We start from the raw sequence: 144,179 nt of genomic DNA, 5'->3' as shown, positions 1-144,179 counted from the left end.
CTCGCCTCGCTATCACATACTCTCTTCCGCCATTCGTAAAGCATCTTATATGTAGCATACAGAGTGTTGCCCATCTGATCTTTCTCAAACCGACTTAGTTCAGCCTCAGTGAATTCTAAAGCTAGTCCGACCTTTCTGAAATCTGATGGATCCATATTGTCAGCAAGGAGATATATTTCCAGGTCGGTCAGGTTCCCAGGTCTAAATCATTAGACAAAAGAAAGGGGGGAATAATATACAGCTTAAATATTTGTGTGAGTTTTTATAATCAAAGGACTTTCCTTTGATTATCATCTCGAGTGAATACCCTTGTTTGGATTGCATTGAAATATTTCTCCAACATTTGCTAGAATGCAAGCACTCCAAAAACATGGCAAAATAAGGACCTGTTAACATAACGGAAATACGCGAAACTTCTACTGTCACCATTTGCTTTCATTGATCAATTGGTATATTCCAATTAATATTTTTTACCAACAAACTCGTTGGCTCGTATTCTGCCAAAATTTAGATCTCGCGATGGGTTAAGGCTTCAGTTTATAAGGCTCCGGATTTAGAATTGAAATTAGACTGAAGTTTAATGAAGTTTATCTTTAAACGTGATCTCCTACCAAGGGTCGGGTGTACCTCAATGAACAGAATAAGGACCAAAGTCGCTCTTTCATTGTGCTTACTTATCATTTGGGCCAGGTTTTGTTCTACATCCCCGGATCTCAATAGAAGTATGTTGGTCATGTCTGGACAGTCATTCCCTTTAGTTTCATCTGCTTCACCACTGGTTGTCCCTGAACTGAGGACCGGATAGATCTGGGATTCATGATACTCCGTTACTTCCTAAGGATGAAGTGAAAAATTACGAATAGATGACACAATTTTAACTCTGAAAACTATCTACATGTCATACTGAGATAACATTATTGTGCCACAATGTATTTCTTGCGGGGATCTTTATATCAATGGTTTCTAGTTTATTCTTAAATTCATAATACAACAATAATTAGCGGAGGCAGATGATAGAAGGGTGTACATGTAGCCATTGGACAAGGTGGGCGGACAATTCATGATATTCTGTTACTTATGTACAAAAGACGATTTTCAAAAGAATAATCAGACATTATTTTGAAGGAAAAAAAGGAGAATCACGGGAGTATAAGAATTCTGTGAAAGGGTTAAGGGAAATTTAACCACTATTTACAGTTGTCACAAACGTCATACCTACACTTTTCACAGCAAATTTAAATAAGCTCTCCTTTATAATACATCTTATTTAGCTCCATTTTTCCTAGTTACATGTTCTGGTTTAAACCCCCGTTTACAAAAAGAACTGTTTATACAGTTTTTATTCCAATTTATTGTTCGCATGTTTGTCTCACTGTTTTGATTTTCTTTCTTTGACATTTTTATGTGAGTAGTGAGGTTCTAGGAAATGCACATTAATCATACCCTGATGGATGATGTTTTTTGGTCGGTATCATTCGTGGTATCTAGCCTGTGTTTAGGTGATAGGTCCGATGATTGGTCCTCTATCCCCGACGGTGCAGAGTCTGAAATTTCCTCCTTGTCTCGATTGATGCGATCTGTCTCACCACGAACGTCTGCAGGTACATGTGAGTGCGACTCTGATGTGCCAACTTCAGGTTTGTCTGTTTTACTTATTTGAGCGGATTTCGGGGTGTATTCATGTGACATGAGATTAATGGCGATGTCTTTATTGTCCAATTCGTCTTCTACACAGGGTTGGGGAACTGAAATTGTCACGTCAATGGTCCCAGGGACAGGGTTGGTCTCTTTTTCAATTGAAGAACCACTGTTTTGAGCACATAGAGACTCAGAGTGAGAGACATCGTTATGACCGGGGTTGATTACATCGCGTGGGAATCCACTCTCACTGACAGTATCACACTGTGGGCCGTCAGATTGTGAGAGAGTCGGTGAGCTGGCGTTACCTTTGCCATTGTTGACGTCACGTGAAGGCCCTGTTTGAGCGGTATTAAGGCTGACATTGTAAGAAGATGCAGACTGACGGACCGTGTTGCTTTGAGATCTATTCGCATCGGGTGAAGAGCCAGTGCGAGATGAGATGTTACACTCAGGATTGCTGTTTTCTTTGGGTGGCTCAGCATTCTTGTGTTTTTTAATTAAATTGTGAAGTTTCCTCCAAAAGTAGTGGTAGTCATATTCTTTCCTCCGACGTCGCATAAACGTGCCGATCCTGACACGCCATTCACCAAGAGAGACAGGCATGGTGACATCAGGATACTGTTTTATTCAAGAGGAAAACAAAGATTAATGCACAGTTAGTTCATAAGAAGGTCAGCATGACATGCCATGTATGGAATATGTATTCATTTTAGATTACATAATATATCATCTTTTGAAGCCAATTTAATGCATGGTGCTTTAATGTAAAACGACCCTTTCTAGAGGTGCAGTAACAAAAGCTTTATTTTTTTTTTCGGGGGGGGGGTAGTTTTCTATGGGTTTATTGTTGTCGTAGATGTTTCTTGTGCGGGATGTAAGTCCGGAGTAACCATCCAATAATGTCCTGAAGCTATGGAAAATGCTTAATATTTTCAAATGCATCATGTCAGACAAAGACAAGTAGCCATTGAGTGGGAATGTATTATGTGCCCGCGTTGTGCGCGTGCTGTGTGTATGTGTGTGTGCGTGTCTGTGCATGCAACACAAAGAAAAATTGTTGCCGTTGATATTCCGATACAAATGGGAAACAGAAAATACATTTTCTCTTGCAAAAAACAAGGGGGGAACGATATTTATTTTATTTTATTTTTGCTAATGAAGGCACAAAAAGAAGATTTTTTTTTCCCCCTCGACCCTACCAGCGGCCCTAAGGCGGGCCCCTGCATGCTTGTCTGATCGTTATAAAATGCCTAAAAACCCTGAGCTTCTGGGGGCTCCGCCCCAAGACCCCACGCCAATTATTAACCTGCCAGTGTCACAAATAAGGTATGAAGTTATGCTCATCTGACGATAATTTGATGTATAAAACCCCGAGCTTCTGGGGGCTCCGCCCCCTGGCCCCAACAACAATTTGTGTCTTGCCAGTGTCACAAATAGGTATCAAAATATGCTCATCTGACCGTAATGTAATGCCTAAAACCCCTGAGCTTCCGGGGGCTCCTCCCCTGGACACCAGGCCAATTCGTTACCTGCCAGTGTCACAAATAAGGTATCAAAAAATGCACATTTGACGAATTATTTAATGTATCAAACCCCTGAGCTTCTGGGGGTTTCGCCCCCAGGATCCCACACCAGTTTGTGTCCTGCCAGTGTCACAAATTTATATGGTATCAAAATATGCTCATCGGACAGTAATTTAATGCCTATACGCCTTGAGCTTCTGGGGGCTCCACCCCTTGACCCCGCTGAGAGACGTTCGTTGGGGCCTGCATGTAAGAGTGGGGTGATAGGGATTTTTTTTTTGTCTACCCCCCCCCTGCAAACTTGTTTGCCCTGCCGGAGTCACCATTACGTACCAATATTTGCCTCGCATAATTTCAAATAAGGGCCCCACCCCCCCCCCCCAAGAAATCCTGGATCCGCGCCTGGATGGCCACAACGGAAAGTACAGCTATATCTGCATCTGGTCCATTTCGAAGTAAATCGCTGCGTGTTTTTTTAAGGTCTGTGGAGCGATAGTACTCCATCCAAAAATCGAACGGGCATTTTGCGAACATCACACAGGCTTCTTGTGGTGGTCTTGCAGTGTGGCGCCGTACACAGCTATACGCACCAGGCGCGGATCCAGGGGGGCCGAGCGGGCCTTGGCCCCCCCCCCCCGCAAAAAAAAAAAAAAAAAAAAGGAGAGAGAGCGAAGGTAAGAAGGGAAAGGGAAAGAGGAGAGAAAGGGAAAAAAAGAAGAGGAAGAAGAAAAGATCGGGGGGGGGGGGCAAAAGGACTTGCCTCCCAGGCTGTTGCCCCCCCCCCCCCATCAAAAAATAAAAGAGAAGGAAGGAAAGGGAAAGAAAAAAGGAAAAGAGGAGATACAGGGAAGGAAAAAAGAGGAAGAAATAAAAGAAAAGAAAAGAAGTGGGATATCAGTTGCAACTTTCACGCCAACAACTTGTGGATCGGGGGGGGGGGGGGCAAAAGGAAGGAAGAGAACGTAGGAAAAAAAATGAATTTAGACAAAGATTAAGAGTCGATAACGACACAACAAATCGTCTTCTTTCTCTAATGATTTAATAAAACGTAAGCTTCCGCTTAGCGCGGGAGGGGGAAAACTACATTCAGACGAGGATTATTTTTTGGGAACGGTACAACAAATCGTCTTCTTTCTCTAATAATTTATTGAAATGTCAAAGCTTCCGCGTTTCGCGGAAAAGGGAGGGGGAAACTCGCCCCTCCCTGCACCCACCAACCCCAATTACGTCACTGCTGGTCACCATTACGAACCAATATTTGGCTCGCATAATTTCAAATTTTGCCCCCCCCCCCCCTAAGAAATCTCTGGATCCGCGCCTGATGTATATACAACGGCAACAGTTTCAATATAAAATGTAAGTTCTTCTTACTTAAATCATTGGTCTGGAAACAATTATTTTCCCATTGTTTTGTATTGTATTACATTTTCACTGACAATGAATTCACATCGTAATGCAATTTTCAAGTTTCCCAGGCTTATTTAGGAGAACAGAAGATTGATATTGTTAAGTTGTACGATAACATCACTCACTTTGATTTGATTGGAGATATATCTCATTAAAAACAGAGTAAAGACTATACGGTATCAAACAAACCTACACCATTAAACTTCAAGCTCACTCACACATGATTTATTTCGACACTTTCAAGGCTACTTATTATTTCAAGTCCATGTATATACAAAGGGCAACAGCTTCAATATTAAACTTAATTAAATCATTGGTCTGGAAAATGTTATGCCCATTGTTGTATATGATTCAGCATTTTTTCCATAACGATGAAAATACATTGTATAATGCAATTTTCAGGAAAACCATACTTGTCATTACTGTTATATTTGTTATATGATACTAAAGCAAATCGTTTCGCTTATCGATAAGATAAATATATGTGAAGTACGTGTCAAATAATGAAATCATTACGTGCTATTTTTAACCGGACTAGACATTTGAAATGTATAAAAAATGTATACACTATTGACAGCAAGCAAGTTTTTTAAACAAAGAATTCAGAAATTGAACAACATTGCACATTTTAGTCCACACGGCATGCTCTACACCCTTAGTTGGACTGTAAACAGTTGTTTTCTTAAGTCTTCCATATAAATATAAATTTTAAGGAGGTCAATAATCATTATGAAAACACCACTTTCGTAAGGTTGACACATCAATATATATTGTGCACACATGTAACAATGTGATAATATTTTTTCTTGGGGGGGGGGGGGGGACGGGAGGAGGGAAATCCAAAAAGGGACTTATTTGTGAACATTAATATTAATAGGTCGCTTCACAAAAGGGGCATACAAAGTCCTTTTTTGTGGATAGTTTTTTGAGCAAAACACAAAATAGGTGGAGCCAACGTCCACACAGGTCACATCGCACCCATGGAGGTTTTAGCCCGAATTTACAAAGGAGGTTTGTCGACAAATCTAGGTTTATGTTCTTCATATGACGCGTTTCGATGCGTTTCAGACCTAGGTTTAGACAAACCTTTGTCTGAAACGCGTCATATGACGCACATAAACATAGGTTTGTCAACAAACCTCCTTTGTGAATTCGGGCCTTTGTGAATTCGGGCCTTTGTGTCTGTGTCCTTCCCTGGCTTTTCACACGACACATTTTTTTTCCAATGTCTTTTACGAGATGCCCCACATTCCGAGAATTTATTCTCTTGGACACAGCAAGAGCGTTCTGCTATTGAAAGCGAAATGTGCGAGTCAGGGGCGGCGATCCCGGGGGAAGGACGGGGTACACGTCTTCCCTCAATTTTCTTAGGGGGGTCGTCCCCCATGGATAATTTGAAAAAGTGCACACCAACAAAATGTATAGCAAATACTGTCTAAAGACTGCAACACACTTTAAGGCTCTGGTGGGCCCAAGAGTACAGCGTTTAGACTAATAGAAATGCTAAAATCTTCTCGCTCGGTCGCTACGCTCCTTCGCATAATATCCTAAAAATATGCAAGTAAATATTGTAGAAAATATGTATTATGTTGGTATAACGTATGTACAGTTTACACTGTATGTTAACAAGATTAAAAGTTATAGAAATAGATCAGTGTTCCAAAAATGAATATTCAGCTTGCTCTTTTAAGAAGTCCCTTCCTGCTCAGTACTTACTAAAAATTTGCCTAGTAAATATTTACAACCCTTCGGACTGCACACTAGATATCGGCAAAGTAAAAGTGAAGCGTGAAAAAAAGTATATTGCTTGTTTTTATGCTGTAGTTTTGCTAAAGAATGTAATTTTGTAACACAACAAAACTTCAAAACCTGTGAGGGGTTTACATATAAGACTTATCATACAGCTTTATAGGGGTAGTCCCTTCCGTCACCTCCGCCTCTTTCACTGGCGTACTGATGGGGGGGGGGGCAGTAACCCCCCAACCCCAAAACAATTTAAACATGGTTATTTTTAATTTGATACCAGTGATTTACAAGTATTGCTAAAATGGCAGTATTTTTCCATGAGCTCCCGGGGGCTCTACCCCCTGGAACCCACCAAGGGCCCTAAGGTGGGCCCCTGTTTGCTCATCTGGCCGTAATTAAATGCCTAAAGTCCTTGAGCTTTTGGGGGGCTCTGCCCTCTGGACTCCACCAAGGGGCCTAAGACGGGTCCCTAGATGCGTAATTTGGTGCCTAAAAGCCCTGACCTCTTCTCTTCCGTTATGTACTGTATTTCTTTGTCTTGCTTTCTCCATATCCTCTGCACTCTCCTTATGTATTTTTTTGTTTTCCCTTTTCTATTACCTTCCCTTCCCTGGGTATACGTGCTTGCACATGTACTATATATGGCTAAACAGTTGTGTAAAACAAAATATGCGCGAACGGTCAAGGAGTAAGAAGAAGGCAAAAAGAGAACAAAGACGGCATCCATGGAAGCCAAGTGAGAGTGTCCACTTTTTTCGCTTTTACTTTTACCCTTGCATTCTTTCCTGAATCAGAGTTTTCTCACACCTTGTAGACTCGTGCAGGTTATGATCGTGTGTGTGTGTGTGTGTGTGTGTGTGTGTGCGCGTGTGCGTGTGTGTGTGTGTGTGTGTGTGTGTGTGTTTGTGTGCGTGTAACTAAATAACGTATACAATAGCTTGGCAATTCTCATGGTTATGAGCAGGGGCGTAGACAACGGGGGGGGGGGGGGGGGATGTCATGTACAATCATCCCCCCCCAGGTTTTTGGGAATGATATTTGCTTACTTAATAAGTCATAATGATGATAATAATAGTAATAATAATAATGATTTCAATTATAATATTAAAAATAATAATAATTATAATGATGATAATAATAATCCTCATCATTATTGCAATTGTGTTTCTTGTTAGCCGCATTCACACGGTGAAAGCCAATTCTAAAACAGAATAGAAAATGAATGTGATACAACAGTATACATAATAATTCGTGACAGAGAGTACCATACTACTATCTTTATAACAAGTATTATTCAAACAAACATATATAATTATGTATAATCATGAATTGTTCAACTTCATGCTCCCACTATATGACTATTGTTACACTAATACTGATATCAGGACTGACTGGTATACATTAGTTTGTTGTTAAGTTTGCAGCAGCTACATCTTTTCTGTATTGTTAACTATATATTTATTTTTGTTTTATTTAAGATGCACTTTGTTTTGTGTTCATTTAAAGTATGTTGATTGATGCATGAAGACATAAGTTTGAAATGTTTAAAGAAGTTTGTTTCATGTAAAGCGCAGTGTGAATTTACCCTGTCTTGAAATGCGAGATAAAAGGAACCTATTAGTATTAGCATTATTATTTTTATTAGTATTATTATTATTATTATTATTATTATTATTATTATTATTATTATTATTATTATTATTATTATTATTATTATTATTATTATTATTATTATTATTATTATTATTACTATTACTATTATAAGACTGAGATCAAATAGAAGTAAATAATGCCCTAATTTGAAACGATGCAATGCCGTTATGGTTCAGATTTCTTCACAAACTTACAAAGCAGTATTGTTACTCCATGGATCATAGTGATACTGTTTATGTTTTTTGTATCTGTATGTTAATGAGCCGCCAGCCAATATCCATCTATGGATACTATGCCTGTTTCTTTGAGGTAAAAAAAACAAAGTATGTACGTATTCATTATGCTTTATAATGAACAGACATATTGTTCAAAGTTTAATCGTTATTTGTTTGTTGTTTATGTGTTCTATTCACAAATGGCCACAGAGGCTGTTTTCATTCATAACCACATACCCCTATCAAGACAACAAAGACTATACCTGCGTGTACACAGTTGACATTGGTTTTTTTTTCTGAAGAGGTGTAACAGCAAAATTCACAGAGATAAATAAATACGTAGTGTGGTTCAATATGCAATACTAAATAGTCCAGTCCATTCTGTATTCCACGGTGTGTAGATCTTGTCGATGTATGTCTGTCCATTCAAGGCGTAGTATATGTGTGTGTGTGTGTGTGTGAGTATGCGTGTGTGTGTGTGTGAGTATGTGTGTGTGTGCGTGCACGCTTGTGTGTGTTATTTTACCTCATTAAGTATGCATCAGATTGCACGATTTCAAGTTCAAAATTGCAAAAGCTCCCTCCCTCCCACACCCTCCCCCCGCTCGGTCGCTTCGCTCCCTCGCTCGGGCGCTTCGCGCCCTCACTAGCGTTGGCAGCCCAGTCATCCCCCAGGTGTACGAACCTGTCTACGCCACTGGTTATGAGATACAATGTGAAAGGAAATGAGAGCAAGGGTGTCGATTTGTATCCGTGGTTGGGGGGATGATATGTGCCAAAATATTTTCGGCAATGGATCAAAGCAACCAAGAGGTAGAAGCGTGTGGCAGGTTGCACCCCATCCCCAAGCGCGTAGCCAGGATTTCATTTTAGGGGGGGGGTAGTGAGCACGCGAAGCGCGCTCCCTAGGGGGTTGGGTGCAGGGAGGGAGGGGGTTTCCCCCCCCCCCCATTCCCCCGCGAAGCGCGGAAGCTTTGACGCTTCATTAAATTATTAGAGAAAGAAGACGATTCGTTGGAACGTTCTCGACTCTTAATCCTTGTTTGAGTCAAGTTCCCCTTCCTCCGCGCGGAGCGCGGAAGCTCTGACATTCCATTAGACATTTAAAGGAAGAAGACGATTCGATGTACCATCCTCGACTCTTAATCCTTAATGTTTAAACCAAGTTCCCCTTCCTCCGCGCGTAGCGCGGAAACTCTGACGTTTCATTAGATTATTAAAGAAAGAAGACGATCCGTTGTACCGTTCTCGACTCTTAATCCTTGTCTGAATTCAGTATCCCCACCCCTCCTACGCGAAGCGCGGAAGCTTTTACGTTTCATTAAATTATTAGGGAAAGAAGACGATCCGTTGTACCGTTCTCGACTCTGAATTCAGTTTCCCCCCCCCCCCTCCCGCGCGAAGAGGGTTAAGCTTTGACGTTTCGAATAATTATTACTCAATTATTTGACGGTTCAATAAATTATTACTCTTAATCCTTGTCTATATTCATTTTCGCTCATCTCGCGCGAAGCGCGGAAGCTTTTCCGTTTTATTAAATTATTAGAGAAGGAAGACGATTCATTGTATCGTGTCCTTGTCTGAATTCAGTTTCTCCCCATATACGGTTGTCTCATTTATTTCGTAAATATGTATGTATTATGAAAATGAGATAGCATAATGTGTATATTGATGGTCATCTTGCGAGTTATAACCATGAACTACTCTCATCGGGCTCTCATCATTATTATTATTTTTTTATGGTGAATTATTGGGGGGGGGGGGATGATTGTACATGAATGAGAGAATAATGGTCGCGTAGCTTAAATCAAAGTTCCCCATTGGAGTCCTCTCTTTTGGATATTTTTGCATTTTGTTTTTGTAAGAGGTGTAGCGCCAGAAGAAAGAAGAGGAAGAAGAAAAGAAACGGGTGAAGAACGAGATCGGGGGGAGGCGAAACGGCCTTGCCTCCCAGGCTGTTGCATCCCCCCCCCCCCTCCAATAAAAAAATAAGAGAGAAGGAAGGAAAGGGAAAGGGTAAGAGGAGATGATTTTTCCTCACTTTTTAGTAAATTATACGTTTGTTGGAAAATGACAAATTCCTATATTTACAGCTAGGCAAAAAATATGATTCTTGAGAAAAGTTAGGGCCCGGGGATCGGCTGGAATCGCAAGCCTCGAGCTCCCCCCCCCCCACCCCACTTTTTTTTTTTAAAGGTATAGTAACGAGAAATAAAGAGAGCAAGAAAGAAAGAATAGTTAACTAGCTGCTTATCTGACCGAAATTAAACGCCTAAAAAAACCTGAGCTTCCGGGGTTCTGTCCCCTGCACCCCGCCTAGGGCCCTAGACTCCACTGGATGCTAATCTGACGGAAATGTAATGCCTAAAACCCCTGTTTTTCTGGGGGCTTCGCCCGCTGGACCTTACGCCAATAATTGTCCTGCCAGTGTCATAAATAAGGTATAAAAATATGTTCATCTGACCGTAATCAAATGCCTAAAACCCCTGAGCTTCCCGGGTCGGACAAGGTATCAAAATTTGTTTATCTGACCGCAGGCGCGTAGCCAGAGGGGGGGGGGGGTAGAACAAATAGAGAGGAGAGGAAAGGAAGAGGACGTAGGGAGAAAAAGGAGCAGACAAAAAGCATCTTTGAAATTCAGACAAGAATTAAGAGTATAGAGAACGGTACAACGAATCGTCTTCTATCTCTAATAATTTAATGAAACGTCAAAGCTTACGCGCTTCGCGGGGGGGGGGGGACTGAATTAAGACAAGGATTAAGAGTATAGAGAACGGTACAACGAATCGTCTTCTATCTCTAATAATTTAATGAAACGTCAAAGCTTCGGCGCTTTGCGGAGAGGGGGGCTGAATTAAGACAAGGATTAAGAGTCGAAAACGATACAACGAATCGTTTTCCTTCTCCGATGATTTAATGAAACGTAAAAGCTTCCGCGCTTCGCGCAAGAGGGAGGGAGGGGGGGGGGGGGGGGACTGAATTAAGACAAGGATTAAGAGTCGAGAACGCTATAACGAATCGTCTTCTTTCACTAAATATTTTAATGAAACGTCAAAGCTTCCGCGCTTCGCGGAGGGGGGGAGGGCTGAATTTAGACAAGGATTAAGAGTCGAGAACGGTACAACGAATTGTCTTCTTTCTCTAATACTTTTAGTCCTGTAGAAATTTTTCAGACCTGGAAAAGTTGATAAGTACAAGGTTTTTTTGTTGATTCATGTTCTAGATGGGTATTGAAGTAAATTCAGCTTGGTTGCCAGCTCGGCAACCTTGAGCAACTTTTTGTATAGCCTAATCAGCATAATCATCTAATTATGTGCAATATGTAATAATGTTGCTAATCTCAATCCAGGAAGCCTGAAAACATTAATGTGTCGTCTTTCAAAAGTGATTTACAATGATGCATTGCACCTTTTTCAGGCTTTATAGATAAACAATGACAATGAAGTCCATATATTGAACATATCCTAATTTGCTCATTATGCTAATTAAGATATTTAAGACAATTGCATTACTTAAAAATAAAAATTGGTGTCATAAATGAATTCCTCGTCATAGAAAACCCTTGAAAAGTCGTATTATCCATGTTTTCAGGCTTCCTGGATTGAGATTAGCAACATTATTACATATTGCACATATGATAATTAGATGATTATGCTAAAAAAAAGTTGCTCAAGGTTGCCCAAGGTTGCCAAGCTGGCAACCAAGCTGAATTTACTTCAATACCCATCTAGAACACGAATCAACAAAAAAACCTTGTACTTATAAACTTTTCCAAGTCATGTACATGGTCTATGGTACCGTCTACTGGACTATTTAATGAAACGTCATATATAGCTTCCGCGGTTTGCGGAGGAGGGAGGGGGAAACTCGCCCCTCCCTACATCCCCCTGCATTATGTCAATGCTGGTCACCATTACGTACTAATATTTGGCTCGCATAATTTCAAATTTGGGCCCCCCCCCTAAGAAATCCTGGATCCGCGCCTGATACGCACAGCCGTAGCACACAGCTGCTCGGGGTTGTGTAGTGTAACCATGGAGATCTCCATGGTGTAACGTTAACGGTTCAGGGGGTAAGGGGAATGTATGTATGAGGAGGGTGCAAGTAAGGCACTCGCGATGGATTGTAATGCCATTGTAATGCCATGATTACTATTATAAGTAATAATAATAATAATGGTCATAACCGCATGGACCTCTGATGTTATGCTAGCTGTGCACATAATACACCGGCGGACCATGCAAAGAGATCAATACAGTTAGGATATAACTGTCTGTGTAACTTCCAATAAGGCAGGTTTAAACGGACTTTTATAATATGTAATTTATTTCCAGGTATTCGATTCAATTTCAATTCAATTTTATTTCATTCAGTTAAAAAGACAACATTACATATAACAATCACCTATATATCATAAAATGCACTATTTAAGAACATATTGGACAAGGACATAAAAAAACTGAATAGATTTCAACCTGAAAGAAACATAATCCTTATATAAAGGTTGACCATTTTTTATAATAAAAAATATAAAACATATCCGTTAATAAACATTATACAATACACAAATCAAGACAACACACATACAGACAAATAAAATATGTCTAGAATTCAAATGATCAATTAACCAAAAGAAATGTATACCTACTTTTAAATACATTTACACTAGCAGAATTATGTATGTATTGAGTTAAAGTGTTCCACAGAAACGGTCCTTCGGAAAATATATTGTGTTTTGGTTTAGTACTGTACGAGTCAATAGCAAATGAAAATTTTGAGCATTTCTAGTATAATAACTATAAATATAATAATAATAATAATAATAACAATATTTATAAAGCGCAACATATCCATCTCTAGAGATGGTCAAGGCGCATACAAATAACTTTAATAAATTAATATTCAATATACTTAACATTAAAGTAATATTTAATGTTAAATATTGCAGTTTAGTATAAACAATTTGGAAATTAATTAAATCAGGAAGCAGATTGTAATGACATTTAAAAAAAAAACATGCTTGTAATAAATATACATCCCTATATTGCAAAATGTTTAATACGTAGAATATTGGATTGGTATGGGCAAGAAAAGAAGAATGATTATTAATAATTCTTATTGCACGTTTTTGTAATTTAAACAATCTATCTTGATGAATTAAAGCAGCATTGCCCCTAGCCTTTTGACAAGGCCTCATGACTCTGGCTAAGCGGCTGAGATGAGTCTAGATACCCGGAGTGAACGCGCGACCGAGTGACGGAACGTCACGAGGCCTTTTGGAAAGTGGGTTTCACTGCTCCACATGAATTATTCATAGATACATATTAGCATGCCAATACGCCTACTTTGGATTCATTGACCAATCAGAACGGCGATCTCCCAGTTGCCTTCGTTCGTGATTCGTTCAATATCGAAGCATGTAAGAAAAGGTAAAAAAAACGTACATACATTTTGCTTTTGAGTTGAATATATGAATGATAAATACAAGATATCACATTTAAATCTATTTTACATGCAAAATTGCAATAAATTAGGAAGCAACTAATGATTTGAGCTAAATATTGTAAATGACATGATTGGACATTCCCTGTTTGTAAAATGAACTAGTCCAACTCATTTTCGTTTGATGTTGTAGTTTTAGGTTTAGTCCTTTTGTCCAAGCAATTGCTTTACGTCATTCGTACTACGTAGAGTTTACTCTGTGCATGATGGATGATAGTGTTGACAAAAAATTGCGACGTCTCGAAGAAAGGCAAATTAACACGTGCAGTTTATTTACATTTGGCAGGTTGACGATGTTTTGGTTGCTCTCAAAATTGTGACTTCTCGAAGAAAGGCAAATTGGGTCCATGCTTTCACTAGTTTGTGACTACGTAATTTTTTCATGATGAAAATGATTTCTACATAACTTTTCACAAAATGTCAAATTATCATGGAAGAAACTCCCACAAAGCTCGTTTCAGTGTTGGATAGTTCTTCAAATTCTAAGGAAACTTCACGGCAGCAGCCTCCTTCAACAAGTGCTTGCTCCGCGGTCTCAGAGCATGATACAGTGAGTACGACTAGGTTTAGTACACAGCTATTACTACTAGCTAGTGGTAGTAGTAGTAGTACAAGATCATCATTTCGTGTGTGTTGTGTATGTGGCCGAGAACTTGTGACTTTCAGGAAATAAAATACACACAACTAACTAAAGAGTTAGCACAAAAGATTTCAGTTTTGGCTGGCCTAGACAAAAGCATAGATTTATCTGCTTCTGGTTCTGCTAGGAAGATCTGTATCTCCTGTAAAACGAAGGTTGAAAAAGCAGCAGGAACGGCCACCATCTTGAAACATGCCTTCCATTGGCAGCACGAGGAGAACTATCAGTATCAGGCAGTTTCAGCTTCAGTCTCGGCACCCATTGCATTGTCAAGGGTAGAGTATAACAATGAAGCCAATACAGGCAATATTTCCATCTCTTCGGGCAAGTCTTCCACTCCATCCGTGCGGAAGAAAAGGATGAGCAAGACATGTGAAAGTCCTGTGGTTTCACTAGAACGCACAGCAAAAATCCAGAAGATCACAGCAGCAGCCAGTACCCGAAAGAAACTCAATTTTTCAACTGGAGCATTTTCATCAGCAGTAAGTTTATCAGATTGCCTTACAAAATAAAGCACAGAATAAGTAAGCAAATAATTATAGCAATTTTTGTATCATATACAATTTTCACCAATTTTGAAATTTTAATTCCAATCAAATATTTCAATATTCAAATAAACAGTCTATACTTGCCAACTTGCATAACAAATTTATCTGGTACCTTAGTTCATTAAATTCAAATCAGACTTGATGGTAAAAGTTGATCGTGTTTGTTCTATATGTTTTTTTCCAGCACTAAACCATCAACAAGAAGAAGACTTGGGACTATGACGATTAGTCCACCACTTTGCTGTTAGATCTATATAAAATATAGTTGTATGGTTATGTTTTCTGTATCATCTGTAGACATAGTATATTACTAGCATTGTTTGCCACGTGATGAATGATTTGTTTTTTTCTATCCTTTCAGCCTGCAGATGCTGCAATACAGACAACTGAATATGGGATAAGAGACATACACAAATATGTCGCTGAAGAGATCTCCAAAGAGTGTTCAGTATTGTGTAGTTCTGCAACACCGTCTTCCATTTGGGATTCAAGCAAAGAAGCATTAGAGGTTAGTATTCAAATGAAGAAGAGTGTGACTTTCAATTAGTAAATATAATAATTAATACAAAACTTAAAGCTCAGATTGAAAAGAAAAAAATTGTTTTGCAGTAGTGATCAAGGTGAAAGAAATCCAAACCACATTGATAAAGGCCACTGGTCTGGACAATTCGCACTGGCGTTCACTGAGGTTTTCGCGATTAGTCTCTTTTTAGTCGCTCGGCGTCTATCAGACATGTGGCCTTGTTTAAAGGCTAGATTGGCCCCCGCGTGCGTTTATTCAATTTCGCCTTCTTTCACTTCTCATGTTATTCTTCGTTATAATCCTATCATTTTTTAATCTTTCGTCATGTTATTCTTTGTTTACTTGCTATCATTTCCTCTCTCTGTTTTTCTAATGTCTTTCTTCGTTTTTCCATCTTTCATCTTCTCTTCTATCTTTCCATTGTCTATTTTTCATCGTTTTCTCTTTCTGTCTGTCCTTATGTTATTCTTCGTTTCTTCCCTCTATTCTGATGTAATTCTTTGTTTTAATAATAATAATAAAATTCCGCTAATATAGCGCTTAATACAAATGTCTCTAAGCGCTTTACAGAAATACTATTACCCCGGTCGTTGGATTCAGTGCTTGCCCGCACAATACTGTGTGCACAATCTCCACTCCCTACGGAGCATTCCAGCCAGGCGTTACATGACGCTCAAAAACTGTTTGACCAACAATGACGGTCGCATCCTACCGGGTACTCATTTTAACACCTGGGTGGAGAGTAGCAAATATAGGTTAATATCATGCCAAAGGATATTAGTGCCGTGTCGGGATTCGAACCCTCGACCTTCGAATCTCCAATCAAGCACCTTAAAGGTAATACAAAGTTGTTGGTATAGCTAGGGTCATGAATTTGGTTCAAATGAACATATTGGAAGCAAATGCGATCCTACAATATTCAGTGATCGTTGTCGCGGTCGAAATCGAGTCTAAAGTTATGAAATTATAGATAATAAACTCTTTATGCTGTAGAGCTCCCTCTCAAGGTCAAGATATTAATTAAGCTATAAAACATTTTTTCTTGACTAAAATCGACCGACTAGCTATTTCCATTTGGAAACTATATATTACAACTACATATTCAGAGATTTTCATGGTTATGTACGCAGTTATGTACGTACGGCCGTAGGCGCAATTTGAAATTAATCAAAATTTAACGGGAGCACCGGTAAATTCTTATATTCAATTTTTCTCGAAAGCAGAAGTATTTTAGGGGCTAAATTTTCTAGTGCTTATAATACATCAAAAGGGGCATCCAAATATATCAAAATTGTAAAGAATCACTATCCACCCAATTTTCAAAATTTCCCAAAACTTTGTATTACCTTTAATATTTGCAGGCACATGTCCTTGCACGGTCTGCCGTTATATTTGCAATGTTTTTTTGCCCAACGGGGAGGGGGGAGAGGGTGTTGAAAACAAAAATTGCTCACTACCCCCCCCCCCCCCCCCCCCATTCCCCAGCCCCGTTGAGCACAATAATTGCAAACGATACGTCATGCTGGTTTATTTTACACGTTTGACGGGAGGTTTTTTCATAAACCGGGAGAGTGCAGGAGATTGCGGGAGAGCGGGAGGAAGGGCGTGGTGGCGGGGGTTTGAGCTACGATCGAGCTACGAGCTTGTGGGACGGCGGGAGAATGAGCGTGGTGGCGTACGTGAGACTCCCTCCAAATGCAGGAGGGTTGACAGCCCTGTATTAAATGGTATCATAAGTAACATCACGCTCATTCTGTGAAAAAAGATTTAAACAGACTTTTAAAAATCTGTAATCTATTTCTGTAGTAATTATGTCTTATAATGCATGATCTACTATGAACGCATTGACGTATCTGACGTCATAATGTATACGCGTACAACTTAGCCCGCTCATATTTAATTATGGCGGTGCCGGTGTGGTAGGCGATTTGTTCCGGGTTCCGCGGAACAAATCTACTGGATCGACTCGTTCGCAGATACGTTCGAAAGCCGCCGTTCTTATCCGACATTGGCCGAACGTTTCTGCTTATATAATCGCGTATATTTTTATTACTTGTGTCGAATAAACATGGTAAAAATAAATTGTAGCTTTATCTTGATACTTTTGTATTTATTGTTGGAATGAAAACCAATATTATTTTTTTTTGAAATATTACTTAATAATAAGGTTTATAACCTCGTACGGAATTACCCGCGCGCGGTACGAAAAATAAATAAATAAATAACCTACTGACTAGTATATGCGCATAGAGTACATGTATATCATATGCATGCACGCACGTGCATACTCGGCACGATACATTGCGACACAGCATGCTGATCTGGGCGCGAACTCGATAACGTCAACGTGAATTTCGACAGCATCGACCTTCAGCATTGTCATCGTAGTCGTAGGTCAACCTCGTAGTCGTACGTATGAGCGATAGTCATAAAAAATGGCAGATGAGCAATTTGTTGATGATTGCAGGAACATCGAAAGGTTTCTTGCGAATAGGAGTTATCCGGAAGGGATGAGTGACAACAAGAAGAGGGGGCTCCGAAAGAAAGCAGCCAACTTCAAGTTGAGTGTGACACATGATGGGCTCACAGAATTAGTCTATACAGGTAAGTTATGCATTGTGTTTCTGAAAAATTCCTAGGTAATAATACCCTAGATCTATATCTTGATATCACATACGTACAACTGAGTACGAGTACGACTATGACTGAGTATGAGTATGACTACGAGGTCAACCTATCGATAGATCGACCTCGTAACCGAACTCAGTCAAGTGGGTATAGTCATAGATCTAACGTTAGATCTAGACTAGAGGAATCTAGTAGATCTAACGTTTAACTTGGACCTCTATGATAATATGCTTATGCCTGGCTTATTAATGGGTGTCTATTTTGCACTTGAAAATCATTTTCTTTGAAATCCTTAACTCTTAAGTTAAGTCTAACGTTCATTGTTTAAAACTAGAAGTCTCAAATAGATTTAGGCATTCCGGACAATGTCAGACTATATTTGATCAGTTTCATGTCAATTCTCTTTTTGCTACCAAAACTATAACCCAGCTTTAACATTCCTAATCTTTAATTGTCCTACTGGGGACTGAATATTAATGAGTCAGAACTAAGAGCCCTGGGGTATTTGTTCCTAATTCATCGTGTCTTCTCCGCAGAACCAGAGATGGCAACGTGGTGTAGTCGCTTCCCGGATAGAGGTAGATGTTACGGGTTCGAATCCCTCCTGGGTCCAAGATTTTTTCTGACTTTATTATCCCTCTGGAGGGATACTTCCGTAACAAATGTGGTTTCCATTTGATAACTTAAATAATGTTTGACGGAACTTCAATAAAATTTTATATGGAGGTACCTGGTATCAAAACACACCTCAATTTCGATTTCGGCCTATGTAGGTCAAAGGTCAAAGTTCATAGCTCATGAAAATATGCGAAAACGTGGTTTCCGTTCGATAACTTTTGTAATGTTTGACGGATTTTAATGAAATTTGGGATGAAGGTACACGGTATCAAAATACAGCCTTAGATTAATTTCGGTGTATTCAAGTTAAAGGTCGAAGGTCATAGCTCATTCAATAAAGTAGTAAACATTCTGTTCATTCAGTCCCCAGATGTTAGTAATTTCATTCCATAAAGTAGTAAACATTCTGTTCATTCAGTCCCCAGATGTTAGTAATTTCCTTGCCTAGTAATAAATCTAATGGAGGTATAAACTTGTTCTGACTATACATAGGCCATTTGTACCCTGCGAGGGGGATGCTACGCTTTGCGTTTCCTTGTTTTCGTTCATATGCAGATCGAGCATCCGATCTAACACAATGAGAGTTACAGTAAAAATTCTTTCTTAAGAAATCGTCTCGTGAAGCTTTAACATTCCAAGCATGAAGTTGTAATAACTATTGACGTAGCTACATGTACCTTATGATATTGATTGAGAATTAGGCCATATTAAAGAGAAGGTTGAGTTCTGGGAAGAGGTGAAAAATAATTTGTGAGCATTACTCATTCTATTTATGCAAGTGTGGAAGAACATCAGTTGAGACATTTTCCCTGAAAAGCATGGCTCTTCAAATGCCTTCATATTCTAAGTATGCATGTAACATCGTAAAAATCGGGGGCCGGCTTTTTACGCCACGTGTTCGTGTAGTCCCATATACATCTTTCTGTGCAAGTGTTTGTAGCTTTACCAAGACTTGACCACATTTCTTACCATTTTGATGATTCCAGAACCTTGCAATACACACAAATTCTTGTATGCTAGATGATCAACCTTTTCTGGTCGGTTCCACACCGTTTCTTTCACAATGCAATCGCATGACCAGAACTCAACTTCATCTTTAAGTTTATTATAAGAAATTAGAGAGAAGATTGATAAGGTGACTGAAGACCAGACCCAGGCGGCCGACGACTGGCTCCATGAAATGAAATTGGTTTAAACAGTAATGAACACATTTAGAAAATAACAAGGTGCTTGCGACCAAGCCAATTACCTTGTAATGAAATAGGCACATAGACCCATGTGCACATGTTTGAAACAGGGACGGTAGTAGAATTGCGTCTTTAAAAGGGAATCTCGTATATATGCTCGTTATAACGGGAGTAGACTGTGTATATGATTCCCTAAATTCCTTCACATCTCCCCTTTCACATGTCCCTCTTAGGTACCTTCCCCCTTATAAAACCACCTCTCATTTGGGACCCTTTGAAATAAAATTTAAATTTCCCCCCTGCCCCCCCCCCCCCCCCCCCACTAACTTCTTTTTTGCTGCGTTACGTGCATGCAGGCTCATGGTTTCTTTTTTTAATTTTTTATGGATGATCAGTTAATCACAAGTATTTCCTTACACCACTCTAACTGGCTTCACAGTTTCTACATCGAAAGCACATGAGAATAAAGATAACCACTCCATGCAGGCCAGTTACATGGGCAATGAGATAATTATCTGAAATTTCAGAGTATTCTAATTTAAAAAAAAAAGGGAAAGAAAAAAGTGTAACTTACAGATGGGACACCCATCACAGATTCAAAGGGCATGCTTACAAGGGAAATGCATAAAAGGTACAAGGGCCACTTTGTCAAAGTATAAGGTGCACGTAGCAACTGTGACAATTGATATTAAAATGGCACTTGGAATAAGTAAGGAAAGGGTGCGCACTACAGCGGCGGATCCAGGATTCGAAAATAGGGGCCGGGCGCAGCCCGAAAATTTGAAAAACGGGGGGGGGGGCAGGCGATAGTTTTCTGATATTAGGCCTACATGTACGTGAAAATGTACGTGAAATTAGTGGTTTCCAAACAAGGGGGCGCAACAGATATGCCACTGTATGTAGCGGAATGGGGGGGGGGGGGGGGGGGGTATAGACACACTATGCTATGGCTCTGTTTAACACTAACTTTTGTCGCCTAGTACCAAGGGTTGAAAATTCAACAAAATATGTCGGGTTTTTCTTTTCTTTCTTTTTTTTTTATTCTGCCGGACACGTCTTTTACTTGAGGAATTTTCTTTCTCTTCTTTTCTTCTTTTTTTTTTTTATTGGTCCTTCTTAATTATCAGCTCGACCACTCATTTCTTTTTGTGTTGACCCCGCCCCCCCCCACCCCACCATGCATCTCTTTCATTTAAACTACATGTACATCATGCATGCAGCCCACATGCATAATTAGATTCTGTGATGAAGCCCGGTAATAGGTGGTTGACGTAACACGATATCATATAAAGCAGCATTCAAACCAAATTAGAAGGCCTGATTAGAAAACACCCCGACATCTGCTTTTACAGGCAAACTAAGCCTATGGCAACAACTGCCCTTTTTGCTAGACCATCCAGTCCCCGTCGCTTCGCGACGGCGCTGTCTATAGTTACTGTTTGTGGTCAATCATTGGCCGCAATTATCAACATTATTTGAATCTGCATTTCTATACAAAGTTCTCAAATTGGCAATCGTTGGTGTAGCTAATTTGGAGAAGTTTGATTGGTTGCAAAGGCCGACCAGAATAGTTCATTTTGCTTTAGGGGTGTACCATGGCGTGTATTCAATAATACGTGAGCACGCACGCTCTCCGATGAGATTCGGAACGGATCGGCGGCTAAATATCCCGCCGATTGGTTCCACGGAATGAATCGCCTGGCCGGAACCGATCGCCTGTGACTAGCGGAACGAATCTACGAATCCGGAACAAATCGGCGGGTACATATCCAGGCGATCGGTTCCGGAGGAACCGATCGCCTGCACGGAACAAATCGCCTATGACAGGCCCATCCAGTTAATAACTGGATGGCTTGATTCCAAAAGGAGCTAAATCCATATTTTATCAAAATGGAGTTATTTGTTTTAAAATAATGTTATCCTACATGGGGACAAAATGCACTATATCACATTCGAAAATTTCACCAGGAAGTATGAACAAATTTAGGTACAATATCATGTTTCATTCCAAAAGGAGCTAAATCCAAATCGGTTTCATTCCAAAAGGAGCTAAATCCACTTTGGGTACTTCTGAGGAAATCACCTTTTTTATTTCTCCACTTTCCCTTTAGCAATGTACCTTCATGTTGTTATATATGTTAAAGGTGTCGCCCTGGACCAATAATATATGATAAGAAAAAAAATCTACCAGTTATTTGGGATTTTTACTAAATTTGTAGATTTTGTGGATTTAGCTCCTTTTGGAATGAAACATGGATTTAGCTCCTTTTGGAATGAAACGGATTTAGCTCCTTTTGGAATGAAAATGTGATATGTTGTTTACTTTCTTTTCAAAAGGTGTTTTTTGTTGCGATTTCACTATTATTATTTAAAAGGAAAGGTTTGCTAATAGATTTGAATACATTTCAGTGACTTTTTTGAGAAAATATGAAATTTTCCAGGTACAATATCCTGTTTCATTCCAAAAGGAGCTAAATCCACGAAAACAAAAATTCTAAAAAATTATTAAAATCAGGGAAAACTGGTAGATTTTTTTTCTTATCATATATTATTGGTCCAGGGTGACAACTTTAAAATATATAACAACATTAAGGTCCATGGCTAAAGGGAAAGTGGAGAAATAAAAAAGGTGATTTACTCAGAAGTACCCAAAGTGGATTTAGCTCCTTTTGGAATGAAACTCTTCTTATGTTGCCGCGGTGTTATTCACCTAATAAAACCATAACGTTGATGTTCGAATATTATACCAAAGTGTGCTCGGACTTATTAATGCTTGTTTGACAATTTCCAGTTACTTGTTGACCTCATTGTCATTTAAACATTTGATATAGAATTATAATAGAAATAACATCTACTCTAATGAGCATGATGAGGTGAGCAGCTTTAATGGCGAAAAAAAACAAATTTCAAATCCCAAATAACAGAAATTACAATTCACACTTAGATTTTATCGTTATGACTTATTTTTAATATTCTTATGAAAATTTAAAAGTGAAAGCTTACCGTTGCTTAATTTTATGCTATGTCCAAAGAAAAACACGATAAAACGGGGCCTTTAATGTCCCCCCTTCCCCCCCCCCCCCCTTCCCCCCCCCCCCATCAGCTTTGTTGACTGTGTAAACTAAATGCTTCCCAGCTACCATTTACCAAATTTCAGTCAAAGTAACAGGTAACAACTCACTTGAAAGGTTTGTTCTTGAACGTGATGAAGAAACAAAATGAGGTTGAAATACTTGTCTTGCGCACGATCAGAAACAGGTCTGAGGGGTGATGTTCATAATAATGGCTAATCCGGTATTGGCACTACAGTTCGAAACACGCAGTGCATTCGCCTAAGAAATTATTCTCAATACAGATTGCGTTTGCAAAAATATGTTATTATCCATGATCCGAGTCCCAAGTAAAATCAGCGGACAAGAAACAATGACTTAAATAATTAAAGCACAGCGGTGCATCAATAATAGTACAGAGACGTTGTTTAGAGTATGTGTGTGTGTGTGTGTGTGTGAATAATATATTCGCGCACCCCGAAACCAGGAAGCGGTTACAGCTTCCTGCCAAAACGAAACCTTTCACAGGAAAAAATATACTCATCGTGATGGCCATGTAAGCATATATTTCAATACATATCTATTACTTCAGCTTGAGCTCCTTTCACACCGGCCCAAACGTATAGTTGCGTAGTGTTGCGATCCGACTACGACGAGTGTACACTGCCCTACGCTGGTCTACGTAGCTATACGCTGAGGCACAAAAAGGGGTAGGCCTACGCGAGATGGACGCAAACAATTACAGGTACGCAACGGTAAGTAAACCTACGTACACGTTACACCAGGCCTACGTAAACGTATGCAACCCTACGCCTGCTATACGCAATCGTATAGGCCTACGCGTAGGTACGACAATTGCATACGCCGTAGGTACGCGGAGCTTATGCACAGGATACCTAATCGTACGCCACCCTACGCATAACCAACGCAGGTATATACGCCGAAGCAACATTTGTGTTATGAATACGCAGCCTAATTTCGGCGTTCTTGGTACGCCACACTACGCAACTATACATTTTGCCTTTTGCCTGAATTTTCCAGCTTAAAGGTACTATATGTCCCATTTGCAGGCCCAAAAAATGAAAAGGTTAAATTCCAGCGGCATTTGAAAGATAATACTAATTTAGAACTTCCCTAAAAATAAGGGTGCTTCAAAATGTCTTTAAGTGTGAAAATAAGGACTATTAGTTGTCGAATCGACTTAGGAGCTATAGAGCCAGTAAGTAATAGTCTTAAGTTTCAGACCAATGTACCAAATGGTCGTACGTTTTATGCTGCGCAAAGATTCTATCAGTTTGATTTTGGCCATTACAAGAAGTGGGTTATTGATGTAGACAAATGTTCATGTACCCTTTACAGCTCATTTTATGTATGTTATTACCAAGGAAGAAAAAAAAACAGTCAGTCACTCAATAGTGTATGACAGTGTAGTCCAGCAACTATCTCCTCTTTTCCTTTCTTCTTTCCCTTTCCTTCCTTCTCTCTTATTTTGTTGGTGGGGGGGGGGGGGGGGAGGCACCAGCCTGGGAGGCAAGGCCCTTTCGGCCCCTCCGATCTCCTTCTTCCCCCTTCTTTTCTTCTTCCTCTTCTTTCTTTCCCTTTCTCTCTTTCCGTTTTCATTTCCCCTTTTTTTTCTTCTCTCTCTCTCTCTCTCTCTCTCACTTTTTTTTGCTCGGCCCGCTCGGCCCCCTGGATCCGCGCCTGCTTTAAATTGTTCCTAGTGTGTTGATTACAATCTAATTTTTTACCAGTTTGAAAATGTCTTACATAGCACTTGACGAGTGCCAGAGTCATGCAAAATAAATAGTCTGTAAAGACTATGAGATTTGGGTTTGAAATAATGCTGCTCCAGAGAAATGTATTTATATGCATTTTGAGAAGCGCTGGACAATTACCTAAAACTGACTTCCTTTGTGGAAATCAGCAACCGCACTGGCGTTGCATAAATTATGATTAAAGGGAAATGTGTAGTAATGAGGAAGATAACGTGCTATAGTATTTGAACGAATGTGGGTTCATGCATGGGATCGTCTTTTGCTATCGAATCCTGATTGTCCACGGGGGTTAGTGTCCTCGGGAGGTAATTGTCCTCGGGGGTAGTCGTCCTCGGGGAAATTCTCCGAGGGGGGAGGGGTTTCCGGTGGTAATTGTCCTTAGAGGGTAGTTGTCCTCGGGGTGTAATTTTCCGGGTTGTAATTGTCCTAGAACCGTTTGCAAATCTGTATCTTATATCATCTGATTTTTTACAGATGATTAAATAATGAATATACCACATTAAAGCGCTTTTTTCCCGGCTCGATCGCAAAGGTCTTAAAGATGCTTTCTCCCTTTTTGAATATTATGATACTCTTAACGTTTAAATTTCACAGATAGGACATACATGACATATTCATAATTCCTGCAAAGTTGTACAGAATTTGAGATTGGCTGCAAAAGGGAGATAGTATCTTTAATGCCTTTGCGATCGAGCCGGGAAAAAAGCGCTTTAAAGGTACTATGTCCCTTTTGCAGCCAACCTCAAATTCTGTAGAACTTTGCAGGAATTATGAATATGTCATGTATGTCCTATCTGTGAAATTTAAACGTTAGCAGTGTCCTCATATTCAAATTATGCAAGGAAACCCGTTTACTTGCTATTCTTCACTGTCAGACACTGTTGAGTGACTGACTGGCTTTTTTTCTTCTTTGGTAATAACATACATGAAAAGAGTTGTAAAGGGTACATGAGCATTTGTCTACATCAATAACCCACTTCTTGTGATGGCCAAGATTAAACTGATTGAATCTTTGCGCATAAAACGTATGACCATTTGGTACAATTGTCTGAAAATCCAGACGATTACTTTTGGGCTCTATAGCCCTAAAGTCGATTTGACAACTAATAGTCGTTATTTTCCCACTTGAAGACATTTTCAAGCCCCACCTTTTTTAGGGAAGTTCTAAATTAGTATTATCTTACAAATGCAGTTGGAATTTAACTTTTTAATTTTTTTTGGCCTGCCAATGGGACATAGTACATTTAATGTGGTATATGCATTTTTTAATAATCTGTAAAAAATCAGATGATATAAGATACAGATTTGCAAACGGTTCTAGGACAATTACACCCCGGAAAATTACACCCCAAGGACAACTACCCTCTAAGGACAATTACCACCGGAAACCCCCCCCCCCCCCTCGGAGAAATTCCCCGAGGACGACTTCCCCCGAGGACAATTACCTCCCGAGGACACTAACCCCCGTGGACAATCAGGATTCGATAGCAAAAGACGATCTGACACATTGAGAGATGGCTACTAGACCATAAGATCCCATGCATGAACCCATATTCGTTCAAATACTATAGCACGTTATCTTTCTCATTACTACACATTTCCCTTTAATCATAATTTATGCAACGCCAGTGCGGTTGCTGATTTCCACAAAGGAAGTCAGTTTTAGGTAATTGTCAAGCGCTTCTCAAAATGCATATAAATACATTTCTCTGGAGCAGCGTTATTTCAAACCCAAATCTCATAGTCTTCACAGACTATTTATTTTGCATGACTCTGGCACTCGTCAAGTGCTATGTAAGACATTTTCAAACTGGTAAAAAATTAGATTGTAATCAACACACTAGAAACGATTTAAAGCAGGCGCGGATCCAGGGGGCCGAGCGGGCCGAGCAAAAAAAAGTGAGAGAGAGAGAGAGAGAAAAAAAAAGGGGGAAATGAAAACGGAAAGAGGAGAGAAAGGGAAAGAAAGAAGAGGAAGAAGAAAAGAAGGGGGAAGAAGGAGATCGGAGGGGCCGAAAGGGCCTTGCCTCCCAGGCTGGTGCCCCCCCCCCCCCCCATCAACAAAATAAGAGAGAAGGAAAACAAAGGAAGAAGAAAAGAAAAGAAGGGGGATATCAGTTGCAATTTTTCCGCCAACATCGTGTGGATCGGGGGGGGGGGGGGGTTCAAATGTCCCTTGCCTCCTACCCCTACCCCCCCCCCCCCCCCCCCCCAGCAAACCTAAAAGAGAGAGAAGGAAGTGAAGAGGAAGGGAAAATAAGGAGAGAGGACAACTAACCACCGTGGACCATCAGGATTCGATAGCAAAAGACGATCTGACACATTGAGAGATGGCTACGAGACCATAAGATCCCATGCATGAACCCATATTCGTTCAAATACTATAGCACGTTATCTTCCTCATAACTACACATTTCCCTTTAATCATAATTTATGAGGGGGGGGGGGTGTTCAAAAACAAAAATTGCGTACTACCTCCCTCATTCCCCCCCCCCCCCCCCAGCCCCGTTGAGCAAAATAATTGCATACGATACGGTATGCTGGTTCATTTTACACGATTGGCGGGAGGTTTTTTCATAAACCGGTAAATTGCAGGAGATTTCGAGAGAGCGGGAGGAAGGGCGTGGTGGCGGGGGTATGTGCTACGAGCTACGAGCTTGTGGGACGGCGGGAGAATGAGCGTGGTGGCGTACGTGAGACTCCCTCTAAATGCAGGAGGGTTGACAGCCCTGTATTAATCATGGTATCTTAAGTAACATCACGCTCATTCTGTGAAAATAGATTTAAACAGACTTTAAAAAATCTGTAATCTATTTCTGGAGTAATGCATGATCTACTATATACGCAGTGACGTATCTGACGTCATAATGTATACGCGTACAACTTTGCCCGCTCATGATCATGGCGGTCCCGGCCCAGCCAGTTGTGTTGCCGGTGTTATTCACCTAATTAAACCATAACGTTGATGTTCGAATATTATACCAAAGTGAGCTCGGACTTATAAATGCTTGTTTGACAATTTCCAGTTACTTGTTGACCTCATTGTCATTTAAACATTTGATATAGAATTATAATAGAAATAACATCTACTCTAATGAGCATGATGAGTTGAGCAGCTTTAATGTCGAAAAAAACAAATTTCAAATCCCAAATAACAGAAATTACAATTCATACTTAGATTTTATAGTTATGACTTATTTTTAATATTCTTATGGAAATTTAAACGTGGAAGCTTACCGTTGCTTAATTTTCTGCTATGTCCAAAGAAAAACACGATAAAACGGGGCCTTTAATGTCCCCACCCCCCCCCCCCCCCCCTGCCCCCCCCCCCCATCAGCAATGTTGACTATGTAAACTAAATGCTTCCCAGCTACCATTTACCAAGGTTCACATGTATCTTCTTCAAATTTCAGTCAAAATAACAAGTAACAACTCACTTGAAAGGTTTGTTCTTGAACGTGATGAAGAAACAAAATGAGGTTGAAATACTTGTCTTGCGCACGATCAGAAACAGGTCTGAGGGGTGATGTTAATAATAATGGCTTATCCGGTATTGGCACTACAGTTCGAAACACGCAGTGCATTCGCCCAAGAAATTATTCTCAAAAGAGATTGCGTTTGCAGAAATATGTTATTATCCATGATCCGAGTCCCAAGTAAAACCAGCGAACAAGATACAATGACTTAGATAATAAAAACCACAGTGGTGCATCAATATACTTAGTACAGAGACGTGGTTTAGAGTATGTGTGTGTGTGTGTTGTGTATGTGTGTATAATATCTTCGCGCACCCCGAAACCAGGAAGCGGTTACAGCTTCCTGCCAAAACGAAACCTTTCACAGGAAAAAATATACTAATCGTGATGGCCATGTAAGCATATATTTCAATACATATCTATTACTTCAGCTTAAGCTCCTTTCACACCGGGCCAAACGTATAGTTGCGTAGTGTTGCGATCCGACTTCGACGAGTGTACACTGCCCTACGCTGGCCTACGTAGCTATACGCTGAGAATTAAACATATTTAATTTTTTCGCGTACTTTCGGCGTATCGACACTAGATGCAAAACTTACGCATTTCCTACGCAAGTTTGCGCACCACTACTGTACTCCATGCCTACGCAATAGTAAGCTACCCTACACCAGTCCGACGAAGCAGTAAAAGCGTATACATTAATTAAGGCGTCCTAGATCCTATTTGCGCACACAGTAAGCAATTGTGCGCAACCGTAGGCAAACCTACGTACATGTTACGCCAGGCCTACGTAAACGTACGCAACCCTATACGCCTGCCATACGCAATCGTATAGGCATACGCGTAGGTACGACAACTACATACGCCTTATGCACAGGGTACCTAACCGTACGCCAGCCTACGCATAACCAACGCAGGTATGAACGCCAAAGCAACATTGTGTTATGAATACGCAGCCTAATTTCGGCGTTCTTGATACGTCACACTACGCAACTCAACACTTTAATGTGGTAAAACTATTACTTAATCATCTGTAAAAAATCAGATGATGTAAGATACAGACTTGCAAACGGTTCTAGGCCAATTAGCCCCTGGGCAATCACCCCCGGAAATTTAACCCCCGGAAAACTACCCCCCAAGGACAATTACCCTCGGAAAAATATCCCCGGAGAATTACCGCCCGAGGACAACTACCCTCCGCCCCCCCCCCAAGGACAATTACCAATCGGGAAATTACGCCCAGAGGACAACTACCCTCCAAGGACAATTACCCCCGGAAAATTACCCCAGGGACGACTACCCCTGAGGACAATTACCCCCCGAGGTCAACTACCCCCGTGGACAATCAGGATTCGAAAGCGAAAGACGATCTGACACAATGAGTGATTTCAAATTGGGTGTTTAAGGATGGTGTTAGTGTTTAATAAACACTAACACCAGCCTTAACACCGAAATTGAAATCAGCCGGTGTTAAGGCTTTGACCTCTGAATATCGTCAACTTCCGGTAGCTAGTGTTATCGATTTTGCAAAATTGTCGTCTGCTGAACCGACCTTTGTGGCTGGTGTTAATATTTTACGTACAAATGTCCTATTCACTAACACTATCCCCTAGGGATTAAGCAAATGTTGATTTCCAGTTCGGTGTTAGCGTTGTACCGCACAACAGTCAACGCACGAACGACGCCAATTTATTGTCTGACGATCAGATACAAATATGTGAAACAGGTAATTCATATATTCTTTTGTGTAAAATGAGTTATTTTATAAGACCAGAGAAATAGGTGTAAATTTATTTTTATACTTTTCATGATATCTTTAGTTTTTATGTACTATTTTTAAATCATCATCGTAAAATCAAGTATGTGGTGACGTCACAGCTGGTGTTAAGCTATCGATTTTGATATCGGTATCGGGCTCTTAATTTCATCAGCATATTTTTCGCTCGATTTAAGAGCTCTTGACTGCTCTTAACACTAACACTAACACCCAACTTGAAATCACTCATTGAGAGATGGCTACGAGACCATAAGATCCCATGCATGAACCCATATTCGTTCAAATACTATAGCACGTTATCTTCCTCATTATTACACATTTCCCTTACGTTAGCAGTGTCCTCATATTCAAATTATGCAAGGAAACCCGTTTACTTGCTATTCTTCACTGTCAGACACTGTTGAGTGACTGACTGGCTTTTTTTCTTCTTTGGTAATAACATACATGAAAAGAGTTGTAAAGGGTACTTGAGCATTTGTCTACATCAATAACCCACTTCTTGTGATGGCCAAGATTAAACTGATTGAATCTTTGCGCAGCATAAAACGTATGACCATTCGGTACAATTGTCTGAAAATCCAGACGATTACTTTTGGGCTCTATAGCCCTAAAGTCGATTTGACAACTAATAGTCCTTATTTTCCCACTTGAAGACATTTTCAAGCCCCACCTTTTTTAGGAAAGTTCTAAATTAGTATTATCTTACAAATGCAGTTGGAATTTAACTTTTTATTCTTTTTTGGCTTGCAAATGGGACATAGTACATTTAATGTGGTATATCCATTATTTAATCATCTGTAAAAAATCAGATGATATAAGATACAGATTTGCAAACGGTTCTAGGACAATTACACCCCGGAAAATTACACCCCGAGGACAACTACCCTCTAAGGACAATTACCACCGGAACCCCCCCCCCCCCTCGGAGAAATTCCCCGAGGACGACTACCCCCGAGGACAATTACCTCCCGAGGACACTAACCCCCGTGGACAATCAGGATTCGATAGCAAAAGACGATCTGACACATTGAGAGATGGCTACTAGACCATACGATCCCATGCATGAACTTCTTCTGCGGTTGCTGACTTCCACAAAGGAAGTAAGTTTTAGGAAATTGTCCAGCGCTTCTCAAAATGCATATAAATACATTTCTCTGGAGCAGCGTTATTTCAAAACCTAAATCCCAAAGTCTTCACAGACTATTTATTTTGCATGACTCTGGCACTCGTCAAGTGCTATGTAAGACATTTTCAAACTGGTAATCAACTTATAATCAACACACTAGAAACGATTTAAAGCAGGCGCGGATCCAGGGCGGCCGAGCGGGCCGAGCACAAAAAAAGAGAGAGAGAGAGAGAAAAAAAAAAGGGAAATGAAAACGGAAAGAGGAGAGAAAGGGAAAGAAAGAAGAGGAAGAAGAAAAGAAGGGGGAAGAAGGAGATCGGAGGGGCCGAAAGGGCCTCCCCCCCCCATCACCCCCCCCCCCCAAAAAAAAAAAAATCGATACCGGTGATTTAAAAATGTTGCTGAAATACAAGTTAGACTGTTCGTAGATGACTGCCTCCTCTACCGCCAAATCGGGAAGCAACAAGACCATCACATCCTACGAGATGATCTTCCAGCCCTAGATGCCTGGGCAAAGAAGAGGGGCATGTGTTTTAACACAAAGAAGTGCTACACCATGAGCATCTGCAGCAAGTCATTCCTTCTTTTACCAACTTAATAGCAACATCCTGAAATATGTCCAAAATATCCGTTACCTGGCAGTCACAATCTCAGAGGGCTTGAAGTGGGAGAATCAAACGAATTCGTTTTCACTGGCTGCCTGCCGTAGCAACAAACGGAATTAACAAAAGACTTAACTCCGTTTCGTTGACAATCAGCCGTAGACGAAAGACTTCATGCATGGCTGATTGTCATCGAAACGGAGTTAAGTCTTTAGTCAATTCTGCTTGTTGCTACCGCAGGCAGCCAGTAAAAACGAATTTGTTTGATAAAATTATGGAAATGCAAGCACTACTTTAAACAAACGGAACTTTGTCATTCCTTGCTCATTTTTGTCTGATTGAGGTATCATATGAAAGGACAGAAACTTAAGTTTCTGGAAATGTGATTTTCTCTTTGAAATTCAGATACCGTCCGCCAAATGACTTTTTGGTTTCCTCTCTTGTAATTCATTTTAATCACTCATGCGTGAAATATACAAAGAGTTGCATCAAATGAAAGAGGAGGATCTAAGCTTTCCAAATATGTTTCATTTATTAAGTATAAATGTGACTAAGTTATGATAAAACAACGATAATTCTCTGTTTCGTTTTTTCTGGGACGCACTGTACATACAAAGACAAATATACAATCAGCTGATTAAAAAAGTTACAGAGAATGTGTAAATGAAATCTGTTTACATCCTAATTTCCTTGTTGTGCCATTGTTTGGGAGAGAGGCTGTAACGCGTACTCATCTGCCCGCAAGGTATTGTTAAATTTATAAGAAATGTAATTTCTGTTTTTTATACTCGGTGGCAAAACTGCGGGGGAATTGGGCAACCTTCGCCCCCCCCCCCGCCCCCACATCGAATTGAATAATTTGAAAAGACTGAAATGAACTTCATAACTAACTAAGTGGATGAAAGTTCATGAAATGTTATGTAAATAGTAATTTGGAGAGAAGCTCGTATTATACGTCACAGTGTTACATTTGTCCTATGGGGGTTATTGTCCTCGGGGGTAGTTGTCCTCGGAGGGGGGTAATTTTCCTCGGGGGTAGCTGTCCTCGGGGGGTAGTTGTCCTCGAGGGGGGGGGGGGTAATTCTCCGTGGGGTAATTTTCCTGGGGGTGATTGTCCTTGGGGGTAGTTTCCCGGGGTGATTGCCCAGGGGGTGATTGTCCTGATACGCATGCAAACTCGTGCATCGATCTCGCTGCCTATGTATATAAAACGCGTGACGGTTTCCCCAAATATTGATAATTTCGATAGGCATATCTCAAACTCTCATGCGGGGAGGAGGGAGCTGCAACCACCTCCCCGCCGCATCGTATAAAGCTCTTGGTATACGCTTTTCATATGGTTCTCTTTGATTTACTGGTGGATTAAGAGCTACACTGATTTAAATATCAAACGTAAATTCTTGTTTAACAGCCACCAAATGGTACTAACTCAAACCGATTTAAACGGACTGTTTACAGTTACAACCTAATAATTTCTGCCGAACAATACTGATAGATGTATGAGGATATCGGGGTTAGTGTTACATTGTCTCAAATTTATCCTATTATCGTTTTCACTGGCGCCTTCTCTCCTCATGTTCACTTGTTTTTTCTTAGTTTGGAGGGGGTACTAAAAAAAACCTTTTTAGGAGGGAATATTTCTCCATAACCAATGATTTGTTTATGCTGACCGGCGTGACCGCTCCTTGAAACAACTCCTTGTTATGACCAGTTACGACTATTAAGATTTCTTGTGATGGTTATTGTTAAACAGATCGGTCCCGAGACACACTTAATGATCATGTCTGATTGGTACACGTCTGTATAACCGAATTGCGAGCGCCTACATGTTCACACACACACACACACACACACACACACACACACACACACACTCACACCCTCGTTTCCCCTTTCCTCTCTTTGTGTGCGTTCGTTCGTAGGCTGGATTTAAGAGAAGGAAAACCCTGGAAAAACGCAACACCATGAACACATATTGTTACCTTGTTTACGCAGCTGGGCTTATGATTAAAAGTAAATAATTATGATCAATGGTAGATCTGTAAAGCGTATAGATGAGAAACATGTTCTTGTAAATATATTCTGCATGAAGAGGAGAATTTCTGTGGAAGCTTGTCCTAAAAGGTTTGAATAAACTGGAACCAACCAACCTTATACTTGAAAATGAAATAAAAGAATACTATGATATCATACTTTAGTTTTCTTTAATTCTCACCAACTTACCACCTATAACCGAAAAATTCCGATAACAATTATGAATCCATCATTGAATGAATTATTAATTAATACAAATATGACTATCATATTTATTTATTTCTTGTCCTATTGACTCTATTTTGCCTTAAACATCTCAACATTTTGTTCATCTTATTTTTTTCTGCTTTTATTGAACTTATTACAAGGGTTGGATCGCACTTTGGACTTGCTGAACTAGATTTTGCCACAAGTTTAATAATAATAATTGTGATTTATAATTATAGCGAATAATAATCATCGATGACAATCCTCTATGCGCTGTACATTATTATATTCATACAACTTACATTATTAGGCCTACATACAAATTATAGATAATTACATTACAATCAAATGATATTCTACTACCTCAAATAATAATTTCTTTGAAAATAGATTTTGACAGCAGTCTTAAACATTGCAAGTGAGTTAGTTTTTCTTATTTCTAAATTTTGTAGAGAATTCCAGAGTACAGGAGCGGAGACCGTCTGTCACGGTATGTTTGTTAGTCCCTTTTAGTAGGCTTATAAAACAGAAAGAAGACATTGCGAGGATGATTTCAGGTTGCGCTTTGGTGTGTACTGACGAACGAGTGTTGAGAGGGCGTAATTCTGAGCTTTAAACCATAAAATTAATATCTCAAAAAGTGCACGTTTTTCAACTGGTAACCAATAGAGATCTAACAATATAGGTTAAATTGGGTATCTATCAAGCGAGGGCCTGTTATGAGCCTTGCTGCTGTGTTCTGGATTCTCTGAAGATGATTCGATTGCTTTTGTGGTAGACCATTATAAAAGAGCATTACAATTATCAACATGGAATATGATTACGGAGTGAACAAGGATTGCAATAGATTTATGATTAAGATAATTCCTTATCTGTCCAATTTTGCAAATGGCCGAGACAGCTGATTAACAACTCTTGGTGATGTGATCTGACATTGACAGATGCCTGTATGTCCTGCTGTCCATGATAAGTGAAATTTAGCATGTCAATGGTATTGGCCTCTTATTCATTTTGCGTACAGCCACAAAATCACACAAATTGTAGATTCTGGAAAGGGAAAACATGGACATTGATCGTGTTGGATGGATGTTCATATGTTCGTGTATTTACCAGGTGGAATTCTGTATTTTCAGGGTGGTTCACTCTTTATCTGAATCCCGTTGTGTACCCGTTTTGTAAGTGTGGGTTATACAAAAATGGATGCGTTTATGCGTGTATGTAGGTATGCCTCGTGTGTCATTAATGGGTATCCTATTTCATATTTTTCTTAATGCTTTATTTTATTTCAATGTAGGCCTACATTCAATTTAGTTAATGTGAATAGGAAAGGAAAGAATCATTGATGTTGCTGGTCGTAATAAAATTATAGCTATTATGGCATGATGTTTTTTCCTGATTACTCTCATACTGCATTGTCTCATTTTCCTTGTGTTGAGAACTCAAAAAACAAAGTTGTCTTTTTTTTTTCGTTTTCTAGAATAACATAAAACTAAGCAAATTTTTTTCGTGTTAAAGGTACACTGTCCCATTTGCAGGCCAACAAAATGAAAAGGTTAAATTACAACGGCATTTGAAATATAATACTAATTTAGAACTTCCCTAAAAAAAGGGGGGCTTGAAAATGTCTCTATTCGCGAGATTAACAACCTTGACCACTTCAAAGCTAAACTCAAAACTCACATCTTCCTTCAGACATTTAAATGCTAACTTTATTGGAGGAGCTCGCGCCTTTGAATGTTTTTGAAACAGATAAATGGCGCCATACAAATACTGTGAATCATCATCATCAATAGTGTATGACAGTGAAGTCTAGCAAGTAAACGGGTTTCCTTGCATAATTTGAATATTTGGACACTGCTAACGTTTAAATTTCACAGATAGGACATATACATGACATATTCATAATTCCTGCAAATGTCTACATAATTTGATGTTGGCTGCAAAAGGGACATAGTATCTTTAAGGAATGTGTAATTCAAGATAGAAATAATGACTTTCTTGCCCCGTGGCTACTTTAATGAATTAGATAATGTCTAGAGCAAAACAGACTATAGTTAAACATTGAACATCAAGATATGCATTATTTAAAGAAAAATAAATCACAGTATTCATCTGTCCTTTGACAATGTTTTGTCAATGTATCCCCGAAATATTGCGTCAGGAAGGAAGAAGATTAGTATGCGATATTGAAGTTATGTCCTCCTACTTATGCTTAACATTTTCCTTGAGGAAATAAGATATTTCATGTTAAAGAAACCTTTTGCACCCGAGACTGGAAGTAAAGTGTGTCTACAATAGTGTTTTAGCGTTTGGGCAGGCGCGGATCCAGGGGGAGGCCGAGCGGGCCTTGCCCCCGCCCCCCCCCCCCCCCCCCGCAAAAGAGAGAGAGAGAGAGAGAGAGAGAAGGAAAAGAAGGGAAAGGGAAAGAGGAGAGAAAGGGAAAGAAAGAAGAGGAAGAAGACAAGAAAGGGGAAGGGGATCGGGGGCCGAAAGGGCCTTGCCTCCCCGCCCCGCCCCAAATTAAAACAATAAGAGAGAATGAAGGAAAGGGAAAGAAAAAGAGAAAGGAGGAAATAGAGGGAAGGAAAAAAGAGGAAGATGAAAAGAAAAGAAGGCCAAAAGGCACTAGGCTCCCCCCAGCCCCCGCTAAAAAAAAAAGAGAGAGAAGGAAGGGAAACGGAAAGAGGAGAGCTAAAAGGGAACAAAAAAAAAAAGGAAGAAGAAAAGAAAAGGGTGAACAGAAGGGGGAGATCAGTTGCGGTTGATCCCGCCAACAACGTGTGGATCGGGGGCGAAAGGCCCTTGCCTCCTCCCCCCCCCCCAACAAACCTAACAGAGAGAGAACGAAGGGAAGGGAAAGGGAAAGAGGAGGGAAAGGGAAAGAAGAAAAAAAGGTAAAGAAGAAAGGTAAGGTAGATCAGTTGCGATTTTGTATGCGTTTGTTGGAAAATGACAAATTCCTAAATTTACAGTCAGGCAAAAAATATGCTTATTGACATGTCAGAGCCCGCAGAACCGCGGGGATCGGGAGCCTCGAGTTCCTCCCTCCCCCCCCCCTACATTTTTTTTGGAAAAAGTATATTAAACAGAAATAAAAAGAAAGAGAGCAAGAAAGAAAAAAAAGTGAACTGCCAGTGTCACAAAATAATGAGGTATCAAAATATGCTTATCTGACCGTGATTAAATGCCTAAAACCCCTGGGCTTCGGGGGCGGAGCCCCCTGAACCCCACGCCAATTAGCGACGTGTCACAATAAGGTATCAAAATATGCTGGGCCCATGCCAAATAATGTCCTGCCAGTGTCACACATAATTATAAGGTATCAAAAAATGCTCATCTGACCGTAATAAAACGCCCCTGAGCTTCAGAGGGCTCTGCCCCCTGGACCCAACCAAGGGCCCTAAGGCGGGCTCTTGATACTCATCTGACCGTAATGTAATGCCCAAATTCCTTGAGCTTCTGGGGGCTCCGCCCCCTGAACCCCACGCCAATTAGCGATCTGTCACAGATCAAAATATGATCATCTGACCGTAATTAATTGCCTAAAACCCTTGAACTTCCAGGGCTCTCTCCCCTGGACCCCGCTTAGGGTCCCAAAGCGGACCTTGGATGCTAATCTGACGTTTATTCAGCGCCTAAAACCTCTGAGCTTCCGGGGGCTCCGCCCCCTCGACCCCACCAGGGGCCCGCCGTAGGGCCCCTGAACCCCACGCCAATTAGTGACCTGTCACAATAAGGTATCAAAATATGCTGGGCCCCATGCCAAAAAAATGTCCTGCCAGTGTCACAAAATAATAAGGTATCAAAAAATGCTCATCTGACCGTAATTAAACGCCTAAAACCCCTGAGCTTCCGAGGGCGGACAAGGTATCAAAATATGCTCATCTTACCGCAGGCGCGTAGCCAGGGGAGGGGGGGGGGGCGGTGGGGGCGGTCGCCCAAACAAAATGCCGGCCAAAAAAAAAAAAAAAAAAAAATCGTTAACAGAATCGTCTAACGGCTTTTGACTAATTCCATCACATGTTCGTCAAAAGGGTGGATTTTGAAAAATGACATTCGGAAAAAACTGAGTTTGAATTTTCTTTTTTTTTTTCTTTTTTTTTTCTTTAAGTACATCTGCACCTGGTAATCATAAGGGAAAATCAAATTCTTCCCGAAAATCAGGAGTAAAAAAAAAAGATTTTGTATTGCCCTTTGCGCCCAACCTAAAAATCTTGAAATCAACGGTGGAGTTTAAAAAAAAAATATAAGGTTTAATGAATAAAAAAAAGTATGTATTCAAGCATTCAAAACTGAGAAATATCAGCTCAAAGAGGGAGGGGGAAAAAAGACCGCCCCAAAATATGACCGACCGTCCCATGTTTTGGCACCTAAAGGGCAATAAAACATCTTCTTTTTTTAGGCCTCATTGTTTACATTCAATTTGAGAAGTGCAAGCCCTCATCAGATTGTCTCCCAGATCACTGTCAAGACTCATCCCTGCTCATGATGTACAACTTGCAATGGACTATAAGTATTAAGTGACAAGAACACCACATAACTTAAATTTTAGACCAGACGTTAGTACCTACACGTAAGTGCTAACGTCATATTCGCTCGTCGTCAGAGCCTTTGCATGAGGTTAATCATGAAATCATTCAAGCAAATTAAGTGTTGAGTGCTGGTGTGATCTTGATAACTTGACCAGTATAACGACACTCTTTTATGTGCTATGTTGTTCAGTTCTTGTTGACTGACAGTCTCTGGAACTCCTATCTGTGCAAACGGTGATGAACTCCACGACCAGGATGGACCTCTGCTGCACTATGAAGGATTATGAGCTCATTGGAAGTGAGGCACCCTAACCTTCTCCATGGTAGTCTGCTGTTCTGCAGCACATCTCCAAGACATTTCAGATCCTGTTAACTGACAGTCTCTGCCGTTTCCATTCTGTGTAACTTTGTGATAAACTCCAGGATGTACATCTGTAGTCTAGACTCCTTTGAATCATGAGTTCGTTGGAAGCCAGGGACGTTCTGCAGCACATCTCCAAGACATTTCAGATCCTGTTAACTGACAGTCTCTGCCGTTTCCATTCTGTGTAACTTTGTGATAAACTCCAGGATGTACATCTGTAGTCTAGACTCCTTTGAATCATGAGTTCGTTGGAAGCCAGGGACTCCAGCCTTCTCAAGGGTTGTCTGTTGCTCTGCAGCACATCTACAAGGCATTTCAGATCATGTTAACTGACAGTCTCTGCTGTTTCCATTCTGTGTAACTTTGTGATAAACTCCAGGATGTACATCTGTAGTCTAGACTCCTTTGAATCATGAGTTCGTTGGAAGCCAGGGACTCCAGCCTTCTCAAGGGTTGTCTATTGCTCTGCAGCACAGGTGTCTAGCTCTATCAAGATCCTCTCATCCATTTTCTTCTGTTCCTCAGACATCTTCTTATCCAGTGCCTGTTGGGAAATTTTAAGAAAAAGTTATGATAGTAAGCAAATAATCACCATCGTTGAAAGTGATGGGACAAACTATCACTTCCGAGGCGATCTGGATGTAGCTGTCTTTCCGGAGGAAAGATAGCATATAGTACATTCAGATCGCCAAGGAAGTGATAGTTTGCCATCGCCTGAAACCAAAAGGTGATTATTTGCTTTATATTCCACATCGGAAACATTTCACTTCTTCCGTCATTTTAGAGCAACACATCATCAATTAACAGCTAGCAAACGGTGTACGATACGTACACAAGAAAGTGTGTTGCACTGTGTAGATAGTACTACTATCTACACAGTGCAAGAAACTTTTCTTCTCCCATCAATGATCGGCGAACTATTTTTCATCACATGATTTACTTTTGACCAATCGTAGTGCAAGATTCTTTGTATGTGGAATATAATAACAATTATAATATAACCAGATTTGTTAGTACCGGTATCTTTTCCCAGAGGAAAAAGGTGCTTGTATCACCCTGGCTTAATAAACTTACATGATAAGGTGCTCAAGCATTCCAAGGAATACTTCCTACTGGTAAGGACAAAAATAGACTTTAGGCTAAGATCTTCAGAAGACCGAGGCAGTAAGCTTTACATTTCAAATGAAACACTATCACACCTCTTTCTCCTTCTCATTGGCAATCTTGGTGCGTGGTACATTGTGAGGTTTGCTCTGGCAATCCTGAATGGCTGCTTGGTGTCTCTTCTGCATCTGATACTTCTGGGCTGAAAGCAATTAAACATACTATTTACCATTCACAATGACCTGTGAAAATGTAATTTAAAGTCCTGTCAGCAGCAAAAAGATATTGAAACAAGTATGCATCCTCAGTGAAGTTTGTTTCCTAATCAAGCATTTGTTATTCTTGTCATAGAATATATAAAGACAAGAATATCATTCAAAGAAATGGTTTTCCTCAGTATGAATTACAATAAGAACAATACATCAGACTGGATTCAGGAGCTAAGATTTCTATAAGTACTTTCAAGTGTGGTAAACTATGAAAGACAAACTCTAAGAAGAAATGTTGATGTATAGTTTGAACTAACGGTAGTTGGTTCCCTCAGACCACCCCCTTTGGTGCTGCAATTCCACTACACTCAATTATTGTTTAAAGTCAATGAGTGACATTCTCATAAGTTAAGCCCGGACTAAGTCCAGACTAAACAAGAATGTTAGTTCACACTTCTATGGAATGCTAGGTTTCATCTTCCTCCTTCAATATTCATGACAAAGATAATCTACCAAAGACTTTGTTGAAATTCAGTTCATACTCATATTATATTTTTCTTCCCATTTCATTGCGAATTAATTTTTTGGACACTTTTGATGGAAGGATTAAAATAATCTGTATAGGGTAAATGAGTTGGCAACAGGCACTCCATAAAAGTGTGGACTAACTTAGTACGCGCTAACTTAGTATGCGCTACTGGAATACCACCCAATGTTTTAATCGTATTCTCCTTATATTTATGACTACTGTGAAGCCTTGCTCTCTGTTCCATCAGCTTTCTCTCCATCATCTGTTGTATCTCAGAGAGATGTTGTACAATTCACAAACACAGTGCCATCCAATAGAGACAGAGCAAGATTGGATACAGTCGTGTATGGCAGAAGCTGCTGGAAATTCCTGTTCATGAGAAAAGTAAGAAAATGTTGTTATGTATTACTTGTATCAGGTAATGTAAAACAATCTTTTTGCAGCACCATATAACTCAAATACTGACAGCCCATTGATATATAATGAGAGTTCTAAACTGTCAACAATGACGAATTCCTAAACTGTGTTGCACAAGTAAACAAAATACGTAACTTACCAGGATGTAAATGACATGAGTGAAGATGTAAGATTAAACGATTCTCTTCCAATTCTTGATTATGACTTTGATAAACAATATGTAAATAATTGCAAATATTATTTAGAAGATGAATTCAAAGAGTCTATAGATCCAAATTTAGTACAATTTAGTGCTATACACTTTAACTCGAGGAGTATGGCCAAAACTTTTGATGAAATTTCTGCCTACCTTTAATAGCAGCCTTCCTTTATATGTTACGGCTATTGGTATAACAGAGACCTGGCTGAATTCAGAAAACGAAAATTGTTACATGTTGGATGGATATAACTTTATTAATAACAGAAAAGTCGGTAGGGGAGGAGGCGTGGGAATATTTTTAGATCAAAAGTTGTGTTATAGATTGCGGGATGACCCGAATCCCACGTGTTCTTCATGTGAAACTGTATTTTTGTAATTAATATGTCTCGAGTAAAAAGTATAGTAATTGGTGTAAATCTACAGACCCCCGAAACCCAACTTAGATCAATATATGACATATTTTGATAAATTATTGTAAGAACTTTCCAAGGAAAATAAACAAATCTATCTCCTTGAAGACTATAATGTTGATTTACTTCAAATAGTATTATTACTCTAATGAACATAATTGCGTCACACGGCTTTTACATTCAAATTAACCTTCCAATTAACCCGTGTAACCAACTCATCTCTTTCTATTATTGATAACATATTGACGAATGATATTAATATTACTCCAGGTGTTTGGTGTTCTTCAATTACTGATCACATGCCAATTTGCTGCTATAAGAGAGGTGTCTATAAAAATGATTCAGAACAATCCTATAATTACAGGAAAATCATTACAGGAAAGAAAAATAATTGTTGAATTAAGTAACGTTGATTGGGGTGACGTACTAAGGTGTATGGATGCTGATAAAGCTTATACTTTGTTTATGAACTAATTCCTCAAATTGTATGATAACAATTTTCCTCTTATATCAACAAAAAAAGAGAAGAAAAAATAAGAAACCGTGGGTTACCAATAAAATATTGAAATTTATTAAGAAAAAGAATAAATGTTTAAAAATATTTTGTCAAACTACATGGACAAGTGATGGGAGAACATTTCAAAAAAATAGAAAAAAAGTTATGAATGCCGTTCGTAGAGCTCGTCAAGAATATCATAAGAACTTGTTGCGATTGAATCGAAATAGTATTAAAAAGACCTGGAAAACAATTAATGAATTATTGGGCGAAAAGAAAAGTCAAATTCCAATTTTTGTCAATGTAACGGAAAATTATTTACTGAGCCTATTGAAATAACAAATCAGTTCAATAATTATTGTATTAACTTTGAAAAAAAACTGTTTATTGACGCAGTACCACAATCTATTCATTCTTCTCATTTTTATTGTCGAACAAGTGTTGTTGATTCCATCTTTTTATCACCTGTACAAAATTACCCATATATTAATTTGGTTAGAGTTTAAAGTGTTGTCTACAATTTCGCCCCAAAGGTAATTTGCTGGGTTTTTTTTTAAATAAAGGGCTAGGTTTCTCACTCCCATGGTAATTGATTCTTATTAAAGATATTTCTTCAGTTTGTAAACATCAATCTAAGGATGTTAACCATATTCCAACATGTATGTGCTCGTGCAAATAATCCACTTTATACAGATACGAGAGGGCTCTTCTTACTGTATATGTAATTCGTTTGATTTTTAAAAGCAATTTCCAACAAGTGTAAGAAGTTATTTTTTTTGTGTTGACTGCAAGGTTGCGTCGATACGCAACATACATATTGATTTGTAATTATAACTGCTGTATGTAATTGACATAATGCATATGTTTTTGTTATTCTTGGCGGGTTTTTTTCTTGTTCATTTATTTTTCTAATGTCTGTGCTAAAGCATGTCCTGTATGTGCAACTGCGAATGATATTTTGAACAATCATACAAAGTTGGAGTTCTTTTTTTTAATGTTCCATTGATAATATTTTCGGTAATATCAAATAATCTGTTGCATGATTCAGTACGCATAATAAGGAGGAAATGGAAAGGTTGAAAATCTTATATTTTTCATTGTTCACATTTGAGCGTAAAGTTGGGTTTGTAAGTGTTCATGGTGTTCCGAAGGGTCATCCAGCTTGATATACATGTAACCCCCTCTATTTTAGCTCTCTATTACGCTTTCTCTCTCTCTCTCTGTATGGGATAATGCGTATACATTATGACGGGAAATAGGCCTCAAGTGTGCTGGGGAACAGAAACAAGAAAGAGAAAACGGGGAACTCGGGGGAAAACCGAGAAAATGCGGACAAAGAATATCGAAATTAGGAATCCATAAACATATCTATTGATATGGAGCTACTCCTATTGAAGAGTCGGTCACGGTGGGTGATGTTATTTGGCACAACTTCTCGATTCTTTTGTAAAAAATTGAACTCCTTCTTGTTCCCTTCTTTTATTGGAAGGGGGCGTCTTCGTTTTAAATTCTAATTCGCAGTAGATGTATATATGAATATGAATAATATATATATATATATTATGACATTCGATCAGATCGTATAGAATAGGAATATCGCTATATCATAACTGATTTCAATTGTTTTCTTGCTATCAAATTTTCTTTTCTGTGTATTCTTCTTCCACAACTTAAAATAAGGAATATTATGTACGCCTCCCAAACTTAAACTGGTACACTTTATTTCTTCTATTGGCGACACTATCTTCACATTAGTTTCGGTTCTTGTCTTAAACGCCTCATAAATTGCGAAGCATCTCGGTCTGCTATCCATATTAAACAATGATATTCTGACATCTGTTAATTCAAAAATCTAAATGTAAAATCTCGCACCAAAGGCTCCATAGCTCTGCCATCCACACAATCTTTCCGTTGTTGTGATACTCTCCCATTGATCTGAAGACTTATGTTGTGTCTTTGTCTCTTTAGTACCTGGCTCTCAAAACTTCAAGTCCAATGCATCAATGTAAGTTAAATCCAAAGACCCGATACTACTTGGCAATGCAGGAGAATGAAATGTATTTATGTTCTTCATATTTTGCAATTTATGATTCTTATGATATATTATTTGGATACTTGCGAATGAATTTCCCTTGATGTTATTCTTAATTGTTACTGCATAAAAACAAACCCATTATTATATATATATATATATATATATATATATATATATATATATATATATATATATATATATATAAATATGTGTTTGTCCGAGTCAGCTCCATATTATCAGCCTCTCCCAAATGTTTAAAATTCCGATGCATTGTTAATGACCTTATATCATACAATGCGATTTCCTTTTAATCCAAGTCAGTCCCATAAAATGTGGCCACCTCAATATTTGTACACACTTGCACAGCGCCCTCTTCATATCCATGTTTAAGTTCAATGTCCTGCTTGAACCACAACATGTACATGTATTCAAACTCGCGCATCGAGCTCGCTGCCTGAATGTAAGCTGATATAATGTTGATAGGCATATTTCACAACAATTTTCGCGCTCATACTAATGAACTCTTTCTCGCAAATAATTTTTTGAAGATTCATGACTTATTTTCCTATAACTTGGGTATATTTATGTATACACTAGAAAAAAATGAATTGCCACAAGTTCTCTCAAATATGTTTAACAATAATACTAAATTTCATAGTTACCCCACGAGAATAGCAAAATGTTATCACCTACCAAAGCCAAGAACGCAATTTTCCAGCAGGATTTTCACTTTCACTGGCCCAAAATATTGGAATGCCCTTCCTGGCACATTACAAGAAAAGCCCTCATTAAGTGGTTTCAAAAATGCCCTCAAGAACTTTTTGTTGCAAACGAATCAGAATAAGTAGTTCCCCTCTCCCTCTCTGTCTCTTTCTTTGTCTCCCTCAACCCCCTCTTTCTGTCTTCTTTTTATCTTCCTGTATGTCTTCCCCCTTTTTCTGTTTTTCACTCTCTCATTCTTATATTCTTTATTTATCATCGTCATCTTGTCATTCTGCTAATGTTTCTGATTTGTTTTTGTCTCGTTAATTGTTTGTTTTTCTATTGTCTGTCATGTTTTTTTTTTTGGGATTCCGTAATTTTTCTTCATAATTAAGTTATAAATGTATAAAGTATAATTATTATTGTGCGAACCTACATCTAACAAGCTTTGCTTTCAAGTAGGTTCGTTTTTTTCATTTCTTGTAATTAAATCATTTTGCATTACAATGACTAAAAAACAATGTCAAAGATATTTCAATGCTTATTTCTGTTATACCATTACGTTTATTATTGTTTTGTTATTGTTTATATTATGTGAAAAAGAAATGGAAAATAAATTCGCTCTGTATAGAGCTATTATATATATTTCAAATTTTAAGTTGGGGAGGGGTGAGCTGCAACCACCACATCCCACCCCGCCACATCGTAAAGCTTTTAGTATAAGCTGTAATGGGTTTCTCATATGGTTCTTTTTATTCTACTGATGGATAAAGAGCTACACTGTTTAGCAGATGAAAAGTATAATATTGTTTAATAGAGATGAGAATTCGGTGTAAACAGCTACCAAATCTAACTGTTTATAAGTGCACCTAATCATTGCTGCCGAACAAAGTTTGACAATATTTTGTCTGAAGCAAAATAGCGAAACTTTGCTATTCCTTTGGTAGTTCACCAACAATCACGTTTATTTATTTCTTTCAACAGGGAAGTTTCATTCAGTACTACTGGAAGCCAGTGAATCTGCTTTTCATGAAAGTCCTGGATAAAACAATGACAGAATTTACATTTTCGGTTTAACTTAATAAAATTTGGAGTGGACTTTAAAAGATTATTAGTAGTAGTAGTAGTAGTATAAAGACATAAGTATAATAATACAACAAATAAAAATTGTACATACATGTTAAATATCAAAATAAACATATATCGTTTTAAAAATAAGACTATTTCATAGTTAAGAACCTATTCACTGATATCGGGCGTGCATACATTAACAAAAATAACTAAAAGACTTGCCCGAGGTTTACAAGACATACATGTAACAACACTTACATTACATGATAATTTTCGTCTATATAGATGGCAATGAACTTTGAAGTGGCATAATAATTGTTAGGGGTTCTACCGTTCATTTCCATGAACTAAAATACATTAGATGGCCTAAATTGGTTTATTGTTGCAGTATTCCTTTCTCTCTCTCGCTCTCTCTCTCTCTCTCTCTCTCTCTCTTCCCCTCTCTCTGTAGCTCTCTTTTACCTTCCTCTCTGACTCTCTCTCTCTCTCTCTGTATCGGATGATGTTTAAAAAGGAAGAGAAAATGGGGAACTCGGGGCAAAAAACGAGAAAATGCGGGAAAAAAATATAGAAGTTGCGAATCCATAAATATATCTACTGATAAGGAGCTAATCATTTTGATGAGTCGATCAAGGTTAGTGATGATATTTTGGCACAACTTCTCGATTCTTTTGTAACAAATTGAACTCCTCCTTTTTTCTTTTCTTTTTTCATTGGAAAGAGGGCGTTTGCGTTATTAATGCTTGTACGCGGTAGACGTATAGATGGATATGAAAAATAATATATAAAAATATTCATTATTAATCAGATCGTATGAATATCGCTATATCATTAATGATTTCAACTGTTTCTTGCTAAATTTTCTTTTTCTGTGTATTCTTCTTCCCCCAATTAAAAATAGGGAATATTATGTACGCCTCCCAAACTTAAACTGGTACACTTTATTTATTCTATAGGCGACACTATCTTTACATTAGTTTCGGTTCTAGTCTTGAACGCCCCACAAATCGCGAAGCATCTCGGTCTGCTATGGCCATATTAAACAATGATATTCTGAAATCGTTTAATTCAAATATCTAAATGTAGAATCTCGCACCCAAAGGCTCCATAGCTCTGCCTTCCACACATCTTTCCGTTGTTGTGATACTCTCCCATTGATCTAAAGACTGATGTTGTGTCTTCATCTCTTAGGACATGGCTCTCAAAAGTTCATGTCCAATCCGTCAATGTAAGTTAAATCCAAAGACCCGATACTAATTGGCTATGCAAGAGAATGACTTGTATTTACGTTGTTCATACTTTGTAATTCATGATTCTTACGGTATATTATTTGGATACTTGCGAATGAATTTCCCTTGATGTTATTCTTAATTGTTACTGAATAAAACAAACCCATTATCATATTGTTATGTTTGTTTTCTCCTAGTCAGCTCCATATTATCAGCCACTCCCAAATGTTGAAAATTCAAATGTATTGTAAATGACCTTATATCATACAATGGGATTTCCTTTTTATCCAAGTCAGTCCCATAAAATGTGGCCATTCTCAATATTTTTTTGTTTTAAATGATATTTTATTTCCTTCCTCACAATTTCACATAACAAGAAATTCACATAACAAGAAATTATCAAGATAAGCAATATAAAACAAGATCTTTGATACAAGACATTTCATTAGTTACATCAATCAATGAACATAGAGAAAAAAAAAGGAAAAAAAAAAAGTCTTGCATGTAACAGTGAATAATCAAAATCACAGTAGAGGAAGGTTTAAAATTACATATTACCATCCTATCACAACACTCTCACACCCCCCCCCTCCCCTCTAGCCCACCCACACCACCTTTCACACACATAAACACACATACAAACACAAACACACACTGCATGCAACCTGTTCCCTCAACTCACACCACACAAACTCTTAACCCCCCCCCCCCCCCCTAGCCCACCCATCTCATCATACCCCCTTCACGCCGACACACACACTGCATGCAACCTGTTCCGGTTTGTCCACCTGTACACGAGAGAGAATTAATATACTAATAATAATAATAATACCCACATCCATTAAAGTAAAAATGCATCGATTTGTTCCCATTTCTGTAAGTGCATCCCCAGTTTCCCCTTTTTGAAGGCTATTTTGTATTCCTCGTCTCTGTAATTTTTAAGCATATGTAGTGTTTTCTGTACAGATGGCAAAGTTCCTTCTTTTCTAGAAATAAAAATGATATACTTTACTAAAAATATGATACAATTTATTACAAATATTCTCGCAGTATTGCTGGATATTCCCATAAAAATGGGTTTCCAATCATCAATGTCAATTTCGATTAAATGTAACTTTTGAATTACCTCCTGCCATAATCGTTTAACTTTAAGACAATCTAAAAATAAATGTTGGTATGTCTCTACTTCTAGTCTACAAAAGGAACAAAAATGGTCTGACTCAAAACCAAATTTAAAGAGCTCTCTTTTCGTATATACAGCCCCTTGTAATTGTTTGTATTGAAACTCTCTATGTTTATTACAAAGCATTGCACATTTCATCCTTGTGAATGTTTCTTTCAACTCCGTCATTCCAAGATCAAATTGACAGTTGCCATCTGTAACATGTAATGTATACTCTTTTTGAAGGTCTTCAATGAAGTAATCATATAACCGCCTAGATTTTATATCACATAGTTTCTGTAAACGTCCAAATATCATCAATTCTATTTCAAAATGTTCAGTGTTTACTTTCATAAAATCACTTTGTATCCAATCGTTTCTAATTGCTGAAAAGATCTTTTGAATTCTAAGCAAGCTTTTAGTTTCAAAACCCAAATTTAAAAAATGTAAGATCGGTTTTAAATGACCTCTGACAATTATATCTGATGCTTGAAGTATACCTTTCTGAAATAGTTCGACATCAACAAATGTTTTATTGCTGAGACATATACACTTATTGCTAAATATAATCGGATTATTCTTATTTTCTCCAAAGTGTCTGCATTTATCTAATTCTTGCCATGCCTTCAACATGTCTTTATAAAAAGATGGTATACCCTTCAATTCCATTTTATTTATATCATAATTACAAAGAAATATAATTCGACCCCCCCAGTGATCTGAAAAAGTGGTCAAAGGTTACTTTCCAACCTGAATACTTTTCTCCATAGAGCAACCGTTTGATCCACATTATTCTCTGAGTCTTGATAAATATCTTAAAATTCGTTACTCTGAGTCCCCCAGCGCAGTAATCTTGATATAATATTTTCCGTTTTATTCTGTCTCTCCCTCCCCAAATAAAATTAAAAGAAATCTTTTCGATTTCTTCAAAAATGTTTTGTGGGACTGTCATAAGAGACGAAACATAATTTAGTTTTGAAAATACATATATCTTCAACAATTTAATTTTGCCAAACATCGTTAAATCTCGTTGCTTCCACCAACCGATTAGTCTTTTGATTTTGCTCAAAATTTCCTTATAGTTCAAATCATCATGTTAAGTTGTAGCCACCTGCACAGCGCCCTCTGGAGCAACATGTACATGTATTCACTTCTTTTATTTTATCTAGAGCAGCATGCCTATGCATGAACACAAGGCTTGTTAACTCACTCCTTTCTTTTCTAATTGTTAAGGTTAACACCATGTTTTTAATCCGTTTGAATTATACTTACAATGAATTGACCGTTGAATCTAGAACAGACGACAGGTAGTTATTATTAATCGTTTTTCTTTCCCGGCATCCACGTGACTCTTTACAAATTTGGTTGGCTCCGCTGTTCACACTTTTCTTGATTTTGTTTCATGCTGAATAGATCAATATTGTAATAATAATAATAATATTAATCATGATGATGATCATCATCACCTTTCTCATCTGCAATTTCTTTCTACTATTAGGTAATACATTTGTTCAATCCTATTTTGATATTTTGATAAAAGCAGCATTCGGAATCCCCCTTTCCATATACATACGTATACACAATATACAAGACACTCTTTGAAAATAAAAGAATTAAATTATGATTACCTTGATAATCATCGAGTTGTTTCAGATTAAGATTTTATTGTACTATTTATATACATGGAAAGTGCCCATTCTGTCATAATATGTCATAATAAGTTGCATCCAAATCTTGACAGAACGCACATTCTTTAATATGGTTGTGAACAACATTATCCAGGATAGATGCAAGCAACCCCTGAGACTTGAAAGCATTAAAAAAAAATATAGGTTAGTTTCATTAATGATCCCTCCCAGCATACAAATGAAGGGAACATACTAATTACTATCACAGTATCATATTAGAATATGATAACTGTACAAAGTATCAAAAGTCATATACACTAATAATCAATTGGAAATGAGACATTAAACAGAAGAATCATTAAAACTCAAAACATAATATCTTACAATGTGAGTCAATGAATTCACGAGAACACTTATACAGTTATCTCATTAGCAATGCTTGGTAAATATGAAAGAAATAATATTATATACAAATCGGAAGACGTTTACTATGTAATACAAAAATGAATGCTAAAAATAAAGTCCTTCATTAATTTTACATATCGTCACATTGATAGTTACCATCACATTTTTACTTTTATATGAATGCGGTGTATATTAATTTCAATTTAATACGATTCAATTTGATTCAATTTGGTTCAATTTGTATTTTTCCAAGGTAAAACCATGGAAATTTTACATGGAAATTGTTTTACAAGGAATAGAAAATAGATATGTAAACAACAAAAACAGTAATAATCGGAATACATGAATGATAAATATACATGTACATAGAAGTTGACATCTTAGACATTAAAAGGTAAAATAACCCATAGAATGAGCACTAAGAAAGAGTAAAGGGGAAAGGTGTGATAGAGAAAGAAGGACAGCAGATCGAGGTGGAGAGAAGGAAATGAGTCAGAAGAAGGAGACGGACACAGAGGGAAAGGGAAATGGAGCTGATGCGAGGTAAAGAACAGAGAAGTAGAAACGGCTGCAAGAAGAAAGAGAGAATATCATGATAAAGGACATACACAAAAAAGATAATGAACTCCGTTTATGAAATTAGTTAAACATTCGTACATTGACATGAAAGCACAACAGAAGATAATTAAGAAAAAGATAATATAATACGAAAGAACCGGGAATTTAGAAGGGAAGGAAACTGACGTAGTATGTGCTGAGCACCATTCATGAAAAGTGTTGTTTTTTAATATAATATATGTAGGCAGGGTATGATGGTTTTTCGAATTGGTTGCTATTCGCATATTCCATTCAAGAACGTTAATTGCGCTGGTCCATTGAAAACTAATTGATAGAACTCGACAATGAGGAGAGAGAAACAGTGACAGAAAGAGAAGGGAGGGTTGTAGACCTATACATTTGAATTAGAGACTGGAGTAAAAATCAAATAGTTGTAGAATGAATTTTATTTCAATGATGTGGACAAAAGTCTGACTACTTCAGAGTACAAAATAATAGAGTTCTCGGATTAGTAAGGGTTTCATTAAGCAACATAACAATAAGTAATTATTTATACAGCGCATTGTACTGTCTGTTAAGTCCCTTTGCGCTGTAAATGGTAATGCAGAATAATTGTATTCTGAAAACTAATTACAATAACAAATATAGTCATGCTCATTAAAATACACCAAACTACAGATAAATTGGAACATATACACAATACACGAAAAGATAGTACATAGATAAAAGTAGACAAATTAAAGGCACATTATATTATTTACATTTAGTTAATAGAGCCTACATTATAACCACATTAAAATTGTCATGTTAACATATTTGTCAATTTATATTACAATACACAAATGAAGATGAATGTAATTCATCACTGCTAAATCCAAGATAAGGGTTTCTAATATATATAGTTAGTTAGTCATGTGTGCAACGAAATAGACCTACGTTGTAAATTAACGACGAACGACATTCTTTATAATCTAATCAATATATATAAAATACTCAAGTTTCAGTAAACAATATTTTGCTGATACCGAATGGAATACTTGATATTGATAAATCATGTTAATCAACACAAATACTCATAGTAATACCGCCACAACAACAAAATCGTCAATAAGACCACAACAATAACAACACAATCAACTACTACTACTACTTCTACTACTACTACTATTACTATTACTAGTGATAAATTGTGCCTTGGAATATTTTCGCAAAATGCGGTAATGTCTCAGTGCGCTATACAATAAACATGATAAATACAGAAATATTTTCAAAATATTAAGCTTTATGCTACATGAATTACTCTCAATTATGTTCTTGCATTGAATGTAAAAGTGTACAATCACTAGTTGAACTTGTAAAAATACAGCTGATTGGATATTTAAAATTCCTATGCATTTATAGTTAGTCAGTAATTAATAACAAGATAAAAAGACATTCCTAAGGGCACATATCATTTGGCTACGTTATTTACAAACTATCAACAGACACAATTACCACCTCAAATATATCAGACAAGATTGTTTTCCCTTTCAAAATGAAAATCATAAATCATAAGAAACCTTTTATGTGATACTTGCAACAGTACATACACAAGATATATTGGATAAAACAACTATACAGTATTGTATTTGTGAATTAAAAGTGGTCTTCATTTGGCCTTTTTTTTTGGATGGTCGATATAGGCCTTAATATATGACGAGATACATTCCTTTATTTCCTATCTATATTTTTGGTTTCAATTATCAAACACAAAGACAATAGGCCTGCAAGTTAGCAAATTGCATGACCTTGTCCAATAGTGTGTTGTTAATAGATGATGGGGTATTAATAGAGTATGAGTACGTGGCTCAGAATACGGTAAAATAAAAACGGTCAGCATTTTTGTTTTGATTTTTTGTTGGTTCGTTTATATAGTTCGTTCGTTTATACTTTTTATTCTTTGTATATATTCATTTATTTTTTTATTTTTGCATTACCGTTTGCATATTCGATATTGATATATTTTATTTTTTTTCAACAAATTAATCTCACTTGTTCATGTTTGCCGTGTGTATAGTCTCTCATTTATAGCATCCCTTTTGGTTCTAAGGAGACCTGACTAATAAATAAATCATGAAAGACAATTGATTCTAATGGCACAGACATCATTTTGACAATGCCTGTTGCACACGAGGTTGCGTTTAGATTGCTTTGTTTCCTTGCTTTAACCGAGCTAGGTGATTCCGACTATAACACTCTTAATTCGAAGAGAGGTTTGCACTGTTTGATTTGCATTAACTTTTCGGTGCGATATTACTCTCTTATGGTGCGTCAATGCCTCCGCCAGTCGCTGACGCAAGCATACTTTGGGCTAACTCTGCATCGCGTTCGTTCTCTTCATAGCAAATGTGGTGAGTAAAGCACTGCCAGTTGCACAATTCAAATTCGAATAGAAATATCACTGTATTTTTTATAATATTTTTATATAATAATTTATATATGATTTTTTATATTATATTTTTCCATCATACCTTTAAGAAAATTTCAATCATGATATTTTTATATTTTCACCGTGTAAATCTACTTAACACCCTTTAAAGTATATTAGATGCAAGAACACTGAGAGTAACATTAAGAATGAAATTCAAAATCACAATCACAAGAGCTGCAATACCGATGTAAAGCATACATATCCGTCTATATCATATGAATGTCAACGGGACTCACTGCATGAATAATGAAATCGATTGCATGACAATGGTAAAAGCAAAAGTTCGATGATGTGTTTGAGGCACTTTTCATTTCAGCCCACAATTCCTGTTTGAGTGCAAAGATTGTCAGCTCCGTCTGATTCGTCAGATCGAGTGTGGTACCATCTCTATGATATCTAAAAGAAATTATCACTATAGTGATGGAGAGAAAGAGAGAAAGAATTGGAGAGAGAGATGTGTAAATGTCTGCATCAACATATAGTCAGCGCTACATTAAAACATAAAAACGTAGAGCAGTGAACGAAGGGCAAAGCAGAAAGCTTCAATAACACACAGCTTTACATCGATCAGAACCATCTTTACTCATTTGATTTTAAATAAAATTGAATTTATTTTCTTCTCCAACATGCAAATGGGCGAAATCTGTTTAATCTTATCTATTTAAAACTGAGAAAATGTCTAATACAAACATGCGCGAATAATGTAAAGAAATAGGCCAACATGTAATGAGAAAATAGTATAAATACCTTAAGTTCATCACTTCGCTAATCCGGTAATCTAAGCCAATTATTCAATATGCACCCTTGAACATTCATGATACACATTTCCAAAGGAATATTAATTTACATGCACGCCATTTGTTAACTCTTTGTTACATCTTGCACCGATTAATTGATGAGAGACTATGAGTGGTACATAATGTCAGTTCCTATCATTCTCGATGAAAACGAAGAAAAACATTTAAACATAGTAACTAACACTTATTTATGTAAGCTTTGTCTATTATAGCATACACTCTAGTCAGCCAGTAAGTCGTTAGAGGAGATGTCTACCTTCATATTAAATATGTTCAGTAGAAGCAGAACAATAATAGAACAATTCGGTGAAAGTTTCAGAAAAATCGGACTACAAATAAGAAAGTTATGAATCTTTCAAAATCATGGAAATCATGGAATCTTTGTCATGCAATTACAGTTTTAAGATACTATGTCCCTTGTGCAGCCAACATCAAATTCTGAGAACTTTGCAGGAATTATTAAACGTACGACCATTCGGTACAAAGGTCTAAATTTCAGACTTTTACTTAGGTAATTGCAATCACAATATGTCGATTCGACAACGAATAGTCGTCACGGTTATTTTCCCACAAAAAGCTATTTTCAAACCTTTTCTTTTTAAGGGAAGTTCTGAATAAGTATCGTCTTTTAAATGCTGTTGCAATTCAACCGTTTCATTTTTTGACCTGCAAATGGGACATGTAGAACCTTGAGCACTGCAAGCCTGGAAGTAAGAGTCTGAAGGACTTACCCACGTGGTTTGCCATGCTCCACCTCCACCTCCATGACCTGGTCTTTATTGCAAGCCATTATGACACCATCCACGCCCTCATCTGACCCGCATCGTATGAATCTACCAATATCAAAATAGACGGAATAGAAGCATTTATCCTTTGGTGCTTCTCGTGATTTTTCGTATTATTTTAATTTGATTCTACAAGATGGAAATGCTCATTAATAATTGAGTGTATTCTGGATAGGACTCAATGATGGGAGAGAGAAAGAGAGAGAGAGAGGGGGGGATAAAGAAATGAAACATATCAAAGTGTTCTTTTAACAAATGACATCATTTCTCACCTGATAATCTTCAGATATTTGAGGTTGTGAGGTGATCTGAAAGCTTGTAAGATTAGTTCCATCTTACTGTTACCAATGTCAAGATCCCTGAATGTCACCTTGACAAACTGAGGGGAGATAATCAGGAGGGCTTTGGGTAGTGAAGTGGGCTCCTCGTGGAAACCAGCCGGTAGACCTGCACTCTCATGTGTTTGAATAGTGAGTTCTGTTGTTCCTGGTAGATGGATCCTCTGGATGACGTCACATTTGATCTTGCTCCCTACCTGTATAGTGACCCTCTTCACATTGTCAAACATCGAACCACAATCCTGCCATCCTTTTAGTGTGTCACAATCCACTGTCAGCTCAGTCAGGGTGGGGCTCGTGTTACAACTCTGGTCGTGATCATGTACAATTATTTAAAAAAAAAAGGAAATTAAAGTGCACTAGCAAATGTAGTAGGCTTGATTGCTTTTAAATATATACAGTCATGTAATTGCGTTCTTAAATTTTACGGAAAATGTGACAAAAATCATGAAAATCACTAATGCTAGCCTCATGGGTATTGTAGAATATAAAAAAAGATTTAAAAGGACATGAGCCGAATAAATGCGAAAAAGCTTTTGCAAATGCAAATATAAGTTGCATGATAGTCAAAGTTATAAGAAATGTATCATTAATTATATCCCAATAGAAATATGTTAAACGCAGGTACAGTTTATAGTTTAGTTTCAGTTTCTTTTATTTCACATGAAAACAAAAAATACAATACATTAACAAAACATAGCATATTTATAAAATTGATATTCGTGAACCATAAAGACATCTACATAGCATAAGTTTGTATGGCATTTACACTAAATAATTTCTAAATTACATGTGAAAAAAGGAACTTAAAAAAAAGCATATAGCTTGTAGAATTTAAGTTCCTCAAAATAATTTTGACATTGTGTCATTCATAATAGGGTAGAAATATAATAATAACACAATCAGAGTATACATACAAAAACAATGTAATGATATGGATGATGTATGAAAGAAAGAAGATAGGAAGAGAAGGTAAATAATGGGGGTCAGAAGAAGAATAAGGAGAGAGAAAAGGAAGTTTTTATAATAGAATGTTGAAGGTCGGGAGTCACAGTCGGGAAAAATATAGTATCGTTGTGCATAACATGTACGAATTCAATAATAACAATTTGATATGTTTTTTAAAACTGCCACACTTTTTAAGCTGTTTGAGATTCAGATCAATGGTGCTCCAGTAGTTTGGTCCTGTGTATGAAATAGTTTTTGGGCGAAAACTGTCCTGGTTAGAGGAAGATGATAGTTTGTACGTGTTGCAGGTCGTGTTTGGTATGTGTGTACAGTGTCATTTTTTGTAAAGAGTTCAATTATGGCTGATGGGAGTTCTTGGCGACACAGCTGAAACATGAATATACCGAGATGTGAAAAATAAAAATCTTTAACTTTTAAAGTTTTGTCTTTCGAAAATAAAGGGTCAGTTTGTGAGCAATAGTGAGTATTATTTATCACTCAGATTGCACGTTTCTGTAAAAGAAGTATTCTATCGATATATATGGTGTTTGAATTACCCAAGCAAGAATTCCAAAGTGTAGATAAGGCAGTATCAGGGTTGAGTAAAGAGATAATAATATTTTGTGAGGGAATTGTAGTCTAAATGTGTTTATAATAATAATAATAATAAAAATAATACAGCATTTATTATGCGCCATCGATCTAGTAAACTATTTTGAGGCGCAGAGGGATAGAATTAAAATGAGATACATAGAGAAATGAGAAGGGGGAAGAAACAAAAAATGTATAGATGTACATTCAACATATAATTAACTTAAATAACCTTCGAACATATATGACTTTAGATTCTTTTTAAATGTTTCAAGGGATTCTAGTGATCAATATTTCGCGAAACAAGTCGGCAAAGTATATCGATGTGTGTTTTCCATGATAGTTTGTTGTCGATGTATATTCCAAGAAATGCTGTAGATTGAACACAGTCAACGGCTGCTCCATTTTTCGTTATTATTATTATTATTTATTTGACATATATATACAGGATCACAAAGAAACAATCGAATCAGCAAAGCTGTTTTTCATCGATGTCCTGTTAACATGATTAAACATTTCCAATTCTAACCAATGGGATTTTTTTCATTACATCAGTCAAAAAATACACAGAATGCTGTAAAATGCAAAAAACACAATATTAGAAATTCGTTTGAAAGAAGTTAATGAATGCCAATCTTATTTGTTGAGTGAAAAAAATATAATAGCAACAATAAAAACGGTTAAGAATCCCCATGGTTAGAATCCATATAAATATTTTACATAAGAAAGCATCTGCAATACAATATACAATAAATACATAAATATAAATATATCACATAAAATGAGATAAACAAACTTTGATGAACGATTATCATGATTATTAAGTACGGCGGGCCAGAACATGTAAAACTGATTTTTTTTTTTATTTCAGTAAAATGTGCGTTTATAACTATTTTTGAAAGAGGAAAGAGTATGATGATTTTGCATTTCATTTGAGAGAATTACATGGTTTCGGGCCTGAATATCAAAACGATTGCTTGAATAATTCAGTATTTGGTTTTGGTAAGACCACATTGAGTGAGTCAGAATTGCGAGTGTTGAAACCATGTATATCACAAAACATTTCAATTTCATTACATAGTCTTACTGGAGCATTACCGTGTATACATCTGAACATAATCATATTAATAAAAAAATCTCTCCTAGTTTTAAAAGTTTGCCATTTCAAATCTTTAAATAGTTTAGAGACGCTGATATCGCGTGAACCATACTGTTTCGACACTATACGGGAAGCTCTTTTCTGTACATGACGAATATAATCACGGTATTTAAGTGAACAGTTTCCCCACACTGAGCATGCATAATCAATACATGGTTGAATGGTTGCATTATATAAAGTAATAGCAGGGACGTGTTTAGTGTGTTACTTAATCTTCGTAATAAGAAAAGTTTATATGCAAAGGCTTTGACACACTTGTTTGACATGTTCATGCCAGGTTAAATGACAATCAATATTGACACCTAGATATCTCGCCGAATCACCCTGTTTTAGTTTGGTGCCAGTTAAACATACGTTTAGTTCATTTTGGTTGCAATTAACTCTCGAGGATACAACCATAACATGAGTTTTATCAATATTAATCTTTCACTATTATTATTATACCATTTCTCAAATTCGTTGATGCAAATCTGTAATTTAGACTCAGCTTCATTCACAGTTTTACCAGTGGAGTATGAATTATTTACTTTACAATTTACACACGTATATATCATGTAATGATCACTTAAAGAAATCTGACCAACTTCACTAATAATATGCGAATCTGGCATTGTAGTGACAATCAGGTCACTACAAGATGAAGAAGATGCAGTTACACGTGTTGGTTTGTGGATAAGCTGATGCAAAGCAAAAAGACATTCTAATAGTGGATTGCTGTATCATTTCCACTGCTATAATCAACATTGAAATCACCAAGAATAATCAAATCCTTATTTTCCATTATGATACTCTCTAACATATTCGAGAAGGTGTCCAAGTATTCAGGACCCGAGTTAGGCGGGCGGTACAAGCAACAAACGAGGATATTTATTATCTCGCATTTCAATTCTATAAGAACCATTTCAATATCATATTCAGTAATGGAAATTTCCCGATCAATTATGAATACTTCACCCGGAAGTGAGTCAATAATATTGCTAAACAACGTGTATTTGGTTTTATTAATATCCAAGGAGATTTTGTTTGCCTGGATCCATTCATAAATTAAAGTCAGTTCATAGTTACTATGATCTAGTAAAAGCTGTGGGTCACGATGAGATAAAGATATGTTAGTGTCATCTGCAACTAAGATTAATGATGGTAGATGCGCTTTTAAGATCATTTATATATAAAATAAAGAGCAGTGTGCCGAGTAACGACCCTTGTGGTCGACCACATGTAATATGTCTGACAGTTGATTCGCAATTATTGACTGAGACAAATTGGGTCCTGTCTTGCAAGTAATTCCTGAACCACTCTAAGGCCTTTCCTTTCACACCATAGTGCGAGAGTTTATATATTAAAATTTCGTGATCTATAATGTCGAATACCTTGGCGAAATCCAGGAATATTCCGACTTTATTTATAAATATGAGCATTGCGTGAGTTGTATGTTGTTGTTTTTTTGTGAAAACCGAATTGAGAGTCAGAAAGTGAGTCACATTCTGTTTATAAGAACTTAATAGTGCGCGTATAAATCATTTTTTCTAAGATTTTGGAAAATGTTAGTTTCCGCAGTCACGTGTATCCCCTTTTTTGTATATGGGTATAACCTTTGCTGTCTTCATATGGGAATGACACCATTTATGAGCGATAAGTTCAAAATGTGAGTTAATGGGATTAGAATGTCTAAAATTACATGTTTTAAATACTGTTCGTGCTTCCATCATAGCCAGGACTCTGTGGTAGATTGTTTACTATGTCAATTATCTCTGTTTCTCGCACGGGGATGAAAAATATGGATTTTGGGTTTGGATTTTGTAGAAGAGAATAGAAGTTTTTCCTCGAGGGTGGAATAGCTTCAGCAAGAGTTGGACCAACTCCTGCAATATAATCATTTAGATATTCAGCAATTTGAACTTGGTCTTGAGTTGCATTGTCTTGCGCGCGAAGTTCTTGTAGTTTTGTTTTTGCAGGGTTCTTATTTAGTGCAAAGTTTATTATTTTCTTTGAGTTTATTTCTTTGTAAGCGCTATGGGATTTCGTCTTTAGCATCTCTGAATATTTGATACATAGTGAGATGGAGAGAAAAAGCAAGGCTTATGGGATGGGTAGATTGCATAATTACGGACCCATTCATACAGGGTTTTGCCGAAGGAGGGGGGGGGGGGGGGGGAGGAGGGCATTTGCCCCTACTCTCGATCCGCCATTATTTACCCCGTGGAGTGATCACGTGGTGCCAGGGGAAATCCTTGCTGTGACCTCTGGAAAACGAGTTGTTAATTTAGTGAAAAACATAATGACAGGCCCTTGGTGTATATTTTTATATGGATTATCACTAGAATAGCCTGGCTGAATTGATACAACGATATGCCTAATGTTCACATTACTAGATATAGTTTTGAAAGAACTGATAGAAGTGATCAATTCTTGTTCATTATAGAAGCCGTCCATTGCCATTTTTCAATATATTTGGATGAAGTAAAGCTATGAAGAATATTACGTTTACTATCAATTTTATAACGTTTGTCCGTTTTTGTATTATGACAGAAAGTTCACTTTTCGCATCAACTTCCTGAAACTTCAACTTTTCCTACCTGCTTTCTCTTAATGGTGTAGTACTTTGAACAGTAAAATCGTACAATTTCGTTTGACTATACAGTGCGTCCCAGAAAAAAACGAAACCGAGAATCATCGATTTTTTATCATAACCTAATCGCAATTATAATTAATAAATGACACATATTTGGAAAGCTTAGATCCTCCTTTTTAATTTGATGCAACTCAAAGAGTACACTTAAGCCACACTGTGCTACTTGTAGCTACTTGCTCCCTCTATATAGAAAACTTCCCCAATCGGTGTTGGTCCCCCATGATCCTCTTTTTCTTATGTTAATTAAAAGTTGAGTTAATGAGATAGCCACCTGTCAGTGACCTCGCTGAGTGGTCTAATCCCTTCTGGCTGAATTAGTACAGCCGGCCTTTAAAGTATAACAAAACATGTAGTGATTGCTTAAATTCCTAAAATGTATGATCAAATCAATACCTTGGAAGATGATCCCATTGATGACGCTGTTGAGTTGAAGTCATTGTGATACTGACCGTCGAGTGTCAGGTCCTTCAAATGAGTCATCTTACAGATGAACTGAGCGAGATCACGTGATGCAGAGGGACATTCACCGAGTTCATCAGAGCGGATGTCAAGAGTCTCAATCTGTTATGATAGCAACATTATGTTGAATGAATACTAATAAAAACCCAATAAAACTATATCCAGCAATCAACAATATCTATAAGATTATATTAATATCGTTGCCACAATGAAAAACTCTAATAACACAATTACATTTATTGTGTAATGATGTACAAGTCTTGAAACCTGAAATTAGCACTAATTGCGATTGTTCCTGGATTTCTTTGAGACCAGGATAATGGTGTTTATTCATAACATATAGGTAATGAAAGAGGTGATCAATAGGTTGTTGATTGATCCAATCGGTACTCTGGGGCATTACAGATGAAATCAATGAAATAGTATTTCGAATTTTTGTTTACATAACAGAAAAGTGTGAAATAAAATGTACATGGAACACTTTGCAATTTCCAAAGGGTTTCAGGAATAATACAAACGGGGATAATAATATTGAAATAACTGTCTCTCTATCAGCAATTCCGTAGCACTCAGAATTATATGGTGTATATTATGCACTATTAAACTCTTAATGTTCACTCTGTTTTTGTATTATGAAAGAAAGTTCACTTTTAGCATCTTCTAGAAACGATCAACTTTTCGTAAGTGCTAACTCTTAACGCTGTACTAGTAGGGAGAGTAAATCGAGTTGAGTTTGACTTTATAGGAAAGAGTAGGCCTACACCTCCAGTATAACAAAACATTAAACATATGATCAAATGAATACCTCTGCAGATGATGCCATCGATGACGATGTTGAGTAGAAGTCATCGTGAACGTGACCGCCGAGTGACAGCTTTTTCAGATGAGTCATCTTACAGATGAACTGAGCGAGATCACGTGATGCAGAGGGACATTCACTGAGTCTCAAATAGTTGAGCTTAAGAATCTCAATCTGTTATGATAGTAACATTATGTTGAATAAATTATTACTAATAACCCATATAACTGTATTAAAAATTCAGCGATATGTTTAAAAATATATCAATATCGTTACCACAATGTAACAAATCTTAACGTAGTAACTTTTTTTGTTGCAACTAACTAAATTGCTCGGGTGACTACGCATTTCGACTACGCGTTTTAACTGGGTGTCTCCGGGTATTTGTATACACATTTCCTTTTTCCATTGTGTTTTAAATTCTCCCCTCTAAATTACGTCCTTCTCTACTGCTGCGGTTTTTTCTCTACAATACTTATTTTTCCACGGACCTATAATATACAGGTACGGCTTTTTAATAGGTTCCTCACATTTCACTTAATCTATTATATGAATTGAGAATCATTAAGACGTGCCCATTTTACATGTAATGTATAATTGTTTATGTTATAATTATATATATATATATATGTATCTATATATATATATATATCTATATTTGTGGTAAATGTGAAACAATAACACTTGAACTTGAACCTAAACTTGAAGTCTTGACATCTGAAATTAGAACTATTTTCAATAGATTCTGAATTCTTTTGAAACCAATTCAATGGTGTTCATTCATAACTGATAGGTAATGACATAGGTGATTAATATGTTTTTTGATTGATCCAATCGCGACTGTGGGCATTATGGATAAGGAAAAGAACAATATTTTTTTAGATCATGTTGACCCATGGCTCATGATCTAAATTCTAACAGCACAAAACAGAAGAGAAAAAAACAAGAGGGCAAAACGGTCGCGAACCAGTCCCCAATCACACTACTCTTGAGAAAACCCTTTCCTTTATTCCTTGGAGAGCCTGAACACCCTGATAATGTTATTGACAAAGTTATAGTGGGGGATCTATGATTGTATGACAGGGAGGGGGAATTTCTTTTCCCGGGCATACGATCTGGTAATTTTAACTGACCCTAATACATATTTACGTCGGAAAATTATGGGTGGGGGTTGAGAGGTCCCCATACTGGATGTCAGGTCTTAATCTGTATAATATTAACATTGTGTTGGACAAACAATTGCTAACATTATACTACCTAAACAAAATAACACTTCAAGTTCAAGTTCATTTTCAAGTTCATTTTACATCATGATACATTAGCCTTTCTCATTCATTTACATAAGCAATACGTCAATCTGACATTTGATTGAAAAAGTACTTGAAAACTATTTTTCATACCAGAAAAGTGTGAAAACAAATATATATATGGAACACATTGCAATTTTCAGAGGATTACAGAAATAATACAACGGCGACGAAGAGATTTGATTTGTCATTTTTGTAGGTTTTGAAATTAAAATATTTGTATCAAGACTTCTCATCAGTATTTACGAATTGAAATAGCTGTCTCTCCATTAGCAGTTCCGCAGCACTTCGAAATGTCAAATGAAATGAAAAGAATGGTATGTATTATTCACTTTTGATTTTATAATCTTTACTCTGTTTGTGTATAATGACAGATAATCACTTTTCGAAGCCCCTTTCTAAAACGATTAAAGGGGAAGTCCACCCTGAAATTAAGTTAGTTTTAATAGGGGTAGAAAAATGAGAGAAACAAGTCAGTGAAAGTTTGAGCAAATTCCGATTAAAAATAAGGAAGTTAGGATTTTTGAAGTTGTGATCAATCAAACACAAATTGGCAACTCTATGACGTATCATGCGAGCTCAACTTCCATTTGCTCAGTACTAAAAAAATCTAAAATTTTCATCTTCCCTTAAGAAAAATTTCAACCATACATGCACCCTAAATATAATAATTGCAAATATGTTTCTATACTCCCCCTGCAAGGAACAAATATATATTCCGTCATCAATAACGAAGAAAACATAATTTTATGGAATATTATGCACAAAGCAAATGAAGGAGAGCTCGTATAATAAGTCACAGAGTTGCCAAATTGTATTTGATTGATCACAACTTCAATAATTCATAACTTTCTTATTTTCATTCAGAATTTGCTCAAACTTTCACTCACCTGATTTTCTTATTATTCTGCCTCTATCGAAACAAACTTATTTTGGGGGTGGACTTTCCCTTTAACTTTACCTAGCTGCTTCCTTTTAACAGTGTACGAAAAAAGGGAAATTGTACACTCGCGTTTGACTATATAGGAAAAAGTACACCTCCATTATAACAAAACTTGTAGTGATTTGTTAAGAGTCCTTGAATATATGATCAAATCGATACCTTTGCAGATGATGCCATCGATGACGATGTTGAGAAGAAGTCATCGTGAAACTGATTGTAGATTGACAGGTCCTTCAGATGTGTAATCTTACAGACGAACTGAGCGAGATCACGTGATGCATAGGGACGTTCACTGAGACCAACAGAGTGGATGTCAAGAGTTTCAATCTGTTATGATAGCAACATTATGTTGAGTGAATGTTAAAGATAAAGGTGAGTTTTGATAATGCGATTGCATTGTGAAAGAAATGGTATGGAATGGATCAGAAAAGTTGATCATATAGCATGTTGTAATGCAAGGTTCTGGAGTCATTAAAATCATCATAAATTTGGCCCAGTCTTGGTAAAGTCACAATCCCTGTACACAGAAAGATGTATATGGGATAACACAAATGGTGTCGGGGCTAGTACTATCTTGATTTCCTTATCTTTCTATGCTCAGTACCAAGGGTGTCGATTTGTATCCGTGGTTGGGGGGGGGGGGGGGGGATGATAGGTGCCAAAATATTTTCGGCAATGGATCAAAGCAATCAAGAGGAAGAAGCGTGTGGCAAGTTGCACCCTCCCAAGCGCGTAGCCAGGATTTCATTTTAGGGGGCGGTAGTGAGCACGCGAAGCGCGGTCCCTAGGGGGTTGCGTGCAGGGAGGCGAGTTCCCCCCCCCCCGAAAGTGCGGAAGCTTTGACGTTTCACTAAATTATTAGAGAAAGAAGACGATTCGTTGGACCGTTCTCGACTCTTAATCCTTGTTTGAATCAAGTTCCCCTTCCTCCGCGCGTAGCGCGGAAGCTCTGACGTTTCATTAGATTATTAAAGACAGAAGACGATTCGATGTACCATTCTCGTCTCTTAATCCTTGTCTGAATTTATTTTCGCCCATTCCCTGCGCGAAGCGCGGAAGCTTTCACATTAGAGAAAGAAGACGATTTGTTGTATCGTGTCCTTCATGAATTCAGTTTCTCCCCTACCGCGCGAAACGCGGAAGCTTTGACGTTTCACTAAATTATAAGAGAAAGAAGACGATTCGTTGGACCGTTCTCGACTCTAAATCCTTGTTTGAATCAAGTTCCCCTTCTTCCGCGCGTAGCGCGAATGCTCTGACGTTTCATCAGATTATTAAAGAAAGAAGACGATTCGATGTACCATTCTCGACTCTTAATCCTTAATGTTTGAATCAAATTCCCCCTTCCTCGCGCGTAGCGCGGAAGCTCTGGTGTTTCATTAGATGATTAAAGAAAGAAGACGATCCTATGTACCATTCTCGTCTCTTAATCCTTGTCTGAATTCATTTTCGCCTATTCCTGCACGAAGCGCGGAAGCTTTCACATTAGTGAAAGAAGACGATTTGTTGTATCGTGTCCTTTGTGAACTCAGTTTCTCCCCTACCGCGCGAAGCGTGGAAGCTTTAACGTTTCAATAAATTATTACTCTTAATCCTTGTCTGTATTCATTTTCGCCCATTCCGCGCTTAGCGCGGAAGCTTTTACGTTTCATTAAATTGTTCGTAAAAGAAGACGCTTCGTTGTATCCTGTACTTTGACGTTTCATTTGATTATTACGCTTAATCCACGTCTGAATTCAGTTGCCCCCAACAGCTTTGCCCTTTTCACTGAATTATTAGAGAAAGAAGACGATTCGTTGTACTGTTCTCTATATTAATCCTTGTCTGAATTCAGTTTCCCCACTGAAAATAATTTGTGTTACAAATAAATTGTGACATAATAATCTTTCTCCAAAAATGAAAAACTTTTAGGAAATATCAGGAAATAAAATGTGTGAAAAAAACAAAAATAAAGATACAATGACGTGATTTTTTAAAAGGGTGAACGGAAACAACATAACAGCTAGAGAACTATTTTATAAGTCATACTAATGTCCGAAAATCTTGTCTGATTGTCTGATGTGCATTGCAGATTGCTATTTTTGCGCTTCGCGCTTAACATTTAGCTCGTTGCTTTTTGACGCTGCGTCTTTGCATTTGGCGCACTGCATTTCTCTGATGCTGTTGATTGAACAAATTGAATAAATTCATCAATTCCTGATGAAGCCGTATGAGCGAGAATTCAATTTATTCTTGTCTCATATACGGTTGTCTTATTTACTTCGTATATACATGTATGTATGTATTATGAAAATGAGATAGCAAAATGTGTATATTGATGGTCATCTTGCGAGTAATAACCATTAACTACTCTCATCGGGCTCTCATCCTTAATTTTTCTCTTCATTTTTTTTAAATTTTTTTATGGTGAATTATTGGGGGGGATGATTGTACAGGCCATCCCCCCCACCTGATATATTGGGGGGGGGGGATATATCCCCCCCATCCCCCCCCCCCCCCCGGATCGACACCCATGCTCAGTACTCAGCCAGTATACATTTTCTTCTAAAATTGTTTGGCACGTGACATTTATCTGTAATCTTGAACATTAAGTGTAAGTTTCGTTAGATTCTGTGAGAATTCATTTTCTTTTTTTTTACCAGAACTCAAGTTTATCTCTAATAACAACCAAATAAAACTATATTCGAGAATCAACAATTCGTAAAAAATTACATTAATATCGTTGCCACAATGAAAAACTCTTTACACTATAACATTTATTGTAAGAATCTCAATACGTTATGATAGCAACATTATATTGAATGAATGTTAATAACAACCAAATAAAACTATATTAAAAAATCAACACTTTTTGTCTAAACTATATTAATATTCAGTAGGCTTGCTGTTGCTCAATGTAAGAGAGAGGGAGGATTGGGAAGTCCTGAAGAACTCTTAGCACAATCACATTTATTTTGGTTATAATATACAATTCTTGACACCTGAAATTAGTACTAATTTCAATAGTTCATGGATTTCTTTTAAGACCGATATAATGGCGTTTATTCATAACTGATAAATAATGACAGAGGTGATCAATATCTTTTTGATTGATCTAATCGGGACTATGGCATTAAGGATAAAAAAATCATAATTTTTTCTAGATGATATTGACCTAAAGTCACCTGTTGACCGATGGAGTAGAGGGGAAATATAAATGAAGATCTTGGCTCATGATCTAAATTCTAACAGAACAAAAGAGAATACATCAAAAAGGCAAAATGGTCTCGAGCCAGTCACCAATCACACTACTTTCGAAGAAAACCCTGTCCTCTCTTCGGTGGAGTACCTGACCACCCTGATTTTGTTATTGACAACATAATAGTGATGGATCTATGGTTGTCAGAAAGGAAGGGATTTGTTTCTCCGGGCATATGATCAGGTAATGTACTGAACCTAATGTTTTTTTTTCGCCAAGTGATTGATTGACGCCTTCATTTTCATGTGATAGGATTTTCCTGATTTTCTTTGTATTTTTGTTAAATGGAGGACGCAGTAATTTATGGGTTTGAGACAGACAAATTGACAAGGGCCATTATTGTTATACTTATTGAAAGGGGTTGCAGGCGCGGATCCAGGGGGAGGGGCCGAGCGTGCCTTGGCCCCCCCCCCCCCCCCCCCCCGCAAAAAAAAAAAAAAAAAAGAGAGAAGAAAGGAAAAGAAGGGAAAGGGAAAGAGGAGAGAAGGGAAAGAAAGAAGAGGAAGAAAAAAAGAAAAGGGGGAAGAAGGAGATCGGGGGGCCGAAAGGGCCTTGCCCTCCCCCCCCCCCCCAATTAAAAAAATAAGAGAGAAGGAAGGAAAGGGAAAGAAATGACATAATTTCCGAGATTTTTCCTCACTTTTTAGTAAATACGTTTGTATGTGTTTGTTGGAGAATGACAAATTACTAAATTTACAGCCAGGCAAGAAATATGATTCTTGAGATTCCTACATGTCAGGCCCGAGGTGGGGCGGGGATTGGGTGCCTCGAGCCCCCCCCCCCCCCACTTGTTTTGAAAAAGTATATTAAAGAGAAATAAAATAGAATGAGAGCAAGAAAGAAAGAATAGTTAACCGCCAGTGTTAAAAATTAATGAGGCATCTAAATATGCTCATCTGACCGTGATTAAATGCCTAAAACCCCTAAGCTCCCGGGGGCTCTGCCCCTGGATTCCACCTAGGACCCTATGGCGGGCCCTTAGATGCTCATCTGACGGTAATTTAATGCCTAAAACCCCTGATTTTTTGGGACTTAATGTGGTATATCCATTATTTAATCATCTGTAAAAAATCAGATGATATAAGATACAGATATGCAAACGGTTCTAGGACAATTACACCCCGGAAAATTACACCCCGAGGACAACTACCCTCTAAGGACAATTACCACCGGAAACCCCCCCCCCCCTCGGAGAAATTCCCCGAGGACGACTACCCCTGAGGACAATTACCTCCCGAGGACACTAACCCCCGTGGACAATCAGGATTCGATAGCAAAAGACGATCTGACCAGGGACTATCCCAAGTCCCTGATCTGACACATTGAGAGATGGCTACTAGACCATAAGATCCCATGCATGAACCCATATTCGTTCAAATACTATAGCACGTTATCTTTCTCATTACTACACATTTCCCTTTAATCATAATTTATGCAACGCCAGTGCGGTTGCTGATTTCCACAAAGAAAGTCAGTTTTAGGTAATTGTCCAGCGCTTCTCAAAATGCATATAAATACATTTCTCTAGAGCAGCGTTATTTCAAACCAAAATCTCATAGTCTTCACAGACTATTTATTTTGCATGACTCTGGCACTCGTCAAGTGCTATGTAAGACATTTTCAAACTGGTAAAAAATTAGATTGTAATCAACAAACTAGGAACGATTTAAAGCAGGCGCGGATCCAGGGGGCCGAGCGGGCCGAGCAAAAAAAGTGAGAGAGAGAGAGAGAGAGAGAGAGAAGAAAAAAAAAGGGGAAATGAAAACGGAAAGAGAGAAAGGGAAAGAAAGAAGAGGAAGAAGAAAAGAAGGGGAAAGAAGGAGATCGGAGGGGCCGAAAGGGCCTTGCCTCCCAGGCTGGTGCCTCCCCCCCCCCCCCATCAACAAAATAAGAGAGAAGGAGGGAAAGGGAAAGAAGAAAGGAAAAGAGGAGATAAAGGGAAGGGAAAACAAAGGAGGAAGAAAAGAAAAGAAGGGGGATATAAGTTGCAATTTTTCCGCCAACATCGTGTGGATCAGGAAGGGGGGGGGGGGGGGGTTCAAAAGTGTATGACATTGTAGTCTAGCAAGTAAACAGGTTTCCTTGCGTAATTTGGCCCCTGGAACCCAAGCCAAATAGTGACCTGCCAGTGTCATAAAATAATAAGGTATAACAAAAAATGCTCATCTGACCTTAATTAAACGCCTAAAACCCCTGAGCTTCCGGGGCCGGCTCAGCCACCTCGACCCCACCAGGGGCCCTAAGGCGGGCCCCTGAATGCTTATCTGACCGCAATTTATTGCCTTAAACCCCTGAGCTTGCGGGGTCGGACAAGGTATCAAAATGTGTTTATCTGACCGCAGGCGCGTAGCCAGGGGGGGGGGGGGGGCGGTCCCCCCCAAATCGGAAGAGGACGTAGGAAGAAAAAGGAGCAGACAAAGAACACCTTTGAAAAAAGGATTAAGAGTATAGAGAACGGTACAACGCATCGTCTTCTTTCTCTAATAATTTAATAAAACGTCAAAGCTTCGCTCAGGAGGGGAGGGGGGGGGGAACTGAATTCAGACAATGATTAAGAATCGAGAACGGTACAGCGAATCGTCTTCTTTCTCTCATAATCTTGTAAAACATCAAAGCTTCCGCGCGAAGCGCGGGGGTGGGGAACCTGAATTCAGACGAGGATTCAGAGGCGAGAACGTTAATACGAATCTTTAATGATTTAATGAAACGTAAAAGCTTCCGCGCTTTGCGCGGGATGGAGGGGAAACTAAATTCCGACGAGGATTATTTTCGAAAACGGTACAACAAATCGTCCTCTTTCTCTAATGAATTAATGAAAATTAAAAACATCCACTGAAATAATTAATAATAACTATTAATATCACCAATCCCAATAGGATTTCCAAGTGTATACTGTTCAAACCAATATGATAAAACGCTAACTTAAATTATTATGAGATAACGTACGTACTGAACCCATTTTTTAAATATTTTGTGAGATCACCATAATTCCTTTAAAATGCGTAATGTTGTTAAGATATTATTTGATATTCATAACGATATCTAGATTATGAAAACAAAATAGGAACCAAACGGAAAATGGAAGAGAAAAAAAAGCTTATTAAAACATCAGTATCAATGAAGGTGATTAAAGATAAACTTGAGTTCTGGTAATGCGATTGCATTGTGAAAGAAAAGGTGTGGAATGGATCAGAAAAGTTGATCATAAGGCATGTAAGTATTGGTGTGTAATGCAAGGTTCTGGAGTCATCAACATCATCATAAATTTGGCAGAGTCTTGGTAAAGTTACAATCACTTACACAGAAAGATGTATATGGGACAACACACATGGTGTCGGGGCTAGTACTACCCTGATTTCCTTATCTTTCTAAGCTCATTACTCAGCCAGTATACATTTTCTTCCAAAATTGTTTGGCACATGACATTTATTTGTAATCTTGAACATTCAGTGTAAGTTTCGTTAGATTCTGTGAGAATTCATTTTCTTTTTTTACCAGTTTATCTTTAATCAGAATAATATACGATTATGTTGATGTTTACGTTTCTAGCCTCACAATATTATTTGTGTACATGTACATTGTAGGATGACCTGAGTATTATGAAGCCATGTGGACGGACGGCTTCAGAGGACCTGGCTGAATTCATCTGCTCATCACGATCACTGAGATCTGTTACGATCGATCTTACTCGAGTTACTGGTACTATGCATGACGTCTTCTACTCGGTGCTTGCGAATAAATCAGTCGATTCCAAGGTCAGTATAAATCTTTGTATCATCCACATTGTCGTTTATTTGGTACATCATTCCTTTAAAAAATGGATGCCAAATTCAGTCAGGATTGAAATAATTTAGGAAAATACTGGGAAACAGAAATTTGCTTAATATAGAAAAACAAATTTAAATTTCAAACGTCTATGGCACGCATATCGGGAAACAATTAGAAATATTCAACAACAATAACAAATATTTTTCTCTCTCTGAAATAAACTCTCTCTCTCTCTCTCTTTCTTTCTCTCTCTCTCTCTCTCTCTCTCACTATTTCAACCCTGTTCAGCACCTATCCTTGAAGTTTTTTAAATTACTTTTCCGATGCGGTTGAGACATTTTTTCACCTACCCCATCACACTTTTTTGTTTTTGCTGTCAAAATTTCTGGTTAGGGTGTTTCTAATTATTTAAATGACCCAATCTCAAATTATTTTAACTAGATTTTGAGGCATGTAGTCTATAAAAGCATATCTTTCCAAATGCTCTGCTTTCACAAATATATTATCTCAAAGGTCGTAACATGTGAATTGTATGAAATTAACACTTAGTGTATAAGGGGGGCTAGGACGCCCTACTATCGTCATTTCCGTTACGTAGTATCCGCTTTGCATTTCGCATTGTCTTTTCATGTCTCTTCCCTAAGGTCCTACGCACATTTTGATAGCATGTTCGTCAAACTCGGATATACCCGTCAGATGTGACATAACAATTAGATGTGCATGTCATTAACATGTGCTATAATTCGTTCCTATTTTCACGAAGTGACAGTAGTGAGGACAATCGTCACGCAAATTGTATGCGATTTTCCTCACTACCGTCACTTCGTGAAAATAGGGACGAATTGCTTATATTCACGAACAGGCGGAATTGCGAATAGAGACTAGCATGTATATCTTCATAACAGGGATGTTTGAATTGATATCAAATTGTTATTATTCGTTTTTAAATCAATGTTAGGAATTCATTAAAAAAGATACTTGAGAATGGAGATTAAATTTTTTTTAAAGACGCAAAAAAATTAAATGAAATTTTCCCAATATATATCAGCAGTTGGTGAGTAATAGAGACAGATAATTATTTCCTGGGAAATAATGGTTGTGTTTGGCTGTAGAAATCATGGTAGTAGTTCTAAATACTCTGATAAAGTTCAAATAAGGATTTTTTTTTTAATGCATATAATTATCACAATTCAAAATCAACAATTTCATAATATTAAACAATTATAAAAGGTTTCTACATTAAACAAGGTTTAGTCTGACCATTTTGTAATGATTCAATACTTACCCGCATACACTGTGTGCACAATCTGCACTCCCTGGGAGGCATTCCAGCCAGGCGTTACTTGACGCTCAAAACTGTTTGCCCGACAATGACTGTCGCATCCTACCGCAGGCGCGGATCCAGGATTCCTTAGGGGGGCCCATCTCCCCAAAAAGGTAAAATTAACGTTAAAAAATGAAAAAGTACACGTTTTTTCCCACTGTCCTACCGGGTACCTATTTTAACACCTGGGTGGAGAGAAGCAAGTGCAGGTTAATATCTTGCCAAAGGACATTAATGCCGTGTCGGGATTCGAACACTCGACCTTCACATCTCCATTCAAGCGCCTTAAACCACTCGACCACGACATTCCTACGTAATACGTAATAATTATGTAATTTCCATATTCATTCTTAATGCAAATTTACGTATGCATCTTTAAGTTTTACAAAAACTAAAATGAATATGTTTACATCTGATAAAGGAAAATATTTCTCCAATATAGTATCGTTTTCAAGAGTCCAGACATATCTAGAGACACGATTATTTAGTCTTCTGAAAATGCATTGAATTAAAATTCTGCATAATTGATTCACGCTATATACTTTTTTTTCGAATGCATATCAGGGACTCCTATATTGCTCATTACAGGACAGAGGAGAGGCATGCAATTGACGCGTTAATCGGATATTACACGGCCGAGATGACGGATGGGGGGATCCACTGGAAGTTTACTAATTTCGATAGTCAGACTAAATTCAGTGATTTTACTGTATAAACTAGTACGCCGTTGAGAAAAAAACAATTAGGAAAAAAATTACGCTTTTAGTGGAAGCAAAACAAATGTAATGTTATATATAATTCAGTATAGTAATGTCAGCAATTGTTTATCCAACCTGTTGTCGTACTATTACAACAGATTGAGACTCTTAACATTCACTCTGATGATCTCAGTGAACGTCCCTCAGCATCACGTGATCTCGCTCAGTTCATCTGTAAGATGACTCATCTGAAGGACCTGACACTCAAGGGTCAGTATCACCATGGACCTACTAGTACTACAGTAGGTCCATGGTATCACGATGCTTTCTACTCAACAGCGTCATCGATGGCATCATCCGCAAAGGTACTGATTTGATCATATATTTTGGGACTCTTAGCAAATCACTACATGTTTTTCTTATACTATTGGTGTACTCTTTCCTAATATAGTCAATCACAAGACTGGTACATCGATAAGAGCAAGCATGTAGGAAAAATTGATCGCTTCAGGAAGTGGAAGCGAAAAGTTAACTTTCTGCCATAGTACATATACAGAATGAAGATTATAAAGATTGATATTGGATAATATGTACCTTATTTTTCATTGCATATGACAATCGGAGTGCTACGGAATTGCTAATGGAGAGACGGCTATTTCAATTGTGAATACTGATGAGACTAAATAGTTTAATTTAAAGGCCTACAAAAATGATAAATCGAATCCGTTGGTCCCTGTTTGTATTATTTATTTACCCCTTTGGAAGCTACAAAGTGCATATATTTGTTTTTACACTTTTCTTAAATGAATGAGGATGACAACTGTCTCATTGTCAAGATTTTCCCTGGATATACAAAATAGCCAGACACTCTCATAAATGAGTTCTACAGACTGTTTATTGACAACTACATCAACATCTAAATTCATAGAAATATGCTGTTACACAAATATTACATATACGTACGGTCAATTAATTACTCCAATACCCACGAGTGTAGTCCCGTACAAGTTAATTTCCCAAATCATAAAAATCTGCTGTTACACAAATATTACAAATACGTACAGTCATTTAATTACTCCAATACCCACGAGTGTAGTCCCGTACAAGTTAACGATTCGATAGACTACTGAAATTAGTACATATTTTAGGGGTCAAGAATTGTACCTCATTACAAAATAAATGTTGTTGTTTAAAGGATTCTCAAATTGGCGACGATATCAATACAATTTTAAACATATAGCTACATTTTGAATATATGTTTAATGGTTTGTTATTAGTATTCATTCAACATAATGTTACTATCGTAACAGATTGACCCTCTGCCTCTTAACATCCACTCTGGTGATATCAGTGGACGTCCCTCTGTATCACGTGATCTCGCACAGTTCATCTGCAAGATGACTCATCTGAAGGACCTGACACTCGGCGGTCAGTATCACGATGACTTCTACTCAACAGCGTCATCGATGGCATCATCTGCAAAGGTACTGATTTGATCATATATTTTGGGACTCATAGCAAATCACTACATGTTTTGTTATACTGTTGGTGTACTCTTTCCTATATAGTCAATCGCAAGTGTACAATTTTACTCTCCCTAGTGTTGGTACATCGATAAGAGCAAGCAGATAGGAACAATTGATCGCTTCAGGAAGTGGAAGCGAAACGTGAACTTTTTGCCATAGTACATACACAGAATGAAGATTATAAAGATTGATATTGGATAATATATGTACCATATTTTTCATTGCATATGACAATTCGGAGTGCTAAGGAATTGCTGATGGAGAGACGGCTATTTTAATCCTGAATACTGATGAGACTAAATAGTTTAATTTAAAGACCTACACAAATGATAAATCGAATATGTTGGTTCCTGTTTGAATTGTTTATGTACCCCTTTGGAAACTCCAAAGTGTTCCGTATATATTTGTTTTTAAACTTTTCTTGAATCAAAATGTCAGAATAACGTTTTGCCTTTGTACATGAATGAGGATGGCAACTGTCTCATGATGTAAAGTATAACAATATTTGTATGTATTTTAATGTCAGCAACTTTTTATCCAATACAATGTTCCTATTATAACAGATTGAGATTTGACATCCAGTATGTGGATCACCCCACCCTTCCCTCACCACCACCCCCTCACTTATTCCGATGTGAAAATGTAGTAGGATCAGTAAAGTTACCGGATTATATGCCCGGGGAAAAAAAAATCTCCTCCTCTCTGACAATCATGGATCCGTCATTATACTGTCGTCAATAACATAATCAGGGTGTTCAGACTATCCCCCGATCGAAAGCGCACATTTTCCTTCAAGAGTAGTCTGTTTGGTGACTGCTTTGCGACCAACGTTCTGCCTACTTCTTTTATTCTCTTTTGTGTACGACTTTAGATCATGAGCCAAGTCCTTCATTCATATTTCCCCACTACTCCCTCAGTCAACAGGTCAACATGATCTAGAAAGTATTATCATCTTCTTTGTCCGTAATGCCCACAGTCCCAATGTGATCAATCAAAAACATATTATGAAAAAACAGTTATGAATAAACACCATCCTATCGGTCTCAAAGAATCGAGAGACTACTAAAATTAGTACATATTTTAGGGGTCAAGACTTGTTCCTCATACAAAATGAATGTTGTTGTGTTAAGGATTTTCATAATGGGGACGATATGAATACAATTTTAAAAATATAGCTGAAATTTGAATATATTTTTTAATGGTTTGTTATTAGTATTCATTTAACAAAATGTTGCTATCATAACAGATTAAGACTCTTGAGATCTGCTCTGGTGATCTCAGTAAACGTCCCTCTGCATCGCGTGATCTCGCTCAGTTCATCTATAAGATGACTCATCTGAAGAAGCTGACACTCCACGATCAGTATCACGATGACTTCTATTCAAAATTATCATCGATGGCATTAACCGTAAAGGTATTGATTTGATCGTATATTTCAGGGCTCTCGACAAATCCCTTCATGTTTTGGATATACTAGAGGTGTAGTCTTTCCTTTTAGTCAAACGCAAGTGTACAATTTTACTTTCCTTATTGGAACACCGTTAAGAGCACATACGAAAAGTTGATCGTTTCTGGAAGTGGATGCTAAAAGTAAACTTTCTGTCATAATATAAAAACAGAATGAAAATTATTGGAGTAATAGTGCATAATATACATTTCATATGACAATTCGAAGGGCTACGGAATTGCTGACGGAGAGACTGCCATTTCAATTGTGAATGCTGATGAGACTAAATATTTAAATTTAAAAACCTACACAAGTGAAAAATCAATCTCTTCTTCCCAGTTTGTATTATTTTTGTCACTCTTTTGAAATTGCAAAGTGTTCCATGTATATTTGTTTTCACACGATTGTGCTATGTAAAATTACTTTTTCAAAGTACTATTTAAATCGAATGTCAGAATAACGTATTGCATATGTAAATTATTAAGGATGGCTACTGTATCATGATGTAAAGTGGAATTCGTTTAAGGTAGTTTAATGTTAGCAATTGTTTATCCAACACAATGTTACTATTAAAATAGGTTAAGACTTGACAGCCAGTATGTAGAACGCCCCCCTCCTACACACCCTCACTCATTCCAATGTGAATATGTATAAGGGTAGTAAAAATACCGGATCAGATGCCCGGGAAAAGAAAATACCGTCCTGTCTTTATACAATCATGGATCCACCACTTTGTAGTCAATAACATTATAAGTGTGTTCAGGTTCTCTACGGAAGAGAGGACAGGGTTTTCTCAAGAGTAGTGTGATTAGGGACTGGCTCAAGACCGTTCTGCCTTCTTGTGTTATTATCTTTTGTTCTGTAAGACTTTAGAGCATGAGCCAAGTCCTTCATTCATATTTACCTGCTTCTCCCTCAGTCAACAGGTCAACATGATTTATAAAATATTGTACTTTTCTTTATCCGCAAAGCCCAGTCCACAGTGAGTCAATCAAAAACCTATTGATTACCTCTGTCCTTATCTATCAGTTATGAATAAACGCCATTACCTTGGTCTCAAAAGAATCCAGGAACTATTTAAATTAGTACTAATTTCAGGTGTCAAGACTTGTACACCATCAACAAAATAAATGATATTGTGTTAAGAGTTTTTTATTGTGGCAACGGTATTAATATAACTCAAACATATTGTTGATTGTTGAATACAGTTTTGAATGTTTTGTTATTGGTATTCATTCAACATAATGTTGCTATCATAACAGATTGAGACTCTTTACATCTACTCTGCTGATCTCAGTGAACGTCCCTCTGCATCACGTGATCTCGCTCAGTTCATCTGTAAGATGACTCATCTGAAGGACCTGAGACTCCGCGGTCAGTGTCACGATGACTTCTATTCAACATCGTCATCGATGGCATCATCTGCAAAGGTATTGATTTGATTGTATTTTGTTGGACTCTTAACAAATCACTACATGTTTTTGTTATACTGGAGGTGTACTCTGTACCTTTATAGTCAAACGCAAGTGTAGAATTTTACTCTCCCTATTGGTACACCGTTAAGAGCAGGTACGAAAAGTTGATCGTTTCTGGAAGTGGATGATAAAAGTAAACTTTCTGTCATAATATAAAAACAGAATGAAAATTATTAGAGTAATAGTGCATAATATACATTTCATATGACAATTCGAAGGGCTACGGAATTGCTCATGGAAAGACTGCCATTTCAATTGTGAATGCTGATGGGACTAAATATTTAAATTTAAAAACCTACAAAAATGAAAAATCGAATCTCTTTGTCCCAGTTTTATATTATTTTTGTCACTCTTCTGAAATTGCAAAGTGTTCCATGTTTATTTGTTTTCACACTTTTATGCTATGTCAAATTAGTTTTTCAAAGTACTATTTAAATCGAATGTCAGAATAACGTATTGCATAATTATTAAGGATGACTACTGTATCATAATGTAAAGTGGAATTTGTTTTTTATTATTTAGTTTTTATTATTTTTGTCACTCTTCTGAAATTGCAAAGTGTTCCATGTTTATTTGTTTTCACACTTTTGTGCTATGTCAAATTAGTTTTTCAAAGTACTATTTAAATCGAATGTCAGAATAACGTATTGCATAATTATTAAGGATGGCTACTGTATCATGATTTAAAGTGGAATCTGTTTAAGGTAGTTTAATGTTAGCAATTGTTTATCCAACACAATGTTACTATTAAAACAGGTTAAGACTTGACATCCAGTATGTAGAACGCCCCCCCCCCCCCTCCTACACACCTTCACTCATTCCAATGTGAATATGTATAAGGGTAGTAAAAATACCGGATTACATGCCCGGGAAAAGAAAATCCCGTCCTGTCTTTATACAATCATGGATCCACCAATAACATTATAAGGGTGTTCAGGTTCTCTACGGAAGAGAGGACAGGGTTTTCTCAAGAGTAGTGTGATTGGGGACTGGCTCAAGACCGTTCTGCCTTCTTGTGTTATTCTCTTTTGTTCTGTAAGACTTTAGAACATGAGCCAAGTCCTTCATTCATATTTACCCGCTTCTCCCTCAGTCAACAGGTCAACATGATTTATAAAATATTGTATTTTTCTGTATCCGCAATGCCCAGTCCACAGTGGGTCAATCAAAAAACCTATTAATTACCTCTGTCCTTATCTATCAGTTATGAATAAACGCCATTACCTTGGTCTAAAAAAAAATCCAGGAACTATTTAAATTAGTACTTTTATTTCAGGTGTCAAGACTTGTACACTATCAACAAAATAAATGATATTGTGTTAAGAGTTTTTTATTGTGGCAACGGTATTAATATAACTCAAACATATTGTTGATTGTTGAATACAGTTTTGATTGTTTTGTTATTGGTATTCATTCAACATTATGTTGCTATCATAACAGATTGAGACTCTTGACATCGACTCTGCTGATCTCGGTGAACGTCCCTTTGCATCACGTGATCTCGCTCAGTTCATATGTAAGATGACCCATCTGAAGAAGCTGACACTCGACGGTCAGTATCACGATGACCTCTACTCAACATCTTTATCGATGGCATCATCTGCAAAGGTATTGATTTGATTGTATTTTGTTGGACTCTTAAAAAATCACTACATGTTTTTGTTATACTGGAGGTGTACTCTGTACCTTTATAGTCAAACGCAAGTGTAGAATTTTACTCTCCCTATTGGTACACCGTTAAGAGCAGGTACGAAAAGTTGATCGTTTCTGGAAGTGGATGATAAAAGTAAACTTTCTGTCATAATATAAAAACAGAATGAAAATTATTAGAGTAATAGTGCATAAAATACATTTCATATGACAATTCGAAGGGCTACGGAATTGCTGATGGAAAGACTGCCATTTCAATTGTGAATGCTCATGGGACTAAATATTTAAATTTAAAAACCTACAAAAATGAAAAATCGAATCTCTTTGTCCCAGTTTTATATTATTTTTGTCACTCTTCTGAAATTGCAAAGTGTTCCATGTTTATTTGTTTTCACACTTTTATGCTATGTCAAATTAGTTTTTCAAAGTACTATTTAAATCGAATGTCAGAATAACGTATTGCATAATTATTAAGGATGACTACTGTATCATAATGTAAAGTGGAATTTGTTTTTTATTATTTAGTTTTTATTATTTTTGTCACTCTTCTGAAATTGCAAAGTGTTCCATGTTTATTTGTTTTCACACTTTTGTGCTATGTCAAATTAGTTTTTCAAAGTACTATTTAAATCGAATGTCAGAATAACGTATTGCATAATTATTAAGGATGGCTACTGTATCATGATTTAAAGTGGAATCTGTTTAAGGTAGTTTAATGTTAGCAATTGTTTATCCAACACAATGTTACTATTAAAACAGGTTAAGACTTGACATCCAGTATGTAGAACGCCCCCCCCCCCCCTCCTACACACCTTCACTCATTCCAATGTGAATATGTATAAGGGTAGTAAAAATACCGGATTACATGCCCGGGAAAAGAAAATCCCGTCCTGTCTTTATACAATCATGGATCTACCAATAACATTATAAGGGTGTTCAGGTTCTCTACGGAAGAGAGGACAGGGTTTTCTCAAGAGTAGTGTGATTGGGGACTGGCTCAAGACCGTTCTGCCTTCTTGTGTTATTCTCTTTTGTTCTGTAAGACTTTAGAACATGAGCCAAGTCCTTCATTCATATTTACCCGCTTCTCCCTCAGTCAACAGGTCAACATGATTTATAAAATATTGTATTTTTCTGTATCCGCAATGCCCAGTCCACAGTGGGTCAATCAAAAAACCTATTAATTACCTCTGTCCTTATCTATCAGTTATGAATAAACGCCATTACCTTGGTCTAAAAAAAAATCCAGGAACTATTTAAATTAGTACTTTTATTTCAGGTGTCAAGACTTGTACACTATCAACAAAATAAATGATATTGTCTTAAGAGTTTTTTTATTGTGGCAACGGTATTAATATAACTCAAACATATTGTTGATTGTTGAATACAGTTTTGAATGTTTTGTTATTGGTATTCATTCAACATTATGTTGCTATCATAACAGATTGAGACTCTTTACATCTACTCTGCTGATCTCAGTGAACGTCCCTCTGCATTACGTGATCTCGCTCAGTTCATCTGTAAGATGACTCATCTGAAGGACCTGAGACTCCGCGGTCAGTGTCACGATGACTTCTATTCAACATCGTCATCGATGGCATCATCTGCAAAGGTATTGATTTGATTGTATTTTGTTGGACTCTTAACAAATCACTACATGTTTTAGTTATACTGGAGGTGTACTCTGTACCTTTATAGTCAAACGCAAGTGTAGAATTTTACTCTCCCTATTGGTACACCGTTAAGAGCAGGTACGAAAAGTTGATCGTTTCTGGAAGTGGATGATAAAAGTAAACTTTCTGTCATAATATAAAAACAGAATGAAAATTATTAGAGTAATAGTGCATAATATACATTTCATATGACAATTCGAAGGGCTACGGAATTGCTCATGGAAAGACTGCCATTTCAATTGTGAATGCTGATGGGACTAAATATTTAAATTTAAAAACCTACAAAAATGAAAAATCGAATCTCTTTGTCCCAGTTTTATATTATTTTTGTCACTCTTCTGAAATTGCAAAGTGTTCCATGTTTATTTGTTTTCACACTTTTATGCTATGTCAAATTAGTTTTTCAAAGTACTATTTAAATCGAATGTCAGAATAACGTATTGCATAATTATTAAGGATGACTACTGTATCATAATGTAAAGTGGAATTTGTTTTTTATTATTTAGTTTTTATTATTTTTGTCACTCTTCTGAAATTGCAAAGTGTTCCATGTTTATTTGTTTTCACACTTTTGTGCTATGTCAAATTAGTTTTTCAAAGTACTATTTAAATCGAATGTCAGAATAACGTATTGCATAATTATTAAGGATGGCTACTGTATCATGATTTAAAGTGGAATCTGTTTAAGGTAGTTTAATGTTAGCAATTGTTTATCCAACACAATGTTACTATTAAAACAGGTTAAGACTTGACATCCAGTATGTAGAACGCCCCCCCTCCTACACACCTTCACTCATTCCAATGTGAATATGTATAAGGGTAGTAAAAATACCGGATTACATGCCCGGGAAAAGAAAATCCCGTCCTGTCTTTATACAATCATGGATCCACCAATAACATTATAAGGGTGTTCAGGTTCTCTACGGAAGAGAGGACAGGGTTTTCTCAAGAGTAGTGTGATTGGGGACTGGCTCAAGACCGTTCTGCCTTCTTGTGTTATTCTCTTTTGTTCTGTAAGACTTTAGAACATGAGCCAAGTCCTTCATTCATATTTACCCGCTTCTCCCTCAGTCAACAGGTCAACATGATTTATAAAATATTGTATTTTTCTGTATCCGCAATGCCCAGTCCACAGTGGGTCAATCAAAAAACCTATTAATTACCTTTGTCCTTATCTATCAGTTATGAATAAACGCCATTACCTTGGTCTAAAAAAAACTCCAGGAACTATTTAAATTAGTACTTTTATTTCAGGTGTCAAGACTTGTACACTATCAACAAAATAAATGATATTGTCTTAAGAGTTTTTTATTGTGGCAACGGTATTAATATAACTCAAACATATTGTTGATTGTTGAATACAGTTTTGATTGTTTTGTTATTGGTATTCATTCAACATTATGTTGCTATCATAACAGATTGAGACTCTTTACATCTACTCTGCTGATCTCAGTGAACGTCCCTCTGCATCACGTGATCTCGCTCAGTTCATCTGTAAGATGACTCATCTGAAGGACCTGAGACTCCGCGGTCAGTGTCACGATGACTTCTATTCAACATCGTCATCGATGGCACCATCTGCAAAGGTATTGATTTGATTGTATTTTGTTGGACTCTTAACAAATCACTACATGTTTTAGTTATACTGGAGGTGTACTCTGTACGTTTATAGTCAAACGCAAGTGTAGAATTTTACTCTCCCTATTGGTACACCGTTAAGAGCAGGTACGAAAAGTTGATCGTTTCTGGAAGTGGATGATAAAAGTAAACTTTCTGTCATAATATAAAAACAGAATGAAAATTATTAGAGTAATAGTGCATAATATACATTTCATATGACAATTCGAAGGGCTACGGAATTGCTCATGGAAAGACTGCCATTTCAATTGTGAATGCTGATGGGACTAAATATTTAAATTTAAAAACCTACAAAAATGAAAAATCGAATCTCTTTGTCCCAGTTTTATATTATTTTTGTCACTCTTCTGAAATTGCAAAGTGTTCCATGTTTATTTGTTTTCACACTTTTATGCTATGTCAAATTAGTTTTTCAAAGTACTATTTAAATCGAATGTCAGAATAACGTATTGCATAATTATTAAGGATGACTACTGTATCATAATGTAAAGTGGAATTTGTTTTTTATTATTTAGTTTTTATTATTTTTGTCACTCTTCTGAAATTGCAAAGTGTTCCATGTTTATTTGTTTTCACACTTTTGTGCTATGTCAAATTAGTTTTTCAAAGTACTATTTAAATCGAATGTCAGAATAACGTATTGCATAATTATTAAGGATGGCTACTGTATCATGATTTAAAGTGGAATCTGTTTAAGGTGGTTTAATGTTAGCAATTGTTTATCCAACACAATGTTACTATTTAAACAGGTTAAGACTTGACATCCAGTATGTAAAACGCCCCCCCCCCCCTCCTACACACCTTCACTCATTCCAATGTGAATATGTATAAGGGTAGTAAAAATACCGGATTACATGCCCGGGAAAAGAAAATCCCGTCCTGTCTTTATACAATCATGGATCCACCAATAACATTATAAGGGTGTTCAGGTTCTCTACGGAAGAGAGGACAGGGTTTTCTCAAGAGTAGTGTGATTGGGGACTGGCTCAAGACCGTTCTGCCTTCTTGTGTTATTCTCTTTTGTTCTGTAAGACTTTAGAACATGAGCCAAGTCCTTCATTCATATTTACCCGCTTCTCCCTCAGTCAACAGGTCAACATGATTTATAAAATATTGTATTTTTCTGTATCCGCAATGCCCAGTCCACAGTGGGTCAATCAAAAAACCTATTAATTACCTCTGTCCTTATCTATCAGTTATGAATAAACGCCATTACCTTGGTCTAAAAAAAAATCCAGGAACTATTTAAATTAGTACTTTTATTTCAGGTGTCAAGACTTGTACACTATCAACAAAATAAATGATATTGTGTTAAGAGTTTTTTATTGTGGCAACGGTATTAATATAACTCAAACATATTGTTGATTGTTGAATACAGTTTTGATTGTTTTGTTATTGGTATTCATTCAACATTATGTTGCTATCATAACAGATTGAGACTCTTGACATCGACTCTGCTGATCTCGGTGAACGTCCCTTTGCATCACGTGATCTCGCTCAGTTCATATGTAAGATGACCCATCTGAAGAAGCTGACACTCGACGGTCAGTATCACGATGACCTCTACTCAACATCTTCATCGATGGCATCATCTGCAAAGGTATTGATTTGATTGTATTTTGTTGGACTCTTAACAAATCACTACATGTTTTTGTTATACTGGAGGTGTACTCTGTACCTTTATAGTCAAACGCAAGTGTAGAATTTTACTCTCCCTATTGGTACACCGTTAAGAGCAGGTACGAAAAGTTGATCGTTTCTGGAAGTGGATGATAAAAGTAAACTTTCTGTCATAATATAAAAACAGAATGAAAATTATTGGAGTAATAGTGCATAATATACATTTCATATGACAATTCGAAGGGCTACAGAATTGCTGACGGAGAGACTGCCATTTCAATTGTGAATGCTGATGAGACTAAATATTTAAACTTAAAAACCTACACAAGTGATAAATCAATCTCTTCTTCCCAGTTTGTATTATTTTTGTCACTCTTTTGAAATTACAAAGTGTTCCATGTTTATTTGTTTTCACACTTTTCTGCTATGTCAAATTAGTTTTTCAAAGTACTATTTAAATCGAATGTCAGAATAACGTATTGCATAATTATTAAGGATGGCTACTGTATCATGATGTAAAGTGGAATCTGTTTAAGGTAGTTTAATAATAGCAATTGTTTATCCAACACAATGTTACTATTAAAACAGGTTAAGACTTGACATCCAGTATGTAGAACGCCCTCCTCCTACACACCCTCACTCATTCCAATGTGAATATGTATAAGGGTCAGTAGAAATACCGGATCACATGCCCGGTAAAAGAAAATCCCGTCCTGTCTTTATACAATCATGGATCCACCACTTTGTAGTCAATAACATTATCAGGGTGTTCAGGTTCATTACGGAAGAGAGGACAGGGTTTTCTCAAGAGTAGTGTGATTGGGAACTTGCTCAAGACCGTTCTGCCTTCTTGTGTTATTCTCTTTTGTTCTGTAAGACTTTAGAGCATGAGCCAAGTCCTTCATTCATATTTACCCGCTTCTCCCTCAGTCAACAGGTCAACATGATTTATAAAATATTATATTTTTCTGTATCCGCAATGCCCAGTCCACAGTGAGTCAATCAAAAACCTATTAATTACCTCTGTCATTATCTATTAGTTATGAATAAATGCCATTACCTTGGTCTCAAAAGAATCCAGGAACTATTTAAATTAGTCCTAATTTCAGGTGTCAAGACTTGTACACTATCAACAAAATAAATGATATTGTGTTAAGAGTTTTTTTATTGTGGCAACGGTATTAATATAACTCAAACATATTGTTGATTGTTGAATACAGTTTTGAATGTTTTGTTATTGGTATTCATTCAACATAATGTTGCTATCATAACAGATTGAGACTCTTGACATCGACTCTGCTGATCTCAGTGAACGTCCCTCTGCATCACGTGATCTCGCTCAGTTCATATGTAAGATGACTCATCTGAAGGACCTGACACTCCGCGGTCAGTGTCACGATGACTTCTATTCAACATCGTCATCGATGACATCATCTGCAAAGGTATTGATTTGATCGTATTTTGTTGGACTCTTACTAAATCACTACATGTTTTTGTTATACTGGAGGTGTACTCTTTACCTTTATAGTCAAACGTAAGTGTACAATTTTACTCTCCCTATTGGTACACCGTTAAGAGCAGGTACGAAAAGTTGATCGTTTCTGGAAGTGGATGATAAAAGTAAACTTTCTGTCATAATATAAAAACAGAATGAAAATTATTAGACTAGTAGTGCATAATATACTTTTCATATGACAATTCGAAGGGCTACGGAATTGCTAATGGAGAGACAGCTTTTTCAATTGTGAGTACTGATGAAACTAAATATTTAAATTAAAAAACCTACAAAAATGAAAAATTGAATCTCTTTGTCCCAGTTTTTATTATTTTTGTCACTCTTTTGAAATTACAAAGTGTTCCATGTTTATTTGTTTTCACACTTTTGTGCTATGTCAAATTAGTTTTTCAAAGTACTATTTAAATCGAATGTCAGAATAACGTATTGCAAAATTATTAAGGATGGCTACTGTATCATGATGTAAAGTGGAATTTGTTTAAGGTAGTTTAATGTTAGCAATTGTTTATCGAACACAATGATACTATTAAAACAGGTTAAGACTTGACATCCAGTATGTAGATTGCCTCCCTCCTACACACCCTCACTCATTCCAATGTGAATATGTATAAGGGTCAGTAAAAAATACCGGATCACATGCCCGGGAAAAGAAAATCCCGTCCTGTCTTTATACAATCATGGATCCACCACTTTGTAGTCAATAACATTATAAGGGTGTTCAGGTTCTCTACGGAAGAGAGGACAGGGTTTTCTCAAGAGTAGTGTGATTGGGGACTGGCTCAAGACCGTTCTGCCTTCTTGTGTTATTATCTTTTGTTTTGTAAGACTTTAGAGCATGAGCCAAGTTCTTCATTCATATTTACCCGCTTCTCCCTCAGTCAACAGGTCAACATGATTTATAAAATATTATATTTTTCTGTATCCGCAATGCCCAGTCCACAGTGGGTCAATCAAAAAACCTATTAATTACCTCTGTCCTTATCTATCAGTTATGAATAAACGCCATTACCTTGGTCTAAAAAAAAATCCAGGAACTATTTAAATTAGTACTTTTATTTCAGGTGTCAAGACTTGTACACTATCAACAAAATAAATGATATTGTGTTAAGAGTTTTTTATTGTGGCAACGGTATTAATATAACTCAAACATATTGTTGATTGTTGAATACAGTTTTGATTGTTTTGTTATTGGTATTCATTCAACATTATGTTGCTATCATAACAGATTGAGACTCTTGACATCGACTCTGCTGATCTCGGTGAACGTCCCTTTGCATCACGTGATCTTGCTCAGTTCATATGTAAGATGACCCATCTGAAGAAGCTGACACTCGACGGTCAGTATCACGATGACCTCTACTCAACATCTTCATCGATGGCATCATCTGCAAAGGTATTGATTTGATTGTATTTTGTTGGACTCTTAACAAATCACTACATGTTTTTGTTATACTGGAGGTGTACTCTGTACCTTTATAGTCAAACGCAAGTGTAGAATTTTACTCTCCCTATTGGTACACCGTTAAGAGCAGGTACGAAAAGTTGATCGTTTCTGGAAGTGGATGATAAAAGTAAACTTTCTGTCATAATATAAAAACAGAATGAAAATTATTGGAGTAATAGTGCATAATATACATTTCATATGACAATTCGAAGGGCTACAGAATTGCTGACGGAGAGACTGCCATTTCAATTGTGAATGCTGATGAGACTAAATATTTAAATTTAAAAACCTACACAAGTGATAAATCAATCTCTTCTTCCCAGTTTGTATTATTTTTGTCACTCTTTTGAAATTACAAAGTGTTCCATGTTTATTTGTTTTCACACTTTTCTGCTATGTCAAATTAGTTTTTTAAAGTACTATTTAAATCGAATGTCAGAATAACGTATTGCATAATTATTAAGGATGGCTACTGTATCATGATGTAAAGTGGAATCTGTTTAAGGTAGTTTAATAATAGCAATTGTTTATCCAACACAATGTTACTATTAAAACAGGTTAAGACTTGACATCCAGTATGTAGAACGCCCTCCTCCTACACACCCTCACTCATTCCAATGTGAATATGTATAAGGGTCAGTAAAAATACCGGATCACATGCCCGGTAAAAGAAAATCCCGTCCTGTCTTTATACAATCATGGATCCACCACTTTGTAGTCAATAACATTATCAGGGTGTTCAGGTTCATTACGGAAGAGAGGACAGGGTTTTCTCAAGAGTAGTGTGATTGGGAACTTGCTCAAAACCGTTCTGCCTTCTTGTGTTATTCTCTTTTGTTCTGTAAGACTTTAGAGCATGAGCCAAGTCCTTCATTCATATTTACCCGCTTCTCCCTCAGTCAACAGGTCAACATGATTTATAAAATATTATATTTTTCTGTATCCGCAATGCCCAGTCCACAGTGAGTCAATCAAAAACCTATTAATTACCTCTGTCATTATCTATCAGTTATGAATAAATGCCATTACCTTGGTCTCAAAAGAATCCAGGAACTATTTAAATTAGTCCTAATTTCAGGTGTCAAGACTTGTACACTATCAACAAAATAAATGATATTGTGTTAAGAGTTTTTTTATTGTGGCAACGGTATTAATATAACTCAAACATATTGTTGATTGTTGAATACAGTTTTGAATGTTTTGTTATTGGTATTCATTCAACATAATGTTGCTATCATAACAGATTGAGACTCTTTACATCTACTCTGCTGATCTCAGTGAACGTCCCTCTGCATCACGTGATCTCGCTCAGTTCATATGTAAGATGACTCATCTGAAGGACCTGACACTCCGCGGTCAGTGTCACGATGACTTCTATTCAACATCGTCATCGATGACATCATCTGCAAAGGTATTGATTTGATCGTATTTTGTTGGACTCTTACTAAATCACTACATGTTTTTGTTATACTGGAGGTGTACTCTTTACCTTTATAGTCAAACGTAAGTGTACAATTTTACTCTCCCTATTGGTACACCGTTAAGGCAGGTACGAAAAGTTGATCGTTTCTGGAAGTGGATGATAAAAGTAAACTTTCTGTCATAATATAAAAACAGAATGAAAATTATTAGACTAGTAGTGCATAATATACTTTTCATATGACAATTCGAAGGGCTACGGAATTGCTAATGGAGAGACAGCTTTTTCAATTGTGAGTACTGATGAAACTAAATATTTAAATTAAAAAACCTACAAAAATGAAAAATTGAATCTCTTTGTCCCAGTTTTTATTATTTTTGTCACTCTTTTGAAATTACAAAGTGTTCCATGTTTATTTGTTTTCACACTTTTGTGCTATGTCAAATTAGTTTTTCAAAGTACTATTTAAATCGAATGTCAGAATAACGTATTGCAAAATTATTAAGGATGGCTACTGTATCATGATGTAAAGTGGAATTTGTTTAAGGTAGTTTAATGTTAGCAATTGTTTATCGAACACAATGATACTATTAAAACAGGTTAAGACTTGACATCCAGTATGTAGATTGCCTCCCTCCTACACACCCTCACTCATTCCAATGTGAATATGTATAAGGGTAGTAAAAATACCGGATCACATGCCCGGGAAAAGAAAATCCCGTCCTGTCTTTATACAATCATGGATCCACCACTTTGTAGTCAATAACATTATAAGGGTGTTCAGGTTCTCTACGGAAGAGAGGACAGGGTTTTCTCAAGAGTAGTGTGATTGGGGACTGGCTCAAGACCGTTCTGCCTTCTTGTGTTATTATCTTTTGTTTTGTAAGACTTTAGAGCATGAGCCAAGTCCTTCATTCATATTTACCCGCTTCTCCCTCAGTCAACAGGTCAACATGATTTATAAAATATTATATTTTTCTGTATCCGCAATGCCCAGTCCACAGTGAGTCAATCAAAAACCTATTAATTACCTCTGTCATTATCTATCAGTTATGAATAAATGCCATTACCTTGGTCTCAAAAGAATCCAGGAACTATTTAAATTAGTCCTAATTTCAGGTGTCAAGACTTGTACACTATCAACAAAATAAATGATATTGTGTTAAGAGTTTTTTTATTGTGGCAACGGTATTAATATAACTCAAACATATTGTTGATTGTTGAATACAGTTTTGAATGTTTTGTTATTGGTATTCATTCAACATAATGTTGCTATCATAACAGATTGAGACTCTTGACATCGACTCTGCTGATCTTGGTGAACGTCCCTTTGCATCACGTGATCTCGCTCAGTTCATCTGTAAGATGACTCATCTGAAGGACCTGACACTCGACGGTCAGTATCACGATGACTTCTACTCAACATCGTCATCGATGGCATCATCTGCAAAGGTATTGATTTGATTGTATTTTGTTGGACTCTTAACAAATCACTACATGTTTTTGTTATACTGGAGGTGTACTCTGTACCTTTATAGTCAAACGCAAGTGTAGAATTTTACTCTCCCTATTGGTACACCGTTAAGAGCAGGTACGGAAAGTTGATCGTTTCGTGAAGTGGATGATAAAAGTAAACTTTCTGTCATAATATAAAAACAGAATGAAAATTATTAGAGTAATAGTGCATAATATACATTTGATATGACAATTCGAAGGGCTACGGAATTGCTCATGGAAAGACTGCCATTTCAATTGTGAATGCTGATGGGACTAAATATTTCAATTTAAAAACCTACAAATATGAAAAATCGAATCTCTTTGTCCCAGTTTGTATTATTTTTGTCACTCTTTTGAAATTGCAAAGTGTTCCATGTTTATTTGTTTTCACACTTTTCTGCTATGTCAAATTAGTTTTTCAAAGTAATATTTAAATCGAATGTCAGAATAACGTATTGCATAATTATTAAGGATGGCTACTGTATCATGATGTAAAGTGGAATCTGTTTAAGGTAGTTTAATGTTAGCAATTGTTTATTGTTTATCCAAGACAATGTTACTATTAAAACAGGTTAAGACTTGACATCCAGTATGTAGATTGCCTCCCTCCTACACACCCTCACTCATTCCAATGTGAATATGTATAAGGGTTAGTAAAAATACCGGATCACATGCCCGGGAAAAGAAAATCCCGTCCTGTCTTTATACAATCATGGATCCACCACTTTGTAGTCAATAACATTTTAAGGGTGTTCAGGTTCTCTACGGAAGAGAGGACAGGGTTTTCTCAAGAGTAGTGTGATTGGGAACTTGCTCAAAACCGTTCTGCCTTCTTGTGTTATTCTCTTTTGTTCTGTAAGACTTTAGAGCATGAGCCAAGTCCTTCATTCATATTTACCCGCTTCTCCCTCAGTCAACAGGTCAACATGATTTATAAAATATTATATTTTTCTGTATCCGCAATGCCCAGTCCACAGTGAGTCAATCAAAAACCTATTAATTACCTCTGTCATTATCTATCAGTTATGAATAAATGCCATTACCTTGGTCTCAAAAGAATCCAGGAACTATTTAAATTAGTCCTAATTTCAGGTGTCAAGACTTGTACACTATCAACAAAATAAATGATATTGTGTTAAGAGTTTTTTTATTGTGGCAACGGTATTAATATAACTCAAACATATTGTTGATTGTTGAATACAGTTTTGAATGTTTTGTTATTGGTATTCATTCAACATAATGTTGCTATCATAACAGATTGAGACTCTTTACATCTACTCTGCTGATCTCAGTGAACGTCCCTCTGCATCACGTGATCTCGCTCAGTTCATATGTAAGATGACTCATCTGAAGGACCTGACACTCCGCGGTCAGTGTCACGATGACTTCTATTCAACATCGTCATCGATGACATCATCTGCAAAGGTATTGATTTGATCGTATTTTGTTGGACTCTTACTAAATCACTACATGTTTTTGTTATACTGGAGGTGTACTCTTTACCTTTATAGTCAAACGTAAGTGTACAATTTTACTCTCCCTATTGGTACACCGTTAAGAGCAGGTACGAAAAGTTGATCGTTTCTGGAAGTGGATGATAAAAGTAAACTTTCTGTCATAATATAAAAACAGAATGAAAATTATTAGACTAGTAGTGCATAATATACTTTTCATATGACAATTCGAAGGGCTACGGAATTGCTAATGGAGAGACAGCTTTTTCAATTGTGAGTACTGATGAAACTAAATATTTAAATTAAAAAACCTACAAAAATGAAAAATTGAATCTCTTTGTCCCAGTTTTTATTATTTTTGTCACTCTTTTGAAATTACAAAGTGTTCCATGTTTATTTGTTTTCACACTTTTGTGCTATGTCAAATTAGTTTTTCAAAGTACTATTTAAATCGAATGTCAGAATAACGTATTGCAAAATTATTAAGGATGGCTACTGTATCATGATGTAAAGTGGAATTTGTTTAAGGTAGTTTAATGTTAGCAATTGTTTATCGAACACAATGATACTATTAAAACAGGTTAAGACTTGACATCCAGTATGTAGATTGCCTCCCTCCTACACACCCTCACTCATTCCAATGTGAATATGTATAAGGGTAGTAAAAATACCGGATCACATGCCCGGGAAAAGAAAATCCCGTCCTGTCTTTATACAATCATGGATCCACCACTTTGTAGTCAATAACATTTTAAGGGTGTTCAGGTTCTCTACGGAAGAGAGGACAGGGTTTTCTCAAGAGTAGTGTGATTGGGAACTTGCTCAAAACCGTTCTGCCTTCTTGTGTTATTCTCTTTTGTTCTGTAAGACTTTAGAGCATGAGCCAAGTCCTTCATTCATATTTACCCGCTTCTCCCTCAGTCAACAGGTCAACATGATTTATAAAATATTATATTTTTCTGTATCCGCAATGCCCAGTCCACAGTGAGTCAATCAAAAACCTATTAATTACCTCTGTCATTATCTATCAGTTATGAATAAATGCCATTACCTTGGTCTCAAAAGAATCCAGGAACTATTTAAATTAGTCCTAATTTCAGGTGTCAAGACTTGTACACTATCAACAAAATAAATGATATTGTGTTAAGAGTTTTTTTATTGTGGCAACGGTATTAATATAACTCAAACATATTGTTGATTGTTGAATACAGTTTTGAATGTTTTGTTATTGGTATTCATTCAACATAATGTTGCTATCATAACAGATTGAGACTCTTTACATCTACTCTGCTGATCTCAGTGAACGTCCCTCTGCATCACGTGATCTCGCTCAGTTCATATGTAAGATGACTCATCTGAAGGACCTGACACTCCGCGGTCAGTGTCACGATGACTTCTATTCAACATCGTCATCGATGACATCATCTGCAAAGGTATTGATTTGATCGTATTTTGTTGGACTCTTACTAAATCACTACATGTTTTTGTTATACTGGAGGTGTACTCTTTACCTTTATAGTCAAACGTAAGTGTACAATTTTACTCTCCCTATTGGTACACCGTTAAGAGCAGGTACGAAAAGTTGATCGTTTCTGGAAGTGGATGATAAAAGTAAACTTTCTGTCATAATATAAAAACAGAATGAAAATTATTAGACTAGTAGTGCATAATATACTTTTCATATGACAATTCGAAGGGCTACGGAATTGCTAATGGAGAGACAGCTTTTTCAATTGTGAGTACTGATGAAACTAAATATTTAAATTAAAAAACCTACAAAAATGAAAAATTGAATCTCTTTGTCCCAGTTTTTATTATTTTTGTCACTCTTTTGAAATTACAAAGTGTTCCATGTTTATTTGTTTTCACACTTTTGTGCTATGTCAAATTAGTTTTTCAAAGTACTATTTAAATCGAATGTCAGAATAACGTATTGCAAAATTATTAAGGATGGCTACTGTATCATGATGTAAAGTGGAATTTGTTTAAGGTAGTTTAATGTTAGCAATTGTTTATCGAACACAATGATACTATTAAAACAGGTTAAGACTTGACATCCAGTATGTAGATTGCCTCCCTCCTACACACCCTCACTCATTCCAATGTGAATATGTATAAGGGTAGTAAAAATACCGGATCACATGCCCGGGAAAAGAAAATCCCGTCCTGTCTTTATACAATCATGGATCCACCACTTTGTAGTCAATAACATTATAAGGGTGTTCAGGTTCTCTACGGAAGAGAGGACAGGGTTTTCTCAAGAGTAGTGTGATTGGGGACTGGCTCAAGACCGTTCTGCCTTCTTGTGTTATTATCTTTTGTTTTGTAAGACTTTAGAGCATGAGCCAAGTCCTTCATTCATATTTACCCGCTTCTCCCTCAGTCAACAGGTCAACATGATTTATAAAATATTATATTTTTCTGTATCCGCAATGCCCAGTCCACAGTGAGTCAATCAAAAACCTATTAATTACCTCTGTCATTATCTATCAGTTATGAATAAATGCCATTACCTTGGTCTCAAAAGAATCCAGGAACTATTTAAATTAGTCCTAATTTCAGGTGTCAAGACTTGTACACTATCAACAAAATAAATGATATTGTGTTAAGAGTTTTTTTATTGTGGCAACGGTATTAATATAACTCAAACATATTGTTGATTGTTGAATACAGTTTTGAATGTTTTGTTATTGGTATTCATTCAACATAATGTTGCTATCATAACAGATTGAGACTCTTGACATCGACTCTGCTGATCTTGGTGAACGTCCCTTTGCATCACGTGATCTCGCTCAGTTCATCTGTAAGATGACTCATCTGAAGGACCTGACACTCGACGGTCAGTATCACGATGACTTCTACTCAACATCGTCATCGATGGCATCATCTGCAAAGGTATTGATTTGATTGTATTTTGTTGGACTCTTAACAAATCACTACATGTTTTTGTTATACTGGAGGTGTACTCTGTACCTTTATAGTCAAACGCAAGTGTAGAATTTTACTCTCCCTATTGGTACACCGTTAAGAGCAGGTACGGAAAGTTGATCGTTTCGTGAAGTGGATGATAAAAGTAAACTTTCTGTCATAATATAAAAACAGAATGAAAATTATTAGAGTAATAGTGCATAATATACATTTGATATGACAATTCGAAGGGCTACGGAATTGCTCATGGAAAGACTGCCATTTCAATTGTGAATGCTGATGGGACTAAATATTTCAATTTAAAAACCTACAAATATGAAAAATCGAATCTCTTTGTCCCAGTTTGTATTATTTTTGTCACTCTTTTGAAATTGCAAAGTGTTCCATGTTTATTTGTTTTCACACTTTTCTGCTATGTCAAATTAGTTTTTCAAAGTAATATTTAAATCGAATGTCAGAATAACGTATTGCATAATTATTAAGGATGGCTACTGTATCATGATGTAAAGTGGAATCTGTTTAAGGTAGTTTAATGTTAGCAATTGTTTATTGTTTATCCAAGACAATGTTACTATTAAAACAGGTTAAGACTTGACATCCAGTATGTAGATTGCCTCCCTCCTACACACCCTCACTCATTCCAATGTGAATATGTATAAGGGTTAGTAAAAATACCGGATCACATGCCCGGGAAAAGAAAATCCCGTCCTGTCTTTATACAATCATGGATCCACCACTTTGTAGTCAATAACATTTTAAGGGTGTTCAGGTTCTCTACGGAAGAGAGGACAGGGTTTTCTCAAGAGTAGTGTGATTGGGGACTGGCTCAAGACCGTTCTGCCTTCTTGTGTTATTATCTTTTGTTCTGTAAGACTTTAGAGCATAAGCCAAGTCCTTTATTCATATTAACCCGATTCTCCCTCATTCAACAGGTCAACATGATTTATAAAATGTTGTACTTTTCTGTATCCGCAATGCCCAGTCCACAGTGGTTCAATCAAAAACCTATTAATAACCTCTGTCATTATCTATCAGTTATGAATAAATGCCATTACCTTGGTCTCAAAAGAATCCAGGAACTACTTAAATTAGTACTAATTTCAGGTATCAAGACTTGTACACTATCAACAAAATAAATGATATTGTGTTAAGAGTTTTTTATTGTGGCAACGGTATTAATATAACTCAAACATATTGTTGATTGTTGAATACAGTTTTGAATGTTTTGTTATTGGTATTCATTCAACATAATGTTGCTATCATAACAGATTGAGACTCTTGACATCGACTCTGCTGATCTTGGTGAACGTCCCTTTGCATCACGTGATCTCGCTCAGTTCATCTGTAAGATGACTCATCTGAAGGACCTGAAACTCCACGGTCAGTATCACGATGACTTCTACTCAACATCGTCATCGATGGCATCATCTGCAAAGGTATTGATTTGATTGTATTTTGTTGGACTCTTAACAAATCACTACATGTTTTTGTTATACTGGAGTTGTACTCTGTACCTTTATAGTCAAACGCAAGTGTAGAATTTTACTCTCCCTATTGGTACACCGTTAAGAGCAGGTACGAAAAGTTGATCGTTTCGTGAAGTGGATGATAAAAGTAAACTTTCTGTCATAATATAAAAACAAAATGAAAATTATTAGAGTAATAGTGCATAATATACATTTGATATGACAATTCGAAGGGCTACGGAATTGCTCATGGAAAGACTGCCATTTCAATTGTGAATGCTGATGGGACTAAATATTTCAATTTAAAAACCTACAAATATGAAAAATCGAATCTCTTTGTCCCAGTTTGTATTATTTTTGTCACTCTTTTGAAATTGCAAAGTGTTCCATGTTTATTTGTTTTCACACTTTTCTGCTATGTCAAATTAGTTTTTCAAAGTAATATTTAAATCGAATGTCAGAATAACGTATTGCATAATTATTAAGGATGGCTACTGTATCATGATGTAAAGTGGAATCTGTTTAAGGTAGTTTAATGTTAGCAATTGTTTATCCAACACAATGTTACTATTAAAACAGGTTAAGACTTGACATCCAGTATGTAGATTGCCTCCCTCCTACACACCCTCACTCATTCCAATGTGAATATGTATAAGGGTCAGTAAAAATACCGGATCACATGCCCGGTAAAAGAAAATCCCGTCCTGTCTTTATACAATCATGGATCCACCACTTTGTAGTCAATAACATTATCAGGGTGTTCAGGTTCTCTACGGAAGAGAGGACAGGGTTTTCTCAAGAGTAGTGTGATTGGGAACTTGCTCAAGACCGTTCTGCCTTCTTGTGTTATTCTCTTTTGTTCTGTAAGACTTTAGAGCATGAGCCAAGTCCTTCATTCATATTTACCCGCTTCTCCCTCAGTCAACAGGTCAACATGATTTATAAAATATTATATTTTTCTGTATCCGCAATGCCCAGTCCACAGTGAGTCAATCAAAAACCTATTAATTACCTCTGTCATTATCTATCAGTTATGAATAAATGCCATTACCTTGGTCTCAAAAGAATCCAGGAACTATTTAAATTAGTCCTAATTTCAGGTGTCAAGACTTGTACACTATCAACAAAATAAATGATATTGTGTTAAGAGTTTTTTTATTGTGGCAACAGTATTAATATAACTCAAACATATTGTTGATTGTTGAATACAGTTTTGAATGTTTTGTTATTGGTATTCATTCAACATAATGTTGCTATCATAACAGATTGAGACTCTTTACATCTACTCTGCTGATCTCAGTGAACGTCCCTCTGCATCACGTGATCTCGCTCAGTTCATCTGTAAGATGACTCATCTGAAGGACCTGACACTCCGCGGTCAGTGTCACGATGACTTCTATTCAACATCGTCATCGATGGCATCATCTGCAAAGGTATTGATTTGATCGTATTTTGTTGGACTCTTACTAAATCACTACATGTTTTTGTTATACTGGAGGTGTACTCTTTACCTTTATAGTCAAACGTAAGTGTACAATTTTACTCTCCCTATTGGTACACCGTTAAGAGCAGGTACGAAAAGTTGATCGTTTCTGGAAGTGGATGATAAAAGTAAACTTTCTGTCATAATATAAAAACAGAAAGAAAATTATTAGACTAGTAGTGCATAATATACTTTTCATATGACAATTCGAAGGGCTACGGAATTGCTAATGGAGAGACAGCTTTTTCAATTGTGAGTACTGATGAAACTAAATATTTAAATTAAAAAACCTACAAAAATGAAAAATTGAATCTCTTTGTCCCAGTTTTTATTATTTTTGTCACTCTTTTGAAATTACAAAGTGTTCCATGTTTATTTGTTTTCACACTTTTGTGCTATGTCAAATTAGTTTTTCAAAGTACTATTTAAATCGAATGTCAGAATAACGTATTGCAAAATTATTAAGGATGGCTACTGTATCATGATGTAAAGTGGAATTTGTTTAAGGTAGTTTAATGTTAGCAATTGTTTATCCAACACAATGATACTATTAAAACAGGTTAAGACTTGACATCCAGTATGTAGATTGCCTCCCTCCTACACACCCTCACTCATTCCAATGTGAATATGTATAAGGGTCAGTAAAAATACCGGATCACATGCCCGGGAAAAGAAAATCCCGTCCTGTCTTTATACAATCATGGATCCACCACTTTGTAGTCAATAACATTATAAGGGTGTTCAGGTTCTCTACGGAAGAGAGGACAGGGTTTTCTCAAGAGTAGTGTGATTGGGGACTGGCTCAAGACCGTTCTGCCTTCTTGTGTTATTATCTTTTGTTTTGTAAGACTTTAGAGCATGAGCCAAGTCCTTCATTCATATTTACCCGCTTCTCCCTCAGTCAACAGGTCAACATGATTTATAAAATATTATATTTTTCTGTATCCGCAATGCCCAGTCCACAGTGAGTCAATCAAAAACCTATTAATAACCTCTGTCATTATCTATCAGTTATGAATAAATGCCATTACCTTGGTCTCAAAAGAATCCAGGAACTATTTAAATTAGTACTAATTTCAGGTATCAAGACTTGTACACTATCAACAAAATAAATGATATTGTGTTAAGAGTTTTTTATTGTGGCAACGGTATTAATATAACTCAAACATATTGTTGATTGTTGAATACAGTTTTGAATGTTTTGTTATTGGTATTCATTCAACATAATGTTGCTATCATAACAGATTGAGACTCTTGACATCGACTCTGCTGATCTTGGTGAACGTCCCTTTGCATCACGTGATCTCGCTCAGTTCATCTGTAAGATGACTCATCTGAAGGACCTGACACTCGACGGTCAGTATCACGATGACTTCTATTCAACATCGTCATCGATGGCATCATCTGCAAAGGTATTGATTTGATTGTATTTTGTTGGACTCTTAACAAATCACTACATGTTTTTGTTATACTGGAGGTGTACTCAGTACCTTTATAGTCAAACGCAAGTGTAGAATTTTACTCTCCCTATTGGTACACCGTTAAGAGCAGGTACGAAAAGTTGATCGTTTCTGGAAGTGGATGATAAAAGTAAACTTTCTGTCATAATATAAAAACAGAATGAAAATTATTAGAGTAATAGTGCATAATATACATTTCATATGACAATTCGAAGGGCTACGGAATTGCTCATGGAAAGACTGCCATTTTAATTGTGAATGCTGATGGGACTAAATATTTAAATTAAAAAACCTACAAAAATGAAAAATCGAATCTCTTTGTCCCAGTTTTATATTATTTTTGTCACTCTTTTGAAATTGCAAAGTGTTCCATGTTTATTTGTTTTCACACTTTTGTGCTATGTCAAATTAGTTTTTCAAAGTACTATTTAAATCGAATGTCAGAATAACGTATTGCATAATTATTAAGGATGGCTACTGTATCATGATGTAAAGTGGAATCTGTTTAAGGTAGTTTAATGTTAGCAATTGTTTATCCAACACAATGTTACTATTAAAACAGGTTAAGACTTGACAGCCGGTATGTAGAACGCCCCCCTCCTACACACCCTCACTCATTCCAATGTGAATATGTATAAGGGTCAGTAAAAATACCGGATCACATGCCCGGTAAAAGAAAATCCCGTCCTGTCTTTATACAATCATGGATCCACCACTTTGTAGTCAATAACATTATAAGGGTGTTCAGGTTCTCTACGGAAGAGAGGACAGGGTTTTCTCAAGAGTAGTGTGATTGGGGACTGGCTCAAGACCGTTCTGCCTTCTTGTGTTATTATCTTTTGTTCTGTAAGACTTTAGAGCATGAGCCAAGTCCTTCATTCATATTTACCCGCTTCTCCCTCAGTCAACAGGTCAACATGATTTATAAAATATTGTATTTTTCTGTATCCGCAATGCCCAGTCCACAGTGAGTCAATAAAAAAACCTATTAATTACCTCTGTCCTTATCTATCAGTTATGAATAAACGCCATTACCTTGGTCTCAAAAAAATCGAGGAACTATTTAAATTAGTACTTTTATTTCAGGTGTCAAGACTTGTACACTATCAACAAAATAAATGATATTGTCTTAAGAGTTTTTTATTGTGGCAACGGTATTAATATAACTCAAACATATTGTTGATTGTTGAATTCAGTTTGGAATGTTTTGTTATTGGTATTCATTCAACATTATGTTGCTATCATAACAGAGGGAGACTCTTGACATCGACTCTGCTGATCTCGGTGAACGTCCCTTTGCATCACGTGATCTCGCTCAGTTCATCTGTAAGATGACCCATCTGAAGAAGCTGACACTCGACGGTCAGTATCACGATGACTTCTACTCAACATCATCATCGATGGCATCATCTGCAAAGGTATTGATTTGATCATGTTTTTCGGACTCTTAGCAAATCACTACATGTTTTTGTTATACGGACGGTGTACTCTTTCCTTTATAGTTAAACGCAAGTTTAATTGTGAATGCTGATGGGACTAAATATTTCAATTTAAAAACCTACAAAAATGAAAAATCGAATCTCTTTGTCCCAGTTTTTATTATTTTTGTCACTCTTTTGAAATTGCAAAGTGTTCCATGTTTATTTGTTTTCACACTTTTGTGCTATGTCAAATTAGTTTTTCAAAGTACTATTTAAATCGAATGTCAGAATAACGTATTGCATAATTATTAAGGATGGCTACTGTATCATGATGTAAAGTGGAATCTGTTTAAGGTAGTTTAATGTTAGCAATTGTTTATCGAACACAATGTTACTATTAAAACAGGTTAAGACTTGACATCCAGTATGTAGAACGCCCCCCTCCTACACACCCTCACTCATTCCAATGTGAATATGTATAAGGGTCAGTAAAAATACCGGATCACATGCCCGGGAAAAGAAAATCCCGTCCTGTCTTTATACAATCATGGATCCACCACTTTGTAGTCAATAACATTATAAGGGTGTTCAGGTTCTCTACGGAAGAGAGGACAGGGTTTTCTCAAGAGTAGTGTGATTGGGGACTGGCTCAAGACCGTTCTGCCTTCTTGTGTTATTCTCTTTTGTTCTGTAAGACTTAAGATCGTGAGCCAAGTCCTTCATTCATAATTATTTACCCGCTTCTCCCTCAGTCAACAGGTCAACATGATTTATAAACTATTGTACTTTTCTTTATCCGCAATGCCCAGTCCACAGTGAGTCAATAAAAAAACCTATTAATTACCTCTGTCCTTATCTATCAGTTATGAATAAACGCCATTACCTTGGTCTCAAAAAAATCGAGGAACTATTTAAATTAGTACTAATTTCAGGTGTCAAGTCTTGTACACTATCAACAAAATAAATGATATTGTGTTAAGAGTTTTTTATTGTCGCAACGGTATTAATATAACTCAAACATATTGTTGATTGTTGAATACAGTTTTGAATGTTTTGTTATTGGTATTCATTCAACATAATGTTGCTATCATAACAGATTGGGACTCTTTACATCGACTCTGATGATCTCGGTGAACGTCCCTCTGCATCACGTGATCTCGCTCAGTTCATCTGTAAGATGACTCATCTGAAGGACCTGAGACTCCGCGGTCAGTATCACGATGACTTCTACTCAACATCGTCATCGATGGCATCATCTGCAAAGGTATTGATTTGATCGTATTTTGTTGGACTCTTACCAAATCACTACATGTTTTTGTTATACTGGAGGTGTACTCTTTACCTTTATAGTCAAACGTAAGTGTACAATTTTACTCTCCCTATTGGTACACCGTTAAGAGCAGGTACGAAAAGTTGTTCGTTTCTGGAAGTGGATGATAAAAGTAAACTTTCTGTCATAATATAAAACAGAATGAAAATTATTAGACTGATAGTATAAAATATAAATTTCATATGACAATTCAAAGTGCTATGGAATTGCTAATGGAGAGACAGCTTTTTTAATTGTGAGTACTGATGAGACTAAATATTTAAATTGATAAACCTGCAAATATGTAAAATCGAATTTATTTGTCCCAGCTTGTATTATTTCTCAAACCCTTTGAAAATTGCAAAGTGTTCCATGTATATTTATTTTCACACTTTTCTGCTATGTAAAATTAGTTTTTCAAAGTACTATTTAAATCAAATGTCAAAATAATGTATTGCTTATGTGAACTAATTAGGATAGCTATGTATCATGATGTAAAGTGTAAAAATATTTTTAAGTAGTGTAATGTCAGCAATTGTTTATCTAACACAATGTTACTATTATAACAGATTAATACTTGGCATGCAGTATATGGATCATCCCCCTTCCCTTTCACCAGCCCTAACTCATTCCAACGTTAAAATGTAGTAGGATCAGTAAAATTATTAATCATTAATCACCTCTGTCATTATCTATCAGTTATGAATAAACACGAATAAACACCATTACCTCTGTCTCAAAAGAATCCAGGAACTATTGAAATTAGTACTAATTTCAGGTGTCAATTAGGCTATAGTTCCTCATTACAAAATAAATGTATTGTGTTTATATATTTTCATTGAGGCGACGACATTGATATAATTGTAAACGTTTCGCTGAATTTTGAATACAGTTATAATTGGATGTTGATAATTCAACAAAATGTTACTATCATAACAGATTGAGACTCTTTACATAAAGTGTTTCCGTCTAAGTGAACCTCCCTCTGCATCATTATGTCATTATCTATTAGTTATGAATAACGCCATTACCTCGGTCTCAAAAGAATCCAGGAACTGCTGAAATTAGTACTAATTTCAGGTGTCAAGATTTGTATATCATTCACAAAATAAATGTTATTGTGTTAAGAGTTTTCGCTACGGCAACGATATTAATATAATTTTTAATGAATTGTTGATTCTCGAATATAGTTTTATTTGGTTGTTATTCGTATTCATTCAACATAATGTTGCTTTCATAACAGATTGAGACTCTTGACATCTACTCTGATCTCAGTGAACGTCCCTCTGCATCACGTGATCTCGCTCAGTTCATCTTTAAGATATCTCATCTGAAGGGCCTGACACTCCGCGGTCAGTATCACGATGACTTCTACTCAACATCGTCATCGATTGCATCATCCGCGAAGGTATTGATGTGATCGTATATTTCAGGGCTCTCAACAAATCACTACATGTTTTGGGTATACTAGAGGTGTACTCTTTCCTATATATTCAAACGCAAGTGTAGAATTTTACTCTCCCTATTGGTACACCGTTAAGAGCAGGTACGAAAAGTTGATCGTTTCTGGAAGTGGATGATAAAAGTAAACTTTCTGTCATAATATAAAAACAGAATGAAAATTATTAGACTAATAGTATAAAAAATAAATTTCATATGACAATTCGAAGTGCTACGGAATTGCTAATGGAGAGACAGCTTTTTCAATTGTGAGTACTGATGAGACTAAATATTTAAATTTATAAACCTGCAAATATGTAAAATCGAATTCATTTGTCCCCGTTTGTATTATTTATCAAACCCTTTGGAAATTGCAAAGTGTCCCATGTATATTTATTTTCACACTTTTCTGCTATGTAAAATTAGTTTTTTAAAGTACTGTGGTTTAACTGGGCTCTGCCGGGGTAGCGTTCTGCCTTGCAGTCTCTCAAAACCCGGTTCACGCTCTCGACAATCATTCATCAACTATATCTCTCAGTGGGCTCTCACAAAAGTATATCGTGTAAGAATAAACGTGGACTAGCTCTCAATCTCATTTACTTACTCCCGCAATCACTGAATGTCTGGCAGTAACTCAAGAAACAACACTTGCACAGTATCTGCAGTTCAAGTAACTTTACTCGTTTCTAGTAACGGACCTGTCGCAACGACAGCCCGATGCTGACCGACTGACACGACAGCTCCACGCCGACTCACTGACATCTCACGATGTACACATATATATTTCACAATTAACTATATAACGCCCTCTACGTCTTACTAAATTACTGGGCTAGTTATGCTACACAGCCCCTCCCCAAGTGTGGGCTGTCCTCGGACCACTTTTTAACAAAACAAGATAATATCACTTCGAAATAATCTTTCCAAAAAAGTACAAAATTACTTTAAAACTCCTTAAAGTACATGTATATACACTTAGATATAACAACAAAATTATCTATGTATAGACTTAGTAGAGAAAGAACAAAAGAGTCGTCATGAGAAACGGGAAAGTTTAGGAAAGAATAGGTGCGGAAGGAATAGGACCAGAAATTCTGAAACAAAGAATACATGGCCTAAAACACAATGCTTATACAAGTTAAAATAAAACATAACCCTTTCCTTTTTCTCCTGCTACCTAACAAATACAAAACAATGCATCCCTGTACTATCGTAAACAAGAAATATTTGCCTAGTAACAATACAACATACACTTTCGTAAAGTGCAACATAAGAACTCGAATAGAGTGAAAGAACAAAAGAAGTAGAGGGAGAACGAATGAAATATGAGTTTGAAGTCAGACAAAGGGTGAAGGGTAGAAGGAATGCAGGATTTAAGGTGAACAAGATATTACACAATTCATTTCAGGTACATAAGTAAAAACAACAAAAGACATTGGTTGGAATGGCAAAGTACTGGCTGCTTAGTTTGAGTTTATGGCAAGATTAAATAAGTTGGGTCTCGGTGGATTCCTAGTTCTCGCGAGATCTCTCCTAGAGGCTGGGACAGGAACCTTTCGTGGTGCAGGTACAGTCGGTTCAACAAGTTTCGAAGCTTCCCTGTCGACGGGGTCAACCTCCTCTTCCTCTCCTAAAGCTGACATGTGCAAGTTGGCTAGGAGCGTCCTGCTCAACCTTCGGGCTGACTTACACTCGCTTCTAACTAGGAGTCCGTAGGCTGAAGAGTGCCACTTCGTAGGGTTTCAACCTGTCCACATGAACTACCTTCAACTGCCGTACACTCGAGCGGATGTCTGCATTCGTTCCTACCCCATAGAACCTCAACTCCTCCAGCAAACCTTATCTCTGGTCTTGTTCATGCCAAGGTACCCACTAGACTTGCCATCAAGCAATTCCTTCACAACGACCTCTCGAAGCTTAGCTGATAAGACAACATTCAGTTACCCTATGGCCTTGGTCACTATTCCCATTTCCTGTCGGGAACGCCTTGCTTCATTTCCAGTTGGGCTCACTTCCTCCAAGGGCTTCTCCACCCTGGACTTTGAAGCCATTGCTGACCAATCCAGCCGTTCCCTTGACCTTGACTGAAGGATCTTGCGCCTGGTCTTGGCTCATCTGCTCATTCATGATGCTGGGTTCTATCGTAACTGTCCTTGCCTCCGCATAGCTATCTCGGGGTACCTCCACTTTCGGTGCTACTTGTTTATCAGAGATTGCTGACTCCTTGAAGTTCCGCTTTACACGCACTGAGGACAATTCGTCACTGCCTTCGCCTTCACACGAAACATTGGTAAGTGAGCGTCCAGAACGGTGCACGGTTTTGAAGTCGCACTCTGCTATCACTTGCAGCCATCAATCCATCCATCCCTGCAAATCTCGAAAATCAATGAAGTGCCCCATGATCAGTCCTGACCTCAAATCTCCGACCATAATACCGGGCCATAATAAAGGCAAAAACTCCATACAGGCGCTATACTCACAAAATTCACTGTACAGGCGCTATCATTATTTACACAAGCGCTGTACCTTACATGTACATGCGCAATCCCTGCATTCGCCTACACACAGGCGAAACCTCAGGCGCTTTCTCTGCCTTCGCCTGCACACAGGCCAAATTTTCATCCTCCATAGTCACTCGTTTAGCAGCCATTACAGGATTCTCTATTATAATTATAAAAACACAAACTCCAGTCAGGCGCTATACTCTCAATGTATAGGCGCTATGTCTGCCGGCGCCTATATAGGCGCTATACCTCCTACGTGTAGGCGCTGTCACTGCCTATAGGCGCTATAACTAACACGTACGTAGCTAGGCGCTCCCACTGCCAGACGCCTATAGGCGATATACCTCCAACGTGTAGGCGCTTCCTCTCACTGCCTGGCGCCTATAGGCGCTATACCTAACACGTAGGCGCTCTCACTGCCCGGCGCCTATATGCGCTAGACCTAACACGTAGGTAGGCGCTATCACTGTCGGGCGCCTATAGGCGCTATACCTAACACGTAGGTAGGCGCTATCACTGTCGGGCGCCTATAGGCGCTTTACCTAACACATATAGGTAGGCGCTATCACTGTCGGGCGCCTATAGGCGCTATACCTAACACGTAGCTAGACACCGTCACTGTATGCGTAGGCGCCAATCTACTTCCGGGTTCGCTGTTGGGGGAGTTCGTTCTGAGCTGCTACAGCCACGTTGCTTCTGTCCCACCGCTGCCACCAACTTGCACAGTATCTGCAGTTCAAGTAACTTTACTCGTTCCTGGTAACGGACCTGTCGCAACGACAGCCCGATGCTGACCGACTGACACGACAGCTCAACGCCGACTCACTGACATCTCACGATGTACACATATATATTTCATAATTACCTATAACGCCCTCTACGTCTTACTAAATTACTGGGCTAGTAATGCTACAGTACTATTTAAATCAAATGTCAGAATAATGTATTGCTTATATGAACTAATTAGGATAGCTATGTATCATGATGTAAAGTGTAAAAATATTTTTAAGTAGTGTAATGTCAGCAATATTATTGTTTATCTAACATAATGTTATTATTATAACAGATTAATTCTTGGCATCCAGTATAATGGATCGCCCCCCCTTCCCTTCCACCAGCCTTAACTCATTCCGACGTTTAAATGTAGTAGGATCAGTAAAATTATCGGATCATAATACTGGGGGATAAAATGCCCTCTTCTCTTACAATCATGGATCCCCCGCTATAACATTGTCAATAACATTCTCAGGGTGTTCAGGTTCTCCAAGGAATAAAGGAAAGGGTTTTCTCAAGAGTAGTGTGATTGGTGACCGGCTCACGACCCTTTTGCCTTCTTTTTTTTATTCTCTTTTTTTCCTGCTAGAATTTAGATCATGAGCCAAGTCCTTCATTGATATTTCCCAACTACTCCCACAGTCAACAGGTCAACATGATTTAGGAAATATTATAATTTTCTTTATCCGCAATGCCCAAAGTCCAGATTGGATCAATCAAAAACATATTAATCACCTCTGTCATTATCTATCAGTTATGAATTAACACTAATAAACACCATTACCTCGGTCTCAAAAGAATCCATGAACTTTTGAAATTAGTACTAATTTCAGGTGTCAAGGCTATAGTTCCTCATTACAAAATAAATGTATTGTGTTTATATATTTTCATTGAGGCAACGACATTGATATAATTGTAAACGTTTCGCTGAATTTTGAATACAGTTATAATCGGATGTTGATAATTCAACAAAATGTTACTAACATAACAGATTGAGACTCTTTATATAGAGTGTTTCCGTCTAAGTGAACCTCCCTCTGCATCATTATGTCATTGTCTATTAGTTATGAATAACGCCATTACCTCGGTCTCAAAATAATCCAGGAACTGCTGAAATTAGTACTAATTTTAGGTGTCAAGATTTGTACATCATAAACAAAATAAATGTCATTGTGTTAAGATTTTTCATAGTGGCGACGATATTAATATAGCAGAATGTTGAATATAGTTTTATTTGGTTGTTATTAGTAATAATTCAACATAATGTTGCTATCATAACAGATTGAGACTCTTAACATCCACTGTGATGATATCAGTGAACGGCCCTCGGCCTTCCAGCTTTCCGGGTATTTTTCGATTGCAGGGGTGATGGAGTTTCAGGCGTTTCAGGCGAGACGTCTGATTCGGTGTACTCGCTATCGCTGTCGCTTTTGTCACTGTGACTGAAGGACGAGAGGCATGCAATTGTCGCGTCAAACGGATATTACACGGCCGAGATGACGGGTGGGGATCCATTGGAAGCTTACTTATTTCGATAGTCAGACTAAATTGGTTGATTTTACTGTATAAACTAGGACGCCGTTGAGAAAAAGCAATTAGGAAAATAATTACGTTTAAGGAAGTGGAAGCCAAAAAAATATAATGTTATATATAATTCAGTATAGTAATGTCAGCAATTGTTTATCCAACATGATGTCGTACTATTACAACAGATTGAGACTCTTGACATCTACTCTACTGATCTCAATGGACGTCCCTCTGCATCACGTGATCTCGCTCAGTTCATCTGTAAGATGACTCATCTGAAGGACCTAACACTCCGCGGTTGGTATCACGATGACTTCTACTCAACATCGTCATCGATGGCATCATCTGCAAAGGTATTGATTTGATCATATTTTTGGGGACTCTTAGCCAGGCGCGGATCCAGGGGGAGCGCCCCCCCCCCCCCCGGCAAAAAATAAAAAATAAAAAAAGCGAGAGAGAGGAGGAAAAGAAGGGAAAGAGGAGAGAAAGGGAAAGAAAGAAGAGGAAGAAGAAAAAAAAAAGGGAAAAAAAGGGGAAAAAAAGGGAAATCGGGTGGGGGGGGGGGTGCGAAAGGGCCTTGCCTCTTAGGCTGTTGCCCCCCCCCCCCCCCCATCAACAAATAACAGAGAAGGAAGGATATGGAAAGAAAAAAGGAAAACAATAGAAAGAAGTAAGGTGGGGGAGATCAGATGCATTTTTTTTCCCCAACAAGGTGTTAATCGAGGGGGGATGCACTGGCTTACGGATGGGGGTAGGGTGCCCCCCCAATACAAATTCAAACGTGGTTTATTTCTAATTCGATACCGGTGATGTACAAATGTTGCTGAAATTACATAATTTTCCGAGATTTTTCCTCACTTTTTAGTAATTTTTACTTTTGTATGCGTTTGTTTGAGATGACAAATTCCTAAAATTACCGTCAGGTGAGAAATATGCTTATTTAAAGGCTTAAATGTCAGGCCCCGCTCACAGTGCCAGGGAGGAACCAAAGTGCGCCAAAACTCATGTTTGGGGATTTATTTTTTATAAATCCAGAGGAAATGTTTGGATTTCCAGGGATTTTCCCTTAAATTTTATTATCAACATTTTTTCTGATGTCTAAGCTTTAAGTTGATACCAGATTTGGCTGCCGATTCTGCCCGTTATTATGTTAGAGCCGTTTTCCTTGCAACATTGCCCCGAAAAATGTGTTTATTTTGGTCCGCGGTGTCAGAACAAGTGTCACGCGCCCCCTCGCGCCGTGATTTATGACCACGAATCCTTCATGATTTAGCCGCGGACCAAAAAACCCCACATTTTTCGGGGCAATGTGGCAAGGGAAATTAAAATTTTAGCGGTACACCGTGGAGATCTTAACATTTCTTCTGGATTTATAAAAAAACATGGATAATTAGTCCATTTTTCAGTGAATTACCCTATAATATATCATGAAGATTGTGTTTCTATTAATTTTAACCCATTCATTCAACGAAATGAACTATCAGGAAATGTTGTTATTGTTGTTGAATATTTGTTTCCCTACATGCGTGCCATAGACGTATGGAATTTAAATTTGTTTTTCCATATTAAGTAAATTTCTGTTTCCCAGTATTTTCCTAAATTGTTTAAATCCTGACTGAATTTGGCATCCATTTTTTTTAAAAGAATGATGTACCTAATTAACGACAACGTGGATGATACAGAGATTCATACTGACCTTGGAATCGACTGCTATATTTGCAAGCACCGAGTAGAAGACATCATGCATAGTACCAGTAAGATCGATCGTCACAGATCTCAGTGATCGTGATGAGCACATGAATTCAGCCAGGTCCTCTGAAGCCGTCCTTCCACATGGCTTGTAAATAATCAGGTCATCCTGCAAAGTACATGTGCACAAATAATATTGTGAGGCTAGAAACATAAACCATCAAAATAATACTATATTATCCTGATTAATCAACTGCATTGATACTGATTTTTTTAATAAGCTTGTTTTCTTCTTCAATTTCCCGTTTGGTTCTTATTCTGTTTTCATAATCTATATGTATGAACATCAAATAATACACTAATAACATTATACATTAGTAAGGAATTATTCTGATCCAATCAAAAATACAATTTTCTGGGTTCAGTACGTTATCTCATAATAATTCAAGGTAGCGTTTTATCATATTGATATGGACAGTAAACACGTGAAAATCCTATTGGGATTCGTGGTAATAAAAGCATTATATTATTAAACCAAGATTTCATTGCAAATACATTCAAGACGGGTTGTACTGCAATAACAATAAATCACAACTCCTATTTACATACTAAAGTCCTAATACTAATTAATTCTTGTTATTAAATTTTGTTCGTGTACATTGCAGTTTTCAAATTAAATATGATGGTCAGAATTGTATTCATGGCAGATCCATAGAAGTTGCTTTAATATAAACATGCTCCTGATTTAAATAAAATGTATTCTATCAAGCTTCTGGGTGAATTTGGGTGACGTGAAGTTTTGACAGAATGTATTGCCTTATTAGCGCATGTTTGGGTTCAAAGCATCGTTCGTATACACAGTATGTATACAGTCATGTGTTCAAACCAAACGACGTCATCCTATTAAAGTCTCAGAGAATGAAATTTAAATCAAATAGAAGCTCTATCACTCAAAAAGATTAAAACAAAGATGAAATGTATACGTTGCTACAATGAGACGTTGAATACTTTCCTTACCACTTCACGATGGTTCATGATGAAAGTATTCCCTGATACTGTGTGTGCCTGCATCTCCTCGGTGATCTTCAGTGTCTTTCTGGACGTAGTCGATAGATGATCCGCCACGGCTTTGGCCACTGCTTGGTCTTGGCTCTCATATGCTACATCTACGACGAAGTCTTCATTATACTCTGGTTCAAACGCTATGAGATGAGAGACGATATCCAAGCCGACCTCCTTCTGCTGGGCTGAGGTGAAGTACAGTAGGTACCGATATTCCGTTGATTCCGGTGTAATATACGCTATCAACCCGTCATACTCATTACGGTTTGAGTTGTAAAGAGATGCAAGATACATTCCTGATAGATACTCCTGGAAGAGCTTATGGGGAAACTGCACTGATCGGACTACTGAATTCGGAGTATTTCTTCTGTCTCGCATCGGAAGAATTTTCTTCTCTCTGGTGAGTACACCAATTTTACAACCTACATCGATGGACTCTGGATAGCTCTGAAACTCCTTTTCTGTGAATACTAACCGTCTCTCGAGAAGTCCCTGGAAGACAGTGCAGCCAATGTGAATCAGGTGTGGACGAATATCTGAACAATGTTCGCCTAATTTGCCTTCAACAATACCTGAAGATGGAATGTGCTTTGATAGGTGATGATCAACCAAAAATTCAATCATCTGATTGAAGAGCTGGGAAAATGTTTGCAGCTTGGACATTGCCTCTCGACGCTCTCCATCAAACTCTTTTCACATGATACACAGCATGGCTGTGTATATGGGGTAGGGAGCTATGTTCTCTCTGATCACATCGTTGTTCGATATGAATCGGTTCAGATCTTCAGAGGAAGCTGCATCTGGATGAAAGAACTTGGTGATGTAAGAAGAGAGGTTTTCAGCTGAGAAACCTTCTACAGCAATGAAAGCAAACACCTTTCTGAGATCGGCATTCTTCCTAATCTCATCTGATCTCCATTGCCTCGATGTGATTAGTACTGTCCCTGACTTGAACAGATGATTGAGAGTGATCAGGGCGATTTGCTGATTGCTGTCAAGATCGACAGCAAACTCATCTAGGCCGTCCAAAACAAGAAAAACGTCATCCGGATTTGAGAGGATGTGCTTGTCTAGCTGTTTGGCTGAGACGGGATTGTTGTCAGAAAGATACGACTTCACTATCTCTCCAACAGTATTGCCCTCTGTCTTGCGAAGGAGGATGACAAGAACCAGTTTGAAATCTTGGTAGGCTTTTCCGTGGATCCAATCCCAAGCGATCTTGGCGCAAAAAGTGGTCTTTCCTACACCACCTTCACCTTCTACCAACAACCGTTTGGGATAGGTTCCGTTGACTTTGGTCCTGAGGAGGTTATCGTAGAGAAGCGGTGTCTTGCGTTTTGTACCTTTGTCTTCTTCCATCAACGTTAGATTGGTGAAGATACGTTTGAATTCAAGTACAAGTTCACTGTTCAGTGGATCGGCTTGAATCTGGCATAGATGAATTGCCAAATAGTGTTTGACCTCTTCAGCAACCCGTTGGATTTCCTTCTCTGTCAGGGACGGTATGTGATCACCAACCTGACCTGTGATGAGAATGGTGAAGAACGTTGTCTTTAACATGACTAGAAAAATATGACCAGTGTTTTAATATCACACAACAGCAGTACTAGCATCAGCAGCAACAACATGGAAGAAATCACCTTGGAATTGCCCCCCCCCTCCCCTCGGTTCTCTCTCTCCCTCTCTCTCTCTCTCTCTCTCTTATAATGCAGTATCCAACAGTATCTATGACACCCTATAAATAAACGTTAACTATTGCAATGAAACTCCTTATATAGTAGCCTTTAATCATGGCGGCTTTGCTGCTCTGTCGATCCAATGATCGTCCTCAAAAATAGAATAGTCATCTGATTGCACGGAAAGTCGACACTTGCGTGCAGCTTGCTCTAAGTCGCCTTTAGTAACTTCCGAACCTTGTTATTGTTGTTCAGCATTATATGGCAATCAGTCAAATTCGACTATGATCACTATGTATTTTCTTTATAATTCTAACTTTAAATCTGAAAATTTATTGACGTCTTTTTTTTAAATTTCTTTTCCTAATGTAGGTTGTTAATAATGATAATATGTTATCGTGTTTAATATTTATAATACAACATTTAAGCTTTCTAGTCAGAATATAAGCAGAATCGGCTTCAAATCGTAGACGATCGCACTATTTGTATGACGTCACTATGATTCTTAGCTGATGTAGCTATTCCTCCTCGAAGGGAACGTGAAATCCATTCAAATTTCAATTGCATTCAGCATATGACTATTTAAATCATCGTTCATTAACAAATTTAAGTTTGAATGTTCATGTCAAATGCTATATATTGCAAATTATTCCCAAATTGGGTCTTAATCACAACGTATAGCAAGCGGAGTGCTTTAGAATACCAGTTGCTTTGATCTATAGCCTATCCATTATCGCATGTTCTCTCAACAGGTAAATCGTTAACCGGATTGTGTATCTATCTTTTTGTGTAAGTAATGATGATGTTACGTCCCCGCCCCTTTTTTGTCCATTCTTCTGTAATTTTAATCTGTATATCATGATGTTAAGGAAGGTAGAGAGAGGGTAATAGAGAATTGGAGAATGTGTATATTGTTGGAAAAGACGCATGAAAGCAATTTTTGTTTGTTGTATTCTCAATAATAAGAAATAGAAATAATAAAGGAGAAATCATATGTGTTTGTTTTCGGGGAATTTTAGGCATTTTTTTAGGGGGTAGGGGGTGTTATTGATGTAGGACCAAATATGGATATACCGGAACGGATATTGTTCCAACTAGATACATACGTACATACGTACATAGCCTTTACATAAACATGCTCAATGCACTTTACATTAATATAAATAAAACATAATAATTATTTTGCTCTCCAAGCGCATACACTGTAAATACAATTCATGGTTATGATTAAACTTATTAGAGTCTGTCCTTAAACTATGACTCTGAGACTCGATACGTATGTGAATATTACAGTTGGAATGTCAGATGCTAGCGGTTCTTTCTTTGCTTTATGATATTAAATCCACAAGTATGTCAATGTTACTATGGGTTATTTAGATGCTAGTGGTTCTGTGCAGGAATTTCCTGACGTTCCTTTTTTACTTATTGGAAATTCATTTTGTATTTCATATCAACTTTAGAGTCCAAACTGCGTGTCCTTGTATTTAGGCTAGGAATGGTTTAAGAGGCATGCCACATAGTAATTTTAAAACTTTATCAATCAATTATATTTTTCCACTTTGTTTAAGAATTGTGGACGCTTTTTGTGTACTGATATATATATATATATTTGCAGATATCATCTTCTTTTTTTCAAACTTGCCCAAAACATTAATTTGGTGAGAGTTTAAAGTGTTGTCTACATAAACCATATTCTAAAATCGATGTGTTCGTGCAAACAAGAAGTTACTAGCAAATAATCCACTTAAAATATTGGAGAGGGCCCTTCAATACTGTATAAGTAATTCATTTTGTTTTTAAAGTAATTTCGAACAATTGTAAGAAGTTATTTGATTGCAAGGTTGCTTCGAATCATTTATGTTAACATACATATTGATTTTTAACCATAATGGCTGTACGTATTTGACATAATGCTTTTTTTGTTGTTCTGTTTTTTTTTTTTTTTGTTAATTCATTTTCTAATGTTTGTGATGAGCTTCGATTGATGTTTTGAACAATCGTAAGAAGTTGGAGTTCTTGTTTTTGTACATGTATATGTTCCATCGATAATATTTCCGGTAAAATCAAATGATCTGTAGCATGATACAGTACGCAAAATAAGGGGGAATTCGAAATGTGGAAGAAGAATTTTGTTTAATTGTTTACATTGGAGAGTAAAGTTGGGTTTGTAAGTGTTCACAATGTTCCGAAGGGACATCCAGTTTGATACACATGTAAGTGTCTGTTTCCAGTATTGAAGCATGTACTGTGTTTGATAGGAAATCAAACGTTTTTGCTGTTTCAGGGTAATATGTATTCGGAATACATATACAGCTGTATTTCTATTTTAGCATGTGTATGGTGTACTGAACAAATAGGAAAGAACACAGGAGGGGAGAGTGGTCACGCCATTGAATTACGTTATGATCTACTGTACGCCATCTAATAAAGTCACCATGGAACTACAAATTCTCCTTAAGTCGCCTAGTGTTTTCATCCTTATTGGCTTAGCTCCTGGTACAGAAAATGAACCAATCAGAAACAACATCCTGACGATCGCATGGTGAAGGGCCAATGATTTTTTGGTGGTGGTGTTTTTGGTAAGGATGGTCGTGTGTGTACGCATGCATATGAGTAATACTGTACCTTTCTGTACGCTATCAGCAAGCTGTACCAGCTTAATTCGGTGTAACGTGACCACCAACGCCTCCCTCGCCTCGCTATCACATACTCTCTTCCGCCATTCGTAAAGCATCTTATAGATAGCATACAGAGTGTTGCCCATCTGATCTTTCTCAAACCGACTTAGTTCAGCCTCATTGAATCCTAAAGCTAGTCCGACCTTCCTAAAATCTGATGGATCCATACTGTCAGCAAGGAGATATAGTTCGAGGTCGGTCAGGTTCCCAGGTCTAAATCATTAGACAAAAGAAAGAAAAAAAACATATACAGCTTACATATATTTGTGAGGTTTTATACTCAAAGGAATTTCCTTTGACTATCATCTCGAGTGAATACCCTTGTTTGCATTGCATTAAAATAAGTTCCAACATTTGCTAGAATGCAAGCACTCCAAAAACATTGCAAAATAAGGACCTGTTAACATAACGGAAATACGCGAAACTTCTACTGTCACCATTTGCTTTCATTGATCAATTGGTATATTCCAATTAATATTTTTTACCAACAAATTCGTTGGCTCGTATTTTGCCAAAGTTTATAATCGGATTTAGAATGGAAATTAGTCTGAAGTTTAATGAAGTTTATCTTTAAATGTGATCTCCTACCAAGGGTCGGGCGTACCTCAATGGACAGAATAAGATCCAAAGTCGCTCTTTCATCGTGCTTACTTATCATTTGGGCCAGGGTTTTGTTCTACATCACCGGATCTCAATAGAAGTATGTTGGTCATGTCTGGACAGTCATTCCCTTTAGTTTCATCTGCTTCACCACTGGTTGTTCCTGATCCGAGGACCGGATAGATCGGGGAATCATGATACTCCGCTACTTCCTAAGAATGAAGAGAAAATTACAAATAGATGACACAATTTTAACTCTGAATACTATCTACATGTCATACTGAGATAACATTATTGTGCCACAATGTATTTCTTGCGGGGATCTTTATATCAATGGTTTCTAGTTTATTCTTAAATTCATAATACAACAATAATTAGCGCAGGCAGATGATAGAAGGGTGTACATGTAGCCATTGGACAAGGTGGGCGGGCAATTCATGATATTCTGTTACTTATGGACAAAAGACGATTTTCAAAAGAATAATCAGACATTATTTGAAGGAAAAAAAGGAGAATCACGGGAGTATAAGAATTCTGTGAAAGGGTTAAGGGAAATTTAACCACTATTTACGGTTGTCACAAACGTCATACCTACACTTTGCACAGCAAATTTAAAGAAGCTCTCCTTCATAATACATCTTTTTAGCTCCAATTTTCCTAGTTACATGTTCTGGTTTAAACCCCGTTTACAAAAAGAATCATTTTATACAGTTTTTATTCCGATTTATTGTTCGCATGTTTGTCTCACAGTTTTGATTCTTTGATGTTTTTATGTGAGTAGTGAGGTTCTAGGAAATGCATATCAATCATACCTTGATGGATGATGTTCTTTGGTCGGTATTATTCGTTGCATCTATCCTGTGTTTAGGTGATAGGTCCAATGATTGGTCTTCTATCCCCGACGGTGCAGAGTCTGATGTTTCCTCCTTGTCTCGATTGATACGATCTGTCTCGCCACGAACGTCTGCAGGTACATGTGAGTGCGACTCTGATGTGTCAACTTCAGGTTTGTCTGTTTTACTTATTTGAGCGGATTTCGGGGTGTATTCATGTGACATGAGATTAATGGCGATGTCTTTATTGTCCAATTCGTCTTCTACACAGGGTTGGGGAACTGGAAATGTCACGACCGTGATACCAGGGACAGGGTTGGTCTCTTTTTCAATTGAAAAACCACTGTTTTGAGCACATGAAGACTCAGAGTGAGAGACATCGTTATGACCGGGGTTGTTTACATCGCGTGGGAATCCACTCTCACTGACATCACACTCTGGGCCGTCAGATTGTGAGAGAGTCGGTGAGCTGGCGTTACCTTTGCCATTGTTGACGTCACGTGAAGGCCCTGTTTGAGCGGTATTAAGGTTGACATTGTAAGAAGATGCAGACTGACCGGTCGTGTTGCTTGGAGATCTATTCGCATCAGGAGAAGAGCCAGTGCGAGATATGTTACACTCAGGATTGTTGTTTTCTTTGGGTGGCTCAGCATTCTTGGCTTTTTTCATTAAGTTGTGAAGTTTCCTCCAAAAGTAGTGGTAGTCGTATTCTTTCCTACGACGTCGCATGAACGTGCCAATCCTGACACGCCATTCACCAAGAGACACAGGCATGGTGACATCAGGATACTGTGTTATTAAAGAGGAAAACAAAGATTAATGCAGAGTTAGTTCATGAGACGGGCAACATGACTTTGTATAAGAAAATAGTGTCACATCTTTGTACGGATTTATCTTAACATGCCATGTATGGAATACGTACTGATTTTAAATTACATAATATCTCATCTTTGAAAGTCAATTTAAATCATGTTGGCATAACTCTTTATATTCCGAAATCCCCTCGAGACAACTACCACCGGGAAAACGGCCCTTTCTAGAGGTGCAGTAACAAAAGCTTTATGGGGGGGGGGGGTAGTTTTTTAAGGGTTTATGGTTGTCGTAGATGTTTCTTTTGCGGGATGTAAGTCCGGGGTAGCCATCCAAAAAAATGTCCTCAAGCTATGGCAAATGCTAAATAATACATGATGTCAGACAAATTAGACAGAGTAAGACAGATTTACAATGGAGCATAGTGGAGAGTGGGTGTGTATTATGTGCGCGTGTTGTTTGTATGTATGTGTGCGCGTTTGTGCATGCAACACAAAGAAAAATTAATGCCGTAGATACTTCTGATACAAATGGAAAACAGAAAATACATTTTCTCTTTCATGGCAAGCAAAATAATCAGAATCATTGTCTGCTCTGGTCCATTTCGACCGCCCCCCCTCACTCAGTGTTATTTAGGGTACGCATATGCGTGTTCCCAGCACCCCGCCTTTTGTCAGCGTAAGTCCGCTGTGTAAAGTCAATACGGGTAGACCTTTTTCTTTTGTTATACGAGCCTTTTCAGCATCCCCCCCCCGCCATTTCTGCAAAAGTCCGGTGTGTAAAGTCTATACGGATAGGCCTTTTTCTTTTGTTACGAGCCGGAGATTTTGGGAACACGCATGGCATCCCTCTGCGCTTCCCGGAGTGGGGGGGGGGGGGGCCGGGCCATTTCGAAGAAAATGCCTGTTTGTTTTTTTAATGCACGTGGCATGTGGAGCGAGAGTACTCCATGCAAACATCGGACGGGCATTTTGCGAACATCGAGCACAGGCTTCTTGTGGTAGTCTTAAAGAGCAGTGTGGCGCCGTACACAGCTATACGCGCTGCTTGGGGTTGTGTAGTATCACCTTAACGGTTCAGGGGGTAAGGGGAATGTATGGTTTTAAAGAGGGTGCAATTAAGGCACTTGCGATGGATTGTAATGCCATTGTAATGCCATGATTACTATTTTAAGTAATAATAATAATAATGGTCATAACCGCATGCATGGACCTCTGATGTTTTGCTAGCTGTGCACATAATATACAAACGGATCATGCACGGATCAATACAGTTGGGATATAACTGTCTGTGTAACTTCCAATAAGCATGTATGCGTTATAAATAGTACATTGCTGACTGCAAAAAGTAATCAAGGTATCTTAAGTAACATCACAAAAAAAACAAAAAAAAACTGTCAAACTGTCAAACTGTTAACCTATTCAAAACTAGTCTCAAGACACATTTATTCAAAATTGCGTTTGATGATTAATTAACTCTGTACACTTTGACGTGTATTCCATATGTATTTTAATTTGTATGTCTATTTGCATTTTTAGTTTTGTATAAGATGTAATTGTACATCAGTCTATTTTGTGTGTATAGCGCTTAGAGACTTCGGTGGTAAGCGCTTTATAAGTAACGTTTTTATTATTATTATTATTATTATCACATTCATTCCGTATAGGTAGGTTTAAACGGACTTTTATAATCTATAATCTATTTCCAGTTATTCGATTCAATATCAATTCAATTTTTATTTCATTCAGTTAAAAAGACAACATTACATATAATAATCAGCTATATAATATAAAATACACATTAAGAACATATTGAACAAGGACATCAAATAAACTAAATAGGTTGCATTCTGAAAGGAAACATAATCCTTATACAAAGGTTGACCCTTTTTTATAATAAAAAAATATGAAATATATTCGTTACTAAACATACAATACACAAATCAAAACAATTAACATACAGACAAATAAAATATGTCAGGAATTCAAATGATCAATTTAACCCCCCAAAAATTGTATACCTACGTTTAAATAAATTTACACTAGCAGAATTATGTATATAATGAGGTGGAGTGTTCCACAGGAACGGTCCTTCGGAAAAAAAATTAATGTGTTTTGGTTTAGTACTGTATGAGTCATTAGCAAATGAAAATTTTGAGCATTTCTAGTATTATAACTATGAATGTTACAGTTTAGTATAAACTATTTGGAAATTAAATCAGGAAGAAGATTGTAATGACATAAACAAAAAACCTGCTTGTAATAAATATACATCCCTATATTGCAACATGTTTATTGATTAGAATATTGGGTTTGGCATGGGCAAGAAAAGAAGAATGATTAATAATTCTTATTGCACGTTTTTGTAATTTAAACAGTCTATCTTGATAAATTAATGCAGCATTGCCCCCAAACAACAATAACATAAAGTAAAGGTACACAATTGCATAGTATATCATTTCGAGAATACTTTTAGGAACAGATTTCAATCTGAACATGACAGTAATACTTTTAGAGAATTTGTTGCAGATGTCATCAATATGATTTGACCAAGAGAGGTCATCATCAATAATAACACCGAAGAAATTTGCTGAAGAAACTTTTTGAATATTTACATTACCAAGTTTGATTTTTATTGAATCTTTATTTAGTTTCTTCTTTGTTATACATACATTGACCTCATTATCTTTTTATCATTTTATATCGAATCATCTACTGTAATCTACTGAGCATCTTTGATAGCGAAAAAATATGTTTCAAATCCGAAATAATGAAAGATACAATTTACACTTAGAATTGTTTGTAAAAGAGTCATCGCTATGTCTAATATTCTCATGAGAATTTTAACATGGAAGCTTACCGTTCCTTAATGTTCTGCTACATCGAAAAACATGGTGAAACGGGGCCTTCAATCTTTCCCCTCATCAGCAGTGTTGACCGTGTAAACTGAATGTATCCCAGCTACCAATGTTCACGTGTATCTTGTTCAAATTTCAGTCAAAGTAACAGGTAATAACTCACTTGAAAGGTTTGTTCTTGAACGTGTGATGAAGAAACAAAATGAGGTTAAAATAATTATCTTGCGCACGATCAGAAACGGGAGGGGTGATGTTCTTATAGTGGCAAATCCACTATTGGCACTATATGTCGAAACACGCAATGCATATTCGCCCCAGAAAATATTCTCAATACAGATACCGTTTGCAGAAATATGTTATTATCCATAATTCGAGTCCCATGTATAACTAACGGACAAGATACAATGACTTAGATAATGAAAAGCACAGCGATGCATAAATCTACTTAGTACAGAAAGGTACGTGGTGTAGAGTGTGTGCGTGTGTGTGTACAATCTCTTGGCGCACCAAAAAACGAAACCTTTCACATGAAATGCTTTACAAAGTCATCGTCATAGCCATGCAGCATATATTTCAATACATATCTATTGCTTAGTCAGTTGGAAAAAACCATTGTGATGCAAATCATATATTTGGCCCGAGCTAGCTACCTGGGAGAGTACTGTAGATTGGGGAGCCTAACAGCGACAGAGAAAGAGAGCAATATAGAAAGAGAGAGAGAGAGGGGGGGGGGGGCGAGATAAAGCAAAAAAGGGGTAGGGGCAACGCAGGGATTTGGGAATCTGATCCCAGTTATTGGTAATTTGCCTCCCAATTATTATGAATGAAGAATAAATACAAGTAAATATCAATGTTCTTTGGTCCTATCATGGACCTCGACTGTCAACTTCAACTGTGGTGAGTATAGCATAATGTATAGTCTGCGAGCACAGACTCTAATTTGACACTCTGCCGCAATCCTAAAGCCTTGAGCAGAGCTTAGATGTGTGTCGGTCTCTAGCTGTATAAAACAACAGCTTAAGTAAAGTGCATAATTATTGTAGTCATTTTGCAGTCACTGTTACGTACAACAGCAAGGGTTCGTGCCTGTGATCTGGGAAACTTACGGAATAATATTATTTAGACTTTCCCAGAATCATACAGCTTTACAGGCACATTTTTTGCCTGAATATCAAATGTTCCAGGTTATGAAATATTGCGGTCGAGTCGAAAAAACAGACTTTTATTTAATCATCTGTGATAATATACAGACTTGCAAACTCGCGCATCGATCTCGCTGTCTCAATATAAGCTGATATAATGTTGATAGGGATATTTCAAATTTTAGGGCGGGGACGGGATAGCTGTAACCACCACACCCCGTCCCCACCGCATTGTAAAGCTTTTAGTATAAGCTTTTCATGTTATGGGTTTATCATATGGTTCTCTTTGATTTACTGATGGATAAAGAGCTATACTGACTAGCAGATCAAACGTATGTTATTGTTTAATAGAGATGTGAATTTGGTTTAAACAGTTACCAAAATCTTACTTACTCCAACCGATTTAGACGGACTGTTCATAGCTGCAACCTAATCATTGCTGCCGAACAACTTTTACCAATATTTGCCTTCATCAAAATAGCGAAACTTTGCTGACCGTACCCTTTTGCAGTTCATCAATGATCACGTTAATCACCTATTCACTGATACCATGTGTGCATATATTAAAACATGATTTTAAGACTTGCCCAAGGTTTACAAGGCATAACAACCTATATATCACATGGAAGATTTCGTCCCCATATATATGGCAATGAACTTTAAAGTGAAATAATTGATAGGGGTTCTGCTGTTCATTTCCAATGAACTGAAATAAAAAAGACGGTCTAAATTGGTTTATTGTTACAGTATTCGTCTCTCTCTCTCTCTCTCTCTCTCTCTCTCTCTCTCGCTCTGTTTCTCTTCCCCTCTCTTTTAGCTCTCTATTACGCTTCCCCCCCCCTCTCTCTCTCTCTCTATGGGATAATGCGTATACATTATGACGGGAAATAGACCTGAAGTGAGCAGGGGAACAGAAAAAAAGAAAGAGAAAACGGGGAACTCGGGGCAAAACCGATAAAATGCGGACAAAGAATATCGAAATTAGGAATCCATAAACATATCTATTGATATGGATCGAGCTACTCCTATTGAAGAGTCGGTCACGTTGAGTGATGTTATTTGGCACAACTTCTCGATTCTTTTGTAAAAGATTGAACTCCTCCTTTTTCCCTTCTTTTATTGGACAGGGGGCGTCTTCGTTTTAAATTCTAATACGCAGTAGATGTATAGATGAATATGAAGAATATGACATTCGATCAGATCGTATAGAGTAGGATTATCGCTGTATCATAACTGATGTCAACTCTTTTCTTGCTATCAAATTTCAATTTCTGTGTATTCTTCTTCCACAACTTAAAATAAGGAATATTATGTACGCCTCCCAAGCTTAAACTGGTACATTTTTTCTTCTAGGCGACAATATTCTTATTATTAGTTTTGTTCAAGTCTTGAACGCCTCATGGATTGCGAAGCATCTCGGTCTGCTATTCATATTAAACAATGATATTCTGAAATCGTTTAATTCAAATATCTAAATGTAAAATCTCGCACCCAAAGGCTCCATAGCTCTGCCATCCACACATCTTTCCGTTGTTGTGATACTCTCCCATTGATCTAAAGACTGATGTTGTGTCTTCATCTCTTAACCCGTTGACTACTGAATTATCTAATTCCCATAGACTTAACACAGGGACTACCAGGTTCCAGTAAGCAATGGGTTAAGACATGGCTCTCAAAACTTCAAGTCCAATGCAATAATGTGAGTTAAATTAAATCCAAAGACCCGATACTAATTGGCAATTCAGGAGAATGACATGTATTTATGTTTTTCATATTTTGCAATTCATGATTCTTACGGTATATTATTTGGATACTTGCGAATGAATTTCCCTTGATGTTATTCTTAATTGTTACTGAATAAAACAAACCCATTATTATATTTTTATGATGTTTGTTTTCTCCAAGTCAGCTCCATATTATCAGCCACTCCCAAATGTTGAAAATTGCCAATGACCTTATATCATACAATGGGATTTCCTTTTTATCCAAGTCAGTCCCATAAAATGTGGCCATTCTCAATATGTTAATTTGTAGCCACTTGCACAGCGCCCTCTTTAGCAACATGTACATGTACATGTATTCACTTCTTTTATTTTATCTAGAGCAATATGCCTATGCATGAAAACAAGGCTTGTTAACTCACTCCTCTCTTTTCTAATTGTTGAGGTTAACACCAATATTTTTAATCCGTTTAAATTATACTTACAACTAATTTTCCGTTGAATCTATAACAGACGACAGGTCGTTATTATTAATCGTTTTTCTTTCCCGGCATCCATGTGACTCTTTTAAAATTTGGTTGGCTCCGCTCTTCACTTTTTTCTTGAATTTGTTTTATGCTGAATAGATCAATATTGTAATAATAATAATAATAATAATATTAATCATGATGATGATCATCATCACCTTTCTCATCTGCAATTTCTTTCTACTATTAGATAATACATTTGATCAATCCTATTTTGATAAATGCAGCATTCGGAATCCCCCTTTCCATGTACATACGTATACACAATATACAAGACACTCTTTGAAAATAAAAGAATTAAATTATGATTACCTTGATAATCATCGAGTTGTTTCCGATTAAGATTTTATTGTACTGTTCATATACATGGACATTGCCCATTCTGTCAAAATATGTCATAATAAGTAAAACCAAATCTTGACACAACGCATATTCTTTACTATGATTGTAAAAAAATTGCCCAGATTAGATGAGAGCAACCCTTGAGACTTGAAAGCATTTAAAAGAAATATAGGGTAGTTGCATTCATGATCCCTCCCAGCATACAATTGAAGGGAACATACTAATTACTATCACAGTATCATATTCGAATATGATAACTGTACAAAGTATCAAAAATCATATACACTAATAATCAATAGAAAATGAGACATAAAACAGAAGTATCATTAAAACTCAAAACATAATATCTTACAATATGAGTCAATGAATTCTTGAGAACACTCATACAGTTATCTCATTAGCAATACATGTACTTGGTAAATATTATGAAAGAAATATTATTATATGCAAATCGAATGCAAAAACGAATGCTAGAAATCGAATCCTTCATCCATTTTAACATTGTCACATTGATAATTACATCACATTTCTACTTTTATATATATGCAGTGTCTATTCAATTCAATTTGATTCAATTTGCATTTTTCCAAGGTAACAACATGGAAATGTTACATAGGATTCGTTTGCAAGTAAAAAAAAATTTTACATATGTAAACAACAAAAACAGTAGCAATCGGAATACATAAGGGATAAATATACATGTACATAGAAGTTGACATCTTAGACATTAAAACGTAGAATAACCCATAACATGAGCACTAAGAAAGAGTAAAGGGGAAAGGTGTGATAGAGAAAGAAGGACAGCAGATCGAGGTGTGAGAGAAGGAAATGAGTCAGAAGAAGGGGACGGACACAGAGAGAAAGGGAAAGAGAGCTGATGCGAGGTAAAGAACAGAGAAATAGGAACGGCTGAAAGAAGAAAGAGAGAATATCATGAAACGATAAAGGTATTAAACAAGGTTATGAATTTTCACTATCAAGTTAGTTAACACATTCGTATATTGAAATGAAAGTGCAACAGAAGACAATTAAAAAAACTATAATGAAATAAGAAAGAACCGGGAAAGTAAGAAGGAAAAGAAAGAGAAACTGACATAGTAAATAGTGCTGAGCATCATTCATGAAATGTGATATTTAAATATGATATAGGTAGACAGGGTATACGTACGTGATGGTTTTCGAATTGGTTGCTATTTGCATATTCCATTCAAACAAAAGCTAACCTGCACAATATACAACATTATAGAAGATGGATCTATACAAACACACTATATTTCACCTGATAATTAATTAAATATCAGTTCTCGCATTAGATTATAAGTACAAGACTTGAACACAAACATGAGCAACATCTATCGATATTTTTAAGAAGGCTCTGAAAACTCATCTCTTTACATGAATTCTCCTCTATGTTTAATTTTTTAATTTAATTAATTGAATCTAATATTTTATATGGAATATCTAATTGTAGCCTTTAATTACTACATGTAGTAAAGACCAATAATATTATTTGATGTTAGCGCTCTGAGCCTTATGGGAATGGCGCCCTAAATGTTCATTGTATTGTATTGTATTGTATTGTATTTATATGGGCAATTAATGCACTCATATATGTACATATACATTTATTACAGTTATTCAATGTGAGCTGTTAAAAGCCCTTATGGAAAAGAGAATGAAGGATTTCAGATAGCGGTATGTTCTACACTTTGCAGATTTGAGTTGTTTACCTGATCGCATTCAACAACATTTAAGTTAGTCTACCTTATAAAGAAAATACATCCAGTAACAACAAACAACCGAGTAGTGAGCAAAATTGTTTTAAAATAAAATAATCAGGAATGCAAACAAAAACTTGTAGAGATTACATTTAGGCATACCACAACAATCGATTAAAGATCGCTGGGGATAATGAATAATACAGTGGCCTACAGTCAGTGGGATACAGGGGTATATACCACGAGCTACAGAGCATATAACACGAGTCGGTACGACGACTGTCCACCTGCATGCACATATGCTATTCCAATCACATTGACTATCGCATCCTCACCGGGTACCTAATTTAAAACACCTGGGTGGGGAAGAGTAATGTAGATTCAATGCCTTGCTCATTGATATGAGTGTCGTGCAGGGCCTCGAACACAAGATGTTTACATTTCCAGTCAATTGATGAAACCACTCGACTACGACACCTCTATGATGATGATGGAAAAAGAAGCAAGAGAATTCCGTAAATTAAAAAAGAACGTTAATTGCGCTGGTCCATGATTGATAAAACTCGACAATGAGGAGAGAGAAAGAGAGACAGCTATAGAGAAGGGGGTTATAGGCCTATATATCTGAATTAGAGACTGGAGTAACATTTATTGAATTAAACAGTTGTAGAATTAATTTTATTTCAATAAGGTGGAAAAACGTCTGACTAATACAAAGTTCAAAATAATATAATTCTCGGATCAGTATAGGTTAGGTAACATAACAATAAGTAAATATTTATACAGCGCATTATTAAATCCCTTTGCGCTGTACATGGTAAATGCAGAATAATTGTATTCTGAAAACTAAATACAAAAACAAATTTAGCCATACTCATAAAAATACACAAAAACTACAGATAAATTGGAACATACGCAATAAACGAAAAGATAGATACATGTACATAGATAAAAGTCAACAAATTTAAGGCACATTATATCATTTACATTTAGTTAATACAGCCTACATTATAACCACATTAAAATTGTCATGTTAACATATTTGTCAATTTATATTACAATACACAAATGAAGATGAATGTAATTCATCACTGCTAAATCCAAGATAATGGTTTCTAATATGTATAGTTAGTCATGTGTGCAACGAAATAGACCTACGTTGTAAATTAACGACGAACGACATTCTTTATAATCTAATCAATATATATAAAATACTCAAGTTTCAGTAAACAATATTTTGCTGATACCGAATGGAATACTTGATATTGATAAATCATGTTAATCAATACAAATACTCATAGTAATACCGCCACAACAACAAAATCGTCAATAAGACCACAACAATAACAACACAGTCAACTACTACTACTACTACTACTATTACTAGTGATAAATTGTGCCTTGGAATATTTTCGCAAAATGCGGTAATGTCTCAGTGCGCTATACAATAAACATGATAAATACAGAAATATTTTCAAAATATTAAGCTTTATGCTACATGAATTACTCTCAATTATGTTTTTGCATTGAATGTAATAGTGTACAATCACTAGTTGGACTTGTAAAAATACAGCTGATTGGATATTTAAAATTCCTATGCATTTATAGTTAGTCAGTAATTAATAACAAGATAAAAAGACATTCCTAAGTAAGGGCACAAATCATTTGCCTACGTTATTTACAAACTATCAACAGACACAATTACTACCTTAAATATATCAGACAAGATTGTTTTCCCTTTCAAAATGAAAATCATAAATCATAAGAAACCTTTAATGTGATACATGCAACAGTACATACACAAGATATATTGGATAAAACAAAACAACTATACAGTATTTTATTTGTGAATTAAAAGTGGTCTTCATTTGGCCTTTTTTTTGGATGGTCGATATAGGCCTTAATATATGACGAGATACATTCCTTTATTTCCTATCTATATTTTTGGTTTCAATTATCAAACACAAAGACAATAGGCCTGCAAGTTAGCAAATTGCATGACCTTGTCCAATTGTGTGTTGTTAATAGATGATGGGGTATTAATAGAGTATGAGTACGTGGCTCAGAATAGGGTAAATAGAAACGGTCAGCATTTTTGTTTTGACTTTTTGTTGGTTCGTTTATATAGTTCGTTCGTTTATACTTTTTATTCTTTGTATATATTCATTTAATTTTTTATTTTTGCATTACCGTTTGCATATTCTATATTGATATATTTTATTTTATTTCAACAAATTAATCTCACTTGTTTATGTTTGCCGTGTGTATAGTCTCTCATTTATAGCATCCCTTTTGGTTCTAAGGAGACCTGACTAATAAATAAATCATGAAATACAATTGATTTTAATGGCACAGACATCATTTTGACAATGCCTGCTGCACACGAGGTTGCGTTTAGATTGCTTTATTTCCTTGCTTTAACCGAGCTAGGTGATTCAGTTAGGACTATAACACCTTTAATTCTAAAATTGATTTGCACTGTTTGATTTGCATTAACTTTTCGGTGCGATATTACTCTCTTATGGTGCGTCAATGCCTCCGCCAGTCGCTGACGCAAGCATACTTTGGGCTAATTCTGCATCGCGTTCATTCTCTACATAGCAAATGTGGTGAGTAAAGCACTGCCAGTTGCACAATTCAAATTCGAATAGAAATATCACTGTATTTTTTATAATATTTTTATATAATAATTTATATATGATGTTTTATATTATATTTTCCATCATACCTTTAAGAAAATTTCAATCATGATATTTTTATATTTTCACCGTGTAAATCTACTTAACACCCTTTAAAGTATATTAGATGCAAGAACACTGCGAGTAACATTAAGAATGAAATTCAAAATCACAATCACAAGAGCTGCAATACCGATGTAAAGCATACACATCCGTCTATATCATATGAATGTCAACGGGACTCACTGCATGAATAATGAAATCGATTGCATGACAATGGTAAAAGCACAAGTTCGATGATGTGTTTGAGGCACTTTTCATTTCAGCCCACAATTCCTGTTTGAGTGCAAAGATTGTCAGCTCCGTCTGATTCGTCAGATCGAGTGTGGTGCCATCTCTATGATATCTAAAAGAAATTATCACTATAGTGATGGAGAGAAAGAGAGAAAGAATTGGAAAGAGAGATGTGTAAATGTCTGGATCAACATACAGTCAGCGCTACATTAAAACATAAAAACGTAGAGCAGTGAACGAAGGGCAAAGCAGAAAGCTTCAATAACACACAGCTTTACATCGATCAGAACCATCTTTACTCATTTGATTTTAAATAAAATTGAATTTATTTTCTTCTCCAACATGCAAATGGGCGAAATCTGTTTAATCTTATCTATTTAAAACTGAGAAAATGTCTAATACAAACATGCGCGAATAATGTAAAGAAATAGGCCAACATGTAATGAGAAAATAGTATAAATACCTTAAGTTCATCACTTCGCTAATCCGGTAATCTAAGCCAATTATTCAATATGCACCCTTGAACATTCATGGTACACATTTCCAAAGGAATATTAATTTACATGCACGCCATTTGTTAACTCTTTGTTACATTTTGCACCGATTAATTGATGAGAGACTATGAGTGGTACATAATGTCAGTTCCTATCATTCTCGATGAAAACGAAGAAAAACATTTAAACATAGTAACTAACACTTATTTATGTAAGCTTTGTCTATTATAGCATACACTCTAGTCAGCCAGTAAGTCGTTAGAGGAGATGTCTACCTTCATATTAAATATGTTCAGTAGAAGCAGAACAATAATAGAACAATTCGGTGAAAGTTTAAGAAAAATCGGACAACAAATAAGAAAGTTATGAATCTTTCAAAATCATGGAAATCATGGAATCTTTGTCATGCAATTACAGTTTTAAGATACTATGTCCCTTGTGCAGCCAATATCAAATTCTGAGAACTTTACAGGAACTATTAAACGTACGACCATTCGGTACAAAGGTCTAAATTTCAGACTTTTACTTAGGTAATTGCAATAACAATATGTCGATTCGACAACGAATAGTCGTCACAGTTATTTTCCAAAAAAAGCTATTTTCAAACCTTTTCGTTTTAAGGGAAGTTCTGAATAAGTATCGTCTTTTAAATGCTGTTGCAATTCAACCGTTTCATTTTTTGACCTGCAAATGGGACATGTAGAACCTTGAGCACTGCAAGCCTGGAAGTAAGAGTCTGAAGGACTTACCCACGTGGTTTGCCATGCTCCACCTCCACCTCCATGACCTGATCTTTATTGCAAGCAATTATGACACCATCCACGCCCTCATCTGACCCGCATCGTATGAATCTACCAATATCAAAATAGACGGAATACAGCATTTCTCCTTTCGTGCTTCTCGTGATTGTTCGTATTATTTCAATTTGATTCTACAAGATGGAAATGCTCATTAATAATTGAGTGTATTCTGGATAGGACTCAATGATGGGAGAGAGAAAGAGAGAGAGAGAGAGAGGGGGGATAAAGAAATGAAACATATCAAAGTGTCCTTTTAACAAATGACATCATTTCTCACCTGATAATCTTCAGATGTTTGAGGTTGTGAGGTGATCTGAAAGCTTGTAAGATAAGTTCCATCTTACTGTTACCAATGTCAAGATCCCTGAATGTCACCTTGTCAAACTGAGGGGAGATAATCAGGAGGGCTTTGGGTAGTGAAGTGGGCTCCTCGTGGAAACCAGCCGGTAGACCTGCACTCTCATGTGTTTGAATAGTGAGTTCTGTTGTTCCTGGTAGATGGATCCTCTGGATGACGTCACATTTGATCTTGCTCTCTACCTGTATAGTGACCCTCTTCACATTGTCAAACATTGAACCACAATCCTGCCATCCTTTTAGTGTGTCACAATCCACTGTCAGCTCAGTCAGGGTGGGGCTCGTGTTACAACTCTGGTCGTGATCATGTACAATTATTTAAAAAAAAGGAAATTAAAGTGCACTAGCAAATGTAGTAGGCTTGATTGTTTCTAATTATATACATGTAATTGCGTTCTTAAATTTTACGGAAAATGTGAAAAAATCATGAAAATCACTAATGCTAGCCTCATGGGTATTGTAAAATATAAAAAAAGATTTAAAAGGACATGAGCCGAATAAATGCGAAAAAGCTTTTGCAAATGCAAATATAAGTTGCATGATAGTCAAAGTTATAAGAAATGTATCATTAATTATATCCCAATAGAGATATGTTAAACGCAGGTACAGTTTATAGTTTAGTTTCAGTTTCTTTTATTTTACATGAAAACAAAACATACAATACTTTAACAAAACATAACATATTTATAAAATTGATATTCGTGAACCATAAAGACATCTACATAGCATAAGTTTGTATGGCATTTACACTAAATAATTTCGAAATTACATGTGAAAAAAGGAACTTAAAAAAAGCATATAGCTTGTAGAATTTAAGTTCCTCAAAATAATTTTGACATTGTGTCATTCATAATAGGGTAGAAATATAATAATAACAAAATCAGAGTATACATACAAAAACAATGAAATGATATGGATGATGTATGTAAGAAAGAAGATAAATAGGAAGAGAAGGTAAATAATGGGGGTCAGAAGAAGAATAAGGAGAGAGAAAAGGAAGTTTTTATAGTAGAATGTTGAAGGTCGGGAGTCACAGTCGGGAAAAATATAGTATCGTTGTGCATAACATGTACGAATTCAATAATAACAATTTGATATGTTTTTTAAAACTGCCACACTTTTTAAGCTGTTTGAGATTCGGATCAATGGTGCTCCAGTAGTTTGGTCCTGTGTATGAAATAGTTTTTGGGCGAAAACTGTCCTGGTTAGAGGAAGATGATAGTTTGTACGTGTTGCAGGTCGTGTTTGGTATGTGTGTACAGTGTCATTTTTTTGTAAAGAGTTCAATTATGGCTGATGGGAGTTCTTGGCGACACAGCTGAAACATGAATATACCGAGATGTGAAAAATAGAAATCTTTAACTTTTAAAGTTTTGTCTTTCGAAAATAAAGGGTCAGTATGTGAGCAATAGTGAGTATTATTTATCACTCAGATTGCACGTTTCTGTAAAAGAAGTATTCTATCGATATATGTGGTGTTTGAATTACCCAAGCAAGAATTCCACAGTGTAGATAAGGCAGTATCAGGGTTGAGTAAAGAGATAATAATATTTTGTGAGGGAATTGTAGTCTAAATGTGTTTATAATAATAATAATAATGGAGAGAAAGATGGCGCCCTACTAAGTCAAACCGTATTTTTTTCTCATCGTGGAAAATTTCTGTAAGATCATTTAAAAATGAGTGGAAAGAAAAGACAAATGGACAAAATGGACGTTTCATCAAGGATCTCCCAATACTTCACCCCTTCTGGCTCAATTTCAGGCAGAACAGAGATGGATATCGATGAAAACTCGGACATTCAACTTGAAAATCTCACTCAGCAGTCAGTGCTTACTGGAACCAGCGAAGCAGGCCAGGACTCGCAGGAGTCGCACCCCCAAGCTGTCGGGGGAAAGGAGAAGAAAAAAGACGAAGACGAACCGCGGGCAGAGAAGAAGCGAAAGATCAATGGAGATCAAAAGGTGCAGGCAAGTACAACCACTGAAGATTTACTAGCAAAGCTTCTTGACAGAATGGATCAAATGAACTCAAAATTCAATGACATAGTGGCCAGATTAGACTTATCCCTTACTCAGATTGATAACAATAAGAGAGAGATAGAAGAAGTGAAGGAAAAGCAAGAAGGGATTGAGTTTGACATTGGTTCAATCAAAGAGAAATTGCACGCACAAGAAAAGGAGAATGAGAAGTTGCGCGAACGTCTGACAGACCTATCCGCCAGGGGAATGAGAAACACACTTGTGTTCCAAGGCTTTCCAGAGGGTGCTGAGAACAAGAATTGTGAAAATTTGATCCAGTCATTTGCCAAGTCGCATTTGCAGATTGAAGCTGAAGTAATCATCGAAAGGGCACATCGCAGCGGAAGCACCTCATCACCTCGACCAAGGCCGATTATTGCAGCCTTTAATCGGTACTCGACCAAAAGTATGATCCTGGTAAATGCACGTCGCTTCTTGAAGGAGAAACCCTTTGAGCACAATGGAAAGCATCCTATTTACGTGAATGAAATGTTGCCCAAGGAAATTCGTGAACAACGGAAGAAGCTGATTCACATCAAGAAGAAGCTGAAAGAGGAAAATACGAGGAGAGCAGTGTACTTCAAGTATCCTGCTCGCATCTTCTACAAAGAAGGAAAAGACGGGAAGGAGAAAGAATACAAGATGAAATAACTCAAAACGTCAAAGGAAAGAAAATATTATCATTCCACATCGAAATGCTGGAAACATTAAAAAAACAAAAACATGAATAATGTTATAGAGCTGGACTTACCTTGCCTACTTAAAAACAAGAAGAAAAGTGAAAAAGGAATACTTAGATTAGGTTAATGACAAGAACTTAACTCTGAGAGTGAACTTTTATAGGTGAATATGTGGAAAAAGCACTCAAAGGAAAAAAGGAAAGACCACGATGTAGAGCGCCACCTTGATCTCCCTAAGGCATACAGAAGAACTAGCCTTTGTTATGATTTGTTTTTTGTGTTGTTTGTTTGTTGAACCTGAATGTTTAATATATGTTAAACCTGATCTTATAATGGTGGTATTTTTAAGTAATTCATATCTCAACTATGGATTTGAAGCTGATGACACATAATGTTAATGGATTGGGGGACTTTAAAGCAAGGAAACGTTATTTTAATTATATGCTTAAACAGAACAAAGATATTATCCTTTTACAGGAAACTCATTCTGTAGAAAAGGAAGAATCATTATGGAGAAATCAAGTTAGATCTGATATTATTTTCAGTCATGGAACTTCTAAGAGCAGAGGAGTATGCATTATATTAAGAAAGACACCCGATTTTAAATTGTTAGACTCCATTAAAGATATAATGGGACGATTTTTATTGGTAAAAGTTGAAATTCAGAAGAAAGTTTATGTGATATGCAACATATATGCACCAAATAATGAGAAGGATCAGGTTGAGTTTTTTAAGAAGGTGGAATTGACCATACAAGATAACGTTGAAAATGGGGAAATTCTAATAATTGGTGGGGACTTTAATTTAATTCAAAACCTTGATCTGGACAGGGCAGGTGGCTCAATGAAAAGCATTTGGAAGCACTCTGTGAATCTTATAGAAAATCTGAAAATATATTTTGGTTTGGTTGATGTTTGGAGAATCAGAAACCCCTGCAAAAAAGGATTTACATGGAGAAGGTATAACCCACTGGTGCAATCTAGATTGGATTTTTGGTTAATCCATGAATCCTTACAGAATACAATTAGTGAAAATGATATCATACCGTGTGTTTTGTCTGATCATGATCATGTTAGTTTGCACATGAAAATTAAGACAAAAAAATCTGGTCCGTCCTACTGGAAATTTAACAATAGTCTATTGAATGATGTGGAGTATGTTAATGCTTTAGCTAATAAATACTCAGAATGGATTGGTGAGTTTACAGATAGTAATGATAAAGGAGGGGTATGGGATTGGTTAAAGTTTAAAATTAGAGAATTTACTGTACCATTTTCTAAGAAGAAGAAATGTGAAAGGGAAGAGAAAAGAAAGGCTCTTGAAAAAGAATTGAAAAAATTAGATGACAGGATGGCAGCAGAAGATATAGATGAAGAATTAATGAAAAAGAAAAGGGAAATAGAACAGGAGTTGTTTAAAATATATGACTATTTTGCAGATGGGGCAATCTTGAGGTCAAGGTGTACATGGTATGAGAAAGGGGAAAAGAGTACTAAATATTTTTTGTCATTGGAAAAAGGTCAAGCAGCAAATTCCAATATTGATGTTTTGATTTCAGATGTAGGACGTATTGATAAACAGTCTGAAATACAGGATTTCATTAAGAAATCATATAAAACTTTGTTTGAGAACAAAGATAAGGTGGAAGATGAGGTGAGCAAAGATTACATAAGTCAGAGTAACATCAAGCAACTCACAGACGAAGAAAAAAATTCATGTGAAGGAAATATCACTTGCTCTGAAGCTAGGGCAGAATTGTTAAAAATGGCTAGAAATAAAACACCTGGGAACGATGGGTTAACTGTGGAGTTTTATGAGATGTTTTGGCCTTTGATATCAAAAGAAGTTATTGATTCTTTCAATTTTGCATATGAAAATAGTGTAATGTCTGTGTCACAAAGACAAGGTACAATTAAACTCATCCCTAAGCCTGATAGAGATAAACACACACTGAGCAATTGGCGTCCCATAACTCTTTTAAATGTAGATGTTAAAATACTTTCTAAATGCTTGGCGAAGAGAGTTGCTAAGGTGATAGGAAATTTAGTAGATAGTCAACAAACTGCCTTTATTAAAGGCAGATACATAGGGGAAGGAATAAGATTAATATCAGACCTCTTACAATATACTAAGGAGGAGAATTTGAGAGGTATTATGCTAGCCCTTGATCTATCAAAAGCATTTGATTCAATAAGCCACAGGTACATGCTAAATTGTTTAGAAGCGTTCAATTTTGGACCATCTTTCATACAAGGGTTAGAACATTGCACACTAATATAAGTAGTTGTGTATTGGTGAATGGATTTACCACTGGATATTTTCCAGTGTCTAGAGGAGTCAGACAAGGTGATCCTCTGGCTCCTTTATTGTTTATACTGAGCTTGGAAGTTATTCTTACAAGACTTAATAATAATGATAATATTCAGGCTTTTGAATTTAGTGGAAAACAAATAAAGTATACAGCATATGCTGATGACATAACTTGCTTTTGTAGGAATATACAATCAATGAAGATGGTTTTCAAAGTTTTTGAAGAATTCTCAATCATATCAGGTCTTTATTTGAATAAAACAAAAACGGAAGGTATATGGGTTGGGAAAGATAGGCACAATGGAGAAAAAACAAATGATATACATTGGGCAGACAAAAGCATAAGAATTTTAGGCATTCATTTCTCATATGATCAGGAAGTAGTCAGGAAACTGAACTTTGATAAGAGACTGGATGAAATAAAATGTACTTTCTTAAGATGGAAGAATCGGGGGTTAAATTTAATAGGAAAAATTCAACTGTTGAAAACATTTGTTATGTCTAAGATTATGTATATAGTTTCCAACATTGAAATACCCGATGATTTTGTTAAGGAGGTTGAAAAGTTGATGTTTCAGTTTATATGGAAAGGTCCAGATAAGATATCACGGGCAACAATGATTGCAGATTATACTGAAGGTGGTCTTAAATTCCCGAAACTAAAATGCATGATAGAGACACAGCTGGTTAAGTGGATTCAGAGATATTATACAGAATCAGATCATCATTGGAAGTTGTTCTTTGACCACTATAATAAACGATTTGGGGGGAAATTGATTTTTATGAGTAATTATTCTATGAACCAGTTGAATTCTCTTGGAATTCCCATATTTTATCATAACTTGTTGTTAGCATGGTCCAAGACAAAGGAGTATAATCAATTTGTTGATGATCAAGGAGCCCAAGCAAGTGTACTTAGTCAAATTGTTTGGAACAATCAATATATTCGTATTGATAATAAATCAGTTTACTGTAAGGCCTTTCATGAGGCAGGTCTATGTTATGTATATCAACTTTTTGATCTACATGGAAACATTGTGCAATTTAATCTTTGGAAAGCAAGAGGAGTACCAGGTAAATACTACATGATATATTTGGCAATAGTATCGCTAGTCAGGAAGAAATGGGGAAGTTCATTTAATCAATTATTGATACAAATGTTCTTGGAGAAAATAGATTTTGAACATGATCAGTCTGACCTTTTGACAGTAGAAATTCAAAAACTAAAAACTAGAAATATTTATGTTGATTTAGTTAGTAAATTGACATGTAGACCTGTCTGTGAACCCCTATTTTCCACTAAATATGGGATAGAAGAGGAGGAATGGCCACAATTGTATCTACTCCCATTTAAATGCACAATAGAAGTTAAGATGAGAGTCTTCCAGTTTAAAATTTTGCATAATATTCTATACACCAATGAGAGACTATTTAAAATGAAGCAAGTTCAGACAGAACTTTGCACATTGTGCGAGACCTCTGTTGAAACTCCTTTACACCTTTTTTATGAGTGTAAGGTTGCTGAAGATTTAAGACGAGCTTTTGTTGATAAAATTGGTCTAAAGCTATCTGTCAGATATGAGGATCTATCTAGGAAAAGAATGATGTTTGGATTCATAAAGGATTGGAAGGGACCACATAAAATATTATTAAATCACTTAATTATCTTATTGAAGAGATACATTTATATTCAGAAATGCAGGAATTTAGTAGTAAGTTTCATAGGTTTTGAAACGTTCATTTGCAAAATCAGACATATAGAATTGGTAATTGCTAAACAAAAGCACAAAGAAAACATGTACTATAGAAAATGGTCCCCTATTGAGAATTTATTTTAATTATCCATAATTATATTTTGATAATGATATAGTTCAAACCACCCGAGACTGATTTTTTAGTTTTTACATCAGGTCTGTTTGTTTGTTTGATTGTTGTTGTTTTTTTTTGGTAATTGTTACAGTAATTCGTATTTGATTATTGTTCTTTTAATGTTATACAATTATTTAATTCTTGTATGATTGTTGTTTTTGTAATGTTACAAAAAAATTCGAAAATCAATAAAAATTTGGGAAAAAAAAAAAAATAATAATAATAATAATAATAAAAATAATACAGCATTTATTATGCGCCATCGATCTAGTAAACTATTTTGAGGCGCAGAGGGATAGAATTAGAATGAGATACATAGAGAAATGAGAAGGGGGAAGAAACAAAAAATGTATAGATGTACATTCAACATATAATTAACTTAAATAACCTTCGAACATATATGACTTTAGATTCTTTTTAAATGTTTCAAGGGATTCTAGTGATCAATATTTCGCGAAACAAGTCGGCAATGTATATCGATGTGTGTTTTCCATGATAGTTTGTTGTCGATGTATATTCCAAGAAATGCTGTAGATTGAACACAGTCAACGGCTGCTCCATTTTTCGTTATTATTATTATTTATTTGACATAAAGAAACAATCGAATCAGCAAAGCTGTTTTTCATCGATGTCCTGTTAACATGATTAAACATTTCCAATTCTAACCAATGGGACTTTTTTCATTACATCAGTCAAAAAATACACAAAATGCTGTAAAATGCAAAAAAAAAACAATATTAGAAATTCGTTTGAAAGAAGTTAATGAATGCCAATCTTATTTGTTGAGTGAAAAAATATAATAGCAACAATAGAAACGGTTAAGAATCCCCATGGTTAGAATCCATATAAATATTTTACATAAGAAAGCATCTGCAATACAATATACAATAAATACATAAATATAAATATATCACATAAAATGAAATCGAAACAAACTTTGATGAACGATTATCATGATTATTAAGTACGGCGGGCCAGAACATGTAAAACTGATTTTGTTTTTATTTCAGGAAAATGTGCGTTTATAACTATTTTTGAAAGAGGAAAGAGTATGATGATTTTGCATTTCATTTGAGAGAGAATTACATGGTTTCGGGCCTGAATATCAAAACGATTGCTTGAATAATTCAGTATTTGGTTTTGGTAAGACCACATTGAGTGAGTCAGAATTGCGAGTGTTGAAACCATGTATATCACAAAACATTTCAATTTCATCACATAGTCTTACTGGAGCATTACCGTGTATACATCTGAACATAATCATATCAATAAAAAAATCTCTCCTAGTTTTAAAAGTTTGCCATTTCAAATCTTTAAATAGTTTAGAGACGCTGATATCGCGTGAACCATACTGTTTCGACACTATACGGGAAGCTCTTTTCTGTACATGACGAATATAATCACGGTATTTAAGTGAACAGTTTCCCCACACTGAGCATGCATAATCAATACATGGTTGAATGGTTGCATTATATAAAGTATTTAGCAGGGACGTGTTTAGTGTGTTACTTAATCTTCGTAATAAGAAAAGTTTATATGCAAGGCTTTGACACACTTGTTTGACATGTTCATGCCAGGTTAAATGACAATCAATATTGACACCTAGATATCTCGCCGAATCAACCTGTTTTGGTTTGGTGCCAGTTAAACATACGTTTAGTTCATTTTGGTTGCAATTAACTCTCGAGGATACAACCATAACATGAGTTTTATCAATATTAATCTTTCACTATTATTATTATACCATTTCTCAAATTCGTTGATGCAAATCTGTAATTTAGACTCAGCTTCATTCACAGTTTTACCAGTAGTATAAATTGCTAAATCATCTGCAAAAATGCTACATGAGCCAGCATTTACACTTTGAATAATGTCATTAATAATGGACAATCAACTTACTTTTCAAAACCATCGTATGTACATACTAAAAAAGATGTCTAAAAATATCGGAATTATCTGTAAATTGCTTTCTATTCTACCCAAAAAACATTTATTCATGCTATGTAATTCACTTATACTTTCTTTTATCCATTATTGTAACATTACCTGGGCCAACGTTGGGAAAAGCAAATTAGAACCATTTCATAAACTGCAGAAAAAAGCCTTACGCATTTGTACAAAGTCACCTTATTTAGCGCCATCTCGCCCCCTCTTTTTCGAATTAAAAACACTTAATATTTATCATATATATGAATTTAAAGTCGCAGTACTGATGTATTATGTCAAACATAAAATGGCCCCAGCCAATATAATTAATTTGTTTAACTTTAATAATGATTTTCATCAGTATTACACACGTTCAGCTTCCCAATTTCACCTTCCGTTAACTTCTAATAAGCAAATGTATAATTCTTTTAAACATGTAGGACCGAAGATTTTTAATAATTTAAATACAATCATTCGTCCATGTTCAACAGCCTCCTCCTTCAAAGCCTTACTTAAAAGTCACTTTATTCATAAATATACTTCTTGATTTCCATATATCTTTTTTATAAGTTTACCTCATATATGTACACTGTACATGTAATCCCTCTTTCTCCTTCCCTTCTCTTGGGCGAGTGTGTGTGTTTGTGTGTGTGTGTGTTGGATGTGTCCGCTTGTGATTATTATTGTTTTACTTATAATTTGTTAATTTTGTCAAAGGGAAACCAGTCCACAAGATCCTGATCTGTTTTGGTTGCCCCTAACGATATGTTAACTTTACACATGTATATGATTATGTCAATATGTTTTATTGCAATTTACTATTTTCTTTTATATCGTTGAATAAAGATGAATTGAATTGAAAAATTAATATAAAGAAGGAAAAAGTTGGGGCCAAGTACCCGACCCTGAGGAATTCCGATCGTTACTTCACCTGGTTTAGACAGTTTACCATTTAGGCTGACAGCTTGTTTTTCTTCCACTTAAATAGCTTTTAAAGATACTATGTCCCTTTTGCAGCCAACCTCAAATTCTGTAGAACTTTGCAGGAATTATGAATATATCATATCCTATTTGTGAAATTTAAACGTTAGCAGTGTCCATATATTTAAATTATACAAGGAAACCCGTTTACTTGCTAGACTTCACTGTCATACACTTTTGTCAGTATTGAGTGACTGACTGGCTTTTTCTTCTTCTTTGGTAATAACTTACATAAACTGAGCTGTAACCCACTTCTTGTAATGGCCAAAATTAAACTAATCGAATCTTTGCGCAGCATAAAACGTACGACCATGCGGTACAATGGTCTGAAAATCAAGACTATTAATTATTGGCTCTATAGCTCCTAAGTCGATTTGACAACTGATAGTCGTTTTTTCCCACTTAAAGACATTTTCAAGCCCCATTTTTTTTAGGGGAGTTTTAAATTAGTATTATCTTTCAAATGCCATTGGAATTTAACCTTTTCATTATTTTGGCCTGCAAAAGGGACATAGTACCTTTAAACCAGCGCAATTCTGTACCTTGTACACCATGGTATTGTAGTTTTAAAAGTAACAATTCGTGAGATATAGCATGAAAGCATTTAGATATATCAAAGAAACAGACAGCAACAACTTCACGAGCATTTAATGCTTCAAACCAATCATCTATTACTCTGTGTAGGCACGTAACAGTGGAGTGATCTTTCAAGAATGCTGATTGTTCAAGTGTTATAAGATCATGCTGGAGTAAATACGAACTAAATTGCTTTAGAACCAGCTTCTCCTGAATTTTAGCAAAATGGGATACAACAGAAATTGGTCTATAGTTTGAATAAACACTCTTATCTCATTTTCCCTTATAGATAGGGTTGACACGTGCATATTTCCAGTCGGTAAAAACAAATCCATTTTTTAAAAAGTAGTTGAAAATAGTAGTAAGTTTTTTTGATAAAAATGGAGCAGCAATATTTAGTAATTTGCGGTCAATATCTAATGCATCTAAATTGCTTTTTGTTGGTAGTTTTCTTAACAATTTCAAAACATCATCTTCCGAAATTTCAATAAATTTAAATTCATAAGGACACTTTATATTTCTCCAGCATAACGATTCTTGAAGAAAGGAGTTCGTGATCTCATGGCCTATATTAATGAACAAATCATTCAGTTCATCAGAACTTAAGTCATTATGAGCATTATCTTCATATTTTGAATTACCAGTGGCTCGATGGATTTCACTCCAGAGTTTCTTGGGGTCATTTTGAAATTTGATAGAAACCGTTTTATAATAATCAGTCTTTGCCTTCCGAACATCACTCAGTACAATATTCCTTTGTTTACGGAATTCATTGAAGGAAACGTCACATTTAGCTTTACGTTTAAGATAATCTCTTTTGTTCATAGAGGCTACAATGTCTGGTGTTATCCATGGGTTATATTTATTCTTAACACGAGTACATTTAATGGGTGCATGTTTGTTACAATTTTTTTTAATGCATTCATCCAGGAAAGCCAAATGTCATTAGATGGACATTCTGTGTGTAGGTTATATTCCTTCACAAGACTATCACAACGGCTTATAGAGTATAGAAATTCCTCAGACTAATTTTTTTTTATATGCTCTGAAACGGGCCATTTTGTGACAAGAATTATTTACTTTACAATTTACACACGTATATATCATGTAATGATCACTTAAAGAAATCTGACCAACGCCACTAATGATATGCGAATCTGGCATTGTAGTGACAATCAGGTCACTACAAGATGAAGAAGATGCAGTTACACGTGTTGGTTTGTGGATAAGCTGATGCAAAGCAAAAAGACATTCTAAGGAGTGGATTGCTGTATCATTTCCACTGCTATAATCAACATTGAAATCACCAAGATAATCAAATCCTTATTTTCCATTATGATACTCTCTAACATATTCGAGAAGGTGTCCAAGTATTCAGGACCCGAGTTAGGCGGGCGGTACAAGCAACAAACGAGGATATTTATTATCTCGCATTTCAATTCTATAAGAACCATTTTAATATCATATTCAGTAATGGAAATTTCCCGATCAATTATGAATACTTGAAGTGAGTCAATAATATTGCTAAACAACATGTATTTGGTTTTATTAATATCCAAGGAGAGTTTGTTTGCCTGGATCCATTCATAAATTAAAGTTCAGTTCATAGTTACTATGATCTAGTAAAAGCTGTGGGTCACGATGAGATAAAGATATGTTAGTGTCATCTGCAACTAAGATTAATGATGGTAGATGCGCTTTTAAGATCATTTATATATAAAATAAAGAGCAGTGTGCCGAGTAACGACCCTTGTGGTCGACCACATGTAATATGTTTGACAGTTGATTGGCAATTATTGACTGAGACAAATTGGGTCCTGCCTTGCAAGTAATTCCTGAACCACTCCAAGGCCTTTCCTTTCACACCATAGTGCGAGAGTTTATATATTAAAATTTCGTGATCTATAATGTCGAATGCCTTGGCGAAATCCAGGAATATTCCGACTTTATTTATAAATATGAGCATTGCGTGAGTTGTATGTTTTTTTTTTTTTTGTTGCGAAAACCGAATTGAGAGTCAGAAAGTGAGTCACATTCTGTTTATAAGAACTTAATAGTGCGCGTATAAATCATTTTTTCTAAGATTTTGGAAAAGGTTAGTTTCCGCAGTCACGTGTATCCCCTTTTTTGTATATGGGTATAACCTTTGCTGTCTTCATATGGGAATGACACCATTTATGAGCGATAAGTTCAAAATGTGAGTTAATGGGATTAGAATGTCTAAAATTACATGTTTTAAATACTGTTCGTGCTTCCATCATAGCCAGGACTCTGTGGTAGATTGTTTACTATGTCAATTATCTCTGTTTCTCGCACGGGGATGAAAAATATGGATTTTGGGTTTGGATTTTGTAGAAGAGAATAGAAGTTTTTCCTCGAGGGTGGAATAGCTTCAGCAAGAGTTGGACCAACTCCTGCAAAATAATCATTTAGATATTCAGCAATTTGAACTGGGTCTTGAGTTTCATTGTCTTTCGCGCGAAGTTCTTGTAGTTTTGTTTTTGCAGGGTTCTTATTTAGTGCAAAGTTTATTATTTTCTTTGAGTTTATTTCTTTGTAAGCGCTATGGGATTTCGTCTTTAGCATCTCTGAATATTCGATACATAGTGAGATGGAGAGAAAAAGCAAGGCTTATGGGATGGGTAGATTGCATAATTACGGACCCATTCATACAGGGTTTTGCCGAAGGAGGAGGGAGGGGGGCATTTGCCCCTACTCTCGATCCGCCATTATTTACCCCGTGGAGTGATCACGTGGTGCCAGGGGAAATCCTTGCTGTGACCTCTGGAAAACGAGTTGTTAATTTAGTGAAAAACATAATGACAGGCCCTTGGTGTATATTTTTATATGGATTATCACTAGAATAGCCTGGCTGAATTGATACAACGATATGCCTAATGTTCACATTACTAGATATAGTTTTGAAAGAACTGATAGAAGTGATCAATTCTTGTTCATTATAGAAGCCGTCCATTGCCATTTTTCAATATATTTGGATGAAGTAAAGCTATGAAGAATATTACGTTTACTATCAATTTTATAACGTTTGTCCGTTTTTGTATTATGACAGAAAGTTCACTTTTGGCCCTACTCTCGATCCGCCATTATTTACCCCGTGGAGTGATCACGTGGTGCCAGGGGAAATCCTTGCTGTGACCTCTGGAAAACGAGTTGTTAATTTAGTGAAAAACATAATGACAGGCCCTTGGTGTATATTTTTATATGGATTATCACTAGAATAGCCTGGCTGAATTGATACAACGATATGCCTAATGTTCACATTACTAGATATAGTTTTGAAAGAACTGATAGAAGTGATCAATTCTTGTTCATTATAGAAGCCGTCCATTGCCATTTTTCAATATATTTGGATGAAGTAAAGCTATGAAGAATATTACGTTTACTATCAATTTTATAACGTTTGTCCGTTTTTGTATTATGACAGAAAGTTCACTTTTGGCATCAACTTCCTGAAACTTCAACTTTTCCTACCTGCATTCTCTTAATGGTGTAGTACTTTGAACAGTAAAATCGTACAATTTCGTTTGACTATACAGTGCGTCCCAGAAAAAAACGAAACCGAGAATCATCGATGTTTTATCATAACCTAATCGCAATTATAATTAATAAATGACACATATTTGGAAAGCTTAGATCCTCCTTTTTAATTTGATGCAACTCAAA

General features: G+C 36.6%; 7 protein-coding genes across 8 annotated transcripts in view; 2 read left to right on the top strand and 5 right to left on the bottom strand.

Annotated features, from left to right (window-relative positions):
- Positions 1-162, bottom strand: part of LOC105441308 (NLR family CARD domain-containing protein 3-like) — a 24,668-nt gene extending 24,506 nt beyond the window's left edge. Inside the window, exon 1 of the mRNA XM_030995057.1 lies at positions 1-162. This exon is cut by the window's left edge and continues 65 nt beyond it. Within this exon, the coding sequence (XP_030850917.1) occupies positions 1-155 (155 nt within the window). The 5' untranslated portion in view covers positions 156-162.
- Positions 163-53,455: 53,293 nt separating this feature from the next.
- Positions 53,456-70,353, bottom strand: LOC105447333. The gene is made up of 5 exons (XM_030995056.1): positions 70,345-70,353; positions 64,316-64,483; positions 55,253-55,626; positions 54,927-55,028; positions 53,456-53,810 (listed from the first exon to the last, which is right to left on the bottom strand). Exons 1-5 carry the CDS (start codon positions 70,351-70,353, stop codon positions 53,795-53,797), a joined length of 669 nt encoding a protein of 222 aa, XP_030850916.1. The 3' UTR covers positions 53,456-53,794.
- A 2,872-nt stretch (positions 70,354-73,225) lies between these two features.
- LOC105440053 lies at positions 73,226-88,596 on the top strand. Its single transcript, XM_030995053.1, has 8 exons — positions 73,226-73,549; positions 74,495-74,668; positions 75,957-76,124; positions 77,420-77,587; positions 80,727-80,894; positions 84,026-84,193; positions 86,955-87,122; positions 88,417-88,596. Exons 1-8 carry the CDS (start codon positions 73,424-73,426, stop codon positions 88,594-88,596), a joined length of 1,320 nt encoding a protein of 439 aa, XP_030850913.1. The 5' UTR covers positions 73,226-73,423.
- Positions 88,597-89,227: 631 nt separating this feature from the next.
- LOC115928247 lies at positions 89,228-101,706 on the top strand. 2 transcript variants are annotated; one of them, XM_030995273.1, is made up of 6 exons: positions 89,228-90,045; positions 94,272-94,439; positions 97,204-97,371; positions 98,666-98,833; positions 100,132-100,299; positions 101,399-101,706. In XM_030995273.1, the coding sequence occupies exons 1-6, from the start codon at positions 89,959-89,961 to the stop codon at positions 101,576-101,578; spliced, it is 939 nt and encodes a 312-aa protein (XP_030851133.1). In that variant the 5' UTR covers positions 89,228-89,958; the 3' UTR covers positions 101,579-101,706. The 2 variants fall into 2 exon arrangements, with proteins under 2 accessions (XP_030851133.1, XP_030851134.1); XM_030995274.1 differs by lacking the exon at positions 100,132-100,299 and having other exon boundaries at positions 101,399-101,705.
- A 3,337-nt stretch (positions 101,707-105,043) lies between these two features.
- LOC115928170 lies at positions 105,044-111,327 on the bottom strand. Its single transcript, XM_030995052.1, has 3 exons — positions 110,563-111,327; positions 109,549-109,714; positions 105,044-105,324 (listed from the first exon to the last, which is right to left on the bottom strand). The coding sequence occupies exons 1-3, from the start codon at positions 111,268-111,270 to the stop codon at positions 105,044-105,046; spliced, it is 1,155 nt and encodes a 384-aa protein (XP_030850912.1). The 5' UTR covers positions 111,271-111,327.
- Positions 111,301-120,168, bottom strand: LOC105446605. Its single transcript, XM_030995051.1, has 5 exons — positions 120,064-120,168; positions 116,374-117,183; positions 115,613-115,773; positions 114,909-115,174; positions 111,301-112,130 (listed from the first exon to the last, which is right to left on the bottom strand). The coding sequence occupies exons 2-5, from the start codon at positions 117,166-117,168 to the stop codon at positions 111,301-111,303; spliced, it is 2,052 nt and encodes a 683-aa protein (XP_030850911.1). The 5' UTR covers positions 117,169-117,183; positions 120,064-120,168.
- An 8,323-nt stretch (positions 120,169-128,491) lies between these two features.
- LOC105447043 lies at positions 128,492-130,407 on the bottom strand. The gene is made up of 3 exons (XM_030995513.1): positions 130,055-130,407; positions 129,727-129,828; positions 128,492-128,611 (listed from the first exon to the last, which is right to left on the bottom strand). Exons 1-3 carry the CDS (start codon positions 130,348-130,350, stop codon positions 128,596-128,598), a joined length of 414 nt encoding a protein of 137 aa, XP_030851373.1. The 5' UTR covers positions 130,351-130,407; the 3' UTR covers positions 128,492-128,595.
- Positions 130,408-144,179: the final 13,772 nt, after the last annotated feature.

Source organism: Strongylocentrotus purpuratus, unplaced genomic scaffold (genome assembly GCF_000002235.5).
Source record: "Strongylocentrotus purpuratus isolate Spur 01 unplaced genomic scaffold, Spur_5.0 spur5_scaffold_21, whole genome shotgun sequence".
NCBI classification, from domain to species: Eukaryota; Metazoa; Echinodermata; class Echinoidea; order Camarodonta; family Strongylocentrotidae; genus Strongylocentrotus; species Strongylocentrotus purpuratus.
Note: the sequence above shows the minus strand (reverse complement) of the source record. Positions and strands in the feature narration are given on the sequence as shown.

Bases quoted from the DNA above. Each gene is read 5' to 3' on its own strand.
- LOC105447333 (XM_030995056.1), bottom strand. The intron at 55,627-64,315 runs GTATCGATTTGA...GATCACGACCAG, and splicing joins CGATGGCATCATCTGCAAAG to AGTTGTAACACGAGCCCCAC. The intron at 55,029-55,252 runs GTGAGAAATGAT...TGATATTGGTAG, and splicing joins AAATATCTGAAGATTATCAG to ATTCATACGATGCGGGTCAG.
- LOC105440053 (XM_030995053.1), top strand. From the start codon at position 73,424: ATGACTCATCTGAAGGACCTGACACTCAAGGGTCAGTATCACCATGGA. The intron at 80,895-84,025 runs GTATTGATTTGA...CTATCATAACAG, and splicing joins CGATGGCATCATCTGCAAAG to ATTGAGACTCTTGACATCGA. The intron at 87,123-88,416 runs GTATTGATTTGA...CTATCATAACAG, and splicing joins CGATGGCATCATCTGCAAAG to ATTGAGACTCTTTACATCTA.
- LOC115928247 (XM_030995273.1), top strand. From the start codon at position 89,959: ATGACTCATCTGAAGGACCTGACACTCGACGGTCAGTATCACGATGAC. The intron at 94,440-97,203 runs GTATTGATTTGA...CTATCATAACAG, and splicing joins CGATGGCATCATCTGCAAAG to ATTGAGACTCTTTACATCTA. The intron at 97,372-98,665 runs GTATTGATTTGA...CTATCATAACAG, and splicing joins CGATGGCATCATCTGCAAAG to ATTGAGACTCTTGACATCGA.
- LOC115928170 (XM_030995052.1), bottom strand. From the start codon at position 111,270: ATGTCCAAGCTGCAAACATTTTCCCAGCTCTTCAATCAGATGATTGAA. The intron at 109,715-110,562 runs GTAAGGAAAGTA...TGTACTTTGCAG, and splicing joins TCATGAACCATCGTGAAGTG to GATGACCTGATTATTTACAA. The intron at 105,325-109,548 runs GTATGAATCTCT...TTTCGTGTGAAG, and splicing joins AGCAGTCGATTCCAAGGTCA to GCGAAGGCAGTGACGAATTG.
- LOC105446605 (XM_030995051.1), bottom strand. From the start codon at position 117,168: ATGCCTGTGTCTCTTGGTGAATGGCGTGTCAGGATTGGCACGTTCATG. The intron at 115,774-116,373 runs GTATGATTGATA...CTTCATTCTTAG, and splicing joins AAAGAACATCATCCATCAAG to GAAGTAGCGGAGTATCATGA. The intron at 112,131-114,908 runs GTACAGTATTAC...TTCTCATCACAG, and splicing joins TGCTGATAGCGTACAGAAAG to GTCAGGTTGGTGATCACATA.
- LOC105447043 (XM_030995513.1), bottom strand. From the start codon at position 130,350: ATGTTTGACAATGTGAAGAGGGTCACTATACAGGTAGAGAGCAAGATC. The intron at 129,829-130,054 runs GTGAGAAATGAT...TGATATTGGTAG, and splicing joins AAACATCTGAAGATTATCAG to ATTCATACGATGCGGGTCAG.